This window comes from Camelus dromedarius, chromosome 25 (assembly GCF_036321535.1).
Source record: "Camelus dromedarius isolate mCamDro1 chromosome 25, mCamDro1.pat, whole genome shotgun sequence".
In the NCBI taxonomy this organism is placed as follows: Eukaryota; Metazoa; Chordata; class Mammalia; order Artiodactyla; family Camelidae; genus Camelus; species Camelus dromedarius.
In genome coordinates, this window is record NC_087460.1 from 30,524,156 (window position 1) to 30,663,392 (window position 139,237).

Here is a 139,237-nt window from a genome sequence, read left to right on the forward strand (position 1 = left end):
AATGCAGGTAGAGTCTAGTGCCACCCCCTGGACAGGGGAGGTAATTAGCGGAATTCCCCCAGCCAGGGAACACCTGTGACACCAGGCAGCTGCGTGGAAGGCGGCCCCAAACCTCCCCCACACTGTCAGCCGTGTTCCGGAATTCTGAGTGTGGGGAGGAACCGTCATCGGTCTGCAGCACACGGGATCTCCTCGGAGCCCTTCGCGTGTCTTCCCCGAGTCCATCCCAGTGCGGGCTGCCGGGGAAAGGCGGGGGTTGGGCTGGAAAAGCAGGTAGCATCTTGTGCCTCCCCCTGGACGGGGGAGGTAATAAGCGGACTACACCCTGCCAGGGAATACCTGTGACACCAGGCAGCTGCGTGGTGGGCGGCCCCAAACCTCCCCCACACTGTCAGCCTTGTTCCGGATTTCTGAGTGTGGGGAGGTTCTGTCATCTGTCTGCAGCACCCGGGATCTCCTAGGAGCCCTTCGCGTGTCTTCCCCGAGTCCCTACCAGTGCGGGCTGCCGGGGAAATGCGGGGGTTGGACTAGAAATGCTGGTAGCATCTAGTGCCTCCCCCTGGACAGGGGAGGTAATTAGCTGACTTCCCCCTGCCAGGGAACACCTGTGACAACAGGCAGCTGCGTGGAGGGCGGCCCCAATATTCCCCCACACTGTCAGCAGTGTTCCGGAATTCGGAGTGTGGGGAGGTTCCGTCATCTGTCTGCAGCACCCGGGATATCTTAGGAGCATTTCGCATGTCTTCCCCGAGTGCCTCCCAGTGCGGGCTGCCGGGCAAAGACGGCGGTTGGGCTGGAAATGCAGGTAGCATCTAGTGCCTACCCCTGGACGGGGGAGGTAATTAGCGGAATTCCACCCTGCCAGGGAACACCTGTGACACCAGGCAGTTGCGTGGAAGGCGGCCCCAAACCTCCCCCACACTGTCAGTCTTTTTTCGGAATTCTGAGTGTGGGGAGGTTCCGTCTTCTTTCTGCAGCACCCGGGATTCCTTGGAGCCCTTCGCGTGTCTTCCCCGAGTCACTCCCATTGCGGGCTGCCGGGGAAAGTCGGGGGTTGGGCTGGAAATGCAGGTAGCGCCTAGTGCCTCCCCCTGGACAGGGGAGGTAATTAGCGGAATTCCCCCAGCCAGGGAACACCTGTGACACCAGGCAGCTGCGTGGAAGGCGGCCCCAAACCTCCCCCACACTGTCAGCCGTGTTCCGGAATTCTGAGGGTGGGGAGGAACCGTCATCGGTCTGCAGCACACGGGATCTCCTCGGAGCCCTTCGCGTGTCTTCCCCGAGTCCATCCCAGTGCGGGCTGCCGGGGAAAGGCGGGGGTTTGGCAGGAAAAGCAGGTAGCATCTTGTGCCTCCCCCTGGACGGGGGAGGTAATAAGCGGACTACACCCTGCCAGGGAATACCTGTGACACCAGGCAGCTGCGTGGTGGGCGGCCCCAAATCTCCCCCACACTGTCAGCCTTGTTCCGGATTTCTGAGTGTGGGGAGGTTCTGTCATCTGTCTGCAGCACCCGGGATCTCCTAGGAGCCCTTCGCGTGTCTTCCCCGAGTCCCTACCAGTGCGGGCTGCCGGGGAAATGCGGGGGTTGGACTAGAAATGCTGGTAGCATCTAGTGCCTCCCCCTGGACAGGGGAGGTAATTAGCGGACTTCCCCCTGCCAGGGAACACCTGTGACAACAGGCAGCTGCGTGGAGGGCGGCCCCAATCTTCCCCCACACTGTCAGCAGTGTTCCGGTATTCGGAGTGTGGGGAGGTTCCGTCATCTGTCTGCAGCACCCGGGATATCCTAGGAGCATTTCGCATGTCTTCCCCGAATGCCTCCCAGTGCGGGCTTCCGGGCAAAGACGGCGGTTGGGCTGGAAATGCAGGTAGCATCTAGTGCCTCCCCCTGGACAGGGGAGGTAATTAGCGGACTTCCCCCTGCCAGGGATCACCTGTGACACCATGCAGCTGTGTAGAGGGCGGCCCCAAATCTCCCCCACACAGTCAGCCTTGTTCCGGAATACTGAGTGTGGGGAGGTTCCGTCTTCTGTCTGCAGCACCCGGGATCTCCTAGGAGTCATCTGCGTGTTTTCCTCGAGTGCCTCCCTGTGCGGGCTGCCGGGGAATCGTGGGGGTTGGGCTGGAAATGTAGGTAGCATCTAGTGTCTACCCCTGGATAAGGGAGGTAATGAGCGGAATTCCCCCTGCCAGGGAACACCTGTGACACCAGGCAGCTGCGTGGAGGGCGGCCCCAAACCTCCCCAACCCTGTCAGCCTTGTTCCAGAATTCTGAGTGTGGGGAGGTTCCATCATCTGTCTGCAGCACCCGGGATCTCCTAGGAGCCCTTCGCGTTTCTTCCCCTAGTCAATCCCAGTGCGGGCTGCTGGGGAAAGGCGGGGGTTGTGCTGGAAATGCAGGTAGCATCTAGTGCCTACCCCTGGACGGGGGAGGTATTTAGCGGAATTCCACCCTGCCAGGGAACACCTGTGACACCAGGCAGTTGCGTGGAAGGCGGCCCCAAACCTCCCCCACACTGTCAGTCTTTTTTCGGAATTCTGAGTGTGGGGAGGTTCCGTCTTCTTTCTGCAGCACCCGGGATTCCTTGGAGCCCTTCGCGTGTCTTCCCCGAGTCACTCCCATTGCGGGCTGCCGGGGAAAGGCGGGGGTTGGGCTGGAAATGCAGGTAGCATCTAGTGCCGCCCCCTGGACAGGGGAGGTAATTAGCGGAATTCCCCCAGCCAGGGAACACCTGTGACACCAGGCAGCTGCGTGGAAGGCGGCCCCAAACCTCCCCCACACTGTCAGCCGTGTTCCGGAATTCTGAGTGTGGGGAGGAACCGTCATCGGTCTGCAGCACCCGGGATCTCCTAGGAGTCATCTGCGTGTCTTCCTCGAGTGCCTCCCTGTGCGGGCTGCCGGTTAATCGTGGGGGTTGGGCTGGAAATGTAGGTAACATCTAGTGTCTACCCCTGGATAAGGGAGGTAATGAGCGGAATTCCCCCTGCCAGGGAACACCTGTGACACCAGGCAGCTGCGTGGAGGGCGGCCCCAAACCTCCCCAACCCTGTCAGCCTTGTTCCAGAATTCTGAGTGTGGGGAGGTTCCATCATCTGTCTGCAGCACCCGGGATCTCCTAGGAGCCCTTCGCGTTTCTTCCCCTAGTCAATCCCAGTGCGGGCTGCTGGGGAAAGGCGGGGGTTGTGCTGGAAATGCAGGTAGCATCTAGTGCCTACCCCCGGACGGGGGAGGTAATTAGCGGAATTCCACCCTGCCAGGGAACACCTGTGACACCAGGCAGTTGCGTGGAAGGCGGCCCCAAACCTCCCCCACACTGTCAGTCTTTTTTCGGAATTCTGAGTGTGGGGAGGTTCCGTCTTCTTTCTGCAGCAACCGGGATTCCTTGGAGCCCTTCGCGTGTCTTCCCCGAGTCACTCCCATTGCGGGCTGCCGGGGAAAGGCGGGGGTTGGGCTGGAAATGCAGGTAGCATCTAGTGCCGCCCCCTGGACAGGGGAGGTAATTAGCGGAATTCCCCCAGCCAGGGAACACCTGTGACACCAGGCAGCTGCGTGGAAGGCGGCCCCAAACCTCCCCCACACTGTCAGCCGTGTTCCGGAATTCTGAGTGTGGGGAGGAACCGTCATCGGTCTGCAGCACACGGGATCTCCTCGGAGCCCTTCGCGTGTCTTCCCCGAGTCCATCCCAGTGCGGGCTGCCGGGGAAAGGCGGGGGTTGGGCTGGAAAAGCAGGTAGCATCTTGTGCCTCCCCCTGGACGGGGGAGGTAATAAGCGGACTACACCCTGCCAGGGAATACCTGTGACACCAGGCAGCTGCGTGGTGGGCGGCCCCAAACCTCCCCCACACTATCAGCCTTGTTCCGGATTTCTGAGTGTGGGGAGGTTCTGTCATCTGTCTGCAGCACCCGGGATCTCCTAGGAGCCCTTCGCGTGTCTTCCCCGAGTCCCTACCAGTGCGGGCTGCCGGGGAAATGCGGGGGTTGGACTAGAAATGCTGGTAGCATCTAGTGCCTCCCCCTGGACAGGGGAGGTAATTAGCTGACTTCCCCCTGCCAGGGAACACCTGTGACAACAGGCAGCTGCGTGGAGGGCGGCCCCAATCTTCCCCCACACTGTCAGCAGTGTTCCGGAATTCGGAGTGTGGGGAGGTTCCGTCATCTGTCTGCAGCACCCGGGATCTCCTAGGAGCATTTCGCATGTCTTCCCCGAGTGCCTCCCAGTGCGGGCTGCCGGGCAAAGACGGCGGTTGGGCTGGAAATGCAGGTAGCATCTAGTGCCTACCCCTGGACGGGGGAGGTAATTAGCGGAATTCCACCCTGCCAGGGAACACCTGTGACACCAGGCAGTTGCTTGGAAGGCGGCCCCAAACCTCCCCCACACTGTCAGTCTTTTTTCGGAATTCTGAGTGTGCGGAGGTTCCGTCTTCTTTCTGCAGCAACCGGGATTCCTTGGAGCCCTTCGCGTGTCTTCCCCGAGTCACTCCCATTGCGGGCTGCCGGGGAAAGGCGGGGGTTGGGCTGGAAATGCAGGTAGTGTCTAGTGCCACCCCCTGGACAGGGGAGGTAATTAGCGGAATTCCCCCAGCCAGGGAACACCTGTGACACCAGGCAGCTGCGTGGAAGGCGGCCCCAATCCTCCCCCAAACTGTCAGCCGTGTTCCGGAATTCTGAGTGTGGGGAGGAACCGTCATCGGTCTGCAGCACACGGGATCTCCTCGGAGCCCTTCGCGTTTCTTCCCCGAGTCCCTACCAGTGCGGGCTGCCGGGGAAATGCGGGGGTTGGACTAGAAATGCTGGTAGCATCTAGTGCCTCCCCCTGGACAGCGGAGGTAATTAGCGGACTTCCCCCTGCCAGGGAACACCTGTGACAACAGGCAGCTGCGTGGAGGGCGGCCCCAATCTTCCCCCACACTGTCAGCAGTGTTCCGGAATTCGGAGTGTGGGGAGGTTCCGTCATCTGTCTGCAGCACCCGGGATATCCTAGGAGCATTTCGCATGTCTTCCCCGAGTGCCTCCCAGTGCGGGCTGCCGGGCAAAGACGGCGGTTGGGCTGGAAATGCAGGTAGCATCTAGTGCCTCCCCCTGGACAGGGGAGGTAATTAGCGGACTTCCCCCTGCCAGGGATCACCTGTGACACCATGCAGCTGTGTAGAGGGCGGCCCCAAATCTCCCCTACACAGTCAGCCGTGTTCTGGGATTCTGAGTGTGGGTAGGTTCCGTCTTCTGTCTGCAGCACCCGGGATCTCCAAGGAACCCTTCGCGGGTCTTCCCCGAGTGCCTCTCAGTGAGGGCTGTCGGGGAAAGGCGGATGTCGGGCTGGAAATTCAGATAGCATCTAGTGCCTCCCCCTGGAACGGGGAGGTATTTAGCGGACTTCCCCCTGCCAGGGAACACCTGTGACATCAGGCAGCTTCGTGGAGGGCGGCCCCAAATCTCCCCCACACAGTCAGACGTGTTCCGGAATTCTGAGTTTGGGGAGGTTCCGTCTTCTGTCTGCAGCACCCGGGATCTCCTGGAAGCCCTTCGCGTGTCTTCCCCGAGTGCCTCCCGTTGAGTGCTGCCGGTGAAGACGGGGATTGGGCTGGAAATGCAGGTAGCATCTAGTGCCTACCCCTGGACGGGGGAGGTAATTAGCGGAATTCCACCCTGCCAGGGAACACCTGTGACACCAGGCAGTTGCGTGGAAGGCGGCCCCAAACCTCCCCCACACTGTCAGTCTTTTTTCGGAATTCTGAGTGTGGGGAGGTTCCGTCTTCTTTCTGCAGCACCCGGGATTCCTTGGAGCCCTTCGCGTGTCTTCCCCGAGTCACTCCCATTGCGGGCTGCCGGGGAAAGGCGGGGGTTGGGCTGGAAATGCAGGTAGAGTCTAGTGCCACCCCCTGGACAGGGGAGGTAATTAGCGGAATTCCCCCAGCCAGGGAACACCTGTGACACCAGGCAGCTGCGTGGAAGGCGGCCCCAAACCTCCCCCACACTGTCAGCCGTGTTCCGGAATTCTGAGTGTGGGGAGGAACCGTCATCGGTCTGCAGCACACGGGATCTCCTCGGAGCCCTTCGCGTGTCTTCCCCGAGTCCATCCCAGTGCGGGCTGCCGGGGAAAGGCGGGGGTTGGGCTGGAAAAGCAGGTAGCATCTTGTGCCTCCCCCTGGACGGGGGAGGTAATAAGCGGACTACACCCTGCCAGGGAATACCTGTGACACCAGGCAGCTGCGTGGTGGGCGGCCCCAAACCTCCCCCACACTGTCAGCCTTGTTCCGGATTTCTGAGTGTGGGGAGGTTCTGTCATCTGTCTGCAGCACCCGGGATCTCCTAGGAGCCCTTCGCGTGTCTTCCCCGAGTCCCTACCAGTGCGGGCTGCCGGGGAAATGCGGGGGTTGGACTAGAAATGCTGGTAGCATCTAGTGCCTCCCCCTGGACAGGGGAGGTAATTAGCTGACTTCCCCCTGCCAGGGAACACCTGTGACAACAGGCAGCTGCGTGGAGGGCGGCCCCAATATTCCCCCACACTGTCAGCAGTGTTCCGGAATTCGGAGTGTGGGGAGGTTCCGTCATCTGTCTGCAGCACCCGGGATATCTTAGGAGCATTTCGCATGTCTTCCCCGAGTGCCTCCCAGTGCGGGCTGCCGGGCAAAGACGGCGGTTGGGCTGGAAATGCAGGTAGCATCTAGTGCCTACCCCTGGACGGGGGAGGTATTTAGCGGAATTCCACCCTGCCAGGGAACACCTGTGACACCAGGCAGTTGCGTGGAAGGCGGCCCCAAACCTCCCCCACACTGTCAGTCTTTTTTCGGAATTCTGAGTGTGGGGAGGTTCCGTCTTCTTTCTGCAGCACCCGGGATTCCTTGGAGCCCTTCGCGTGTCTTCCCCGAGTCACTCCCATTGCGGGCTGCCGGGGAAAGTCGGGGGTTGGGCTGGAAATGCAGGTAGCGCCTAGTGCCACCCCCTGGACAGGGGAGGTAATTAGCGGAATTCCCCCAGCCAGGGAACACCTGTGACACCAGGCAGCTGCGTGGAAGGCGGCCCCAAACCTCCCCCACACTGTCAGCCGTGTTCCGGAATTCTGAGGGTGGGGAGGAACCGTCATCGGTCTGCAGCACACGGGATCTCCTCGGAGCCCTTCGCGTGTCTTCCCCGAGTCCATCCCAGTGCGGGCTGCCGGGGAAAGGCGGGGGTTTGGCAGGAAAAGCAGGTAGCATCTTGTGCCTCCCCCTGGACGGGGGAGGTAATAAGCGGACTACACCCTGCCAGGGAATACCTGTGACACCAGGCAGCTGCGTGGTGGGCGGCCCCAAATCTCCCCCACACTGTCAGCCTTGTTCCGGATTTCTGAGTGTGGGGAGGTTCTGTCATCTGTCTGCAGCACCCGGGATCTCCTAGGAGCCCTTCGCGTGTCTTCCCCGAGTCCCTACCAGTGCGGGCTGCCGGGGAAATGCGGGGGTAGGACTAGAAATGCTGGTAGCATCTAGTGCCTCCCCCTGGACAGGGGAGGTAATTAGCGGACTTCCCCCTGCCAGGGAACACCTGTGACAACAGGCAGCTGCGTGGAGGGCGGCCCCAATCTTCCCCCACACTGTCAGCAGTGTTCCGGTATTCGGAGTGTGGGGAGGTTCCGTCATCTGTCTGCAGCACCCGGGATATCCTAGGAGCATTTCGCATGTCTTCCCCGAATGCCTCCCAGTGCGGGCTTCCGGGCAAAGACGGCGGTTGGGCTGGAAATGCAGGTAGCATCTAGTGCCTCCCCCTGGACAGGGGAGGTAATTAGCGGACTTCCCCCTGCCAGGGATCACCTGTGACACCATGCAGCTGTGTAGAGGGCGGCCCCAAATCTCCCCTACACAGTCAGCCGTGTTTGGGATTCTGAGTGTGGGTAGGTACCGTCTTCTGTCTGCAGCACCCGGGATCTCCAAGGAACCCTTCGCGGGTCTTCCCCGAGTGCCTCTCAGTGAGGGCTGTCGGGGAAAGGCGGATGTCGTGCTGGAAATTCAGATAGCATCTAGTGCCTCCCCCTGGACCGCGGAGGTATTTAGCGGACTTCCCCCTGCCAGGGAACACCTGTGACATCAGGCAGCTTCGTGGAGGGCGGCCCCAAATCTCCCCCACACAGTCAGACGTGTTCCGGAATTCTGAGTTTGGGGAGGTTCCGTCTTCTGTCTGCAGCACCCGGGATCTCCTGGAAGCCCTTCGCGTGTCTTCCCCGAGTGCCTCCCGTTGAGTGCTGCCGGGGAAGACGGGGATTGGGCTGGAAACGCAGGTAGCATCTAGTGCCTCCCCTGGACAGGGGAGGTAATTAGCTGACTTCCCCCTGCCAGGGAACACCTGTGACTCCAGGCAGCTGCGTGGAGGGCGGCCCGAAACCTCCCGCACACTGTCAGCCGTGTTCCGGAATTATGAGTGTGGGGACGTTCCGTCATCTGTCTGCAGCACCCGGGATCTCCTAGGAGCCCTTCGCGTTTCTTCCCCGAGTCCCTCCCAGTGCGGGCTGCCGGGGAAATGCGGGGGTTGGGCTGGAAATGCAGGTTGCATCTAGTGCCTCCCCCTGGACAGGGGAGGTAATTAGCGGAATTCACCCAGCCAGGGAACACCTGTGACACCAGGGAGCTGCGTGGATGGCGGCCCCAAACCTCCCCCACACAGTCAGCCTTGTTCCGGAATACTGAGTGTGGGGAGGTTCCGTCTTCTGTCTGCAGCACCCGGGATCTCCTAGGAGTCATCTGCGTGTCTTCCCCGAGTGCCTCCCTGTGCGGGCTGCCGGGGAATAGTGGGGGTTGGGCTGGAAATGTAGGTAGCATCTAGTGTCTACCCCTGGACAAGGGAGGTAATGAGCGGAATTCCCCCTGCCAGGGAACACCTGTGACACCAGGCAGCTGCGTGGAGGGCGGCCCCAAACCTCCCCAACCCTGTCAGCCTTGTTCCGGAATTCTGAGTGTGGGGAGGTTCAATCATCTGTCTGCAGCACCCGGGATCTCCTAGGAGCCCTTCGCGTTTCTTCCCCTAGTCAATCCCAGTGCGGGCTGCTGGGGAAAGGCGGGGGTTGTGCTGGAAATGCAGGTAGCATCTAGTGCCTACCCCTGGACGGGGGAGGTAATTAGCGGAATTCCACCCTGCCAGGGAACACCTGTGACACCAGGCAGTTGCGTGGAAGGCGGCCCCAAACCTCCCCCACACTGTCAGTCTTTTTTCGGAATTCTGAGTGTGGGGAGGTTCCGTCTTCTTTCTGCAGCACCCGGGATTCCTTGGAGCCCTTCGCGTGTCTTCCCCGAGTCCATCCCAGTGCGGGCTGCCGGGGAAAGGCGGGGGTTGGGCTGGAAAAGCAGGTAGCATCTTGTGCCTCCCCCTGGACGGGGGAGGTAATAAGCGGACTACACCCTGCCAGGGAATACCTGTGACACCAGGCAGCTGCGTGGTGGGCGGCCCCAAACCTCCCCCAAACTGTCAGCCTTGTTCCGGATTTCTGAGTGTGGGGAGGTTCTGTCATCTGTCTGCAGCACCCGGGATCTCCTAGGAGCCCTTCGCGTGTCTTCCCCGAGTCCCTACCAGTGCGGGCTGCCGGGGAAATGCGGGGGTTGGACTAGAAATGCTGGTAGCATCTAGTGCCTCCCCCTGGACAGGGGAGGTAATTAGCTGACATCCCCCTGCCAGGGAACACCTGTGACAACAGGCAGCTGCGTGGAGGGCGGCCCCAATCTTCCCCCACACTGTCAGCAGTGTTCCGGAATTCGGAGTGTGGGGAGGTTCCGTCATCTGTCTGCAGCACCCGGGATATCCTAGGAGCATTTCGCATGTCTTCCCCGAGTGCCTCCCAGTGCGGGATGCCGGGCAAAGACGGCGGTTGGGCTGGAAATGCAGGTAGCATCTAGTGCCTACCCCTGGACGGGGGAGGTAATTAGCGGAATTCCACCCTGCCAGGGAACACCTGTGACACCAGGCAGTTGCGTGGAAGGCGGCCCCAAACCTCCCCCACACTGTCAGTCTTTTTTCGGAATTCTGAGTGTGGGGAGGTTCCGTCGTCTTTCTGCAGCACCCGGGATTCCTTGGAGCCCTTCGCGTGTCTTCCCCGAGTCACTCCCATTGCGGGCTGCCGGGGAAAGGCTGGGGTTGGGCTGGAAATGCAGGTAGCGTCTAGTGCCACCCCCTGGACAGGGGAGGTAATTAGCGGAATTCCCCCAGCCAGGGAACACCTGTGACACCAGGCAGCTGCGTGGAAGGCGGCCCCAAACCTCCCCCACACTGTCAGCCGTGTTCCGGAATTCTGAGTGTGGGGAGGAACCGTCATCGGTCTGCAGCACACGGGATCTCCTCGGAGCCCTTCGCGTGTCTTCCCCGAGTCCATCCCAGTGCGGGCTGCCGGGGAAAGGCGGGGGTTGGGCTGGAAAAGCAGGTAGCATCTTGTGCCTCCCCCTGGACGGGGGAGGTAATAAGCGGACTACACCCTGCCAGGGAATACCTGTGACACCAGGCAGCTGCGTGGTGGGCGGCCCCAAACCTCCCCCACACTGTCAGCCTTGTTCCTGATTTCTGAGTGTGGGGAGGTTCTGTCATCTGTCTGCAGCACCCGGGATCTCCTAGGAGCCCTTCGCGTGTCTTCCCCGAGTCCCTACCAGTGCGGGCTGCCGGGGAAATGCGGGGGTTGGACTAGAAATGCTGGTAGCATCTAGTGCCTCCCCCTGGACAGGGGAGGTAATTAGCTGACTTCCCCCTGCCAGGGAACACCTGTGACAACAGGCAGCTGCGTGGAGGGCGGCCCCAATCTTCCCCCACACTGTCAGCAGTGTTCCGGAATTCGGAGTGTGGGGAGGTTCCGTCATCTGTCTGCAGCACCCGGGATATCCTAGGAGCATTTCGCATGTCTTCCCCGAGTGCCTCCCAGTGCGGGCTGCCGGGCAAAGACTGCGGTTGGGCTGGAAATGCAGGTAGCATCTAGTGCCTACCCCTGGACGGGGGAGGTAATTAGCGGAATTCCACCCTGCCAGGGAACACCTGTGACACCAGGCAGTTGCGTGGAAGGCGGCCCCAAACCTCCCCCACACTGTCAGTCTTTTTTCGGAATTCTGAGTGTGGGGAGGTTCCGTCTTCTTTCTGCAGCACCCGGGATTCCTTGGAGCCCTTCGCGTGTCTTCCCCGAGTCACTCCCATTGCGGGCTGCCGGGGAAAGGCGGGGGTTGGGCTGGAAATGCAGGTAGCGTCTAGTGCCACCCCCTGGACAGGGGAGGTAATTAGCGGAATTCCCCCAGCCAGGGAACACCTGTGACACCAGGCAGCTGCGTGGAAGGCGGCCCCAAACCTCCTCCACACTGTCAGCCGTGTTCCGGAATTCTGAGTGTGGGGAGGAACCGTCATCGGTCTGCAGCACACGGGATCTCCTCGGAGCCCTTCGCGTGTCTTCCCCGAGTCCATCCCAGTGCGGGCTGCCTGGGAAAGGCGGGGGTTGGGCTGGAAAAGCAGGTAGCATCTTGTGCCTCCCCCTGGACGGGGGAGGTAATAAGCGGACTTCCCCCTGCCAGGGATCACCTGTGACACCATGCAGCTGTGTAGAGGGCGGCCCAAAATCTCCCCTACACAGTCAGCCGTGTTCTGGGATTCTGAGTTTGTGGAGGTTCCATCTTCTGTCTGCAGCACCCTGGATCTCCAAGGAACCATTCGCGGGTCTTCCCCGATTGCCTCTCATTGCGGGCTGCCGGGAAAAGGCGGATGTGAGGCTGGAAAATCAGATAGCATCTAGTGCCTCCCCCTGGACAGGGGAGGTAATTAGCGGACTTCACCCAGCCAGGGAACACCTGTGACACCAGGCAGCTGCGTGGAGGGCGGCCCCAAACCTCCCCCACACTGTCAGCCGTGTTCCGGAATTCTGAGTGTGGGGAGGAACCGTCATCGGTCTGCAGCACACGGGATCTCCTCGGAGCCCTTCGCGTGTCTTCCCCGAGTCCATCCCAGTGCGGGCTGCCTGGGAAAGGCGGGGGTTGGGCTGGAAAAGCAGGTAGCATCTTGTGCCTCCCCCTGGACGGGGGAGGTAATAAGCGGACTACACCCTGCCAGGGAATACCTGTGACACCAGGCAGCTGCGTGGTGGGCGGCCCCAAATCTCCCCCACACTGTCAGCCTTGTTCCGGATTTCTGAGTGTGGGGAGGTTCTGTCAACTGTCTGCAGCACCCGGGATCTCCTAGGAGCCCTTCGCGTTTCTTCCCCGAGTCCCTACCAGTGCGGGCTGCCGGGGAAATGCGGGGGTTGGACTAGAAATGCTGGTAGCATCTAGTGCCTCCCCCTGGACAGGGGAGGTAATTAGCGGACTTCCCCCTGCCAGGGAACACCTGTGACAACAGGCAGCTGCGTGGAGGGCGGCCCCAATCTTCCCCCACACTGTCAGCAGTGTTCCGGAATTCGGAGTGTGGGGAGGTTCCGTCATCTGTCTGCAGCACCCGGGATATCCTAGGAGCATTTCGCATGTCTTCCCCGAGTGCCTCCCAGTGCGCGCTGCCGGGCAAAGACGGCGGTTGGGCTGGAAATGCAGGTAGCATCTAGTGCCTCCCCCTGGACGGGGGAGGTATTTAGCGGACTTCCCCCTGCCAGGGATCACCTGTGACACCATGCAGCTGTGTAGAGGGCGGCCCAAAATCTCCCCTACACAGTCAGCCGTGTTCTGGGATTCTGAGTTTGTGGAGGTTCCATCTTCTGTCAGCAGCACCCTGGATCTCCAAGGAAACATTCGCGGGTCTTCCCCGATTGCCTCTCATTGCGGGCTGCCGGGAAAAGGCGGATGTGAGGCTGGAAAATCAGATAGCATCTAGTGCCTCCCCCTGGACAGGGGAGGTAATTAGCGGACTTCACCCAGCCAGGGAACACCTGTGACACCAGGCAGCTGCGTGGAGGGCGGCCCCAAACCTCCCCCACACAGTCAGCCTTGTTCCGGAATACTGAGTGTGGGGAGTTTCCGTCTTCTGTCTGCAGCACCCGGGATCTCCAAGGAGCCATCTGCGTGTCTTCCCCGAGTGCCTCCCTTTGCGGGCTGCCGGGGAATCGTGGGGGTTGGGCTGGAAATGTAGGTAGAATCTAGTGTCTACCCCTGGACAAGGGAGGTAATGAGCGGAATTCCCCCTGCCAGGGAACACCTGTGACACCAGGCAGCTGCGTGGAGGACGGCCCCAAACCTCCCCAACCCTGTCAGCCTTGTTCCGGAATTCTGAGTGTGGGGAGGTTCCATCATCTGTCTGCAGCACCCGGGATCTCCTAGGAGCCCTTCGCGTTTCTTCCCCTAGTCAATCCCAGTGCGGGCTGCTGGGGAAAGGCGGGGGTTGTGCTGGAAATGCAGGTAGCATCTAGTGCGTACCCCTGGACGGGGGAGGTAATGAGCGGAATTCCCCCTGCCAGGGAACACCTGTGACACCAGGCAGCTGCGTGGAGGACGGCCCCAAACCTCCCCAACCCTGTCAGCCTTGTTCCGGAATTCTGAGTGTGGGGAGGTTCCATCATCTGTCTGCAGCACCCGGGATCTCCTAGGAGCCCTTCGCGTTTCTTCCCCTAGTCAATCCCAGTGCGGGCTGCTGGGGAAAGGCGGGGGTTGTGCTGGAAATGCAGGTAGCATCTAGTGCCTCCCCCTGGACAGGGGAGGTAATTAGCGGACTTCCCCCTGCCAGGGAACACCTGTGACAACAGGCAGCTGCGTGGAGGGCGGCCCCAATCTTCCCCCACACTGTCAGCAGTGTTCCGGAATTCGGAGTGTGGGGAGGTTCCGTCATCTGTCTGCAGCACCCGGGATATCCTAGGAGCATTTCGCATGTCTTCCCCGAGTGCCTCCAGTGCGGGCTGCCGGGCAAAGACGGCGGTTGGGCTGGAAATGCAGGTAGCATCTAGTGCCTCCCCCTGGACAGGGGAGGTAATTAGCGGACTTCCCCCTGCCAGGGATCACCTGTGACACCATGCAGCTGTGTAGAGGGCGGCCCCAAATCTCCCCTACACAGTCAGCCGTGTTCTGGGATTCTGAGTGTGGGTAGGATCCGTCTTCTGTCTGCAGCACCCGGGATCTCCAAGGAACCCTTCGCGGGTCTTCCCCGAGTGCCTCTCAGTGAGGGCTGTCGGGGAAAGGCGGATGTCGGGCTGGAAATTCAGATAGCATCTAGTGCCTCCCCCTGGACCGGGGAGGTATTTAGCGGACTTCCCCCTGCCAGGGAACACCTGTGACATCAGGCAGCTTCGTGGAGGGCGGCCCCAAATCTCCCCCACACAGTCAGACGTGTTCCGGTATTCTGAGTGTGGGGAGGTTTCGTCATCTCTCTGCAGCACCCGGGATCCCCTAGGAGCCCTTCGCGTGTCTTCCCCGAGTCATTCCCAGTGCGGGCTGCCAGGGAAATGCGGGTGATGGGATGGAAATGCAGGTAGCATCTAGTGCCTCCCCTTGGACTGGGGAGGTAATTAGCGGAATTCCCCTTGCCAGGGAACACCTGTGGAACCGGGCAGCTTCGTGGAGGTTGGCCCCAAATCTTCCCAACACAGTCAGACGTGTTCCGGAATTCTGAGTGTGGGGAGGATCCGTCATCTCTCTGCAGCACCCGGGATCTCCTAGGAGCCCTTCGCGTTTCTTCCCCTAGTCAATCCCAGTGCGGGCTGCCGGGGAAAGGCGGGGGTTGGGCTGGAAATGCAGGTAGCATCTAGTGCCTACCCTTGGACGGGGGAGGTAATTAGCGGAATTCAACCCTGCCAGGGAACACCTGTGACACCAGGCAGTTGCGTGGAAGGCGGCCCCAAACCTCCCCCACACTGTCAGTCTTTTTTCGGAATTCTGAGTGTGGGGAGGTTCCGTCATCTGTCTGCAGCACCCGGGATCTCCTAGGAGCCCTTCGCGTGTCTTCCCCGAGTGCCTCCCAGTGCGGGCTCCCGGGGAAAGGCGAGGGTTGGGCTGGAAATGCAGGTAGACTCTAGTGCCTCCCCCTGGACAGGGGAGGTAATTAGCGGACTTCCCCCTGCCAGGGAACACCTGTGAATACAGGCAGCTTCGTGGAGGGCGGCCCCAAACCTCCCCCACACAGTCAGCCGTGTTCCGGAATTCTGAGTGTGGGGAGGATCCGTCATCTCTCTGCAGCACCCGGGATTACCTAGGAGCCCTTCGCGTGTTTTCCCCGAGTCCATCCCAGTGCGGGCTCCCGGGGAAAGGCTGGGGTTGGGCTGGAAATGCAGGTAGCATCTAGTGCCTCCCCCTAGACAGGGGAGGTAATTAGCGGAATTCCCCCTGCCAGGGAACACCTGTGAAAACAGGTAGCTGCGTTGAGGTCGGCCCCAAAACTCACCCACACAGTCAGACGTGTTCCGGAATCCTGAGTGTGGGGAGTATCCGTCTTTTGTCTGCAGCACCCGGGATCTCCTAGGAGTACTTCCCGTGTCTTCCTCTAGTCACTCCCTGTGTGGGCTGCCGGGGAAAGGCGGGGGTTGGGCTGGAAATGCAGGTAGCATCTAGTGCCTCCCCCTGGACAGGGGAGGTAATTAGCGGAATTCCCCCTGCCCGGGAACACCTGTGACACCAGGCAGCTTTGTGGAGGGCGGCCCCAAAACTCCCCCACACAGTCAGACGTGTTCCGGAATTCTGAGTTTGGGGAGGTTCCGTCTTCTGTCTGCAGCACCCGGGATCTCCTGGAAGCCCTTCGCGTGTCTTCCCCGAGTGCCTCCCTTTGAGTGCTGCCGGGGAAGACGGGGATTGGGCTGGAAATGCAGGTAGCATCTAGTGCCTCCCCCTGGACAGGGGAGGTAATTAGCTGACTTCCCCCTGCCAGGGAACACCTGTGACTCCAGGCAGCTGCGTGGAGGGCGGCCCGAAACCTCCCGCACACTGTCAGCCGTGTTCCGGAATTATGAGTGTGGGGACGTTCCGTCATCTGTCTGCAGCACCCGGGATCCCCTAGGAGCCCTTCGCGATTCTTCCCCGAGTCCCTCTCAGTGCGGGTTGCCGGGGAAATGCGGGGGTTGGGCTGGAAATGCAGGTTGCATCTAGTGCCTCCCCCTGGACAGGGGAGGTAATTAGTGGACTACCCCCTGCCAGGGAACACCTGTGAAACCTGGCTGCTGCGTGGAGGCGGCCCCAAACCTCCCCCACCCAGTCAGCCGTGTTCCGGAATTCTGAGTTTGTGGAGGTTCCGTCTTCTGTCTGCAGCACCCTGGATCTCCAAGGAACCCTTCGCGGGTCTTCCCCGATTGCCTCTCATTGCGGGCTGCCGGGGAAAGGCGGATGTGAGGCTGGAAATTCAGAAAGCATCTAGTGCCTCAACCCTGGACAGGGGAGGAAATTAGCGGAATTCACCCAGCCAGGGAACACCTGTGACACCAGGCATCTGCGTGGAGGGCGGCCCCAAACCTCCCCCACACAGTCAGCCTTGTTCCGGAATTCTGAGTGTGGGGAGGTTCCGTCTTCTGTCTGCAGCACCCGGGATCTCCAAGGAGCCATCTGCGTGTTTTCCCCGAGTGCCTCCCTGTGCGGGCTGCCGGGGAATCGTGGGGGTTGGGCTGGAAATGTAGGTAGCATCTAGTGTCTACCCCTGGACAAGGGAGGTAATGAGCGGAATTCCCCCTGCCAGGGAACACCTGTGACACCAGGCAGCTGCGTGGAGGGCGGCCCCAAACCTCCCCAACCCTGTCAGCCTTGTTCCGGAATTCTGAGTGTGGGGAGGATCCGTCATCTCTCTGCAGCACCCGAGATCTCCTAGGAGCCCTTCGCGTTTCTTCCCCTAGTCAATCCATTTGCGGGCTGCCGGTTAAAGGCGGGGGTTGGGCTGGAAATGCAGGTAGCATCTAGTCCTACCCTTGGACGGGGGAGGTAATTAGCGGAATTCAACCCTGCCAGGGAACACCTGTGACACCAGGCAGTTGCGTGGAAGGCGGCCCCAAACCTCCCCCACATTGTCAGTCTTTTTTCGGAATTCTGAGTGTGGGGAGGTTCCGTCATCTGTCTGCAGCACCCGGGATCTCCTAGGAGCCCTTCGCGTGTCTTCCCCGAGTGCCTCCCAGTGCGGGCTCCCGGGGAAAGGCGAGGGTTGGGCTGGAAATGCAGGTAGCATCTAGTGTCTACCCCTGGACAAGGGAGGTAATTAGCGGAATTCCCCCTGCCAGGGAACACCTGTGACACAAGGCAGCTGCGTGAAGGGCGGCCCCAAACCTCCCCAACACTGTCAGACTTGTTCCGGAATTCTGAGTGTGGGGAGGTTCCGTCATCTCTCTGCAGCACCCGGGATCCCCTAGGAGCCCTTCACGTGTCTTCACCGAGTCATTCCCAGTGCGGGCTGCCAGGGAAATGCGGGGGTTGGGCTGGAAATGCAGGTAGCATCTAGTGCCTCCCCCTGGACAGGGGAGGTAATTAGCGGAATTCCCCTTGCCAGGGAACAGCTGTGGAACCAGGCAGCTTCGTGGAGCGTTGCCCCAAATCTCCCCAACGCAGTCAGACGAGTTAAGGAATTCTGAGTGTGGGGAGGTTCCGTCATATTTCTGCAGCACCCGGGATCTCCTAGGAGCCCTTCGCGTGTGTTCCCCGAGTGCCTCCCAGTGCGGGCTGCCTGGGAAAGGCGAGGGTTGGCCTGGAAATGCAGGTAGACTCTAGTGCCTCCCCCTGGACAGGGGAGGTAATTAGCGGACTTCCCCCTGCCAGGGAACACCTGTGAATACAGGCAGCTTCGTGGATGGCGGCCCCAAACCTCCCCCACACAGTCAGCCGTGTTCCGGAATTCTGAGTGTGGGGAGGTTCCGTCATCTCTCTGCAGAACCCGGGATTACCTAGAAGCCCTTCGCGTGTTTTCCCCGATTCCCTCCCAGTGCGGACGGCCGGGAAAAGTCAGGGGTTGGGCTGGAAATGCAGGTAGCATCTAGTGCCTCCTCCTGGACAAGGGAGGTAATTAGCGGAATTCCCCCTGCCAGGGAACACCTGTGAAAACAGGTAGCTGCGTGGAGGTCGGCCCCAAAGCTCACCCACACAGTCAGACGTGTTCCGGAATCCTGAGTGTGGGGAGTATCCGTCTTTTGTCTGCAGCACCCGGGATCTCCTAGGAGCCCTTCGCGTGTCTTCCCCGAGTGCCTCCCTTTGCGGGCTGCCGGGGTAAGGCGGGGGTTTGCCTGGAAATGCAGGTAGCATCTAGTGTCTACCCCTGGACAAGGGAGGTAATTAGCGGAATTCCCCCTGCCAGGGAACACCTGTGACACAAGGCAGCTGCGTGAAGGGCGGCCCCAAACCTCCCCAACACTGTCAGACTTGTTCCGGAATTCTGAGTGTGGGGAGGTTCCGTCATCTCTGTGCAGCACCCGGGATCCCCTAGGAGCCCTTCACGTGTCTTCACCGAGTCATTCCCAGTGCGGGCTGCCAGGGAAATGCGGGGGTTGGGCTGGAAATGCAGGTAACATCTAGTGCCTCCCCCTGGACAGGGGAGGTAATTAGCGGAATTCCCCTTGCCAGGGAACAGCTGTGGAACCAGGCAGCTTCGTGGAGCGTTGCCCCAAATCTCCCCAACGCAGTCAGACGAGTTAAGGAATTCTGAGTGTGGGGAGGTTCCGTCATATTTCTGCAGCACCCGGGATCTCCTAGGAGCCCTTCGCGTGTGTTCCCCGAGTGCCTCCCAGTGCGGGCTGCCTGGGAAAGGCGAGGGTTGTCCTGGAAATGCAGGTAGACTCTAGTGCCTCCCCCTGGACAGGGGAGGTAATTAGCGGAATTCCCCCTGCCAGTGAACAGCAGTGAATACAGGCAGCTTCGTGGAGGGCGGCCCCAAACCTCCCCCACACAGTCAGCCGTGTTCCGGAATTCTGAGTGTGGGGAGGTTCCGTCATCTCTCTGCAGAACCCGGGATTACCTAGAAGCCCTTCGCGTGTTTTCCCCGATTCCCTCCCAGTGCGGACGACCGGGAAAAGTCAGGGGTTGGGCTGGAAATGCAGGTAGCATCTAGTGCCTCCTCCTGGACAAGGGAGGTAATTAGCGGAATTCCCCCTGCCAGGGAACACCTGTGAAAACAGGTAGCTGCGTGGAGGTCGGCCCCAAAGCTCACCCACACAGTCAGACGTGTTCCGGAATCCTGAGTGTGGGGAGTATCCGTCTTTTGTCTGCAGCACCCGGGATCTCCTAGGAGCCCTTCGCGTGTCTTCCCCTAGTCAATCCCAGTGCGGTCTGCCGGGGAAATGCGGGGGTTGGACTAGAAATGCTGGTAGCATCTAGTGCCTCCCCCTGGACAGGGGAGGTAATTAGCGGACTTCCCCCTGCCAGGGAACACCTGTGACAACAGGCAGCTACGTGGAGGGCGGCCCCAATCTTCCCCCACACTGTCAGCAGTGTTCCGGAATTCGGAGTGTGGGGAGGTTCCGTCATCTGTCTGCAGCACCCGGGATATCCTAGGAGCATTTCGCATGTCTTCCCCGAGTGCCTCCCAGTGCGGGCTGCCGGGCAAAGACGGCGGTTGGGCTGGAAATGCAGGTAGCATCTAGTGCCTCCCCCTGGAAAGGGGAGGTAATTAGCGGACTTCCCCCTGCCAGGGATCACCTGTGACACCATGCAGCTGTGTAGAGGGCGGCCCCAAATCTCCCCTACACAGTCAGCCGTGTTCTGGGATTCTGAGTGTGGGTAGGTTCCGTCTTCTGTCTGCAGCACCCGGGATCTCCAAGGAACCCTTCGCGGGTCTTCCCCGAGTGCCTCTCAGTGCGGGCTGTCGGGGAAAGGCGGATGTCGGGCTGGAAATTCAGATAGCATCTAGTGCCTCCCCCTGGACCGGGGAGGTATTTAGCGGACTTCCCCCTGCCAGGGAACACCTGTGACATCAGGCAGCTTCGTGGAGGGCGGCCCCAAATCTCCCCCACACAATCAGACGTGTTCCGGAATTCTGAGTATGGGGAGGTTCCGTCTTCTGTCTGCAGCACCCGGGATCTCCTGGAAGCCCTTCGCGTGTCTTCCCCGAGTGCCTCCCGTTGAGTGCTGCCGGGGAAGACGGGGAATGGGCTGGAAATGCAGGTAGCATCTAGTGCCACCCCCAGGACAGGGGAGGTAATTAGCGGACTTCACCCAGCAAGGGAACACCTGTGACACCAGGCACCTGCGTGGAGGGCGGCCCCAAACCTCCCCCACACAGTCAGCCTTGTTCCGGAATACTGAGTGTGGGGAGGTTCCGTCTTCTGTCTGCAGCACCCGGGATCTCCAAGGAGCCATCTGCGTGTCTTCCCCGAGTGCCTCCCTTTGCGGGCTGCCGGGGAATCGTGGGGGTTGGGCTGGAAATGTAGGTAGCATCTAGTGTCTACCCCTGGACAAGGGAGGTAATGAGCGGAATTCCCCCTGCCAGGGAACACCTGTGACACCAGGCAGCTGCGTGGAGGGCGGCCCCAAACCTCCCCAACCCTGTCAGCCTTGTTCCGGAATTCTGAGTGTGGGGAGGTTCCATCATCTGTCTGCAGCACCCGGGATCTCCTAGGAGCCCTTCGCGTTTCTTCCCCTAGTCAATCCCAGTGCGGGCTGCTGGGGAAAGGCGGGGGTTGTGCTGGAAATGCAGGTAGCATCTAGTGCCTACCCCTGGACGGGGGAGGTAATTAGCGGAATTCCACCCTGCCAGGGAACACCTGTGACACCAGGCAGTTGCGTGGAAGGCGGCCCCAAACCTCCCCCACACTGTCAGTCTTTTTTCGGAATTCTGAGTGTGGGGAGGTTCCGTCTTCTTTCTGCAGCACCCGGGATTCCTTGGAGCCTTTCGCGTGTCTTCCCCGAGTCACTCCCATTGCGGGCTGCCGGGGAAAGGCGGGGGTTGGGCTGGAAATGCAGGTAGCGTCTAGTGCCACCCCCTGGACAGGGGAGGTAATTAGCGGAATTCCCCCAGCCAGGGAACACCTGTGACATCAGGCAGCTGCGTGGAAGGCGTCCCCAAACCTCCCCCACACTGTCAGCCGTGTTCCGGAATTCTGAGTGTGGGGATTAACCGTCATCGGTCTGCAGCACACGGGATCTCCTCGGAACCCTTCGCGTGTCTTCCCCGAGTCCATCCCAGTGCGGGGTGCCGGGGAAAGGCGGGGGTTGTGCTGGAAAAGCAGGTAGCATCTTGTGCCTCCCCCTGGACGGGGGAGGTAATAAGCGGACTACACCCTGCCAGGGAATACCTGTGACACCAGGCAGCTGCGTGGTGGGCGGCCCCAAACCTCCCCCACACTGTCAGCCTTGTTCCGGATTTCTGAGTGTGGGGAGGTTCTGTCATCTGTCTGCAGCACCCGGGATCTCCTAGGAGCCCTTCGCGTGTCTTCCCCGAGTCCCTACCAGTGCGGGCTGCCGGGGAAATGCGGGGGTTGGACTAGAAATGCTGGTAGCATCTAGTGCCTACCCCTGGACGGCGGAGGTAATTAGCGGAATTCCCCCTGCCAGGGAACACTTGTGACACCAGGCAGCTGCGTGGAGGGCGGCCCCAAACCTCCCAAACCCTGTCAGCCGTGTTCCGGAATTCTGAGTGTGGGGAGGTTCCATCATCTGTCTGCAGCACCCGGGATCTCCTAGGAGCCCTTCGCGTGTCTTCCCCGAGTCCCTACCAGTGCGGGCTGCCTGGGAAATGCGGGGGTTGGACTAGTAATGCTGGTAGCATCTAGTGCCTACCCCTGGACGGGGGAGGTAATTAACGGACTTCCCCCTGCCAGGGATCACCTGTGACACCATGCAGCTGTGTAGAGGGCGGCCCCAAATCTCCCCTACACAGTCAGCCGTGTTCTGGGTTTCTGAGTGTGGGTAGGTTCCGTCTTCTGTCTGCAGCACCCGGGATCGCCACGGAACCCTTCGCGGGTCTTCCCCGAGTGCCTCTCAGTGCGGGCTGTCGGGGAAAGGCGGATGTCGGGCTGGAAATTCAGATAGCATCTAGTGCCTCCCCCTGGACCGGGGAGGTATTTAGCGGACTTCCCCCTGCCAGGGAACACCTGTGACATCAGGCAGCTTCGTGGAGGGCGGCCCCAAATCTCCCCCACACAGTCAGACGTGTTCCGGAATACTGAGTGTGGGGAGGTTCCGTCTTCTGTCTGCAGCACCCGGGATCTCCAAGGAGCCATCTGCGTGTCTTCCCCGAGTGCCTCCCTTTGCGGGCTGCCGGGGAATCGTGGGGTTTGGGCTGGAAATGAAGGTAGCATCTAGTGTCTACCCCTGGACAAGGGAGGTAATGAGCGGAATTCCCCCTGCCAGGGAACACCTGTGACACCAGGCAGCTGCGTGGAGGGCGGCCCCAAACCTCCCCAACCCTGTCAGCCTTGTTCCGGAATTCTGAGTGTGGGGAGGTTCCATCATCTGTCTGCAGCACCCGGGATCTCCTAGGAGCCCTTCGCGTTTCTTCCCCTAGTCAATCCCAGTGCGGGCTGCTGGGGAAAGGTGGGGGTTGTGCTGGAAATGCAGGTAGCATCTAGTGCCTACCCCTGGACGGGGGAGGTAATTAGCGGAATTCCCCCAGCCAGGGAACACCTGTGACACCAGGCAGCTGCGTGGAAGGCGGCCCCAAACCTCCCCCACACTGTCAGCCGTGTTCCGGAATTCTGAGTGTGGGGAGGAACCGTCATCTGTCTGCAGCACCCGGGATCTCCTAGGAGCCCTTCGCGTGTCTTCCCCGAGTCCCTACCAGTGCGGGCTGCCGGGGAAATGCGGGGGTTGGACTAGAAATGCTGGTAGCATCTAGTGCCTACCCCTGGACGGGGGAGGTAATTAGCGGACTTCCCCCTGCCAGGGATCACCTGTGACACCATGCAGCTGTGTAGAGGGCGGCCCCAAATCTCCCCTACACAGTCAGCCGTGTTCTGGGATTCTGAGTGTGGGTAGGTTCCGTCTTCTGTCTGCAGCACCCGGGATCTCCAAGGAACCCTTCGCTGGTCTTCCCCGAGTGCCTCTCAGTGCGGGCTGTCGGGGAAAGGCGGATGTCGGGCTGGAAATTCAGATAGTATCTAGTGCCTCCCCCTGGACCGGGGAGGTATTTAGCGGACTTCCCCCTGCCAGGGAACACCTGTGACATCAGGCAGCTTCGTGGAGGGCGGCCCCAAATCTCCCCCACACAGTCAGACGTGTTCCAGAATACTGAGTGTGGGGAGGTTCCGTCTTCTGTCTGCAGCACCCGGGATCTCCAAGGAGCCATCTGCGTGTCTTCCCCGAGTGCCTCCCTTTGCGGGCTGCTGGGGAATCGTGGGGGTTGGGCTGGAAATGTAGGTAGCATCTAGTGTCTACCCCTGGACAAGGGAGGTAATGAGCGGAATTCCCCCTGCCAGGGAACACCTGTGACACCAGGCAGCTGCGTGGAGGGCGGCCCCAAACCTCCCCAACCCTGTCAGCCTTGTTCCGGAATTCTGAGTGTGGGGAGGTTCCATCATCTGTCTGCAGCACCCGGGATCTCCTAGGAGCCCTTCGCGTTTCTTCCCCTAGTCAATCCCAGTGCGGGCTGCTGGGGAAAGGCGGGGGTTGTGCTGGAAATGCAGGTAGCATCTAGTGCCTACCCCTGGACGGGGGAGGTAATTAGCGGAATTCCACCCTGCCAGGGAACACCTGTGACACCAGGCAGTTGCGTGGAAGGCGGCCCCAAACCTCCCCCACACTGTCAGTCTTTTTTCGGAATTCTGAGTGTGGGGAGGTTCCGTCTTCTTTCTGCAGCACCCGGGATTCCTTGGAGCCCTTCGCGTGTCTTCCCCGAGTCACTCCCATTGCGGGCTGCCGGGGAAAGGCGGGGGTTGGGCTGGAAATGCAGGTAGCGTCTAGTGCCACCCCCTGGACAGGGGAGGTAATTAGCGGAATTCCACCCTGCCAGGGAAAACCTGTGACACCAGGCAGCTGCGTGGAAGGCGGCCCCAAACCTCCCCCACACTGTCAGCCGTGTTCCGGAATTCTGAGTGTGGGGAGGAACCGTCATCGGTCTGCAGCACACGGGATCTCCTCGGAGCCCTTCGCGTGTCTTCCCCGAGTCCATCCCAGTGCGGGCTGCCGGGGAAAGGTGGGGGTTGGGCTGGAAAAGCAGGTAGCATCTTGTGCCTCCCCCAGGACGGGGGAGGTAATAAGCGGACTACACCCGGCCAGGGAATACCTGTGACACCAGGCAGCTGCGTGGTGGGCGGCCCGAAACCTCCCCCACACTGTCAGCCTTGTTCCGGATTTCTGAGTGTGGGGAGGTTCTGTCATCTGTCTGCAGCACCCGGGATCTCCTAGGAGCCCTTCGCGTGTCTTCCCCGAGTCCCTACCAGTGCGGGCTGCCGGGGAAATGCGGGGGTTTGACTAGAAATGCTGGTAGCATCTAGTGCCTACCCCTGGACGGGGGAGGTAATTAGCGGACTTCCCCCTGCCAGGGATCACCTGTGACACCATGCAGCTGTGTAGAGGGCGGCCCCAAATCTCCCCTACACAGTCAGCCGTGTTCTGGGATTCTGAGTGTGGGTAGGTTCCGTCTTCTGTCTGTAGCACCCGGGATCTCCAAGGAACCCTTCGCGGGTCTTCCCCGAGTGCCTCTCAGTGCGGGCTGTCGGGGAAAGGCGGATGTCGGGCTGGAAATTCAGATAGCATCTAGTGCCTCCCCCTGGACCGGGGAGGTATTTAGCGGACTTCCCCCTGCCAGGGAACACCTGTGAAAACTGGCTGCTGCGTGGAGGCGGCCCCAAACCTCCCCCACCCAGTCACCCGTGTTCCGGAATTTTGAGTTTGTGGAGGTTCCGTCTTCTGTCTGCAGCACCCTGGATCTCCAAGGAACCCTTCGCGGGTCTTCCCCGATTGCCTCTCATTGCGGGCTGCCGGGGAAAGGCGGATGTGAGGCTGGAAATTCAGATAGCATCTAGTGCCTCCCCCTGGACAGGGGAGGTAATTAGCGGACTTCACCCAGCCAGGGAACACCTGTGACACCAGGCAGCTGCGTGGAGGGCGGCCCCAAACCTCCCCCACACAGTCAGCCTTGTTCCGGAATACTGAGTGTGGGGAGGTTCCGTCTTCTGTCTGCAGCACCCGGGATCTCCAAGGAGCCATCTGCGTGTCTTCCCCGAGTGCCTCCCTTTGCGGGCTGCCGGGGAATCGTGGGGGTTGGGCTGGAAATGTAGGTAGCATCTAGTGTCTACCCCTGGACAAGGGAGGTAATGAGCGGAATTCCCCCTGCCAGGGAACACCTGTGACACCAGGCAGCTGCGTGGAGGGCGGCCCCAAACCTCCCCAACCCTGTCAGCCTTGTTCCGGAATTCTGAGTGTGGGGAGGTTCCATCATCTGTCTGCAGCACCCGGGATCTCCTAGGAGCCCTTCGCGTTTCTTCCCCTAGTCAATCCCAGTGCGGGCTGCTGGGGAAAGGCGGGGGTTGTGCTGGAAATGCAGGTAGCATCTAGTGCCTACCCCTGGACGGGGGAGGTAATTAGCGGAATTCCACCCTGCCAGGGAACACCTGTGACACCAGGCAGTTGCGTGGAAGGCGGCCCCAAACCTCCCCCACACTGTCACTCTTTTTTCGGAATTCTGAGTGTGGGGAGGTTCCGTCTTCTTTCTGCAGCACCCGGGATTCCTTGGAGCCCTTCGCGTGTCTTCCCCGAGTCACTCCCATTGCGGGCTGCCGGGGAAAGGCGGGGGTAGGGCTGGAAATGCAGGTAGCTTCTAGTGCCACCCCCTGGACAGGGGAGGTAATTAGCGGAATTCCCCCAGACAGGGAACACCTGTGACACCAGGCAGCTGCGTGGAAGGCGGCCCCAAACCTCCCCCACACTGTCAGCCGTGTTCCGGAATTCTGAGTGTGGGGAGGAACCGTCATCGGTCTGCAGCACACGGGATCTCCTCGGAGCCCTTCGCGTGTCTTCCCCGAGTCCATCCCAGTGCGGGCTGCCGGGGAAAGGCGGGGGTTGGGCTGGAAAAGCAGGTAGCATCTTGTGCCTCCCCCAGGACGGGGGAGGTAATAAGCGGACTACACCCGGCCAGGGAATACCTGTGACACCAGGCAGCTGCGTGGTGGGCGGCCCGAAACCTCCCCCACACTGTCAGCCTTGTTCCGGATTTCTGAGTGTGGGGAGGTTCTGTCATCTGTCTGCAGCACCCGGGATCTCCTAGGAGCCCTTCGCGTGTCTTCCCCGAGTCCCTACCTGTGCGGGCTGCCGGGGAAATGCGGGGGTTTGACTAGAAATGCTGGTAGCATCTAGTGCCTACCCCTGGACGGGGGAGGTAATTAGCGGACTTCCCCCTGCCAGGGATCACCTGTGACACCATGCAGCTGTGTAGAGGGCGGCCCCAAATCTCCCCTACACAGTCAGCCGTGTTCTGGGATTCTGAGTGTGGGTAGGTTCCGTCTTCTGTCTGTAGCACCCGGGATCTCCAAGGAACCCTTCGCGGGTCTTCCCCGAGTGCCTCTCAGTGCGGGCTGTCGGGGAAAGGCGGATGTCGGGCTGGAAATTCAGATAGCATCTAGTGCCTCCCCCTGGACCGGGGAGGTATTTAGCGGACTTCCCCCTGCCAGGGAACACCTGTGACATCAGGCAGCTTCGTGGAGGGCGGCCCCAAATTTCCCCCACACAGTCAGACGTGTTCCAGAATACTGAGTGTGGGGAGGTTCCGTCTTCTGTCTGCAGCACCCGGGATCTCCAAGTAGCCATCTGCGTGTCTTCCCCGAGTGCCTCCCTTTGCGGGCTGCCGGGGAATCGTGGGGGTTGGGCTGGAAATGTAGGTAGCATCTAGTGTCTACCCCTGGACAAGGGAGGTAATGAGCGGAATTCCCCCTGCCAGGGACACCTGTGACACCAGGCAGCTGCGTGGAGGGCGGCCCCAAACCTCCCCAACCCTGTCAGCCTTGTTCCGGAATTCTGAGTGTGGGGAGGTTCCATCATCTGTCTGCAGCACCCGGGATCTCCTAGTAGCCCTTCGCGTTTCTTTCCCTAGTCAATCCCAGTGCGGGCTGCTGGGGAAAGGCGGGGGTTGTGCTGGAAAAGCAGGTAGCATCTTGTGCCTCCCCCTGGACGGGGGAGGTAATAAGCGGACTACACCCTGCCAGGGAATACCTGTGACACCCGGCAGCTGCGTGGTGGGCGGCCCCAAACCTCCCCCACACTGTCAGCCTTGTTCCGGATTTCTGAGTGTGGGGAGGTTCTGTCATCTGTCTGCAGCACCCGGGATCTCCTAGGAGCCCTTCGCGTGTCTTCCCCGAGTCCCTACCAGTGCGGGCTGCCGGGGAAATGCGGGGGTTGGACTAGAAATGCTGGTAGCATCTAGTGCCTCCCCCTGGACAGGGGAGGTAATTAGCGGACTTCCCCCTGCCAGGGAACACCTGTGACAACAGGCAGCTGCGTGGAGGGCGGCCCCAATCTTCCCCCACACTGTCAGCAGTGTTCCTGAATTCGGAGTGTGGGGAGGATCCGTCATCTGTCTGCAGCACCCGGGATAACCTAGGAGCATTTCGCATGTCTTCCCCGAGTGCCTCCCAGTGCGGGCTGCCGGGCAAAGACGGCGGTTGGGCTGGAAATGCAGGTAGCATCTAGTGCCTCCCCCTGGACAGGGGAGGTAATTAGCTGACTTCCCCCTGCCAGGGAACACCTGTGACTCCAGGCAGCTGCGTGGAGGGCGGCCCCAAACCTCCCGCACACTGTCAGCCGTGTTCCGGAATTATGAGTGTGGGGACGTTCCGTCATCTGTCTGCAGCACCCGGGATCTCCTAGGAGCCCTTCGCGTTTATTCCCCTAGTCCCTCCCAGTGCGGGTTGCCGGGGAAATGCGGGTGTTGGACTGGAAATGCAGGTTGCATCTAGTGCCTCCCCCTGGACAGGGGAGGTAATTAGTGGACTACCCCCTGCCAGGGAACACCTGTGAAAACTGGCTGCTGCGTGGAGGCGGCCCCAAACCTCCCCCACCCAGTCACCCGTGTTCCGGAATTTTGAGTTTGTGGAGGTTCCGTCTTCTGTCTGCAGCACCCTGGATCTCCAAGGAACTCTTCGCGGGTCTTCCCCGATTGCCTCTCATTGCGGGCTGCCGGGGAAAGGCGGATGTGAGGCTGGAAATTCAGATAGCATCTAGTGCCTCCCCCTGGACAGGGGAGGTAATTAGCGGACTTCACCCAGCCAGGGAACACCTGTGACACCAGGCAGCTGCGTGGAGGGCGGCCCCAAACCTCCCCCACACAGTCAGCCTTGTTCCGGAATACTGAGTGTGGGGAGGTTCCGTCTTCTGTCTGCAGCACCCGGGATCTCCAAGGAGCCATCTGCGTGTCTTCCCCGAGTGCCTCCCTTTGCGGGCTGCCGGGGAATCGTGGGGGTTGGGCTGGAAATGTAGGTAGCATCTAGTGTCTACCCCTGGACAAGGGAGGTAATGAGCGGAATTCCCCCTGCCAGGGAACACCTGTGACACCAGGCAGCTGCGTGGAGGGCGGCCCCAAACCTCCCCAACCCTGTCAGCCTTGTTCCGGAATTCTGAGTGTGGGGAGGTTCCATCATCTGTCTGCAGCACCCGGGATCTCCTAGGAGCCCTTCGCGTTTCTTCCCCTAGTCAATCCCAGTGCGGGCTGCTGGGGAAAGGCGGGGGTTGTGCTGGAAATGCAGGTAGCATCTAGTGCCTACCCCTGGACGGGGGAGGTAATTAGCGGAATTCCACCCAGCCAGGGAACACCTGTGACACCATGCAGCTGTGTAGAGGGCGGCCCCAAATCTCCCCTACACAGTCAGCCGTGTTCTGGGATTCTGAGTGTGGGTAGGTTCCGTCTTCTGTCTGCAGCACCCGGGATCTCCAAGGAACCCTTCGCGGGTCTTCCCCGAGTGCCTCTCAGTGCGGGCTGTCGGGGAAAGGCGGATGTCGGGCTGGAAATTCAGATAGCATCTAGTGCCTCCCCCTGGACCGGGGAGGTATTTAGCGGACTTCCCCCTGCCAGGGAACACCTGTGACATCAGGCAGCTTCGTGGAGGGCGGCCCCAAACCTCCCCCACACAGTCAGCCTTGTTCCGGAATACTGAGTGTGGGGAGGTTCCGTCTTCTTTCTGCAGCACCCGGGATTCCTTGGAGCCCTTCGCGTGTCTTCCCCGAGTCACTCCCATTGCGGGCTGCCGGGGAAAGGCGGGGGTTGGGCTGGAAATGCAGGTAGCGTCTAGTGCCACCCCCTGGACAGGGGAGGTAATTAGCGGAATTCCCCCAGCCAGGGAACACCTGTGACACCAGGCAGCTGCGTGGAAGGCGGCCCCAAACCTCCCCCACACTGTCAGCCGTGTTCCGGAATTCTGAGTGTGGGGAGGAACCGTCATCGGTCTGCAGCACACGGGATCTCCTCGGAGCCCTTCGCGTGTCTTCCCCGAGTCCATCCCAGTGCGGGCTGCCGGGGAAAGGCGGGGGTTGTGCTGGAAAAGCAGGTAGCATCTTGTGCCTCCCCCTGGACGGGGGAGGTAATAAGCGGACTACACCCTGCCAGGGAATACCTGTGACACCAGGCAGCTGCGTGGAGGGCGGCCCCAAACCTCCCCCACACTGTCAGCCGTGTTCCGGAATTATGAGTGTGGGGACGTTCCGTCATCTGTCTGCAGCACCCGGGATCTCCTAGGAGCCCTTCGCGTTTATTCCCCTAGTCCCTCCCAGTGCGGGTTGCCGGGGAAATGCGGGGGTTGGACTGGAAATGCAGGTTGCATCTAGTGCCTCCCCCTGGACAGGGGAGGTAATTAGTGGACTACCCCCTGCCAGGGAACACCTGTGAAAACTGGCTGCTGCGTGGAGGCGGCCCCAAACCTCCCCCACCCAGTCAGCCGTGTTCCGGAATTTTGAGTTTGTGGAGGTTCCGTCTTCTGTCTGCAGCACCCTGGATCTCCAAGGAACCCTTCGCGGGTCTTCCCCGATTGCCTCCCATTGCGGGCTGCCGGGGAAAGGCGGATGTGAGGCTGGAAATTCAGATAGCATCTAGTGCCTCCCCCTGGACAGGGGAGGTAATTAGCGGACTTCACCCAGCCATGGAACACCTGTGACACCAGGCAGCTGCGTGGAGGGCGGCCCCAAATCTCCCCTACACAGTCAGCCGTGTTCTGGGATTCTGAGTGTGGGTAGGTTCCGTCTTCTGTCTGTAGCACCCGGGATCTCCAAGGAACCCTTCGCGGGTCTTCCCCGAGTGCCTCTCAGTGCGGGCTGTCGGGGAAAGGCGGATGTCGGGCTGGAAATTCAGATAGCATCTAGTGCCTCCCCCTGGACCGGGGAGGTATTTAGCGGACTTCCCCCTGCCAGGGAACACCTGTGACATCAGGCAGCTTCGTGGAGGGCGGCCCCAAATTTCCCCCACACAGTCAGACGTGTTCCAGAATACTGAGTGTGGGGAGGTTCCGTCTTCTGTCTGCAGCACCCGGGATCTCCAAGGAGCCATCTGCGTGTCTTCCCCGAGTGCCTCCCTTTGCGGGCTGCCGGGGAATCGTGGGGGTTGGGCTGGAAATGTAGGTAGCATCTAGTGTCTACCCCTGGACAAGGGAGGTAATGAGCGGAATTCCCCCTGCCAGGGACACCTGTGACACCAGGCAGCTGCGTGGAGGGCGGCCCCAAACCTCCCCAACCCTGTCAGCCTTGTTCCGGAATTCTGAGTGTGGGGAGGTTCCATCATCTGTCTGCAGCACCCGGGATCTCCTAGTAGCCCTTCGCGTTTCTTTCCCTAGTCAATCCCAGTGCGGGCTGCTGGGGAAAGGCGGGGGTTGTGCTGGAAATGCAGGTAGCATCTAGTGCCTACCCCTGGACGGGGGAGGTAATTAGCGGAATTCCACCCTGCCAGGGAAAACCTGTGACACCAGGCAGTTGCGTGGAAGGCGGCCCCAAACCTCCCCCACACTGTCAGTCTTTTTTCGGAATTCTGAGTGTGGGGAGGTTCCGTCTTCTTTCTGCAGCACCCGGGATTCCTTGGAGCCCTTCGCGTGTCTTCCCCGAGTCACTCCCATTGCGGGCTGCCGGGGAAAGGCGGGGGTTGGGCTGGAAATGCAGGTAGCGTCTAGTGCCACCCCCTGGACAGGGGAGGTAATTAGCGGAATTCCCCCAGCCAGGGAACACCTGTGACAACAGGCAGCTGCGTGGAAGGCGGCCCCAAACCTCCCCCACACTGTCAGCCGTGTTCCGGAATTCTGAGTGTGGGGAGGAACCGTCATCGGTCTGCAGCACACGGGATCTCCTCGGAGCCCTTCGCGTGTCTTCCCCGAGTCCATCCCAGTGCGGGGTGCCGGGGAAAGGCGGGGGTTGTGCTGGAAAAGCAGGTAGCATCTTGTGCCTCCCCCTGGACGGGGGAGGTAATAAGCGGACTACACCCTGCCAGGGAATACCTGTGACACCAGGCAGCTGCGTGGTGGGCGGCCCCAAACCTCCCCCACACTGTCAGCCTTGTTCCGGATTTCTGAGTGTGGGGAGGTTCTGTCATCTGTCTGCAGCACCCGGGATCTCCTAGGAGCCCTTCGCGTGTCTTCCCCGAGTCCCTACCAGTGCGGGCTGCCGGGGAAATGCGGGGGTTGGACTAGAAATGCTGGTAGCATCTAGTGCCTCCCCCTGGACAGGGGAGGTAATTAGCGGACTTCCCCCTGCCAGGGAACACCTGTGACAACAGGCAGCTGCGTGGAGGGCGGCCCCAATCTTCCCCCACACTGTCAGCAGTGTTCCTGAATTCGGAGTGTGGGGAGGATCCGTCATCTGTCTGCAGCACCCGGGATAACCTAGGAGCATTTCGCATGTCTTCCCCGAGTGCCTCCCAGTGCGGGCTGCCGGGCAAAGACGGCGGTTGGGCTGGAAATGCAGGTAGCATCTAGTGCCTCCCCCTGGACAGGGGAGGTAATTAGCTGACTTCCCCCTGCCAGGGAACACCTGTGACTCCAGGCAGCTGCGTGGAGGGCGGCCCCAAACCTCCCGCACACTGTCAGCCGTGTTCCGGAATTATGAGTGTGGGGACGTTCCGTCATCTGTCTGCAGCACCCGGGATCTCCTAGGAGCCCTTCGCGTTTATTCCCCTAGTCCCTCCCAGTGCGGGTTGCCGGGGAAATGCGGGTGTTGGACTGGAAATGCAGGTTGCATCTAGTGCCTCCCCCTGGACAGGGGAGGTAATTAGTGGACTACCCCCTGCCAGGGAACACCTGTGAAAACTGGCTGCTGCGTGGAGGCGGCCCCAAACCTCCCCCACCCAGTCAGCCGTGTTCCGGAATTTTGAGTTTGTGGAGGTTCCGTCTTCTGTCTGCAGCACCCTGGATCTCCAAGGAACCCTTCGCGGGTCTTCCCCGATTGCCTCTCATTGCGGGCTGCCGGGGAAAGGCGGATGTGAGGCTGGAAATTCAGATAGCATCTAGTGCCTCCCCCTGGACAGGGGAGGTAATTAGCGGACTTCACCCAGCCAGGGAACACCTGTGACACCAGGCAGCTGCGTGGAGGGCGGCCCCAAACCTCCCCCACACAGTCAGCCTTGTTCCGGAATACTGAGTGTGGGGAGGTTCCGTCTTCTGTCTGCAGCACCCGGGAACTCCAAGGAGCCATCTGCGTGTCTTCCCCGAGTGCCTCCCTTTGCGGGCTGCCGGGGAATCGTGGGGGTTGGGCTGGAAATGTAGGTAGCATCTAGTGTCTACCCCTGGACAAGGGAGGTAATGAGCGGAATTCCCCCTGCCAGGGAACACCTGTGACACCAGGCAGCTGCGTGGAGGGCGGCCCCAAACCTCCCCAACCCTGTCAGCCTTGTTCCGGAATTCTGAGTGTGGGGAGGTTCCATCATCTGTCTGCAGCACCCGGGATCTCCTAGGAGCCCTTCGCGTTTCTTCCCCTAGTCAATCCCAGTGCGGGCTGCTGGGGAAAGGCGGGGGTTGTGCTGGAAATGCAGGTAGCATCTAGTGCCTACCCCTGGACGGGGGAGGTAATTAGCGGAATTCCACCCTGCCAGGGAACACCTGTGACACCAGGCAGTTGCGTGGAATGCGGCCCCAAACCTCCCCCACACTGTCACTCTTTTTTCGGAATTCTGAGTGTGGGGAGGTTCCGTCTTCTTTCTGCAGCACCCGGGATTCCTTGGAGCCCTTCGCGTGTCTTCCCCGAGTCACTCCCATTGCGGGCTGCCGGGGAAAGGCGGGGGTAGGGCTGGAAATGCAGGTAGCTTCTAGTGCCACCCCCAGGACAGGGGAGGTAATTAGCGGAATTCCCCCAGACAGGGAACACCTGTGACACCAGGCAGCTGCGTGGAAGGCGGCCCCAAACCTCCCCCACACTGTCAGCCGTGTTCCGGAATTCTGAGTGTGGGGAGGAACCGTCATCGGTCTGCAGCACACGGGATCTCCTCGGAGCCCTTCGCGTGTCTTCCCCGAGTCCATCCCAGTGCGGGCTGCCGGGGAAAGGCGGGGGTTGGACTAGAAATGCTGGTAGCATCTAGTGCCTACCCCTGGACGGGGGAGGTAATTAGCGGACTTCCCCCTGCCAGGGATCACCTGTGACACCATGCAGCTGTGTAGAGGGCGGCCCCAAATCTCCCCTACACAGTCAGCCGTGTTCTGGGATTCTGAGTGTGGGTAGGTTCCGTCTTCTGTCTGCAGCACCCGGGATCTCCAAGGAACCCTTCGCGGGTCTTCCCCGAGTGCCTCTCAGTGCGGGCTGTCGGGGAAAGGCGGATGTCGGGCTGGAAATTCAGATAGCATCTAGTGCCTCCCCCTGGACCGGGGAGGTATTTAGCGGACTTCCCCCTGCCAGGGAACACCTGTGACATCAGGCAGCTTCGTGGAGGGCGGCCCCAAACCTCCCCCACACAGTCAGCCTTGTTCCGGAATACTGAGTGTGGGGAGGTTCCGTCTTCTTTCTGCAGCACCCGGGATTCCTTGGAGCCCTTCGCGTGTCTTCCCCGAGTCACTCCCATTGCGGGCTGCCGGGGAAAGGCGGGGGTTGGGCTGGAAATGCAGGTAGCGTCTAGTGCCACCCCCTGGACAGGGGAGGTAATTAGCGGAATTCCCCCAGCCAGGGAACACCTGTGACACCAGGCAGCTGCGTGGAAGGCGGCCCCAAACCTCCCCCACACTGTCAGCCGTGTTCCGGAATTCTGAGTGTGGGGAGGAACCGTCATCGGTCTGCAGCACACGGGATCTCCTCGGAGCCCTTCGCGTGTCTTCCCCGAGTCCATCCCAGTGCGGGCTGCCGGGGAAAGGCGGGGGTTGTGCTGGAAAAGCAGGTAGCATCTTGTGCCTCCCCCTGGACGGGGGAGGTAATAAGCGGACTACACCCTGCCAGGGAATACCTGTGACACCAGGCAGCTGCGTGGTGGGCGGCCCCAAACCTCCCCCACACTGTCAGCCTTGTTCCGGATTTCTGAGTGTGGGGAGGTTCTGTCATCTGTCTGCAGCACCCGGGATCTCCTAGGAGCCCTTCGCGTGTCTTCCCCGAGTCCCTACCAGTGCGGGCTGCCGGGGAAATGCGGGGGTTGGGCTGGAAATGCAGGTAGCATCTAGTGCCTCCCCCTGGACAGGGGAGGTAATTAGCTGACTTCCCCCTGCCAGGGAACACCTGTGACTCCAGGCAGCTGCGTGGAGGGCGGCCCCAAACCTCCCGCACACTGTCAGCCGTGTTCCGGAATTATGAGTGTGGGGACGTTCCGTCATCTGTCTGCAGCACCCGGGATCTCCTAGGAGCCCTTCGCGTTTTTTCCCCTAGTCCCTCCCAGTGCGGGTTGCCGGGGAAATGCGGGGGTTGGACTGGAAATGCAGGTTGCATCTAGTGCCTCCCCCTGGACAGGGGAGGTAATTAGTGGACTACCCCCTGCCAGGGAACACCTGTGAAAACTGGCTGCTGCGTGGAGGCGGCCCCAAACCTCCCCCACCCAGTCAGCCGTGTTCCGGAATTTTGAGTTTGTGGAGGTTCCGTCTTCTGTCTGCAGCACCCTGGATCTCCAAGGAACCCTTCGCGGGTCTTCCCCGATTGCCTCCCATTGCGGGCTGCCGGGGAAAGGCGGATGTGAGGCTGGAAATTCAGATAGCATCTAGTGCCTCCCCCTGGACAGGGGAGGTAATTAGCGGACTTCACCCAGCCAGGGAACACCTGTGACACCAGGCAGCTGCGTGGAGGGCGGCCCCAAACCTCCCCCACACAGTCAGCCTTGTTCCGGAATACTGAGTGTGGGGAGGTTCCGTCTTCTGTCTGCAGCACCCGGGATCTCCAAGGAGCCATCTGCGTGTCTTCCCCGAGTGCCTCCCTTTGCGGGCTGCCGGGGAATCGTGGGGGTTGGGCTGGAAATGTAGGTAGCATCTAGTGTCTACCCCTGGACAAGGGAGGTAATGAGCGGAATTCCCCCTGCCAGGGAACACCTGTGACACCAGGCAGCTGCGTGGAGGGCGGCCCCAAACCTCCCCAACCCTGTCAGCCTTGTTCCGGAATTCTGAGTGTGGGGAGGTTCCATCATCTGTCTGCAGCACCCGGGATCTCCTAGGAGCCCTTCGCGTTTCTTCCCCTAGTCAATCCCAGTGCGGGCTGCTGGGGAAAGGCGGGGGTTGTGCTGGAAATGCAGGTAGCATCTAGTGCCTACCCCTGGACGGGGGAGGTAATTAGCGGAATTCCACCCTGCCAGGGAACACCTGTGACACCAGGCAGTTGCGTGGAAGGCGGCCCCAAACCTCCCCCACACTGTCACTCTTTTTTCGGAATTCTGAGTGTGGGGAGGTTCCGTCTTCTTTCTGCAGCACCCGGGATTCCTTGGAGCCCTTCGCGTGTCTTCCCCGAGTCACTCCCATTGCGGGCTGCCGGGGAAAGGCGGGGGTAGGGCTGGAAATGCAGGTAGCTTCTAGTGCCACCCCCTGGACAGGGGAGGTAATTAGCGGAATTCCCCCAGACAGGGAACACCTGTGACACCAGGCAGCTGCGTGGAAGGCGGCCCCAAACCTCCCCCACACTGTCAGCCGTGTTCCGGAATTCTGAGTGTGGGGAGGAACCGTCATCGGTCTGCAGCACACGGGATCTCCTCGGAGCCCTTCGCGTGTCTTCCCCGAGTCCATCCCAGTGCGGGCTGCCGGGGAAAGGCGGGGGTTGGACTAGAAATGCTGGTAGCATCTAGTGCCTACCCCTGGACGGGGGAGGTAATTAGCGGACTTCCCCCTGCCAGGGATCACCTGTGACACCATGCAGCTGTGTAGAGGGCGTCCCCAAATCTCCCCTACACAGTCAGCCGTGTTCTGGGATTCTGAGTGTGGGTAGGTTCCGTCTTCTGTCTGCAGCACCCGGGATCTCCAAGGAACCCTTCGCGGGTCTTCCCCGAGTGCCTCTCAGTGCGGGCTGTCGGGGAAAGGCGGATGTCGGGCTGGAAATTCAGATAGCATCTAGTGCCTCCCCCTGGACCGGGGAGGTATTTAGCGGACTTCCCCCTGCCAGGGAACACCTGTGACATCAGGCAGCTTCGTGGAGGGCGGCCCCAAATCTCCCCCACACAGTCAGACGTGTTCCGGAATACTGAGTGTGGGGAGGTTCCGTCTTCTGTCTGCAGCACCCGGGATCTCCTAGGAGCCCTTCGCGTTTCTTCCCCTAGTCAATCCCAGTGCGGGCTGCTGGGGAAAGGCGGGGGTTGTGCTGGAAATGCAGGTAGCATCTAGTGCCTACCCCTGGACGGGGGAGGTAATTAGCGGAATTCCACCCTGCCAGGGAACACCTGTGACACCAGGCAGTTGCGTGGAAGGCGGCCCCAAACCTCCCCCACACTGTCACTCTTTTTTCGGAATTCTGAGTGTGGGGAGGTTCCGTCTTCTTTCTGCAGCACCCGGGATTCCTTGGAGCCCTTCGCGTGTCTTCCCCGAGTCACTCCCATTGCGGGCTGCCGGGGAAAGGCGGGGGTAGGGCTGGAAATGCAGGTAGCTTCTAGTGCCACCCCCTGGACAGGGGAGGTAATTAGCGGAATTCCCCCAGACAGGGAACACCTGTGACACCAGGCAGCTGCGTGGAAGGCGGCCCCAAACCTCCCCCACACTGTCAGCCGTGTTCCGGAATTCTGAGTGTGGGGAGGAACCGTCATCGGTCTGCAGCACACGGGATCTCCTCGGAGCCCTTCGCGTGTCTTCCCCGAGTCCATCCCAGTGCGGGCTGCCGGGGAAAGGCGGGGGTTGGACTAGAAATGCTGGTAGCATCTAGTGCCTACCCCTGGACGGGGGAGGTAATTAGCGGACTTCCCCCTGCCAGGGATCACCTGTGACACCATGCAGCTGTGTAGAGGGCGTCCCCAAATCTCCCCTACACAGTCAGCCGTGTTCTGGGATTCTGAGTGTGGGTAGGTTCCGTCTTCTGTCTGCAGCACCCGGGATCTCCAAGGAACCCTTCGCGGGTCTTCCCCGAGTGCCTCTCAGTGCGGGCTGTCGGGGAAAGGCGGATGTCGGGCTGGAAATTCAGATAGCATCTAGTGCCTCCCCCTGGACCGGGGAGGTATTTAGCGGACTTCCCCCTGCCAGGGAACACCTGTGACATCAGGCAGCTTCGTGGAGGGCGGCCCCAAATCTCCCCCACACAGTCAGACGTGTTCCGGAATACTGAGTGTGGGGAGGTTCCGTCTTCTGTCTGCAGCAACCGGGATCTCCAAGGAGCCATCTGCGTGTCTTCCCCGAGTGCCTCCCTTTGCGGGCTGCCGGGGAATCGTGGGGGTTGGGCTGGAAATGTAGGTAGCATCTAGTGTCTACCCCTGGACAAGGGAGGTAATGAGCGGAATTCCCCCTGCCAGGGAACACCTGTGACACCAGGCAGCTGCGTGGAGGGCGGCCCCAAACCTCCCCAACCCTGTCAGCCTTGTTCCGGAATTCTGAGTGTGGGGAGGTTCCATCATCTGTCTGCAGCACCCGGGATCTCCTAGGAGCCCTTCGCGTTTCTTCCCCTATTCAATCCCAGTGCGGGCTGCTGGGGAAAGGCGGGGGTTGTGCTGGAAATGCAGGTAGCATCTAGTGCCTACCCCTGGACGGGGGAGGTAATTAGCGGAATTCCACCCTGCCAGGGAACACCTGTGACACCAGGCAGCTGCGTGGAAGGCGGCCCCAAACCTCCCCCACACTGTCAGTCTTTTTTCGGAATTCTGAGTGTGGGGAGGTTCCGTCTTCTTTCTGCAGCACCCGGGATTCCTTGGAGCCCTTCGCGTGTCTTCCCCGAGTCACTCCCATTGCGGGCTGCCGGGGAAAGGCGGGGGTTGTGCTGGAAATGCAGGTAGCATCTAGTGCCTACCCCTGGACGGGGGAGGTAATTAGCGGAATTCCCCCAGCCAGGGAACACCTGTGACACCAGGCAGCTGCGTGGAAGGCGGCCCCAAACCTCCCCCACACTGTCAGCCGTGTTCCGGAATTCTGAGTGTGGGGAGGAACCGTCATCTGTCTGCAGCACCCGGGATCTCCTAGGAGCCCTTCGCGTGTCTTCCCCGAGTCCCTACCAGTGCGGGCTGCCGGGGAAATGCGGGGGTTGGACTAGAAATGCTGGTAGCATCTAGTGCCTACCCCTGGACGGGGGAGGTAATTAGCGGACTTCCCCCTGCCAGGGATCACCTGTGACACCATGCAGCTGTGTAGAGGGCGGCCCCAAATCTCCCCTACGCAGTCAGCCGTGTTCTGGGATTCTGAGTGTGGGTAGGTTCCGTCTTCTGTCTGCTGCACCCGGGATCTCCAAGGAACCCTTCGCGGGTCTTCCCCGAGTGCCTCTCAGTGCGGGCTGTCGGGGAAAGGCGGATGTCGGGCTGGAAATTCAGATAGCATCTAGTGCCTCCCCCTGGACCGGGGAGGTATTTAGCGGACTTCCCCCTGCCAGGGAACACCTGTGACATCAGGCAGCTTCGTGGAGGGCGGCCCCAAATCTCCCCCACACAGTCAGACGTGTTCCAGAATACTGAGTGTGGGGAGGTTCCGTCTTCTGTCTGCAGCACCCGGGATCTCCAAGGAGCCATCTGCGTGTCTTCCCCGAGTGCCTCCCTTTGCGGGCTGCCGGGGAATCGTGGGGGTTGGGCTGGAAATGTAGGTAGCATCTAGTGTCTACCCCTGGACAAGGGAGGTAATGAGCGGAATTCCCCCTGCCAGGGAACACCTGTGACACCAGGCAGCTGCGTGGAGGGCGGCCCCAAACCTCCCCAACCCTGTCAGCCTTGTTCCGGAATTCTGAGTGTGGGGAGGTTCCATCATCTGTCTGCAGCACCCGGGATCTCCTAGGAGCCCTTCGCGTTTCTTTCCCTAGTCAATCCCAGTGCGGGCTGCTGGGGAAAGGCGGGGGTTGTGCTGGAAATGCAGGTAGCATCTAGTGCCTACCCCTGGACGGGGGAGGTAATTAGCGGAATTCCACCCTGCCAGGGAACACCTGTGACACCAGGCAGTTGCGTGGAAGGCGGCCCCAAACCTCCCCCACACTGTCAGTCTTTTTTCGGAATTCTGAGTGTGGGGAGGTTCCGTCTTCTTTCTGCAGCACCCGGGATTCCTTGGAGCCCTTCGCGTGTCTTCCCCGAGTCACTCCCATTGCGGGCTGCCGGGGAAAGGCGGGGGTTGGGCTGGAAATGCAGGTAGCGTCTAGTGCCACCCCCTGGACAGGGGAGGTAATTAGCGGAATTCCCCCAGCCAGGGAACACCTGTGACACCAGGCAGCTGCGTGGAAGGCGGCCCCAAACCTCCCCCACACTGTCATTCGTGTTCCCGAATTCTGAGTGTGGGGAGGAACCGTCATCTGTCTGCAGCACCCGGGATCTCCTAGGAGCCCTTCGCGTGTCTTCCCCGAGTCCCTACCAGTGCGGGCTGCCGGGGAAATGCGGGGGTTGGATTGAAATGCTGGTAGCATCTAGTGCCTACCCCTGGACGGGGGAGGTAATTAGCGGACTTCCCCCTGCCAGGGATCACCTGTGATACCATGCAGCTGTGTAGAGGGCGGCCCCAAATCTCCCCTACACAGTCAGCCGTGTTCTGGGATTCTGAGTGTGGGTAGGTTACGTCTTCTGTCTGCAGCACCCGGGATCTCCAAGGAACCCTTCGCGGGTCTTCCCCGAGTGCCTCTCAGTGCGGGCTGTCGGGGAAAGGCGGATGTCGGGCTGGAAATTCAGATAGCATCTAGTGCCTCCCCCTGGACCGGGGAGGTATTTAGCGGACTTCCCCCTGCCAGGGAACACCTGTGACATCAGGCAGCTTCGTGGAGGGCGGCCCCAAATCTCCCCCACACAGTCAGACGTGTTCCGGAATACTGAGTGTGGGGAGGTTCCGTCTTCTGTCTGCAGCAACCGGGATCTCCTAGGAGCCATCTGCGTGTCTTCCCCGAGTGCCTCCCTTTGCGGGCTGCCGGGGAATCGTGGGGGTTGGGCTGGAAATGTAGGTAGCATCTAGTGTCTACCCCTGGACAAGGGAGGTAATGAGCGGAATTCCCCCTGCCAGGGAACACCTGTGACACCAGGCAGCTGCGTGGAGGGCGGCCCCAAACCTCCCCAACCCTGTCAGCCTTGTTCCGGAATTCTGAGTGTGGGGAGGTTCCATCATCTGTCTGCAGCACCCGGGATCTCCTAGGAGCCCTTCGCGTTTCTTCCCCTAGTCAATCCCAGTGCGGGCTGCTTGGGAAAGGCGGGGGTTGTGCTGGAAATGCAGGTAGCATCTAGTGCCTACCCCTGGACGGGGGAGGTAATTAGCGGAATTCCACCCTGCCAGGGAACACCTGTGACACCAGGCAGTTGCGTGGAAGGCGGCCCCAAACCTCCCCCACACTGTCAGTCTTTTTTCGGAATTCTGAGTGTGGGGAGGTTCCGTCTTCTTTCTGCAGCACCCGGGATTCCTTGGAGCCCTTCGCGTGTCTTCCCCGAGTCACTCCCATTGCGGGCTGCCGGGGAAAGGCGGGGGTTGTGCTGGAAAAGCAGGTAGCATCTTGTGCCTCCCCCTGGACGGGGGAGGTAATAAGCGGACTACACCCTGCCAGGGAATACCTGTGACACCAGGCAGCTGCGTGGTGGGCGGCCCCAAACCTCCCACACACTGTCAGACTTGTTCCGGATTTCTGAGTGTGGGGAGGTTCTGTCATCTGTCTGCAGCACCCGGGATCTCCTAGGAGCCCTTCGCGTGTCTTCCCCGAGTCCCTACCAGTGCGGGCTGCCGGGGAAATGCGGGGGTTGGACTAGAAATGCTGGTAGCATCTAGTGCCTATCCCTGGACGGGGGAGGTAATTAGCGGAATTCCCCCTGCCAGGGAACACCTGTGACACCAGGCAGCTGCGTGGAGGGCGGCCCCAAACCTCCCCAACCCTGTCAGCCTTGTTCCGGAATTCTGAGTGTGGGGAGGTTCCATCATCTGTCTGCAGCACCCGGGATCTCCTAGGAGCCTTTCGCGTTTCTTTCCCTAGTCAATCCCAGTGCGGGCTGCTGGGGAAAGGCGGGGGTTGGGCTGGAAATGCAGGTAGCGTCTAGTGCCACCCCCTGGACAGGGGAGGTAATTAGCGGAATTCCCCCAGCCAGGGAACACCTGTGACACCAGGCAGCTGCGTGGAAGGCGGCCCCAAACCTCCCCCACACTGTCATTCGTGTTCCGGAATTCTGAGTGTGGGGAGGAACCGTCATCTGTCTGCAGCACCCGGGATCTCCTAGGAGCCCTTCGCGTGTCTTCCCCGAGTCCCTACCAGTGCGGGCTGCCGGGGAAATGCGGGGGTTGGATTGAAATGCTGGTAGCATCTAGTGCCTACCCCTGGACGGGGGAGGTAATTAGCGGACTTCCCCCTGCCAGGGATCACCTGTGATACCATGCAGCTGTGTAGAGGGCGGCCCCAAATCTCCCCTACACAGTCAGCCGTGTTCTGGGATTCTGAGTGTGGGGAGGTTCTGTCATCTGTCTGCAGCACCCGGGATCTCCTAGGAGCCCTTCGCGTTTATTCCCCTAGTCCCTCCCAGTGCGGGTTGCCGGGGAAATGCGGGTGTTGGACTGGAAATGCAGGTTGCATCTAGTGCCTCCCCCTGGACAGGGGAGGTAATTAGTGGACTACCCCCTGCCAGGGAACACCTGTGAAAACTGGCTGCTGCGTGGAGGCGGCCCCAAACCTCCCCCACCCAGTCAGCCGTGTTCCGGAATTTTGAGTTTGTGGAGGTTCCGTCTTCTGTCTGCAGCACCCTGGATCTCCAAGGAACCCTTCGCGGGTCTTCCCCGATTGCCTCTCATTGCGGGCTGCCGGGGAAAGGCGGATGTGAGGCTGGAAATTCAGATAGCATCTAGTGCCTCCCCCTGGACAGGGGAGGTAATTAGCGGACTTCACCCAGCCAGGGAACACCTGTGACACCAGGCAGCTGCGTGGAGGGCGGCCCCAAACCTCCCCCACACAGTCAGCCTTGTTCCGGAATACTGAGTGTGGGGAGGTTCCGTCTTCTGTCTGCAGCACCCGGGATCTCCAAGGAGCCATCTGCGTGTCTTCCCCGAGTGCCTCCCTTTGCGGGCTGCCGGGGAATCGTGGGGGTTCGGCTGGAAATGTAGGTAGCATCTAGTGTCTACCCCTGGACAAGGGAGGTAATGAGCGGAATTCCCCCTGCCAGGGAACACCTGTGACACCAGGCAGCTGCGTGGAGGGCGGCCCCAAACCTCCCCAACCCTGTCAGCCTTGTTCCGGAATTCTGAGTGTGGGGAGGTTCCATCATCTGTCTGCAGCACCCGGGATCTCGTAGGAGCCCTTCGCGTTTCTTCCCCTAGTCAATCCCAGTGCGGGCTGCTGGGGAAAGGCGGGGGTTGTGCTGGAAATGCAGGTAGCATCTAGTGCCTACCCCTGGACGGGGGAGGTAATTAGCGGACTTCCCCCTGCCAGGGATCACCTGTGACACCATGCAGCTGTGTAGAGGGCGGCCCCAAATCTCCCCTACACAGTCAGCCGTGTTCTGGGATTCTGAGTGTGGGTAGGTTCCGTCTTCTGTCTGCAGCACCCGGGATCTCCAAGGAACCCTTCGCGGGTCTTCCCCGAGTGCCTCTCAGTGCGGGCTGTCGGGGAAAGGCGGATGTCGGGCTGGAAATTCAGATAGCATCTAGTGCCTCCCCCTGGACCGGGGAGGAATTTAGCGGACTTCCCCCTGCCAGGGAACACCTGTGACATCAGGCAGCTTCGTGGAGGGCGGCCCCAAACCTCCCCCACACAGTCAGCCTTGTTCCGGAATACTGAGTGTGGGGAGGTTCCGTCTTCTGTCTGCAGCACCCGGGATCTCCAAGGAGCCATCTGCGTGTCTTCCCCGAGTGCCTCCCTTTGCGGGCTGCCGGGGAATCGTGGGGGTTCGGCTGGAAATGTAGGTAGCATCTAGTGTCTACCCCTGGACAAGGGAGGTAATGAGCGGAATTCCCCCTGTCAGGGAACACCTGTGACACCAGGCAGCTGCGTGGAGGGCGGCCCCAAACCTCCCCAACCCTGTCAGCCTTGTTCCGGAATTCTGAGTGTGGGGAGGTTCCATCATCTGTCTGCAGCACCCGGGATCTCCTAGGAGCCCTTCGCGTTTCTTCCCCTATTCAATCCCAGTGCGGGCTGCTGGGGAAAGGCGGGGGTTGTGCTGGAAATGCAGGTAGCATCTAGTGCCTACCCCTGGACGGGGGAGGTAATTAGCGGAATTCCACCCTGCCAGGGAACACCTGTGACACCAGGCAGCTGCGTGGAAGGCGGCCCCAAACCTCCCCCACACTGTCAGTCTTTTTTCGGAATTCTGAGTGTGGGGAGGTTCCGTCTTCTTTCTGCAGCACCCGGGATTCCTTGGAGCCCTTCGCGTGTCTTCCCCGAGTCACTCCCATTGCGGGCTGCCGGGGAAATGCGGGGGTTGTGCTGGAAATGCAGGTAGCATCAAGTGCCTACCCCTGGACGGAGGAGGTAATTAGCGGAATTCCCCCAGCCAGGGAACACCTGTGACACCAGGCAGCTGCGTGGAAGGCGGCCCCAAACCTCCCCCACACTGTCAGCCGTGTTCCGGAATTCTGAGTGTGGGGAGGAACCGTCATCTGTCTGCAGCACCCGGGATCTCCTAGGAGCCCTTCGCGTGTCTTCCCCGAGTCCCTACCAGTGCGGGCTGCCGGGGAAATGCGGGGGTTGGACTAGAAATGCTGGTAGCATCTAGTGCCTACCCCTGGACGGGGGAGGTAATTAGCGGACTTCCCCCTGCCAGGGATCACCTGTGACACCATGCAGGTGTGTAGAGGGCGGCAACAAATCTCCCCTACGCAGTCAGCCGTGTTCTGGGATTCTGAGTGTGGGTAGGTTCCGTCTTCTGTCTGCAGCACCCGGGATCTCCAAGGAACCCTTCGCGGGTCTTCCCCGAGTGCCTCTCAGTGCGGGCTGTCGGGGAAAGGCGGATGTCGGGCTGGAAATTCAGATAGCATCTAGTGCCTCCCCCTGGACCGGGGAGGTATTTAGCGGACTTCCCCCTGCCAGGGAACACCTGTGACATCAGGCAGCTTCGTGGAGGGCGGCCCCAAATCTCCCCCACACAGTCAGACGTGTTCCAGAATACTGAGTGTGGGGAGGTTCCGTCTTCTGTCTGCAGCACCCGGGATCTCCAAGGAGCCATCTGCGTGTCTTCCCCGAGTGCCTCCCTTTGCGGGCTGCCGGGGAATCGTGGGGGTTGGGCTGGAAATGTAGGTAGCATCTAGTGTCTACCCCTGGACAAGGGAGGTAATGAGCGGAATTCCCCCTGCCAGGGAACACCTGTGACACCAGGCAGCTGCGTGGAGGGCGGCCCCAAACCTCCCCAACCCTGTCAGCCTTGTTCCGGAATTCTGAGTGTGGGGAGGTTCCATCATCTGTCTGCAGCACCCGGGATCTCCTAGGAGCCCTTCGCGTTTCTTTCCCTAGTCAATCCCAGTGCGGGCTGCTGGGGAAAGGCGGGGGTTGTGCTGGAAATGCAGGTAGCATCTAGTGCCTACCCCTGGACGGGGGAGGTAATTAGCGGAATTCCACCCTGCCAGGGAACACCTGTGACACCAGGCAGTTGCGTGGAAGGCGGCCCCAAACCTCCCCCACACTGTCAGTCTTTTTTCGGAATTCTGAGTGTGGGGAGGTTCCGTCTTCTTTCTGCAGCACCCGGGATTCCTTGGAGCCCTTCGCGTGTCTTCCCCGAGTCACTCCCATTGCGGGCTGCCGGGGAAAGGCGGGGGTTGGGCTGGAAATGCAGGTAGCGTCTAGTGCCACCCCCTGGACAGGGGAGGTAATTAGCGGAATTCCCCCAGCCAGGGAACACCTGTGACACCAGGCAGCTGCGTGGAAGGCGGCCCCAAACCTCCCCCACACTGTCATTCGTGTTCCGGAATTCTGAGTGTGGGGAGGAACCGTCATCTGTCTGCAGCACCCGGGATCTCCTAGGAGCCCTTCGCGTGTCTTCCCCGAGTCCCTACCAGTGCGGGCTGCCGGGGAAATGCGGGGGTTGGATTGAAATGCTGGTAGCATCTAGTGCCTACCCCTGGATGGGGGAGGTAATTAGCGGACTTCCCCCTGCCAGGGATCACCTGTGATACCATGCAGCTGTGTAGAGGGCGGCCCCAAATCTCCCCTACACAGTCAGCCGTGTTCTGGGATTCTGAGTGTTGGTAGGTTCCGTCTTCTGTCTGCAGCACCCGGGATCTCCAAGGAACCCTTCGCGGGTCTTCCCCGAGTGCCTCTCAGTGCGGGCTGTCGGGGAAAGGCGGATGTCGGGCTGGAAATTCAGATAGCATCTAGTGCCTCCCCCTGGACCGGGGAGGAATTTAGCGGACTTCCCCCTGCCAGGGAACACCTGTGACATCAGGCAGCTTCGTGGAGGGCGGCCCCAAACCTCCCCCACACAGTCAGCCTTGTTCCGGAATACTGAGTGTGGGGAGGTTCCGTCTTCTGTCTGCAGCACCCGGGATCTCCAAGGAGCCATCTGCGTGTCTTCCCCGAGTGCCTCCCTGTGCGGGCTGCCGGGGAATCGTGGGGGTTGGGCTGGAAATGTAGGTAGCATCTAGTGTCTACCCCTGGACAAGGGAGGTAATGAGCGGAATTCCCCCTGCCAGGGAACACCTGTGACACCAGGCAGCTGCGTGGAGGGCGGCCCCAAACCTCCCCAACCCTGTCAGCCTTGTTCCGGAATTCTGAGTGTGGGGAGGTTCCATCATCTGTCTGCAGCACCCGGGATCTCCTAGGAGCCCTTCGCGTTTCTTCCCCTAGTCAATCCCAGTGCGGGCTGCTGGGGAAAGGCGGGGGTTGTGCTGGAAATGCAGGTAGCATCTAGTGCCTACCCCTGGACGGGGGAGGTAATTAGCGGAATTCCACCCTGCCAGGGAACACCTGTGACACCAGGCAGCTGCGTGGAAGGCGGCCCCAAACCTCCCCCACACTGTCAGTCTTTTTTCGGAATTCTGAGTGTGGGGAGGTTCCGTCTTCTTTCTGCAGCACCCGGGATTCCTTGGAGCCCTTCGCGTGTCTTCCCCGAGTCACTCCCATTGCGGGCTGCCGGGGAAAGGCGGGGGTTGTGCTGGAAATGCAGGTAGCATCTAGTGCCTACCCCTGGACGGGGGAGGTAATTAGCGGAATTCCACCCTGCCAGGGAACACCTGTGACACCAGGCAGCTGCGTGGAAGGCGGCCCCAAACCTCCCCCACACTGTCAGCCGTGTTCCGGAATTCTGAGTGTGGGGAGGAACCGTCATCTGTCTGCAGCACCCGGGATCTCCTAGGAGCCCTTCGCGTGTCTTCCCCGAGTCCCTACCAGTGCGGGCTGCCGGGGAAATGCGGGGGTTGGACTAGAAATGCTGGTAGCATCTAGTGCCTACCCCTGGACGGGGGAGGTAATTAGCGGACTTCCCCCTGCCAGGGATCACCTGTGACACCATGCAGCTGTGTAGAGGGCGGCAACAAATCTCCCCTACGCAGTCAGCCGTGTTCTGGGATTCTGAGTGTGGGTAGGTTCCGTCTTCTGTCTGCAGCACCCGGGATCTCCAAGGAACCCTTCGCGGGTCTTCCCCGAGTGCCTCTCAGTGCGGGCTGTCGGGGAAAGGCGGATGTCGGGCTGGAAATTCAGATAGCATCTAGTGCCTCCCCCTGGACCGGGGAGGTATTTAGCGGACTTCCCCCTGCCAGGGAACACCTGTGACATCAGGCAGCTTCGTGGAGGGCGGGCCCAAATCTCCCCCACACAGTCAGACGTGTTCCAGAATACTGAGTGTGGGGAGGTTCCGTCTTCTGTCTGCAGCACCCGGGATCTCCAAGGAGCCATCTGCGTGTCTTCCCCGAGTGCCTCCCTTTGCGGGCTGCCGGGGAATCGTGGGGGTTGGGCTGGAAATGTAGGTAGCATCTAGTGTCTACCCCTGGACAAGGGAGGTAATGAGCGGAATTCCCCCTGCCAGGGAACACCTGTGACACCAGGCAGCTGCGTGGAGGGCGGCCCCAAACCTCCCCAACCCTGTCAGCCTTGTTCCGGAATTCTGAGTGTGGGGAGGTTCCATCATCTGTCTGCAGCACCCGGGATCTCCTAGGAGCCCTTCGCGTTTCTTTCCCTAGTCAATCCCAGTGCGGGCTGCTGGGGAAAGGCGGGGGTTGTGCTGGAAATGCAGGTAGCATCTAGTGCCTACCCCTGGACGGGGGAGGTAATTAGCGGAATTCCACCCTGCCAGGGAACACCTGTGACACCAGGCAGTTGCGTGGAAGGCGGCCCCAAACCTCCCCCACACTGTCAGTCTTTTTTCGGAATTCTGAGTGTGGGGAGGTTCCGTCGTCTTTCTGCAGCACCCGGGATTCCTTGGAGCCCTTCGCGTGTCTTCCCCGAGTCACTCCCATTGCGGGCTGCCGGGGAAAGGCGGGGGTTGGGCTGGAAATGCAGGTAGCGTCTAGTGCCACCCCCTGGACAGGGGAGGTAATTAGCGGAATTCCCCCAGCCAGGGAACACCTGTGACACCAGGCAGCTGCGTGGAAGGCGGCCCCAAACCTCCCCCACACTGTCATTCGTGTTCCGGAATTCTGAGTGTGGGGAGGAACCGTCATCTGTCTGCAGCACCCGGGATCTCCTAGGAGCCCTTCGCGTGTCTTCCCCGAGTCCCTACCAGTGCGGGCTGCCGGGGAAATGCGGGGGTTGGATTGAAATGCTGGTAGCATCTAGTGCCTACCCCTGGACGGGGGAGGTAATTAGCGGACTTCCCCCTGCCAGGGATCACCTGTGATACCATGCAGCTGTGTAGAGGGCGGCCCCAAATCTCCCCTACACAGTCAGCCGTGTTCTGGGATTCTGAGTGTGGGTAGGTTCCGTCTTCTGTCTGCAGCACCCGGGATCTCCAAGGAACCCTTCGCGGGTCTTCACCGAGTGCCTCTCAGTGCGGGCTGTCGGGGAAAGGCGGATGTCGGGCTGGAAATTCAGATAGCATCTAGTGCCTCCCCCTGGACCGGGGAGGTATTTAGCGGACTTCCCCCTGCCAGGGAACACCTGTGACATCAGGCAGCTTCGTGGAGGGCGGCCCCAAATCTCCCCCACACAGTCAGACGTGTTCCGGAATACTGAGTGTGGGGAGGTTCCGTCTTCTGTCTGCAGCAACCGGGATCTCCAAGGAGCCATCTGCGTGTCTTCCCCGAGTGCCTCCCTTTGCGGGCTGCCGGGGAATCGTGGGGGTTGGGCTGGAAATGTAGGTAGCATCTAGTGTCTACCCCTGGACAAGGGAGGTAATGAGCGGAATTCCCCCTGCCAGGGAACACCTGTGACACCAGGCAGCTGCGTGGAGGGCGGCCCCAAACCTCCCCAACCCTGTCAGCCTTGTTCCGGAATTCTGAGTGTGGGGAGGTTCCATCATCTGTCTGCAGCACCCGGGATCTCCTAGGAGCCCTTCGCGTTTCTTCCCCTAGTCAATCCCAGTGCGGGCTGCTGGGGAAAGGCGGGGGTTGTGCTGGAAATGCAGGTAGCATCTAGTGCCTACCCCTGGACGGGGGAGGTAATTAGCGGAATTCCACCCTGCCAGGGAACACCTGTGACACCAGGCAGTTGCGTGGAAGGCGGCCCCAAACCTCCCCCACACTGTCAGTCTTTTTTCGGAATTCTGAGTGTGGGGAGGTTCCGTCTTCTTTCTGCAGCACCCGGGATTCCTTGGAGCCCTTCGCGTGTCTTCCCCGAGTCACTCCCATTGCGGGCTGCCGGGGAAAGGCGGGGGTTGTGCTGGAAAAGCAGGTAGCATCTTGTGCCTCCCCCTGGACGGGGGAGGTAATAAGCGGACTACACCCTGCCAGGGAATACCTGTGACACCAGGCAGCTGCGTGGTGGGCGGCCCCAAACCTCCCCCACACTGTCAGCCTTGTTCCGGATTTCTGAGTGTGGGGAGGTTCTGTCATCTGTCTGCAGCACCCGGGATCTCCTAGGAGCCCTTCGCGTGTCTTTCCCGAGTCCCTACCAGTGCGGGCTGCCGGGGAAATGCGGGGGTTGGACTAGAAATGCTGGTAGCATCTAGTGCCTATCCCTGGACGGGGGAGGTAATTAGCGGAATTCCCCCTGCCAGGGAACACCTGTGACACCAGGCAGCTGCGTGGAGGGCGGCCCCAAACCTCCCCAACCCTGTCAGCCTTGTTCCGGAATTCTGAGTGTGGGGAGGTTCCATCATCTGTCTGCAGCACCCGGGATCTCCTAGGAGCCCTTCGCGTTTCTTTCCCTAGTCAATCCCAGTGCGGGCTGCTGGGGAAAGGCGGGGGTTGGGCTGGAAATGCAGGTAGCGTCTAGTGCCACCCCCTGGACAGGGGAGGTAATTAGCGGAATTCCCCCAGCCAGGGAACACCTGTGACACCAGGCAGCTGCGTGGAAGGCGGCCCCAAACCTCCCCCACACTGTCATTCGTGTTCCGGAATTCTGAGTGTGGGGAGGAACCGTCATCTGTCTGCAGCACCCGGGATCTCCTAGGAGCCCTTCGCGTGTCTTCCCCGAGTCCCTACCAGTGCGGGCTGCCGGGGAAATGCGGGGGTTGGATTGAAATGCTGGTAGCATCTAGTGCCTACCCCTGGACGGGGGAGGTAATTTGCGGACTTCCCCCTGCCAGGGATCACCTGTGTTACCATGCAGCTGTGTAGAAGGCGGCCCCAAATCTCCCCTACACAGTCAGCCGTGTTCTGGGATTCTGAGTGTGGGTAGGTTCCGTCTTCTGTCTGCAGCACCCGGGATCTCCAAGGAACCCTTCGCGGGTCTTCCCCGAGTGCCTCTCAGTGCGGGCTGTCGGGGAAATGCGGATGTCGGGCTGGAAATTCAGATAGCATCTAGTGCCTCCCCCTGGACCGGGGAGGTATTTAGCGGACTTCCCCCTGCCAGGGAACACCTGTGACATCAGGCAGCTTCGTGGAGGGCGGCCCCAAATCTCCCCCACACAGTCAGACGTGTTCCGGAATACTGAGTGTGGGGAGGTTCCGTCTTCTGTCTGCAGCAACCGGGATCTCCAAGGAGCCATCTGCGTGTCTTCCCCGAGTGCCTCCCTTTGCGGGCTGCCGGGGAATCGTGGGGGTTGGGCTGGAAATGTAGGTAGCATCTAGTGTCTACCCCTGGACAAGGGAGGTAATGAGCGGAATTCCCCCTGCCAGGGAACACCTGTGACACCAGGCAGCTGCGTGGAGGGCGGCCCCAAACCTCCCCAACCCTGTCAGCCTTGTTCCGGAATTCTGAGTGTGGGGAGGTTCCATCATCTGTCTGCAGCACCCGGGATCTCCTAGGAGCCCTTCGCGTTTCTTCCCCTAGTCAATCCCAGTGCGGGCTGCTGGGGAAAGGCGGGGGTTGTGCTGGAAATGCAGGTAGCATCTAGTGCCTACCCCTGGACGGGGGAGGTAATTAGCGGAATTCCACCCTGCCAGGGAACACCTGTGACACCAGGCAGTTGCGTGGAAGGCGGCCCCAAACCTCCCCCACACTGTCAGTCTTTTTTCGGAATTCTGAGTGTGGGGAGGTTCCGTCTTCTTTCTGCAGCACCCGGGATTCCTTGGAGCCCTTCGCGTGTCTTCCCCGAGTCACTCCCATTGCGGGCTGCCGGGGAAAGGCGGGGGTTGGGCTGGAAATGCAGGTAGCGTCTAGTGCCACCCCCTGGACAGGGGAGGTAATTAGCGGAATTCCCCCAGCCAGGGAACACCTGTGACACCAGGCAGCTGCGTGGAAGGCGGCCCCAAACCTCCCCCACACTGTCATTCGTGTTCCGGAATTCTGAGTGTGGGGAGGAACCGTCATCGGTCTGCAGCACACGGGATCTCCTCGGAGCCCTTCGCGTGTCTTCCCCGAGTCCATCCCAGTGCGGGCTGCCGGGGAAATGCGGGGGTTGGACTAGAAATGCTGGTAGAATCTAGTGCCTACCCCTGGACGGGGGAGGTAATTAGCGGACTTCCCCCTGCCAGGGATCACCTGTGACACCATGCAGCTGTGTAGAGGGCGGCCCCAAATCTCCCCTACACAGTCAGCCGTGTTCTGGGATTCTGAGTGTGGGTAGGTTCCGTCTTCTGTCTGCAGCACCCGGGATCTCCAAGGAACCCTTCGCGGGTCTTCCCCGAGTGCCTCTCAGTGCGGGCTGTCGGGGAAAGGCGGATGTCGGGCTGGAAATTCAGATAGCATCTAGTGCCTCCCCCTGGACCGGTGAGGTATTTAGCGGACTTCCCCCTGCCAGGGAACACCTGTGACATCAGGCAGCTTCGTGGAGGGCGGCCCCAAACCACCCCCACACTGTCATTCGTGTTCCGGAATTCTGAGTGTGGGGAGGAACCGTCATCTGTCTGCAGCACCCGGGATCTCCTAGGAGCCCTTCGCGTGTCTTCCCCGAGTCCCTACCAGTGCGGGCTGCCGGGGAAATGCGGGGGTTGGATTGAAATGCTGGTAGCATCTAGTGCCTACCCCTGGACGGGGGAGGTAATTAGCGGACTTCCCCCTGCCAGGGATCACCTGTGACACCATGCAGCTGTGTAGAGGGCAGCCCCAAATCTCCCCTACACAGTCAGCCGTGTTCTGGGATTCTGAGTGTGGGTAGGTTCCGTCTTCTGTCTGCAGCACCCGGGATCTCCAAGGAACCCTTCGCAGGTCTTCCCCGAGTGCCTCTCAGTGCGGGCTGTCGGGGAAAGGCGGATGTCGGGCTGGAAATTCAGATAGCATCTAGTGCCTCCCCCTGGACCGGGGAGGTATTTAGCGGACTTCCCCCTGCCAGGGAACACCTGTGACATCAGGCAGCTTCGTGGAGGGCGGCCCCAAATCTCCCCCACACAGTCAGACGTGTTCCGGAATACTGAGTGTGGGGAGGTTCCGTCTTCTGTCTGCAGCAACCGGGATCTCCAAGGAGCCATCTGCGTGTCTTCCCCGAGTGCCTCCCTTTGCGGGCTGCCGGGGAATCGTGGGGGTTGGGCTGGAAATGTAGGTAGCATCTAGTGTCTACCCCTGGACAAGGGAGGTAATGAGCGGAATTCCCCCTGCCAGGGAACACCTGTGACACCAGGCAGCTGCGTGGAGGGCGGCCCCAAACCTCCCCAACCCTGTCAGCCTTGTTCCGGAATTCTGAGTGTGGGGAGGTTCCATCATCTGTCTGCAGCACCCGGGATCTCCTAGGAGCCCTTCGCGTTTCTTCCCCTAGTCAATCCCAGTGCGGGCTGCTGGGGAAAGGCGGGGGTTGTGCTGGAAATGCAGGTAGCATCTAGTGCCTACCCCTGGACGGGGGAGGTAATTAGCGGACTTCCCCCTGCCAGGGATCACCTGTGATACCATGCAGTTTCGTGGAAGGCGGCACCAAACCTCCCCCACACTGTCAGTCTTTTTTCGGAATTCTGAGTGTGGGGAGGTTCCGTCTTCTTTCTGCAGCACCCGGGATTCCTTGGAGCCCTCCGCGTGTCTTCCCCGAGTCACTCCCATTGCGGGCTGCCGGGGAAAGGCGGGGGTTGTGCTGGAAAAGCAGGTAGCATCTTGTGCCTCCCCCTGGACGGGGGAGGTAATAAGCGGACTACACCCTGCCAGGGAATACCTGTGACACCAGGCAGCTGCGTGGTGGGCGGCCCCAAACCTCCCCCACACTGTCAGCCTTGTTCCGGATTTCTGAGTGTGGGGAGGTTCTGTCATCTGTCTGCAGCACCCGGGATCTCCTAGGAGCCCTTCGCGTGTCTTCCCCGAGTCCCTACCAGTGCGGGCTGCCGGGGAAATGCGGGGGTTGGACTAGAAATGCTGGTAGCATCTAGTGCCTACCCCTGGACGGGGGAGGTAATTAGCGGAATTCCCCCTGCCAGGGAACACCTGTGACACCAGGCAGCTGCGTGGAGGGCGGCCCCAAACCTCCCCAACCCTGTCAGCCTTGTTCCGGAATTCTGAGTGTGGGGAGGTTCCATCATCTGTCTGCAGCACCCGGGATCTCCTAGGAGCCCTTCGCGTTTCTTTCCCTAGTCAATCCCAGTGCGGGCTGCTGGGGAAAGGCGGGGGTTGTGCTGGAAATGCAGGTAGCATCTAGTGCCTACCCCTGGACGGGGGAGGTAATTAGCGGAATTCCACCCTGCCAGGGAACACCTGTGACACCAGGCAGTTGCGTGGAAGGCGGCCCCAAACCTCCCCCACACTGTCAGTCTTTTTTCGGAATTCTGAGTGTGGGGAGGTTCCGTCTTCTTTCTGCAGCACCCGGGATTCCTTGGAGCCCTTCGCGTGTCTTCCCCGAGTCACTCCCATTGCGGGCTGCCGGGGAAAGGCGGGGGTTGGGCTGGAAATGCAGGTAGCGTCTAGTGCCACCCCCTGGACAGGGGAGGTAATTAGCGGAATTCCCCCAGCCAGGGAACACCTGTGACACCAGGCAGCTGCGTGGAAGGCGGCCCCAAACCTCCCCCACACTGTCATTCGTGTTCCGGAATTCTGAGTGTGGGGAGGAACCGTCATCGGTCTGCAGCACACGGGATCTCCTCGGAGCCCTTCGCGTGTCTTCCCCGAGTCCATCCCAGTGCGGGCTGCCGGGGAAAGGCGGTTGTTGTGCTGGAAAAGCAGGTAGCATCTTGTGCCTCCCCCTGGACGGGGGAGGTAATAAGCGGACTACACCCTACCAGGGAATACCTGTGACACCAGGCAGCTGCGTGGTGGGCGGCCCCTAACCTCCCCCACACTGTCAGCCTTGTTCCGGATTTCTGAGTGTGGGGAGGTTCTGTCATCTGTCTGCAGCACCCGGGATCTCCTAGGAGCCCTTCGCGTGTCTTCCCCAAGTCCCTACCAGTGCGGGCTGCCGGGGAAATGCGGGGGTTGGACTAGAAATGCTGGTAGAATCTAGTGCCTACCCCTGGACGGGGGAGGTAATTAGCGGACTTCCCCCTGCCAGGGATCACCTGTGACACCATGCAGCTGTGTAGAGGGCGGCCCCAAATCTCCCCTACACAGTCAGCCGTGTTCTGGGATTCTGAGTGTGGGTAGGTTCCGTCTTCTGTCTGCAGCACCCGGGATCTCCAAGGAACCCTTCGCGGGTCTTCCCCGAGTGCCTCTCAGTGCGGGCTGTCGGGGAAAGGCGGATGTCGGGCTGGAAATTCAGATAGCATCTAGTGCCTCCCCCTGGACCGGGGAGGTATTTAGCGGACTTCCCCCTGCCAGGGAACACCTGTGACATCAGGCAGCTTCGTGGAGGGCGGCCCCAAATCTCCCCCACACAGTCAGACGTGTTCCGGAATACTGAGTGTGGGGAGGTTCCGTCTTCTGTCTGCAGCACCCGGGATCTCCAAGGAGCCATCTGCGTGTCTTCCCCGAGTGCCTCCCTTTGCGGGCTGCCGGGGAATCGTGGGGGTTGGGCTGGAAATGTAGGTAGCATCTAGTGTCTACCCCTGGACAAGGGAGGTAATGAGCGGAATTCCCCCTGCCAGGGAACACCTGTGACACCAGGCAGCTGCGTGGAGGGCGGCCCCAAACCTCCCCAACCCTGTCAGCCTTGTTCCGGAATTCTGAGTGTGGGGAGGTTCCATCATCTGTCTGCAGCACCCGGGATCTCCTAGGAGCCCTTCGCGTTTCTTCCCCTAGTCAATCCCAGTGCGGGCTGCTGGGGAAAGGCGGGGGTTGTGCTGGAAATGCAGGTAGCATCTAGTGCCTACCCCTGGACGGGGGAGGTAATTAGCGGAATTCCACCCTGCCAGGGAACACCTGTGACACCAGGCAGTTGCGTGGAAGGCGGCCCCAAACCTCCCCCACACTGTCAGTCTTTTTTCGGAATTCTGAGTGTGGGGAGGTTCCGTCTTCTTTCTGCAGCACCCGGGATTCCTTGGAGCCCTTCGCGTGTCTTCCCCGAGTCACTCCCATTGCGGGCTGCCGGGGAAAGGCGGGGGTTGGGCTGGAAATGCAGGTAGCGTCTAGTGCCACCCCCTGGACAGGGGAGGTAATTAGCGGAATTCCACCCTGCAAGGGAAAACCTGTGACACCAGGCAGCTGCGTGGAAGGCGGCCCCAAACCTCCCCCACACTGTCAGCCGTGTTCCGGAATTCTGAGTGTGGTGAGGAACCGTCATCGGTCTGCAGCACACGGGATCTCCTCGGAGCCCTTCGCGTGTCTTCCCCGAGTCCATCCCAGTGCGGGCTGCCGGGGAAAGGCGGGGGTTGGGCTGGAAAAGCAGGTAGCATCTTGTGCCTCCCCCAGGACGGGGGAGGTAATAAGCGGACTACACCCGGCCAGGGAATACCTGTGACACCAGGCAGCTGCGTGGTGGGCGGCCCGAAACCTCCCCCACACTGTCAGCCTTGTTCCGGATTTCTGAGTGTGGGGAGGTTCTGTCATCTGTCTGCAGCACCCGGGATCTCCTAGGAGCCCTTCGCGTGTCTTCCCCGAGTCCCTACCAGTGCGGGCTGCCGGGGAAATGCGGGGGTTTGACTAGAAATGCTGGTAGCATCTAGTGCCTACCCCTGGACGGGGGAGGTAATTAGCGGACTTCCCCCTGCCAGGGATCACCTGTGACACCATGCAGCTGTGTAGAGGGCGGCCCCAAATCTCCCCTACACAGTCAGCCGTGTTCTGGGATTCTGAGTGTGGGTAGGTTCCGTCTTCTGTCTGCAGCACCCGGGATCTCCAAGGAACCCTTCGCGGGTCTTCCCCGAGTGCCTCTCAGTGCGGGCTGTCGGGGAAAGGCGGATGTCGGGCTGGAAATTCAGATAGCTTCTAGTGCCTCCCCCTGGACCGGGGAGGTATTTAGCGGACTTCCCCCTGCCAGGGAACACCTGTGACATCAGGCAGCTTCGTGGAGGGCGGCCCCAAATCTCCCCCACACAGTCAGACGTGTTCCGGAATATTGAGTGTGGGGAGGTTCCGTCTTCTGTCTGCAGCACCCGGGATCTCCAAGGAGCCATCTGCGTGTCTTCCCCGAGTGCCTCCCTTTGCGGGCTGCCGGGGAATCGTGGGGGTTGGGCTGGAAATGTAGGTAGCATCTAGTGTCTACCCCTGGACAAGGGAGGTAATGAGCGGAATTCCCCCTGCCAGGGAACACCTGTGACACCAGGCAGCTGCGTGGAGGGCGGCCCCAAACCTCCCCAACCCTGTCAGCCTTGTTCCGGAATTCTGAGTGTGGGGAGGTTCCATCATCTGTCTGCAGCACCCGGGATCTCCTAGGAGCCCTTCGCGTTTCTTCCCCTATTCAATCCCAGTGCGGGCTGCTGGGGAAAGGCGGGGGTTGTGCTGGAAATGCAGGTAGCATCTAGTGCCTACCCCTGGACGGGGGAGGTAATTAGGGGAATTCCACCCTGCCAGGGAACACCTGTGACACCAGGCAGCTGCGTGGAGGGCGGCCCCAAACCTCCCCAACCCTGTCAGCCTTGTTCCGGAATTCTGAGTGTGGGGAGGTTCCATCATCTGTCTGCAGCACCCGGGATCTCCTAGGAGCCCTTCGCGTTTCTTCCCCTAGTCAATCCCAGTGCGGGCTGCTGGGGAAAGGCGGGGGTTGTGCTGGAAATGCAGGTAGCATCTAGTGCCTACCCCTGGACGGGGGAGGTAATTAGCGGAATTCCACCCTGCCAGGGAACACCTGTGACACCAGGCAGTTGCGTGGAAGGCGGCCCCAAACCTCCCCCACACTGTCAGTCTTTTTTCGGAATTCTGAGTGTGGGGAGGTTCCGTCTTCTTTCTGCAGCACCCGGGATTCCTTGGAGCCCTTCGCGTGTCTTCCCCGAGTCACTCCCATTGCGGGCTGCCGGGGAAAGGCGGGGGTAGGGCTGGAAATGCAGGTAGCTTCTAGTGCCACCCCCTGGACAGGGGAGGTAATTAGCGGAATTCCCCCAGACAGGGAACACCTGTGACACCAGGCAGCTGCGTGGAAGGCGGCCCCAAACCTCCCCCACACTGTCAGCCGTGTTCCGGAATTCTGAGTGTGGGGAGGAACCGTCATCGGTCTGCAGCACACGGGATCTCCTCGGAGCCCTTCGCGTGTCTTCCCCGAGTCCATCCCAGTGCGGGCTGCCGGGGAAAGGCGGGGGTTGGACTAGAAATGCTGGTAGCATCTAGTGCCTACCCCTGGACGGGGGAGGTAATTAGCGGACTTCCCCCTGCCAGGGATCACCTGTGACACCATGCAGCTGTGTAGAGGGCGGCCCCAAATCTCCCCTACACAGTCAGCCGTGTTCTGGGATTCTGAGTGTGGGTAGGTTCCGTCTTCTGTCTGCAGCACCCGGGATCTCCAAGGAACCCTTCGCGGGTCTTCCCCGAGTGCCTCTCAGTGCGGGCTGTCGGTGAAAGGCGGATGTCGGGCTGGAAATTCAGATAGCATCTAGTGCCTCCCCCTGGACCGGGGAGGTATTTAGCGGACTTCCCCCTGCCAGGGAACACCTGTGACATCAGGCAGCTTCGTGGAGGGCGGCCCCAAACCTCCCCCACACAGTCAGCCTTGTTCCGGAATACTGAGTGTGGGGAGGTTCCGTCTTCTGTCTGCAGCACCCGGGATCTCCAAGGAGCCATCTGCGTGTCTTCCCCGAGTGCCTCCCTTTGCGGGCTGCCGGGGAATCGTGGGGGTTCGGCAGGAAATGTAGGTAGCATCTAGTGTCTACCCCTGGACAAGGGAGGTAATGAGCGGAATTCCCCCTGCCAGGGAACACCTGTGACACCAGGCAGCTGCGTGGAGGGCGGCCCCAAACCTCCCCAACCCTGTCAGCCTTGTTCCGGAATTCTGAGTGTGGGGAGGTTCCATCATCTGTCTGCAGCACCCGGGATCTCCTAGGAGCCCTTCGCGTTTCTTCCCCTATTCAATCCCAGTGCGGGCTGCTGGGGAAAGGCGGGGGTTGTGCTGGAAATGCAGGTAGCATCTAGTGCCTACCCCTGGACGGGGGAGGTAATTAGCGGAATTCCACCCTGCCAGGGAACACCTGTGACACCAGGCAGTTGCGTGGAAGGCGGCCCCAAACCTCCCCCACACTGTCAGTCTTTTTTCGGAATTCTGAGTGTGGGGAGGTTCCGTCTTCTTTCTGCAGCACCCGGGATTCCTTGGAGCCCTTCGCGTGTCTTCCCCGAGTCACTCCCATTGCGGGCTGCCGGGGAAAGGCGGGGGTAGGGCTGGAAATGCAGGTAGCGTCTAGTGCCACCCCCTGGACAGGGGTGGTAATTAGCGGAATTCCCCCAGACAGGGAACACCTGTGACACCAGGCAGCTGCGTGGAAGGCGGCCCCAAACTTCCCCCACACTGTCAGCCGTGTTCCGGAATTCTGAGTGTGGGGAGGAACCGTCATCGGTCTGCAGCACACGGGATCTCCTCGGAGCCCTTCGCGTGTCTTCCCCGAGTCCATCCCAGTGCGGGCTGCCGGGGAAAGGCGGGGGTTGGACTAGAAATGCTGGTAGCATCTAGTGCCTACCCCTGGACGGGGGAGGTAATTAGCGGAATTCCCCCTGCCAGGGATCACCTGTTACACCATGCAGCTGTGTAGAGGGCGGCCCCAAATCTCCCCTACACAGTCAGCCGTGTTCTGGGATTCTGAGTGTGGGGAGGTTCCATCATCTGTCTGCAGCACCCGGGATCTCCAAGGAACCCTTCGCGGGTCTTCCCCGAGTGCCTCTCAGTGCGGGCTGTCGGGGAAAGGCGGATGTCGGGCTGGAAATTCAGATAGCATCTAGTGCCTCCCCCTGGACCGGGGAGGTATTTAGCGGACTTCCCCCTGCCAGGGAACACCTGTGACATCAGGCAGCTTCGTGGAGGGCGGCCCCAAACCTCCCCCACACAGTCAGCCTTGTTCCGGAATACTGAGTGTGGGGAGGTTCCGTCTTCTGTCTGCAGCACCCGGGATCTCCAAGTAGCCATCTGCGTGTCTTCCCCGAGTGCCTCCCTTTGCGGGCTGCCGGGGAATCGTGGGGGTTGGGCTGGAAATGTAGGTAGCATCTAGTGTCTACCCCTGGACAAGGGAGGTAATGAGCGGAATTCCCCCTGCCAGGGAACACCTGTGACACCAGGCAGCTGCGTGGAGGGCGGCCCCAAACCTCCCCAACCCTGTCAGCCTTGTTCCGGAATTCTGAGTGTGGGGAGGTTCCATCATCTGTCTGCAGCACCCGGGATCTCCTAGGAGCCCTTCGCGTTTCTTCCCCTATTCAATCCCAGTGCGGGCTGCTGGGGAAAGGCGGGGGTTGTGCTGGAAATGCAGGTAGCATCTAGTGCCTACCCCTGGACGGGGGAGGTAATTAGCGGAATTCCACCCTGCCAGGGAACACCTGTGACACCAGGCAGCTGCGTGGAAGGCGGCCCCAAACCTCCCCCACACTGTCAGCCCTGTTCCGGAATTCTGAGTGTGGGGAGGAACCGTCATCGGTCTGCAGCACACGGGATCGCCTCGGAGCCCTTCGCGTGTCTTCCCCGAGTCCATCCCAGTGCGGGCTGCCGGGGAAAGGCGGGGGTTTTGCTGGAAAAGCAGGTAGCATCTTGTGCCTCCCCCTGGACGGGGGAGGTAATAAGCGGACTACACCCTGCCAGGGAATACCTGTGACACCAGGCAGCTGCGTGGTGGGCGGCCCCAAACCTCCCCCACACTGTCAGCCTTGTTCCGGATTTCTGAGTGTGGGGAGGTTCTGTCATCTGTCTGCAGCACCCGGGATCTCCTAGGAGCCCTTCGCGTGTCTTCCCCGAGTCCCTACCAGTGCGGGCTGCCGGGGAAATGCGGGGGTTGGACTAGAAATGCTGGTAGCATCTAGTGCCTACCCCTGGACGGGGGAGGTAATTAGCGGACTTCCCCCTGCCAGGGATCACCTGTGACACCATGCAGCTGTGTAGAGGGCGGCCCCAAATCTCCCCTACACAGTCAGCCGTGTTCTGGGATTCTGAGTGTGGGTAGGTTCCGTCTTCTGTCTGCAGCACCCGGGATCTCCAAGGAACCCTTCGTGGGTCTTCCCCGAGTGCCTCTCAGTGCGGGCTGTCGGGGAAAGTCGGATGTCGGGCTGGAAATTCAGATAGCATCTAGTGCCTCCCCCTGGACCGGGGAGGTATTTAGCGGACTTCCCCATGCCAGGGAACACCTGTGACATCAGGCAGTTCGTGGAGGGCGGCCCCAAATCTCCCCCACACAGTCAGACGTGTTCCGGAATACTGAGTGTGGGGAGGTTCCGTCTTCTGTCTGCAGCACCCGGGATCTCCAAGGAGCCATCTGTGTGTCTTCCCCGAGTGCCTCCCTTTGCGGGCTGCCGGGGAATCGTGGGGGTTGGGCTGGAAATGTAGGTAGCATCTAGTGTCTACCCCTGGACAAGGGAGGTAATGAGCGGAATTCCCCCTGCCAGGGAACACCTGTGACACCAGGCAGCTGCGTGGTGGGCGGCCCCAAAACTCCCCAACCCTGTCAGCCTTGTTCCGGAATTCTGAGTGTGGGGAGGTTCCATCATCTGTCTGCAGCACCCGGGATCTCCTAGGAGCCCTTCGCGTTTCTTTCCGTAGTCAATCCCAGTGCGGGCTGCTGGGGAAAGGCGGGGCTTGTGCTGGAAATGCAGGTAGCATCTAGTGCCTACCCCTGGACGGGGGAGGTAATTAGCGGAATTCCACCCTGCCAGGGAACACCTGTGACACCAGGCAGTTGCGTGGAAGGCGGCCCCAAACCTCCCCCACACTGTTAGTCTTTTTTCGGAATTCTGAGTGTGGGGAGGTTCCGTCTTCTTTCTGCAGCACCCGGGATTCCTTGGAGCCCTTCGCGTGTCTTACCCGAGTCACTCCCATTGCGGGCTGCCGGGGAAAGGCGGGGGTTGGGCTGGAAATGCAGGTAGCGTCTAGTGCCACCCCCTGGACAGGGGAGGTAATTAGCGGAATTCCCCCAGCCAGGGAACACCTGTGACACCAGGCAGCTGCGTGGAAGGCGGCCCCAAACCTCCCCCACACTGTCAGCCGTGTTCCGGAATTCTGAGTGTGGGGAGGAACCGTCATCGGTCTGCAGCACACGGGATCTCCTCGGAGCCCTTCGCGTGTCTTCCCCGAGTCCATCCCAGTGCGGGCTGCCGGGGAAAGGCGGGGGTTGTGCTGGAAAAGCAGGTAGCATCTTGTGCCTCCCCCTGGACGGGGGAGGTAATAAGCGGACTACACCCTGCCAGGGAATACCTGTGACACCAGGCAGCTGCGTGGTGGGCGGCCCCAAACCTCCCCCACACTGTCAGCCTTGTTCCGGATTTCTGAGTGTGGGGAGGTTCTGTCATCTGTCTGCAGCACCCGGGATCTCCTAGGAGCCCTTCGCGTGTCTTCCCCGAGTCCCTACCAGTGCGGGCTGCCGGGGAAATGCGGGGGTTGGACTAGAAATGCTGGTAGCATCTAGTGCCTCCCCCTGGACAGGGGAGGTAATTAGCGGACTTCCCCCTGCCAGGGAACACCTGTGACAACAGGCAGCTGCGTGGAGGGCGGCCCCAATCTTCCCCCACACTGTCAGCAGTGTTCCTGAATTCGGAGTGTGGGGAGGTTCCGTCATCTGTCTGCAGCACCCGGGATAACCTAGGAGCATTTCGCATGTCTTCCCCGAGTGCCTCCCAGAGCGGGCAGCCGGGCAAAGACGGCGGTTGGGCTGGAAATGCAGGTAGCATCTAGTGCCTCCCCCTGGACAGGGGAGGTAATTAGCTGACTTCCCCCTGCCAGGGAACACCTGTGACTCCAGGCAGGTGCGTGGAGGGCGGCCCGAAACCTCCCGCACACTGTCAGCCGTGTTCCGGAATTATGAGTGTGGGGACGTTCCGTCATCTGTCTGCAGCACCCGGGATCTCCTAGGAGCCCTTCGCGTTTCTTCCCCGAGTCCCTCCCAGTGCGGGTTGCCGGGGAAATGCGGGGGTTGGGCTGGAAATGCAGGTTGCATCTAGTGCCTCCCCCTGGACAGGGGAGGTAATTAGTGGACTACCCCCTGCCAGGGAACACCTGTGAAAACTGGCTGCTGCGTGGAGGCGGCCCCAAACCTCCCCCACCCAGTCAGCCGTGTTCCGGAATTTTGAGTTTGTGGAGGTTCCGTCTTCTGTCTGCAGCACCCTGGATCTCCAAGGAACCCTTCGCGGGTCTTCCCCGATTGCCTCTCATTGCGGGCTGCCGGGGAAAGGCGGATGTGAGGCTGGAAATTCAGATAGCATCTAGTGCCTCCCCCTGGACAGGGGAGGTAATTAGCGGACTTCACCCAGCCAGGGAACACCTGTGACACCAGGCAGCTGCGTGGAGGGCGGCCCCAAACCTCCCCCACACAGTCAGCCTTGTTCCGGAATACTGAGTGTGGGGAGGTTCCGTCTTCTGTCTGCAGCACCCGGGATCTCCAAGGAGCCATCTGCGTGTCTTCCCCGAGTGCCTCCCTTTGCGGGCTGCCGGGGAATCGTGGGGGTTGGGCTGGAAATGTAGGTAGCATCTAGTGTCTACCCCTGGACAAGGGAGGTAATGAGCGGAATTCCCCCTGCCAGGGAACACCTGTGACACCAGGCAGCTGCGTGGAGGGCGGCCCCAAACCTCCCCAACCCTGTCAGCCTTGTTCCGGAATTCTGAGTGTGGGGAGGTTCCATCATCTGTCTGCAGCACCCGGGATCTCCTAGGAGCCCTTCGCGTTTCTTCCCCTATTCAATCCCAGTGCGGGCTGCTGGGGAAAGGCGGGGGTTGTGCTGGAAATGCAGGTAGCATCTAGTGCCTACCCCTGGACGGGGGAGGTAATTAGCGGAATTCCACCCTGCCAGGGAACACCTGTGACACCAGGCAGTTGCGTGGAAGGCGGCCCCAAACCTCCCCCACACTGTCAGTCTTTTTTCGGAATTCTGAGTGTGGGGAGGTTCCGTCTTCTTTCTGCAGCACCCGGGATTCCTTGGAGCCCTTCGCGTGTCTTCCCCGAGTCACTCCCATTGCGGGCTGCCGGGGAAAGGCGGGGGTAGGGCTGGAAATGCAGGTAGCTTCTAGTGCCACCCCCTGGACAGGGGAGGTAATTAGCGGAATTCCCCCAGACAGGGAACACCTGTGACACCAGGCAGCTGCGTGGAAGGCGGCCCCAAACCTCCCCCACACTGTCAGCCTTGTTCCGGAATTCTGAGTGTGGGGAGGAACCGTCATCGGTCTGCAGCACACGGGATCTCCTCGGAGCCCTTCGCGTGTCTTCCCCGAGTCCATCCCAGTGCGGGCTGCCGGGGAAAGGCGGGGGTTGGACTAGAAATGCTGGTAGCATCTAGTGCCTACCCCTGGACGGGGGAGGTAATTAGCGGAATTCCCCCTGCCAGGGATCACCTGTGACACCATGCAGCTGTGTAGAGGGCGGCCCCAAATCTCCCCTACACAGTCAGCCGTGTTCTGGGATTCTGAGTGTGGGTAGGTTCCGTCTTCTGTCTGCAGCACCCGGGATCTCCAAGGAACCCTTCGCGGGTCTTCCCCGAGTGCCTCTCAGTGCGGGCTGTCGGGGAAAGGCGGATGTCTGGCTGGAAATTCAGATAGCATCTAGTGCCTCCCCCTGGACCGGGGAGGTATTTAGCGGACTTCCCCCTGCCAGGGAACACCTGTGACATCAGGCAGCTTCGTGGAGGGCGGCCCCAAACCTCCCCCACACAGTCAGCCTTGTTCCGGAATACTGAGTGTGGGGAGGTTCCGTCTTCTGTCTGCAGCACCCGGGATCTCCAAGGAGCCATCTGCGTGTCTTCCCCGAGTGCCTCCCTTTGCGGGCTGCCGGGGAATCGTGGGGGTTCGGCTGGAAATGTAGGTAGCATCTAGTGTCTACCCCTGGACAAGGGAGGTAATGAGCGGAATTCCCCCTGCCAGGGAACACCTGTGACACCAGGCAGCTGCGTGGAGGGCGGCTCCAAACCTCCCCAAACCTGTCAGCCTTGTTCCGGAATTCTGAGTGTGGGGAGGTTCCATCATCTGTCTGCAGCACCCGGGATCTCCTAGGAGCCCTTCGCGTTTCTTCCCCTATTCAATCCCAGTGCGGGCTGCTGGGGAAAGGCGGGGGTTGTGCTGGAAATGCAGGTAGCATCTAGTGCCTACCCCTGGACGGGGGAGGTAATTAGCGGAATTCCACCCTGCCAGGGAACACCTGTGACACCAGGCAGTTGCGTGGAAGGCGGCCCCAAACCTCCCCCACACTGTCAGTCTTTTTTCGGAATTCTGAGTGTGGGGAGGTTCCGTCTTCTTTCTGCAGCACCCGGGAATCCTTGGAGCCCTTCGCGTGTCTTCCCCTAGTCACTCCCATTGCGGGCTGCCGGGGAAAGGCGGGGGTAGGGCTGGAAATGCAGGTAGCGTCTAGTGCCACCCCCTGGACAGGGGAGGTAATTAGCGGAATTCCCCCAGACAGGGAACACCTGTGACACCAGGCAGCTGCGTGGAAGGCGGCCCCAAACTTCCCCCACACTGTCAGCCGTGTTCCGGAATTCTGAGTGTGGGGAGGAACCGTCATCGGTCTGCAGCACACGGGATCTCCTCGGAGCCCTTCGCGTGTCTTCCCCGAGTCCATCCCAGTGCGGGCTGCCGGGGAAAGGCGGGGGTTGGACTAGAAATGCTGGTAGCATCTAGTGCCTACCCCTGGACGGGGGAGGTAATTAGCGGACTTCCCCCTGCCAGGGATCACCTGTGACACCATGCAGCTGTGTAGAGGGCGGCCCCAAATCTCCCCTACACAGTCAGCCGTGTTCTGGGATTCTGAGTGTGGGTAGGTTCCGTCTTCTGTCTGCAGCACCCGGGATCTCCAAGGAACCCTTCGCGGGTCTTCCCCGAGTGCCTCTCAGTGCGGGCTGTCGGGGAAAGGCGGATGTCGGGCTGGAAATTCAGATAGCATCTAGTGCCTCCCCCTGGACCGGGGAGGTATTTAGCGGACTTCCCCCTGCCAGGGAACACCTGTGACATCAGGCAGCTTCGTGGAGGGCGGCCCCAAACCTCCCCCACACAGTCAGCCTTGTTCCGGAATACTGAGTGTGGGGAGGTTCCGTCTTCTGTCTGCAGCACCCGGGATCTCCAAGGAGCCATCTGCGTGTCTTCCCCGAGTGCCTCCCTTTGCGGGCTGCCGGGGAATCGTGGGGGTTCGGCTGGAAATGTAGGTAGCATCTAGTGTCTACCCCTGGACAAGGGAGGTAATGAGCGGAATTCCCCCTGCCAGGGAACACCTGTGACACCAGGCAGCTGCGTGGAGGGCGGCCCCAAACCTCCCCAACCCTGTCAGCCTTGTTCCGGAATTCTGAGTGTGGGGAGGTTCCATCATCTGTCTGCAGCACCCGGGATCTCCTAGGAGCCCTTCGCGTTTCTTCCCCTATTCAATCCCAGTGCGGGCTGCTGGGGAAAGGCGGGGGTTGTGCTGGAAATGCAGGTAGCATCTAGTGCCTACCCCTGGACGGGGGAGGTAATTAGCGGAATTCCACCCTGCCAGGGAACACCTGTGACACCAGGCAGCTGCGTGGAAGGCGGCCCCAAACCTCCCCCACACTGTCAGCCGTGTTCCGGAATTCTGAGTTTGGGGAGGAACCGTCATCGGTCTGCAGCACACGGGATCGCCTCGGAGCCCTTCGCGTGTCTTCCCCGAGTCCATCCCAGTGCGGGCTGCCGGGGAAAGGCGGGGGTTGTGCTGGAAAAGCAGGTAGCATCTTGTGCCTCCCCCTGGACGGGGGAGGTAATAAGCGGACTACACCCTGCCAGGGAATACCTGTGACACCAGGCAGCTGCGTGGTGGGCGGCCCCAAACCTCCCCCACACTGTCAGCCTTGTTCCGGATTTCTGAGTGTGGGGAGGTTCTGTCATCTGTCTGCAGCACCCGGGATCTCCTAGGAGCCCTTCGCGTGTCTTCCCCGAGTCCCTACCAGTGCGGGCTGCCGGGGAAATGCGGGGGTTGGACTAGAAATGCTGGTAGCATCTAGTGCCTACCCCTGGACGGGGGAGGTAATTAGCGGACTTCCCCCTGCCAGGGATCACCTGTGACACCATGCAGCTGTGTAGAGGGCGGCCCCAAATCTCCCCTACACAGTCAGCCGTGTTCTGGGATTCTGAGTGTGGGTAGGTTCCGTCTTCTGTCTGCAGCACCCGGGATCTCCAAGGAACCCTTCGCGGGTCTTCCCCGAGTGCCTCTCAGTGCGGGCTGTCGGGGAAAGACGGATGTCGGGCTGGAAATTCAGATAGCATCTAGTGCCTCCCCCTGGACCGGGGAGGTATTTAGCGGACTTCCCCATGCCAGGGAACACCTGTGACATCAGGCAGTTCGTGGAGGGCGGCCCCAAATCTCCCCCACACAGTCAGACGTGTTCCGGAATACTGAGTGTGGGGAGGTTCCGTCTTCTGTCTGCAGCACCCGGGATCTCCAAGGAGCCATCTGTGTGTCTTCCCCGAGTGCCTCCCTTTGCGGGCTGCCGGGGAATCGTGGGGGTTGGGCTGGAAATGTAGGTAGCATCTAGTGTCTACCCCTGGACAAGGGAGGTAATGAGCGGAATTCCCCCTGCCAGGGAACACCTGTGACACCAGGCAGCTGCGTGGAGGGCGGCCCCAAACCTCCCCAACCCTGTCAGCCTTGTTCCGGAATTCTGAGTGTGGGGAGGTTCCATCATCTGTCTGCAGCACCCGGGATCTCCTAGGAGCCCTTCGCGTTTCTTTCCGTAGTCAATCCCAGTGCGGGCTGCTGGGGAAAGGCGGGGGTTGTGCTGGAAATGCAGGTAGCATCTAGTGCCTACCCCTGGACGGGGGAGGTAATTAGCGGAATTCCACCCTGCCAGGGAACACCTGTGACACCAGGCAGTTGCGTGGAAGGCGGCCCCAAACCTCCCCCACACTGTTAGTCTTTTTTCGGAATTCTGAGTGTGGGGAGGTTCCGTCTTCTTTCTGCAGCACCCGGGATTCCTTGGAGCCCTTCGCGTGTCTTCCCCGAGTCACTCCCATTGCGGGCTGCCGGGGAAAGGCGGGGGTTGGGCTGGAAATGCAGGTAGCGTCTAGTGCCACCCCCTGGACAGGGGAGGTAATTAGCGGAATTCCCCCAGCCAGGGAACACCTGTGACACCAGGCAGCTGCGTGGAAGGCGGCCCCAAACCTCCCCCACACTGTCAGCCGTGTTCCGGAATTCTGAGTGTGGGGAGGAACCGTCATCGGTCTGCAGCACACGGGATCTCCTCGGAGCCCTTCGCGTGTCTTCCCCGAGTCCATCCCAGTGCGGGCTGCCGGGGAAAGGCGGGGGTTGTGCTGGAAAAGCAGGTAGCATCTTGTGCCTCCCCCTGGACGGGGGAGGTAATAAGCGGACTACACCCTGCCAGGGAATACCTGTGACACCAGGCAGCTGCGTGGTGGGCGGCCCCAAACCTCCCCCACACTGTCAGCCTTGTTCCGGATTTCTGAGTGTGGGGAGGTTCTGTCATCTGTCTGCAGCACCCGGGATCTCCTAGGAGCCCTTCGCGTGTCTTCCCCGAGTCCCTACCAGTGCGGGCTGCCGGGGAAATGCGGGGGTTGGACTAGAAATGCTGGTAGCATCTAGTGCCTCCCCCTGGACAGGGGAGGTATTAGCGGACTTCCCCCTGCCAGGGAACACCTGTGACAACAGGCAGCTGCGTGGAGGGCGGCCCCAATCTTCCCCCACACTGTCAGCAGTGTTCCTGAATTCGGAGTGTGGGGAGGTTCCGTCATCTGTCTGCAGCACCCGGGATAACCTAGGAGCATTTCGCATGTCTTCCCCGAGTGCCTCCCAGAGCGGGCAGCCGGGCAAAGACGGCGGTTGGGCTGGAAATGCAGGTAGCATCTAGTGCCTCCCCCTGGACAGGGGAGGTAATTAGCTGACTTCCCCCTGCCAGGGAACACCTGTGACTCCAGGCAGGTGCGTGGAGGGCGGCCCGAAACCTCCCGCACACTGTCAGCCGTGTTCCGGAATTATGAGTGTGGGGACGTTCCGTCATCTGTCTGCAGCACCCGGGATCTCCTAGGAGCCCTTCGCGTTTCTTCCCCGAGTCCCTCCCAGTGCGGGTTGCCGGGGAAATGCGGGGGTTGGGCTGGAAATGCAGGTTGCATCTAGTGCCTCCCCCTGGACAGGGGAGGTAATTAGTGGACTACCCCCTGCCAGGGAACACCTGTGAAAACTGGCTGCTGCGTGGAGGCGGCCCCAAACCTCCCCCACCCAGTCAGCCGTGTTCCGGAATTTTGAGTTTGTGGAGGTTCCGTCTTCTGTCTGCAGCACCCTGGATCTCCAAGGAACTCTTCGCGGGTCTTCCCCGATTGCCTCTCATTGCGGGCTGCCGGGGAAAGGCGGATGTGAGGCTGGAAATTCAGATAGCATCTAGTGCCTCCCCCTGGACAGGGGAGGTAATTAGCGGACTTCACCCAGCCAGGGAACACCTGTGACACCAGGCAGCTGCGTGGAGGGCGGCCCCAAACCTCCCCCACACAGTCAGCCTTGTTCCGGAATACTGAGTGTGGGGAGGTTCCGTCTTCTGTCTGCAGCACCCGGGATCTCCAAGGAGCCATCTGCGTGTCTTCCCCGAGTGCCTCCCTTTGCGGGCTGCCGGGGAATCGTGGGGGTTGGGCTGGAAATGTAGGTAGCATCTAGTGTCTACCCCTGGACAAGGGAGGTAATGAGCGGAATTCCCCCTGCCAGGGAACACCTGTGACACCAGGCAGCTGCGTGGAGGGCGGCCCCAAACATCCCCAACCCTGTCAGCCTTGTTCCGGAATTCTGAGTGTGGGGAGGTTCCATCATCTGTCTGCAGCACCCGGGATCTCCTAGGAGCCTTTCGCGTTTCTTCCCCTATTCAATCCCAGTGCGGGCTGCTGGGGAAAGGCGGGGGTTGTGCTGGAAATGCAGGTAGCATCTAGTGCCTACCCCTGGACGGGGGAGGTAATTAGGGGAATTCCACCCTGCCAGGGAACACCTGTGACACCAGGCAGTTGCGTGGAAGGCGGCCCCAAACCTCCCCCACACTGTCAGTCTTTTTTCGGAATTCTGAGTGTGGGGAGGTTCCGTCTTCTTTCTGCAGCACCCGGGATTCCTTGGAGCCCTTCGCGTGTCTTCCCCGAGTCACTCCCATTGCGGGCTGCCGGGGAAAGGCGGGGGTAGGGCTGGAAATGCAGGTAGCTTCTAGTGCCAACCCCTGGACAGGGGAGGTAATTAGCGGAATTCCCCCAGACAGGGAACACCTGTGACACCAGGCAGCTGCGTGGAAGGCGGCCCCAAACCTCCCCCACACTGTCAGCCGTGTTCCGGAATTCTGAGTGTGGGGAGGAACCGTCATCGGTCTGCAGCACACGGGATCTCCTCGGAGCCCTTCGCGTGTCTTCCCCGAGTCCATCCCAGTGCGTCCTGCCGGGGAAAGGTGGGGGTTGGACTAGAAATGCTGGTAGCATCTAGTGCCTACCCCTGGACGGGGGAGGTAATTAGCGGACTTCCCCCTGCCAGGGATCACCTGTGACACCATGCAGCTGTGTAGAGGGCGGCCCCAAATCTCCCCTACACAGTCAGCCGTGTTCTGGGATTCTGAGTGTGGGTAGGTTCCGTCTTCTGTCTGCAGCACCCGGGATCTCCAAGGAACCCTTCGCGGGTCTTCCCCGAGTGCCTCTCAGTGCGGGCTGTCGGGGAAAGGCGGATGTCGGGCTGGAAATTCAGATAGCATCTAGTGCCTCCCCCTGGACCGGGGAGGTATTTAGCGGACTTCCCCCTGCCAGGGAACACCTGTGACATCAGGCAGCTTCGTGGAGGGCGGCCCCAAACCTCCCCCACACAGTCAGCCTTGTTCCGGAATACTGAGTGTGGGGAGGTTCCGTCTTCTGTCTGCAGCACCCGGGATCTCCAAGGAGCCATCTGCGTGTCTTCCCCGAGTGCCTCCCTTTGCGGGCTGCCGGGGAATCGTGGGGGTTCGGCTGGAAATGTAGGTAGCATCTAGTGTCTACCCCTGGACAAGGGAGGTAATGAGCGGAATTCCCCCTGCCAGGGAACACCTGTGACACCAGGCAGCTGCGTGGAGGGCGGCCCCAAACCTCCCCAACCCTGTCAGCCTTGTTCCGGAATTCTGAGTGTGGGGAGGTTCCATCATCTGTCTGCAGCACCCGGGATCTCCTAGGAGCCCTTCGCGTTTCTTCCCCTATTCAATCCCAGTGCGGGCTGCTGGGGAAAGGCGGGGGTTGTGCTGGAAATGCAGGTAGCATCTAGTGCCTACCCCTGGACGGGGGAGGTAATTAGCGGAATTCCACCCTGCCAGGGAACACCTGTGACACCAGGCAGCTGCGTGGAAGGCGGCCCCAAACCTCCCCCACACTGTCAGTCTTTTTTCGGAATTCTGAGTGTGGGGAGGTTCCGTCTTCTTTCTGCAGCACCCGGGATTCCTTGGAGCCCTTCGCGTGTCTTCCCCGAGTCACTCCCATTGCGGGCTGCCGGGGAAAGGCGGGGGTTGGGCTGGAAATGCAGGTAGCGTCTAGTGCCACCCCCTGGACAGGGGAGGTAATTAGCGGAATTCCCCCAGCGAGGGAACACCTGTGACACCAGGCAGCTGCGTGGAAGGCGGCCCCAAACCTCCCCCACACTGTCAGCCGTGTTCCGGAATTCTGAGTGTGGGGAGGAACCGTCATCGGTCTGCAGCACACGGGATCGCCTCGGAGCCCTTCGCGTGTCTTCCCCGAGTCCATCCCAGTGCGGGCTGCCGGGGAAAGGCGGGGGTTGTGCTGGAAAAGCAGGTAGCATCTTGTGCCTCCCCCTGGACGGGGGAGGTAATAAGCGGACTACACCCTGCCAGGGAATACCTGTGACACCAGGCAGCTGCGTGGTGGGCGGCCCCAAACCTCCCCCACACTGTCAGCCTTGTTCCGGATTTCTGAGTGTGGGGAGGTTCTGTCATCTGTCTGCAGCACCCGGGATCTACTAGGAGCCCTTCGCGTGTCTTCCCCGAGTCCCTACCAGTGCGGGCTGCCGGGGAAATGCGGGGGTTGGACTAGAAAAGCTGGTAGCATCTAGTGCCTACCCCTGGACGGGGGAGGTAATTAGCGGACTTCCCCCTGCCAGGGATCACCTGTGACACCATGCAGCTGTGTAGAGGGCGGCCCCAAATCTCCCCTACACAGTCAGCCGTGTTCTGGGATTCTGAGTGTGGGTAGGTTCCGTCTTCTGTCTGCAGCACCCGGGATCTCCAAGGAACCCTTCGCGGGTCTTCCCCGAGTGCCTCTCAGTGCGGGCTGTCGGGGAAAGACGGATGTCGGGCTGGAAATTCAGATAGCATCTAGTGCCTCCCCCTGGACCGGGGAGGTTTTTAGCGGACTTCCCCATGCCAGGGAACACCTGTGACATCAGGCAGTTCGTGGAGGGCGGCCCCAAATCTCCCCCACACAGTCAGACGTGTTCCGGAATACTGAGTGTGGGGAGGTTCCGTCTTCTGTCTGCAGCACCCGGGATCTCCAAGGAGCCATCTGCGTGTCTTCCCCGAGTGCCTCCCTTTGCGGGCTGCCGGGGAATCGTGGGGGTTGGGCTGGAAATGTAGGTAGCATCTAGTGTCTACCCCTGGACAAGGGAGGTAATGAGCGGAATTCCCCCTGCCAGGGAACACCTGTGACATCAGGCAGCTGCGTGGAGGGCGGCCCCAAACCTCCCCAACCCTGTCAGCCTTGTTCCGGAATTCTGAGTGTGGGGAGGTTCCATCATCTGTCTGCAGCACCCGGGATCTCCTAGGAGCCCTTCGCGTTTCTTTCCCTAGTCAATCCCAGTGCGGGTTGCTGGGGAAAGGCGGGGGTTGTGCTGGAAATGCAGGTAGCATCTAGTGCCTACCCCTGGACGGGGGAGGTAATTAGCGGAATTCCACCCTGCCAGGGAACACCTGTGACACCAGGCAGCTGCGTGGAAGGCGGCCCCAAACCTCCCCCACACTGTCAGTCTTTTTTCGGAATTCTGAGTGTGGGGAGGTTCCGTCTTCTTTCTGCAGCACCCGGGATTCCTTGGAGCCCTTCGCGTGTCTTCCCCGAGTCACTCCCATTGCGGGCTGCCGGGGAAAGGCGGGGGTTGGGCTGGAAATGCAGGTAGCGTCTAGTGCCACCACCTGGACAGGGGAGGTAATTAGCGGAATTCCCCCAGCCAGGGAACACCTGTGACACCAGGCAGCTGCGTGGAAGGCGGCCCCAAACCTCCCCCACACTGTCAGCCGTGTTCCGGAATTCTGAGTGTGGGGAGGAACCGTCATCGGTCTGCAGCACACGGGATCGCCTCGGAGCCCTTCGCGTGTCTTCCCCGAGTCCATCCCAGTGCGGGCTGCCGGGGAAAGGCGGGGGTTGTGCTGGAAAAGCAGGTAGCATCTTGTGCCTCCCCCTGGACGGGGGAGGTAATAAGCGGACTACACCCGGCCAGGGAATACCTGTGACACCAGGCAGCTGCGTCGTGGGCGGCCCCAAACCTCCCCCACACTGTCAGCCTTGTTCCGGATTTCTGAGTGTGGGGAGGTTCTGTCATCTGTCTGCAGCACCCGGGATCTACTAGGAGCCCTTCGCGTGTCTTCCCCGATTCCCTACCAGTGCGGGCTGCCGGGGAAATGCGGGGGTTGGACTAGAAATGCTGGTAGCATCTAGTGCCTACCCCTGGACGGGGGAGGTAATTAGCGGACTTCCCCCTGCCAGGGATCACCTGTGACACCATGCAGCTGTGTAGAGGGCGGCCCCAAATCTCCCCTACACAGTCAGCCGTGTTCTGGGATTCTGAGTGTGGGTAGGTTCCGTCTTCTGTCTGCAGCACCCGGGATCTCCAAGGAACCCTTCGCGGGTCTTCCCCGAGTGCCTCTCAGTGCGGGCTGTCGGGGAAAGACGGATGTCGGGCTGGAAATTCAGATAGCATCTAGTGCCTCCCCCTGGACCGGGGAGGTATTTAGCGGACTTCCCCATGCCAGGGAACACCTGTGACATCAGGCAGTTCGTGGAGGGCGGCCCCAAATCTCCCCCACACAGTCAGACGTGTTCCGGAATACTGAGTGTGGGGAGGTTCCGTCTTCTGTCTGCAGCACCCGGGATCTCCAAGGAGCCATCTGCGTGTCTTCCCCGAGTGCCTCCCTTTGCGGGCTGCCGGGGAATCGTGGGGGTTGGGCTGGAAATGTAGGTAGCATCTAGTGTCTACCCCTGGACAAGGGAGGTAATGAGCGGAATTCCCCCTGCCAGGGAACACCTGTGACACCAGGCAGCTGCGTGGAGGGCGGCCCCAAACCTCCCCAACCCTGTCAGCCTTGTTCCGGAATTCTGAGTGTGGGGAGGTTCCATCATCTGTCTGCAGCACCCGGGATCTCCTAGGAGCCCTTCGCGTTTCTTTCCCTAGTCAATCCCAGTGCGGGCTGCTGGGGAAAGGCGGGGCTTGTGCTGGAAATGCAGGTAGCATCTAGTGCCTACCCCTGGACGGGGGAGGTAATTAGCGGAATTCCACCCTGCCAGGGAACACCTGTGACACCAGGCAGTTGCGTGGAAGGCGGCCCCAAGCCTCCCCCACACTGTTAGTCTTTTTTCGGAATTCTGAGTGTGGGGAGGTTCCGTCTTCTTTCTGCAGCACCCGGGATTCCTTGGAGCCCTTCGCGTGTCTTCCCCGAGTCACTCACATTGCGGGCTGCCGGGGAAAGGCGGGGGTTGGGCTGTAAATGCAGGTAGCGTCTAGTGCCACCCCCTGGACAGGGGAGGTAATTAGCGGAATTCCCCCAGCCAGGGAACACCTGTGACACCAGGCAGCTGCGTGGAAGGCGGCCCCAAACCTCCCCCACTCTGTCAGCCGTGTTCCGGAATTCTGAGTGTGGGGAGGAACCGTCATCGGTCTGCAGCACACGGGATCTCCTCGGAGCCCTTCGCGTGTCTTCCCCGAGTCCATCCCAGTGCGGGCTGCCGGGGAAAGGCGGGGGTTGTGCTGGAAAAGCAGGTAGCATCTTGTGCCTCCCCCTGGACGGGGGAGGTAATAAGCGGACTACACCCTGCCAGGGAATACCTGTGACACCAGGCAGCTGCGTGGTGGGCGGCCCCAAACCTCCCCCACACTGTCAGCCTTGTTCCGGATTTCTGAGTGTGGGGAGGTTCTGTCATCTGTCTGCAGCACCCGGGATCTCCTAGGAGCCCTTCGCGTGTCTTCCCCGAGTCCCTACCAGTGCGGGCTGCCGGGGAAATGCGGGGGTTGGACTAGAAATGCTGGTAGCATCTAGTGCCTCCCCCTGGACAGGGGAGGTAATTAGCGGACTTCCCCCTGCCAGGGAACACCTGTGACAACAGGCAGCTGCGTGGAGGGCGGCCCCAATCTTCCCCCACACTGTCAGCAGTGTTCCTGAATTCGGAGTGTGGGGAGGTTCCGTCATCTGTCTGCAGCACCCGGGATAACCTAGGAGCATTTCGCATGTCTTCCCCGAGTGCCTCCCAGAGCGGGCTGCCGGGCAAAGACGGCGGTTGGGCTGGAAATGCAGGTAGCATCTAGTGCCTCCCCCTGGACAGGGGAGGTAATTAGCTGACTTCCCCCTGCCAGGGAACACCTGTGACTCCAGGCAGGTGCGTGGAGGGCGGCCCGAAACCTCCCGCACACTGTCAGCCGTGTTCCGGAATTATGAGTGTGGGGACGTTCCGTCATCTGTCTGCAGCACCCGGGATCTCCTAGGAGCCCTTCGCGTTTCTTCCCCGAGTCCCTCCCAGTGCGGGTTGCCGGGGAAATGCGGGGGTTGGGCTGGAAATGCAGGTTGCATCTAGTGCCTCCCCCTGGACAGGGGAGGTAATTAGTGGACTACCCCCTGCCAGGGAACACCTGTGAAAACTGGCTGCTGCGTGGAGGCGGCCCCAAACCTCCCCCACCCAGTCAGCCGTGTTCCGGAATTTTGAGTTTGTGGAGGTTCCGTCTTCTGTCTGCAGCACCCTGGATCTCCAAGGAACCCTTCGCGGGTCTTCCCCGATTGCCTCTCATTGCGGGCTGCCGGGGAAAGGCGGATGTGAGGCTGGAAATTCAGATAGCATCTAGTGCCTCCCCCTGGACAGGGGAGGTAATTAGCGGACTTCACCCAGCCAGGGAACCCCTGTGACACCAGGCAGCTGCGTGGAGGGCGGCCCCAAACCTCCCCCACACAGTCAGCCTTGTTCCGGAATACTGAGTGTGGGGAGGTTCCGTCTTCTGTCTGCAGCACCCGGGATCTCCAAGGAGCCATCTGCGTGTCTTCCCCGAGTGCCTCCCTTTGCGGGCTGCCGGGGAATCGTGGGGGTTGGGCTGGAAATGTAGGTAGCATCTAGTGTCTACCCCTGGACAAGGGAGGTAATGAGCGGAATTCCCCCTGCCAGGGAACACCTGTGACACCAGGCAGCTGCGTGGAGGGCGGCCCCAAACCTCCCCAACCCTGTCAGCCTTGTTCCGGAATTCTGAGTGTGGGGAGGTTCCATCATCTGTCTGCAGCACCCGGGATCTCCTAGGAGCCCTTCGCGTTTCTTCCCCTATTCAATCCCAGTGCGGGCTGCTGGGGAAAGGCGGGGGTTGTGCTGGAAATGTAGGTAGCATCTAGTGCCTACCCCTGGACGGGGGAGGTAATTAGCGGAATTCCACCCTGCCAGGGAACACCTGTGACACCAGGCAGTTGCGTGGAAGGCGGCCCCAAACCTCCCCCACACTGTCAGTCTTTTTTCGGAATTCTGAGTGTGGGGAGGTTCCGTCTTCTTTCTGCAGCACCCGGGATTCCTTGGAGCCCTTCGCGTGTCTTCCCCGAGTCACTCCCATTGCGGGCTGCCGGGGAAAGGCGGGGGTTGGGCTGGAAATGCAGGTAGCGTCTAGTGCCACCCCCTGGACAGGGGAGGTAATTAGCGGAATTCCCCCAGCCAGGGAACACCTGTGACACCAGGCAGCTGCGTGGAAGGCGGCCCCAAACCTCCCCCACACTGTCAGCCGTGTTCCGGAATTCTGAGTGTGGGGAGGAACCGTCATCGGTCTGCAGCACACGGGATCTCCTCGGAGCCCTTCGCGTGTCTTCCCCGATTCCATCCCAGTGCGGGCTGCCGGGGAAAGGCGGGGGTTGGACTAGAAATGCTGGTAGCATCTAGTGCCTACCCCTGGACGGGGGAGGTAATTAGCGGACTTCCCCCTGCCAGGGATCACCTGTGACACCATGCAGCTGTGTAGAGGGCGGCCCCAAATCTCCCCTACACAGTCAGCCGTGTTCTGGGATTCTGAGTGTGGGTAGGTTCCGTCTTCTGTCTGCAGCACCCGGGATCTCCAAGGAACCCTTCGCGGGTCTTCCCCGAGTGCCTCTCAGTGCGGGCTGTCGGGGAAAGGCGGATGTCGGGCTGGAAATTCAGATAGCATCTAGTGCCTCCCCCTGGACCGGGGAGGTATTTAGCGGACTTCCCCCTGCCAGGGAACACCTGTGACATCAGGCAGCTTCGTGGAGGGCGGCCCCAAATCTCCCCCACACAGTCAGACGTGTTCCGGAATACTGAGTGTGGGGAGGTTCCGTCTTCTGTCTGCAGCACCCGGGATCTCCAAGTAGCCATCTGCGTGTCTTCCCCGAGTGCCTCCCTTTGCGGGCTGCCGGGGAATCGTGGGGGTTGGGCTGGAAATGTAGGTAGCATCTAGTGTCTACCCCTGGACAAGGGAGGTAATGAGCGGAATTCCCCCTGCCAGGGAACACCTGTGACACCAGGCAGCTGCGTGGAGGGCGGCCCCAAACCTCCCCAACCCTGTCAGCCTTGTTCCGGAATTCTGAGTGTGGGGAGGTTCCATCATCTGTCTGCAGCACCCGGGATCTCCTAGGAGCCCTTCGGGTTTCTTTCCGTAGTCAATCCCAGTGCGGGCTGCTGGGGAAAGGCGGGGGTTGGGCTGGAAATGCAGGTAGCATCTAGTGCCACCCCCTGGACAGGGGAGGTAATTAGCGGAATTCCCCCAGCCAGGGAACACCTGTGACACCAGGCAGCTGCGTGGAAGGCGGCCCCAAACCTCCCCCACACTGTCAGCCGTGTTCCGGAATTCTGAGTGTGGGGAGGAACCGTCATCGGTCTGCAGCACACGGGATCTCCTCGGAGCCCTTCGCGTGTCTTCCCCGAGTCCATCCCAGTGCGGGCTGCCGGGGAACGGCGGGGGTTGTGCTGGAAAAGCAGGTAGCATCTTGTGCCTCCCCCTGGACGGGGGAGGTAATAAGCGGACTACACCCTGCCAGGGAATACCTGTGACACCAGGCAGCTGCGTGGTGGGCGGCCCCAAACCTCCCCCACACTGTCAGCCTTGTTCCGGATTTCTGAGTGTGGGGAGGTTCTGTCATCTGTCTGCAGCACCCGGGATCTCCTAGGAGCCCTTCGCGTGTCTTCCCCGAGTCCCTACCAGTGCGGGCTGCCGGGGAAATGCGGGGGTTGGACTAGAAATGCTGGTAGAATCTAGTGCCTCCCCCTGGACAGGGGAGGTAATTAGCGGACTTCCCCCTGCCAGGGAACACCTGTGACAACAGGCAGCTGCGTGGAGGGCGGCCCCAATCTTCCCCCACACTGTCAGCAGTGTTCCTGAATTCGGAGTGTGGGGAGGTTCCGTCATCTGTCTGCAGCACCCGGGATAACCTAGGAGCATTTCGCATGTCTTCCCCGAGTGCCTCCCAGTGCGGGCTGCCGGGCAAAGACGGCGGTTGGGCTGGAAATGCAGGTAGCATCTAGTGCCTCCCCCTGGACAGGGGAGGTAATTAGCTGACTTCCCCCTGCCAGGGAACACCTGTGACTCCAGGCAGCTGCGTGGAGGGCGGCCCCAAACCTCCCGCACACTGTCAGCCGTGTTCCGGAATTATGAGTGTGGGGACGTTCCGTCATCTATCTGCAGCACCCGGGATCTCCTAGGAGCCCTTCGCGTTTCTTCCCCGAGTCCCTCCCAGTGCGGGTTGCCGGGGAAATGCGGGGGTTGGGCTGGAAATGCAGGTTGCATCTAGTGCCTCCCCCTGGACAGGGGAGGTAATTAGTGGACTACCCCCTGCCAGGGAACACCTGTGAAAACTGGCTGCTGCGTGGAGGCGGCCCCAAACCTCCCCCACCCAGTCAGCCGTGTTCCGGAATTTTGAGTTTGTGGACGTTCCGTCATCTATCTGCAGCACCCGGGATCTCCTAGGAGCCCTTCGCGTTTCTTCCCCGATTGCCTCTCATTGCGGGCTGCCGGGGAAAGGCGGATGTGAGGCTGGAAATTCAGATAGCATCTAGTGCCTCCCCCTGGACCGGGGAGGTAATTAGCGGAATTCACCCAGCCAGGGAACACCTGTGACACCAGGCAGCTGCGTGGAGGGCGGCCCCAAACCTCCCCCACACTGTCAGCCTTGTTCCGGATTTCTGAGTGTGGGGAGGTTCCGTCATCTGTCTGCAGCAACCGGGATAACCTAGGAGCATTTCGCATGTCTTCCCCGAGTGCCTCCCACTGCGGGCTGCCGGGCAAAGACGGCGGTTGGGCTGGAAATGCAGGTAGCATCTAGTGCCTCCCCCTGGACAGGGGAGGTAATTAGCGGACTTCCCCCTGCCAGGGATCACCTGTGACACCATGCAGCTGTGTAGAGGGCGGCCCCAAATCTCCCCTACACAGTCAGCCGTGTTCTGGGATTCTGAGTGTGGGTAGGTTCCGTCTTCTGTCTGCAGCACCCGGGATCTCCAAGGAACACTTCGCGGGTCTTCTCCGAGTGCCTCTCAGTGCGGGCTGTCGGGGAAAGGCGGATGTCGGGCTGGAAATTCAGATAGCATCTAGTGACTCCCCCTGGACCGGGGAGGTATTTAGCGGATTTCTCCCTGCCAGGGAACACCTGTGACATCAGGCAGCTTCGTGGAGGGCGGCCCCAAATCTCCCCCACACAGTCAGACGTGTTCCAGAATTCTGAGTTTGGGGAGGTTCCGTCTTCTGTCTGCAGCACCCGGGATCTCCTGGAAGCCCTTCGCGTGTCTTCCCCGAGTGCTTCCCGTTGAGTGCTGCCGGGGACGACGGGGATTGGGCTGGAAATGCAGGTAGCATCTAGTGCCTCCCCCTGGACAGGGGAGGTAATTAGCGGAATTCCCCCTGCCAGGGAACACCTGTGACACCAGGCAGCTGCGTGGAAGGCGGCCCCAAACCTCCCCCACACTGTCAGCCGTGTTCCGGAATTCTGAGTGTGGGGAGGAACCGTCATCGGTCTGCAGCACACGGGATCTCCTCGGAGCCCTTCGCGTTTCTTCCCCGAGTCCATCCCAGTGCGGGCTGCCGGGGAAAGGCGGGGGTTGGGCTGGAAAAGCAGGTAGCATCTTGTGCCTCCCCCTGGACGGGGGAGGTAATAAGCGGACTACACCCTGCCAGGGAATACCTGTGACACCAGGCAGCTGCGTGGTGGGCGGCCCCAAACCTCCCCCACACTGTCAGCCTTGTTCCGGATTTCTGAGAGTGGGGAGGTTCTGTCATCTGTCTGCAGCACCCGGGATCTCCTAGGAGCCCTTCGCGTGTCTTCCCCGAGTCCCTACCAGTGCGGGCTGCCGGGGAAATGCGGGGGTTGGACTAGAAATGCTGGTAGCATCTAGTGCCTCCCCCTGGACAGGGGAGGTAATTAGCGGACTTCCCCCTGCCAGGGATCACCTGTGACACCATGCAGCTGTGTAGAGGGCGGCCCCAAATCTCCCCTACACAGTCAGCCGTGTTCTGGGATTCTGAGTGTGGGTAGGTTCCGTCTTCTGTCTGCAGCACCCGGGATTTCCAAGGAACCCTTCGCGGGTCTTCCCCGAGTGCCTCTCAGTGCGGGATTTCGGGGAAAGGCGGATGTCGGGCTGGAAATTCAGATAGCATCTATTTTCTCCCCCTGGACCGGGGAGGTATTTAGCGGACTTCCCCCTGCCAGGGAACACCTGTGACATCAGGCAGCTTCGTGGAGGGCGGCCCCAAATCTCCCCCACACAGTCAGACGTGTTCCGGAATTCTGAGTTTATGGAGGTTCCGTCTTCTGTCTGCAGCACCCTGGATCTCCAAGGAACCCTTCGCGGGTCTTCCCCGATTGCCTCTCATTGCGGGCTGCCGGGGAAAGGCGGATGTGAGGCTGGAAATTCAGATAGCATCTAGTGCCTACCCTTGGACGGGGGAGGTAATTAGCGGAATTCAACCCTGCCAAGGAACACCTGTGACACCAGGCAGTTGCGTGGAAGGCGGCCCCAAATCTCCCCCACACTGTCAGTCTTTTTTCGGAATTCTGAGTGTGGGGAGGTTCCGTCATCTGTCTGCAGCACCCGGGATCTCCTAGGAGCCCTTCGCGTGTCTTCCCCGAGTGCCTCCCAGTGCGGGCTCCCGGGGAAAGGCGAGGGTTGGGCTGGAAATGCAGGTAGAATCTAGTGCCTCCCCCTGGACAGGGGAGGTAATTAGCGGACTTCCCCCTGCCAGGGAACACCTGTGAATACAGGCAGCTTCGTGGAGGGCGGCCCCAAACCTCCCCCACACAGTCAGCCGTGTTCCGGAATTCTGAGTGTGGGGAGGATCCGTCAACTCTCTGCAGCACCCGGGATTACCTAGGAACCCTTCGCGTGTTTTCCCCGAGTCCATCCCAGTGCGGGCTCCCGGGGAAAGGCTGGGGTTGGGCTGGAAATGCAGGTAGCATCTAGTGCCTCCCCCTAGACAGGGGAGGTAATTAGCGGAATTCCCCCTGCCAGGGAACACCTGTGAAAATAGGTAGCTGCGTGGATGTCGGCCCCAAAACTCACCCACACAGTCAGACGTGTTCCGGAATCCTGAGTGTGGGGAGTATCCGTCTTTTGTCTGCAGCACCCGGGATCTCCAAGGAGTACTTCCCGTGTCTTCCTCTAGTCACTCCCTGTGTGGGCTGCCGGGGAAAGGCGAGGGTTGGGCTGGAAATGCAGGTAGCATCTAGTGCCTCCCCCTGGACAGGGGAGGTAATTAGCGGACTTCCCCCTGCCAGGGAACAGCTGTGACACCAGGCAGCTTTGTGGAGGGCGGCCCCAAAACTCCCCCACACAGTCAAACGTGTTCCGGAATTCTGAGTTTGGGGAGGTTCCGTCTTCTGTCTGCAGCACCCGGGATCACCTGGAAGCCCTTCGCGTGTCTTCCCCGAGTGCCTCCCTTTGAGTGCTGCCGGGGAAGATGGGGATTGGTCTGGAAATGCAGGTAGCATCCAGTGCCTCCCCCTGGACAGGGGAGGTAATTAGCTGACTTCCCCCTGCCAGGGAACACCTGTGACTCCAGGCAGCTGCGTGGAGGGCGGCCCGAAACCTCCCGCACACTGTCAGCCGTGTTCTGGAATTATGAGTGTGGGGACGTTCCGTCATCTGTCTGCAGCACCCGGGATCTCCTAGGAGCCATTCGCGATACTTCCCCGAGTCCCTCCCAGTGCGGGTTGCCGGGGAAATGCGGGGGTTGGGCTGGAAATGCAGGTTGCATCTAGTGCCTCCCCCTGGACAGGGGAGGTAATTAGTGGACTACCCCCTGCCAGGGAACACCTGTGAAAACTGGCTGCTGCGTGGTGGCGGCCCCAAACCTCCCCCACCCAGTCAGCCGTGTTCCGGAATTCTGAGTTTGTGGAGGTTCCGTCTTCGGTCTGCAGCACCCTGGATCTCCAAGGAACCCTTCGCGGGTCTTCCCCGATTGCCTCTCATTGCGGGCTGCCGGGGAAAGGCGGATGTGAGGCTGGAAATTCAGATAGCATCTAGTGCCTACCCTTGGACGGGGGAGGTAATTAGCGGAATTCAACCCTGCCAAGGAACACCTGTGACACCAGGCAGTTGCGTGGAAGGCGGCCCCAAATCTCCCCCACACTGTCAGTCTTTTTTCGGAATTCTGAGTGTGGGGAGGTTCCGTCATCTGTCTGCAGCACCCGGGATCTCCTAGGAGCCCTTCGCGTGTCTTCCCCGAGTGCCTCCCAGTGCGGGCTCCCGGGGAAAGGCGAGGGTTGGGCTGGAAATGCAGGTAGAATCTAGTGCCTCCCCCTGGACAGGGGAGGTAATTAGCGGACTTCCCCCTGCCAGGGAACACCTGTGAATACAGGCAGCTTCGTGGAGGGCGGCCCCAAACCTCCCCCACACAGTCAGCCGTGTTCCGGAATTCTGAGTGTGGGGAGGATCCGTCAACTCTCTGCAGCACCCGGGATTACCTAGGAACCCTTCGCGTGTTTTCCCCGAGTCCATCCCAGTGCGGGCTCCCGGGGAAAGGCTGGGGTTGGGCTGGAAATGCAGGTAGCATCTAGTGCCTCCCCCTAGACAGGGGAGGTAATTAGCGGAATTCCCCCTGCCAGGGAACACCTGTGAAAATAGGTAGCTGCGTGGATGTCGGCCCCAAAACTCACCCACACAGTCAGACGTGTTCCGGAATCCTGAGTGTGGGGAGTATCCGTCTTTTGTCTGCAGCACCCGGGATCTCCAAGGAGTACTTCCCGTGTCTTCCTCTAGTCACTCCCTGTGTGGGCTGCCGGGGAAAGGCGAGGGTTGGGCTGGAAATGCAGGTAGCATCTAGTGCCTCCCCCTGGACAGGGGAGGTAATTAGCGGACTTCCCCCTGCCAGGGAACAGCTGTGACACCAGGCAGCTTTGTGGAGGGCGGCCCCAAAACTCCCCCACACAGTCAAACGTGTTCCGGAATTCTGAGTTTGGGGAGGTTCCGTCTTCTGTCTGCAGCACCCGGGATCACCTGGAAGCCCTTCGCGTGTCTTCCCCGAGTGCCTCCCTTTGAGTGCTGCCGGGGAAGATGGGGATTGGTCTGGAAATGCAGGTAGCATCCAGTGCCTCCCCCTGGACAGCGGAGGTAATTAGCTGACTTCCCCCTGCCAGGGAACACCTGTGACTCCAGGCAGCTGCGTGGAGGGCGGCCCGAAACCTCCCGCACACTGTCAGCCGTGTTCTGGAATTATGAGTGTGGGGACGTTCCGTCATCTGTCTGCAGCACCCGGGATCTCCTAGGAGCCCTTCGCGATACTTCCCCGAGTCCCTCCCAGTGCGGGTTGCCGGGGAAATGCGGGGGTTGGGCTGGAAATGCAGGTTGCATCTAGTGCCTCCCCCTGGACAGGGGAGGTAATTAGTGGACTACCCCCTGCCAGGGAACACCTGTGAAAACTGGCTGCTGCGTGGTGGCGGCCCCAAACCTCCCCCACCCAGTCAGCCGTGTTCCGGAATTCTGAGTTTGTGGAGGTTCCGTCTTCGGTCTGCAGCACCCTGGATCTCCAAGGAACCCTTCGCGGGTCTTCCCCGATTGCCTCTCATTGCGGGCTGCCGGGGAAAGGCGGATGTGAGGCTGGAAATTCAGAAAGCATCTAGTGCCTCAACCCTGGACAGGGGAGGAAATTAGCGGAATTCACCCAGCCAGGGAACACCTGTGACACCAGGCAGCTGCGTGGAGGGCGGCCCCAAACCTCCCCCACACAGTCAGCCTTGTTCCGGAATACTGAGTGTGGGGAGGTTCCGTCTTCTGTCTGCAGCACCCGGGATCTCCAAGGAGCCATCTGCGTGTCTTCCCCGAGTGCCTCCCTGTGCGGGCTGCCGGGGAATCGTGGGGGTTGGGCGGGAAATGTAGGTAGCATCTAGTGTCTACCCCTGGACAAGGGAGGTAATGAGCGGAATTCCCCCTGCCAGGGAACACCTGTGACACCAGGCAGCTTCGTGGAGGTTGGCCCCAAATCTCCCCAACACAGTCAGACGTGTTCCGGAATTCTGAGTGTGTGGAGGATCCGTCATCTCTCTGCAGCAACCGAGATCTCCTAGGAGCCCTTCGCGTTTCTTCCCCTAGTCAATCCAAGTGCGGGCTGCCGGGGAAAGGCGGGGGTTGAGCTGGAAATGCAGGTAGCATCTAGTCCTACCCTTGGACGGGGGAGGTAATTAGCGGAATTCAACCCTGCCAGGGAACACCTGTGACACCAGGCAGTTGCGTGGAAGGCGGCCCCAAACCTCCCCCACACTGTCAGTCTTTTTTCGGAATTCTGAGTGTGGGGAGGTTCCGTCATCTGTCTGCAGCACCCGGGATCTCCTAGGAGCCCTTCGCGTGTCTTCCCCGAGTGCCTCCCAGTGCGGGCTCCCGGGGAAAGGCGAGGGTTGGGCTGGAAATGCAGGTAGCGTCTAGTGCCACCCCCTGGACAGGGGAGGTAATTAGCGGAATTCCCCCAGCCAGGGAACACCTGTGACACCAGGCAGCTGCGTGGAAGGCGGCCCCAAACCTCCCCCACACTGTCAGCCGTGTTCCGGAATTCTGAGTGTGGGGAGGAACCGTCATCGGTCTGCAGCACACGGGATCTCATCGGAGCCGTTCGCGTGTCTTCCCCGAGTCCATCCCAGTGCGGGCTGCCGGGGAAAGGCGGGGGTTGGACTAGAAATGCTGGTAGCATCTAGTGCCTACCCCTGGACGGGGGAGGTAATTAGCGGACTTCCCCCTGCCAGGGATCACCTGTGACACCATGCAGCTGTGTAGAGGGCGGCCCCAAATCTCCCCTACACAGTCAGCCGTGTTCTGGGATTCTGAGTGTGGGGAGGTTCCGTCTTCTGTCTGCAGCACCCGGGATCTCCAAGGAACCCTTCGCGGGTCTTCCCCGAGTGCCTCCCTGTGCGGGCTGCCGGGGAAAAGCGGGGGTTGGGCTGGAAATGCAGGTACCATCTAGTGCCTCCTCCTGGACAGGGGAGGTAATTAGCGGACTTCTCCGTGCCAGGGAACACCTGTGACACCAGGCAGCTCTGTGGAGGGCGGCCCCAAAACTCCCCCACACAGTCAGACTAGTTCCGGAATTCTGAGTGTGGGGAGGTTCCGTCTTCTGTGTGCAGCACCCGGGATCTCCAAGGAGCCATCTGCGTGTCTTCCCCGATTGCCTCCCTTTGCGGGCTGCCGGGGAATCGTGGGGGTTGGGCTGGAAATGTAGGTAGCATCTAGTGTCTACCCCTGGACAAGGGAGGTAATGAGCGGAATTCCCCCTGCCAGGGAACACCTGTGACACCAGGCAGCTGCGTGGAGGGCGGCCCCAAACCTCCCCAACCCTGTCAGCCTTGTTCCGGAATTCTGAGTGTGGGGAGGTTCCATCATCTGTCTGCAGCACCCGGGATCTCCTAGGAGCCCTTCGCGTTTCTTCCCCTAGTCAATCCCAGTGCGGGCTGCTGGGGAAAGGCGGGGGTTGTGCTGGAAATGCAGGTAGCATCTAGTGCCTACCCCTGGACGGGGGAGGTAATTAGCGGAATTCCACCCTGCCAGGGAACACCTGTGACACCAGGCAGCTGCGTGGAAGGCGGCCCCAAACCTCCCCCACACTGTCAGCCGTGTTCCGGAATTCTGAGTGTGGGGAGGAACCGTCATCGGTCTGCAGCACACGGGATCTCCTCGGAGCCCTTCGCGTGTCTTCCCCGAGTCCATCCCAGTGCGGGCTGCCGGGGAAAGGCGGGGGTTGTGCTGGAAAAGCAGGTAGCATCTTGTGCCTCCCCCTGGACGGGGGAGGTAATAAGCGGACTACACCCTGCCAGGGAATACCTGTGACACCAGGGAGCTGCGTGTTGGGCGGCCCCAAACCTCCCCCAAACTGTCAGCCTTGTTCCGGATTTCTGAGTGTGGGGAGGTTCTGTCATCTGTCTGCAGCACCCGGGATCTCCTAGGAGCCCTTCGCGTGTCTTCCCCGAGTCCCTACCAGTGCGGGATGCCGGGGAAATGCGGGGGTTGGACTAGAAATGCTGGTAGCATCTAGTGCCTCCCCCTGGACAGGGGAGGTAATTAGCGGACTTCCCCCTGCCAGGGAACACCTGTGACACCAGGCAGCTTCGTGGAGGGCGGCCCCAAACCTCCCCCACACAGTCAGCCGTGTTCCGGAATTCTGAGTGTTGGGAGGATCCGTCATCTCTCTGCAGCAACCGGGATTACCTAGGAGACCTTCGCGTGTTTTCCCCGAGTCCATCCCAGTGCGGGCTCCCGGGGAAAGGCTGGGGTTGGGCTGGAAATGCAGGTAGCATCTAGTGCCTCCCCCTAGACAGGGGAGGTAATTAGCGGAATTCCCCCTGCCAGGGAACACCTGTGACACCTGGCAGTTGCGTGGAAGGCGGCCCCAAACCTCCCCCACACTGTCAGTCTTTTTTCGGAATTCTGAGTGTGGGGAGGTTCCGTCTTCTTTCTGCAGCACCCGGGATCCCTTGGAGCCCTTCGCGTGTCTTCCCCGAGTCACTCCCATTGCGGGCTGCCGGGGAAAGGCGGGGGTTGGGCTGGAAATGCAGGTAGCGTCTAGTGTCTACCCCAGGACAAGGGAGGTAATGAGCGGAATTCCCCCTGCCAGGGAACACCTGTGACACCAGGCAGCTGCGTGGAAGGCGGCCCCAAACCTCCCCCACACTGTCAGCCTTGTTCCGGATTTCTGAGTGTGGGGAGGTTCTGTCATCTGTCTGCAGCACCCGGGACCTCCTAGGAGCCCTTCGCGTGTCTTCCCCGAGTCCCTACCAGTGCGGGCTGCCGGGGAAATGCGGGGGTTGGACTAGAAATGCTGGTAGCATCTAGTGCCTCCCCCTGGACAGGGGAGGTAATTAGCGGACTTCCCCCTGCCAGGGAACACCTGTGACAACAGGCAGCTGCGTGGAGGGCGGCCCCAATCTTCCCCCACACTGTCAGCAGTGTTCCTGAATTCGGAGTGTGGGGAGGTTCCGTCATCTGTCTGCAGCACCCGGGATAACCTAGGAGCATTTCGCATGTCTTCCCCGAGTGCCTCCCAGTGCGGGCTGCCGGGCAAAGACGGCAGTTGGTCTGGAAATGCAGGTAGCATCTAGTGCCTCCCCTTGGACAGGGGAGGTAATTAGCTGACTTCCCCCTGCCAGGGAACACCTGTGACTCCAGGCAGCTGCGTGGAGGGCGGCCCCAATCCTCCCGCACACTGTCAGCCGTGTTCCGGAATTATGAGTGTGGGGACGTTCCGTCATCTATCTGCAGCACCCGGGATCTCCTAGGAGCCCTTCGCGTTTCTTCCCCGAGTCCCTCCCAGTGCGGGTTGCCGGGGAAATGCGGGGGTTTGGCTGGAAATGCAGGTTGCATCTAGTGCGTCCCCCTGGACAGGGGAGGTAATTAGTGGACTACCCCCTGCAAGGGAACACCTGTGAAAACTGGCTGCTGCGTGGGGGCGGCCCCAAACCTCCCCCACCCAGTCAGCCGTGTTCCGGAATTTTGAGTTTGTGGAGGTTCCGTCTTCTGTCTGCAGCACCCTGGATCTCCAAGGAACCCTTCGCGGGTCTTCCCCGATTGCCTCTCATTGCGGGCTGCCGGGGAAAGGCGGATGTGAGGCTGGAAATTCAGATAGCATCTAGTGCCTCCCCCTGGACCGGGGAGGTAATTAGCGGACTTCACCCAGCCAGGGAACACCTGTGACACCAGGCAGCTGCGTGGAGGGCGGCCCCAAACCTCCCCCACACAGTCAGCCTTGTTCCGGAATACTGAGTGTGGGGAGGTTCCGTCTTCTGTCTGCAGCACCCGGGATCTCCAAGGAGCCATCTGCGTGTCTTCCCCGAGTGCCTCCCTTTGCGGGCTGCCGGGGAATCGTGGGGGTTGGGCTGGAAATGTAGGTAGCATCTAGTGTCTACCCCTGGACAAGGGAGGTAATGAGCGGAATTCCCCCTGCCAGGGAACACCTGTGACACCAGGCAGCTGCGTGGAGGGCGGCCCCAAACCTCCCCAACCCTGTCAGCCTTGTTCCGGAATTCTGAGTGTGGGGAGGTTCCATCATCTGTCTGCAGCACCCGGGATCTCCTAGGAGCCCTTCGCGTGTCTTCCCCGAGTCACTCCCATTGCGGGCTGCCGGGGAAAGGCGGGGGTTGGGCTGGAAATGCAGGTAGCGTCTAGTGCCACCCCCTGGACAGGGGAGGTATTTAGCGGAATTCCCCCAGCCAGGGAACACCTGTGACACCAGGCAGCTGCGTGGAGGGCGGCCCCAAACCTCCCCCACACTGTCAGCCGTGTTCCGGAATTCTGAGTGTGGGGAGGAACCGTCATCGGTCTGCAGGACACGGGATCTCCTCGGAGCCCTTCGCGTGTCTTCCCCGAGTCCATCCCAGTGCGGGCTGCCGGGGAAATGCGGGGGTTGGACTAGAAATGCTGGTAGCATCTAGTGCCTCCCCCTGGACAGGGGAGGTAATTAGCGGACTTCCCCCTGCCAGGGAACACCTGTGACAACAGGCAGCTGCGTGGAGGGCGGCCCCAATCTTCCCCCACACTGTCAGCAGTGTTCCGGAATTCGGAGTGTGGGGAGGTTCCATCATCTGTCTGCAGCAGCCGGGATATCCTAGGAGCATTTCGCATGTCTTCCCCGAGTGCCTCCCAGTGCGGGCTGCCGGGCAAAGACGGCGGTTGGGCTGGAAATGCAGGTAGCATCTAGTGCCTCCCCCTGGACAGGGGAGGTAATTAGCGGACTTCCCCCTGCCAGGGATCACCTGTGACACCATGCAGCTGTGTAGAGGGCGGCCCCAAATCTCCCCTACACAGTCAGCCGTGTTCTGGGATTCTGAGTGTGGGTAGGTTCCGTCTTCTGTCTGCAGCACCCGGGATCCCCAAGGAACCCTTCGCGGGTCTTCCCCGAGTGCCTCTCAGTGCGGGCTGTCGGGGAAAGGCGGATGTCGGGCTGGAAATTCAGATAGCATCTAGTGCCTCCCCCTGGACCGGGGAGGTATTTAGCGGACTTCCCCCTGCCAGGGAACACCTGTGACTCCAGGCAGCTGCGTGGAGGGCGGCCCGATACCTCCCGCACACTGTCAGCCGTGTTCCGGAATTATGAGTGTGGGGACGTTCCGTCATCTGTCTGCAGCACCCGGGATCTCCTAGGAGCCCTTCGCGTTTCTTCCCCGAGTCCCTCCCAGTGCGGGTTGCCGGGGAAATGCGGGGGTTGGGCTGGAAATGCAGGTTGCATCTAGTGCCTCCCCCTGGACAGGGGAGGTAATTAGTGGACTACCCCCTGCCAGGGAACACCTGTGAAAACTGGCTGCTGCGTGGAGGCGGCCCCAAACCTCCCCCACCCAGTCAGCCGTGTTCCGGAATTCTGAGTTTGTGGAGGTTCCGTCTTCTGTCTGCAGCACCCTGGATCTCCAAGGAACCCTTCGCGGGTCTTCCCCGATTGCCTCTCATTGCGGGCTGCCGGGGAAAGGTGGATGTGAGGCTGGAAATTCAGATAGCATCTAGTGCCTCCCCCTGGACAGGGGAGGTAATTAGCGGACTTCACCCAGCCAGGGAACACCTGTGACACCAGGCAGCTGCGTGGAGGGCGGCCCCAAACCTCCCCCACACAGTCAGCCTTGTTCCGGAATACTGAGTGTGGGGAGGTTCCGTCTTCTGTCTGCAGCACCCGGGATCTCCAAGGAGTCATCTGCGTGTCTTCCCCGAGTGCCTCCCTGTGCGGGCTGCCGGGGAATCGTGGGGGTTGGGCTGGAAATGTAGGTAGCATCTAGTGTCTACCCCTGGACAAGGGAGGTAATGAGCGGAATTCCCCCTGCCAGGGAACACCTGTGACACCAGGCAGCTGCGTGGAGGGCGGCCCCAAACCTCCCCAACCCTGTCAGCCTTGTTCCGGAATTCTGAGTGTGGGGAGGTTCCATAATCTGTCTGCAGCACCCGGGATCTCCTAGGAGCCCTTCGCGTTTCTTCCCCTAGTCAATCCCAGTGCGGGCTGCTGGGGAAAGGCGGGGGTTGTGCTGGAAATGCAGGTAGCATCTAGTGCCTACCCCTGGACGGGGGAGGTAATTAGCGGAATTCCACCCTGCCAGGGAACACCTGTGACACCAGGCAGTTGCGTGGAAGGCGGCCCCAAACCTCCCCCACACTGCCAGCCTTTTTTCGGAATTCTGAGTGTGGGGAGGTTCCGTCTTCTTTCTGCAGCAACCGGGATTCCTTGGAGCCCTTCGCGTGTCTTCCCCGAGTCCATCCCAGTGCGGGCTGCCGGGGAAATGCGGGGGTTGGACTAGAAATGCTGGTAGCATCTAGTGCCTCCCCCTGGACAGGGGAGGTAATTAGCGGACTTCCCCCTGCCAGGGAACACCTGTGACAACAGGCAGCTGCGTGGAGGGCGGCCCCAAACTTCCCCCACACTGTCAGCAGTGTTCCGGAATTCGGAGTGTGGGGAGGTTCCGTCATCTGTCTGCAGCACCCGGGATATCCTAGGAGCATTTCGCATGTCTTCCCCGAGTGCCTCCCAGTGCGGGCTGCCGGGCAAAGACGGCGGTTGGGCTGGAAATGCAGGTAGCATCTAGTGCCTCCCCCTGGACAGGGGAGGTAATTAGCGGACTTCCCCCTGCCAGGGATCACCTGTGACACCATGCAGCTGTGTAGAGGGCGGCCCCAAATCTCCCCTACACAGTCAGCCGTGTTCTGGGATTCTGAGTGTGGGTAGGTTCCGTCTTCTGTCTGCAGCACCCGGGATCTCCAAGGAACCCTTCGCGGGTCTTCCCCGAGTGCCTCTCAGTGCGGGCTGTCGGTGAAAGGCGGATGTCGGGCTGGAAATTCAGATAGCAGCTAGTGCCTCCCCCTGGACCGGGGAGGTATTTAGCGGACTTCCCCCTCCCAGGGAACACCTGTGACATCAGGCAGCTTCGTGGAGGGCGGCCCCAAATCTCCCCCACACAGTCAGACGGGTTCCGGAATTCTGAGTTTATGGAGGTTCCGTCTTCTGTCTGCAGCACCCTGGATCTCCAAGGAACCCTTCGCGGGTCTTCCCCGATTGCCTCTCATTGCGGGCTGCCGGGGAAAGGTGGATGTGAGGCTGGAAATTCAGTTAGCATCTAGTGCCTCCCCCTGGACAGGGGAGGTAATTAGCGGACTTCACCCAGCCAGGGAACACCTGTGACACCAGGCAGCTGCGTGGAGGGCGGCCCCAAACCTCCCCCACACAGTCAGCCTTGTTCCGGAATACTGAGTGTGGGGAGGTTCCGTCTTCTGTCTGCAGCACCCGGGATCTCAAGGGAGTCATCTGCGTGTCTTCCCCGAGTGCCTCCCTGTGCGGGCTGCCGGGGAATCGTGGGGGTTGGGCTGGAAATGTAGGTAGCATCTAGTGTCTACCCCTGGACAAGGGAGGTAATGAGCGGAATTCCCCCTGCCAGGGAACACCTGTGACACCAGGCAGCTGCGTGGAGGGCGGCCCCAAACCTCCCCAACCCTGTCAGCCTTGTTCCGGAATTCTGAGTGTGGGGAGGTTCCATAATCTGTCTGCAGCACCCGGGATCTCCTAGGAGCCCTTCGCGTTTCTTCCCCTAGTCAATCCCAGTGCGGGCTGCTGGGGAAAGGCGGGGGTTGTGCTGGAAATGCAGGTAGCATCTAGTGCCTACCCCTGGACGGGGGAGGTAATTAGCGGAATTCCACCCTGCCAGGGAACACCTGTGACACCAGGCAGTTGCGTGGAAGGCGGCCCCAAACCTCCCCCACACTGCCAGCCTTTTTTCGGAATTCTGAGTGTGGGGAGGTTCCGTCTTCTTTCTGCAGCAACCGGGATTCCTTGGAGCCCTTCGCGTGTCTTCCCCGAGTCCATCCCAGTGCGGGCTGCCGGGGAAATGCGGGGGTTGGACTAGAAATGCTGGTAGCATCTAGTGCCTCCCCCTGGACAGGGGAGGTAATTAGCGGACTTCCCCCTGCCAGGGAACACCTGTGACAACAGGCAGCTGCGTGGAGGGCGGACCCAAACTTCCCCCACACTGTCAGCAGTGTTCCGAAATTCGGAGTGTGGGGAAGTTCCGTCATCTGTCTGCAGCACCCGGGATATCCTAGGAGCATTTCGCATGTCTTCCCCGAGTGCCTCCCAGTGCGGGCTGCCGGGTAAAGACGGCGGTTGGGCTGGAAATGCAGGTAGCATCTAGTGCCTCCCCCTGGACAGGGGAGGTAATTAGCGGACTTCCCCCTGCCAGGGATCACCTGTGACACCATGCAGCTGTGTAGAGGGCGGCCCCAAATCTCCCCTACACAGTCAGCCGTGTTCTGGGATTCTGAGTGTGGGTAGGTTCCGTCTTCTGTCTGCAGCACCCGGGATCTCCAAGGAACCCTTCGCGGGTCTTCCCCGAGTGCCTCTCAGTGCGGGCTGTCGGGGAAAGGCGGATGTCGGGCTGGAAATTCAGATAGCAGCTAGTGCCTCCCCCTGGACCGGGGAGGTATTTAGCGGACTTCCCCCTCCCAGGGAACACCTGTGACATCAGGCAGCTTCGTGGAGGGCGGCTCCAAATCTCCCCCACACAGTCAGACGGGTTCCGGAATTCTGAGTTTATGGAGGTTCCGTCTTCTGTTTGCAGCACCCTGGATCTCCAAGGAACCCTTCGCGGGTCTTCCCCGATTGCCTCACATTGCGGGCTGCCGGGGAAAGGCGGATGTGAGGCTGGAAATTCAGATAGCATCTAGTGCCTCCCCCTGGACAGGGGAGGTAATTAGCGGACTTCACCCAGCCAGGGAACACCTGTGACACCAGGCAGCTGCGTGGAGGGCGGCCCCAAACCTCCCCCACACAGTCAGCCTTGTTCCGGAATACTGAGTGTGGGGAGGTTCCGTCTTCTGTCTGCAGCACCCGGGATCTCCAAGGAGCCATCTGCGTGTCTTCCCCGAGTGCCTCCCTGTGCGGGCTGCCGGGGAATCGTGGGGGTTGGGCTGGAAATGTAGGTAGCATCTAGTGTCTACCCCTGGACAAGGGAGGTAATGAGCGGAATTCCCCCTGCCAGGGAACACCTGTGACACCAGGCAGCTGCGTGGAGGGCGGCCCCAAACCTCCCCAACCCTGTCAGCCTTGTTCCGGAATTCTGAGTGTGGGGAGGTTCCATCATCTGTCTGCAGCACCCGGGATCTCCTAGGAGCCCTTCGCGTTTCTTCCCCTAGTCAATCCCAGTGCGGGCTGCTGGGGAAAGGCGGGGGTTGTGCTGGAAATGCAGGTAGCATCTAGTGCCTACCCCTGGACGGGGGAGGTAATTAGCGGAATTCCACCCTGCCAGGGAACACCTGTGACACCAGGCAGTTGCGTGGAAGGCGGCCCCAAACCTCCCCCACACTGTCAGTCTTTTTTCGGAATTCTGAGTGTGGGGAGGTTCCGTCATCTGTCTGCAGCACCTGGGATCTCCTCGGAGCCCTTCGCGTGTATTCCCCGAGTGCCTCCCAGTGCGGGCTGACGGGGAAAGGCGAGGGTTGGGCTGGAAATGCAGGTAGAATCTAGTGCCTCCCCCTGGACAGGGGAGGTATTTAGCGGAATTCCCCCTGCCAGGGAACACCTGTGAATACAGGCAGCTTCGTGGAGGGCGGCCCAAAACCTCCCCCACACTGTCAGCCGTGTTCAGGAATTCTGAGTGTGGGGAGGTTCCGTCATCTCTCTGCAGCACCCGGGATAACCTAGGAGCCCTTCGTGTGTTTTCCCCGAGTCCCTCCCAGTGCGGGCTCCCGGGGAAAGGCTGGGGTTGGGCTGGAAATGCAGGTAGCATCTAGTGACTCCCCCTGGACAAGGGAGGTAATTAGCGGAATTCCCCCAGCCAGGGAACACCTGTGAGACGAGGCAGCTGCGTGGAGGTCGGCCCCACAATTCCCCCACTCTGTCAGGCGTGTTCCGGAATTCTGAGTGTGGGGAGGTTCCGTCATCTGTCTGCAGCACCCGGGATCTCCTAGGAGCCCTTCGCATATCTTCCCCGAGTGCCTCCCTGTGCGGGTTGCCGGGGAAATGCGGGGGTTGGGCTGGAAATGCAGGTAGCATCTAGTGCCTCCCCCTAGACAGGGGAGGTAAATAGCGGAAGTCCCCCTGCCAGGGAACACCTGTGAAAACAGGTAGCTGCGTGGAGGTCGGCCCAAAACTCACCCACACAGTCAGACGTGTTCCGGAATTCTGAGTGTGGGGAGGTTCCGTCTTCTGTCTGCAGCACCCGGGATCTCCAAGGAGCAATTTGCGATTCTTCCCCGAGTGCCTCCCTGTGCGGGCTGCCGGGGGATTGTCGGGGCTGGGCTGGAAATGCAGGTAGCATCTAGTGTCTACCCCTGGACAAGGGAGGTAATTAGCAGAATTCCCCCTGCCAGGGAACACCTGTGACACCAGGCAGCTGCGTGGAGGGCGGCCCCAAACCTCCCCAACACTGTCAGCCTTGTTCCGGAATTGTGAGTTTGGGGAGGTTCCGTCATCTCTCTGCAGCACCCGGGATCCCCTAGGAGCCCTTCGCGTGTCTTCCCCGAGTCATTCCCAGTACAGGCTGCCAGGGAAATGCGGGTGTTGGGATGGAAATGCAGGTAGCATCTAGTGCCTCCCCCTGGACTGGGGAGGTAATTAGCGGACTTCCCCCTGCCAGGGAACACCTGTGAATACAGGCAGCTTCGTGGAGGGCGGCCCCAAACCTCCCCCACACAGTCAGCCGTGTTCCGGAATTCTGAGTGTGGGGAGGATCCGTCATCTCTCTGCAGCACCCGGGATATCCTAGGAGCATTTCGCATGTCTTCCCCGAGTGCCTCCCAGTGCGGGCTGCCGGGCAAAGACGGCGGTTGGGCTGGAAATGCAGGTAGCATCTAGTGCCTCCCCCTGGACAGGGGAGGTAATTAGCGGACTTCCCCCTGCCAGGGATCACCTGTGACACCATGCAGCTGTGTAGAGGGCGGCCCCAAATCTCCCCTACACAGTCAGCCGTGTTCTGGGATTCTGAGTGTGGGTAGGTTCCGTCTTCTGTCTGCAGCACCCGGGATCTCCAAGGAACCCTTCGCGGATCTTCCCCGAGTGCCTCTCAGTGCGGGCTGTCGGGGAAAGGCGGATGTCGGGCTGGAAATTCAGATAGCATCTAGTGCCTCCCCCTGGACCGGGGAGGTATTTAGCGGACTTCTCCCTGCCAGGGAACACCTGTGACTCCAGGCAGCTGCGTGGAGGGCGGCCCGATACCTCCCGCACACTGTCAGCCGTGTTCCGGAATTATGAGTGTGGGGACGTTCCGTCATCTGTCTGCAGCACCCGGGATCTCCTAGGAGCCCTTCCCGTTTCTTCCCCGAGTCCCTCCCAGTGCGGGTTGCCGGGGAAATGCGGGGGTTGGGCTGGAAATGCAGGTTGCATCTAGTGCCTCCCCCTGGACAGGGGAGGTAATTAGTGGACTACCCCCTGCCAGGGAACACCTGTGAAAACTGGCTGCTGCGTGGAGGCGGCCCCAAACCTCCCCCACCCAGTCAGCCGTGTTCCGGAATTCTGAGTTTGTGGAGGTTCCGTCTTCTGTCTGCAGCACCCTGGATCTCCAAGGAACCCTTCGCGGGTCTTCCCCGATTGCCTCTCATTGCGGGCTGCCGGGGAAAGGTGGATGTGAGGCTGGAAATTCAGATAGCATCTAGTGCCTCCCCCTGGACAGGGGAGGTAATTAGCGGACTTCACCCAGCCAGGGAACACCTGTGACACCAGGCAGCTGCGTGGAGGGCGGCCCCAAACCTCCCCCACACAGTCAGCCTTGTTCCGGAATACTGAGTGTGGGGAGGTTCCGTCTTCTGTCTGCAGCACCCGGGATCTCCAAGGAGTCATCTGCGTGTCTTCCCCGAGTGCCTCCCTGTGCGGGCTGCCGGGGAATCGTGGGGGTTGGGCTGGAAATGTAGGTAGCATCTAGTGTCTACCCCTGGACAAGGGAGGTAATGAGCGGAATTCCCCCTGCCAGGGAACACCTGTGACACCAGGCAGATGCGTGGAGGGCGGCCCCAAACCTCCCCAACCCTGTCAGCCTTGTTCCGGAATTCTGAGTGTGGGGAGGTTCCATAATCTGTCTGCAGCACCCGGGATCTCCTAGGAGCCCTTCGCGTTTCTTCCCCTAGTCAATCCCAGTGCGGGCTGCTGGGGAAAGGCGGGGGTTGTGCTGGAAATGCAGGTAGCATCTAGTGCCTACCCCTGGACGGGGGAGGTAATTAGCGGAATTCCACCCTGCCAGGGAACACCTGTGACACCAGGCAGTTGCGTGGAAGGCGGCCCCAAACCTCCCCCACACTGCCAGCCTTTTTTCGGAATTCTGAGTGTGGGGAGGTTCCGTCTTCTTTCTGCAGCAACCGGGATTCCTTGGAGCCCTTCGCGTGTCTTCCCCGAGTCACTCCCATTGCGGGCTGCCGGGGAAAGGCGGGGGTTGGGCTGGAAATGCAGGTAGCATCTAGTGCCACCCCCTGGACAGGGGAGGTAATTAGCGGAATTCCCCCAGCCAGGGAACACCTGTGACACCAGGCAGCTGCGTGGAAGGCGGCCCCAAACCTCCCCCACACTGTCAGTCGTGTTCCGGAATTCTGAGTGTGGGGAGGAACCGTCATCGGTCTGCAGCACACGGGATCTCCTCGGAGCCCTTCGCGTGTCTTCCCCGAGTCCATCCCAGTGCGGGCTGCCGGGGAAAGGCGGGGGTTGGGCTGGAAAAGCAGGTAGCATCTTGTGCCTCCCCCTGGACGGGGGAGGTAATAAGCGGACTACACCCTGCCAGGGAATACCTGTGACACCAGGCAGCTACGTGGTGGACGGCCCCAAACCTCCCCCACACTGTCAGCCTTGTTCCGGATTTCTGAGTGTGGGGAGGTTCTGTCATCTGTCTGCAGCACCCGGGATCTCCTAGGAGCCCTTCGCGTGTCTTCCCCGAGTCCCTACCAGTGCGGGCTGCCGGGGAAATGCGGGGGTTGGACTAGAAATGCTGGTAGCATCTAGTGCCTCCCCCTGGACGGGGGAGGTAATTAGCGGACTTCCCCCTGCCAGGGAACACCTGTGACAACAGGCAGCTGCGTGGAGGGCGGCCCCAATCTTCCCCCACACTGTCAGCAGTGTTCCGGAATTCGGAGTGTGGGGAGGTTCCGTCATCTGTCTGCAGCACCCGGGATCTCCTAGGAGCATTTCGCATGTCTTCCCCGAGTGCCTCCCAGTGCGGGCTGCCGGGCAAAGACGGCGGTTGGGCTGGAAATGCAGGTAGCATCTAGTGCCTCCCCCTGGACAGGGGAGGTAATTAGCGGACTTCCCCCTGCCAGGGATCACCTGTGACACCATGCAGCTGTGTAGAGGGCGGCCCCAAATCTCCCCTACACAGTCAGCCTTGTTCTGGGATTCTGAGTGTGGGTAGGTTCCGTCTTCTGTCTGCAGCACCCGGGATCTCCAAGGAACCCTTCGCGGGTCTTCCCCGAGTGCCTCTCAGTGCGGGCTGTCGGGGAAAGGCGGATGTCGGGCTGGAAATTCAGATAGCAGCTAGTGCCTCCCCCTGGACCGGGGAGGTATTTAGCGGACTTCCCCCTGCCAGGGAACACCTGTGACATCAGGCAGCTTCGTGGAGGGCGGCCCCAAATCTCCCCCACACAGTCAGACGGGTTCCGGAATTCTGAGTTTATGGAGGTTCCGTCTTCTGTCTGCAGCACCCTGGATCTCCAAGGAACCCTTCGCGGGTCTTCCCCGATTGCCTCTCATTGCGGGCTGCCGGGGAAAGGCGGATGTGAGGCTGGAAATTCAGATAGCATCTAGTGCCTCCCCCTGGACAGGGGAGGTAATTAGCGGACTTCACACAGCCAGGGAACACCTGTGACACCAGGCAGCTGCGTGGAGGGCGGCCCCAAACCTCCCCCACACAGTCAGCCTTGTTCCAGAATACTGAGTGTGGGGAGGTTCCGTCTTCTGTCTGCAGCACCCGGGATCTCCAAGGAGCCATCTGCGTGTCTTCCCCGAGTGCCTCCCTGTGCGGGCTGCCGGGGAATCGTGGGGGTTGGGCTGGAAATGTAGGTAGCATCTAGTGTCTACCCCTGGACAAGGGAGGTAATGAGCGGAATTCCCCCTGCCAGGGATCACCTGTGACACCAGGCAGCTGCGTGGAGGGCGGCCCCAAACCTCCCCAACCCTGTCAGCCTTGTTCCGGAATTCTGAGTGTGGGGAGGTTCCATCATCTGTCTGCAGCACCCGGGATCTCCTAGGAGCCCTTCGCGTTTCTTCCCCTAGTCAATCCCAGTGCGGGCTGCTGGGGAAAGGCGGGGGTTGTGCTGGAAATGCAGGTAGCATCTAGTGCCTACCCCTGGACGGGGGAGGTAATTAGCGGAATTCCACCCTGCCAGGGAACACCTGTGACACCAGGCAGTTGCGTGGAAGGCGGCCCCAAACCTCCCCCACACTGTCAGTCTTTTTTCGGAATTCTGAGTGTGGGGAGGTTCCGTCATCTGTCTGCAGCACCTGGGATCTCCTCGGAGCCCTTCGCGTGTATTCCCCGAGTGCATCCCAGTGCGGGCTGACGGGGAAAGGCGAGGGTTGGGCTGGAAATGCAGGTAGAATCTAGTGCCTCCCCCTGGACAGGGGAGGTAATTAGCGGAATTCCCCCTGCCAGGGAACACCTGTGAATACAGGCAGCTTCGTGGAGGGCGGCCCAAAACCTCCCCCACACTGTCAGCCGTGTTCAGGAATTCTGAGTGTGGGGAGGTTCCGTCATCTCTCTGCAGCACCCGGGATAACCTAGGAGCCCTTCGTGTGTTTTCCCCGAGTCCCTCCCAGTGCGGGCTCCCGGGGAAAGGCTGGGTTTGGGCTGGAAATGCAGGTAGCATCTAGTGACTCCCCCTGGACAAGGGAGGTAATTAGCGGAATTCTCCCAGCCAGGGAACACCTGTGAGAGGAGGCAGCTGCGTGGAGGTCGGCCCCACAATTCCCCCACTCTGTCAGGCGTGTTCCGGAATTCTGAGTGTGGGGAGGTTCCGTCATCTGTCTGCAGCACCCGGGATCTCTTAGGAGCCCTTCGCATATCTTCCCCGAGTGCCTCCCTGTGCGGGTTGCCGGGGAAATGCGGGGGTTGGGCTGGAAATGCAGGTAGCATCTAGTGCCTCCCCCTAGACAGGGGAGGTAAATAGCGGAAGTCCCCCTGCCAGGGAACACCTGTGAAAACAGGTAGCTGCGTGGAGGTCGGCCCCAAAACTCACCCACACAGTCAGACGTGTTCCGGAATTCTGAGTGTGGGGAGGTTCCGTCTTCTGTCTGCAGCACCCGGGATCCCCTAGGAGCCCTTCGAGTGTCTTCCCCGAGTCATTCCCAGTGCGGGCTGCCAGGGAAATGCGGGTGTTGGGATGGAAATGCAGGTAGCATCTAGTGCCTCCCCCTGGACTGGGGAGGTAATTATCGGAATTCCCCTTGCCAGGGAACACCTGTGGAACCAGGCAGCTTCGTGGAGGTTGGCCCCAAATCTCCCCAACACAGTCAGACGTGTTCCGGAATTCTGAGTGTGGGGAGGATCCGTCATCTCTCTGCAGCACCCGGGATCTCCTAGGAGCCCTTCGCGTTTATTCCCCTAGTCAATCCCAGTGCGGGCTGCCGGGGAAAGGCGGGGGTTGGGCTGGAAATGCAGGTAGCATCTAGTGCCTACCCTTGGACGGGGGAGGTAATTAGCGGAATTCCACCCTGCCAGGGAACACCTGTGACACCAGGCAGTTGCGTGGAAGGCGGCCCCAAACCTCCCCCACACTGTCAGTCTTTTTTCGGAATTCTGAGTTTGGGGAGGTTCCGTCATCTGTCTGCAGCACCCGGGATCTCCTAGGAGCCCTTCGCGTGTCTTCCCCGAGTGCCTCCCAGTGCGGGCTCCCGGGGAAAGGCGAGGGTTGGGCTGGAAATGCAGGTAGACTCTAGTGCCTCCCCCTAGACAGGGGAGGTAATTAGCGGACTTCCCCCTGCCAGGGAACACCTGTGAATACAGGCAGCTGCGTGGAGGTCGGCCCCAAAACTCACCCACACAGTAAGACGTGTTCCGGAATCCTGAGTGTGGGGAGTATCCGTCTTTTGTCTGCAGCACCCGGGATCTCCTAGGAGTACTTCCCGTGTCTTCCTCTAGTCACTCCCTGTGTGGGCTGCCGGGGAAAGGCGGGGGTTGGGCTGGAAATGCAGGTAGCATCTAGTGCCTCCCCCTGGACAGGGGAGGTAATTAGCGGACTTCCCCCTGCCAGGGAACACCTTTGACACCAGGCAGCTGGGTGGAGGGCGGCCCCAAAACTCCCCCACACAGTCAGACGTGTTCCGGAATTCTGAGTTTGGGGAGGTTCCGTCTTCTGTCTGCAGCACCCGGGATCTCCTGGAAGCCCTTCGCGTGTCTTCCCCGAGTTCCTCCCGTTGAGTGCTGCCGGGGAAGACAGGGATTCGGCTGGAAATGCAGGTAGCATCTAGTGCCTCCCCCTGGACAGGGGAGGTAATTAGCTGACTTCCCCCTGCCAGGGAACACCTGTGACTCCAGGCAGCTGCGTGGAGGGCGGCCCGATACCTCCCGCACACTGTCAGCCGTGTTCCGGAATTATGAGTGTGGGGACGTTCCGTCATCTGTCTGCAGCACCCGGGATCTCCTAGGAGCCCTTCGCGTTTATTCCCCTAGTCAATCCCAGTGCGGGCTGCCGGGGAAATGCGGGGGTTGGGCTGGAAATGCAGGTTGCATCTAGTGTCTACCCCTGGACAAGGGAGGTAATGAGCGGAATTCCCCCTGCCAGGGAACACCTGTGACACCAGGCAGCTGCGTGGAGGGCGGCCCCAAACCTCCCCAACCCTGTCAGCCTTGTTCCGGAATTCTGAGTGTGGGGAGGTTCCATCATCTGTCTGCAGCACCCGGGATCTCCTAGGAGCCCTTCGCGTTTCTTCCCCTAGTCAATCCCAGTGGGGGCTGCTGGGGAAAGGCGGGGGTTGTGCTGGAAATGCAGGTAGCATCTAGTGCCTACCCCTGGACGGGGGAGGTAATTAGCGGAATTCCACCCTGCCAGGGAACACCTGTGACACCAGGCAGTTGCGTGGAAGGCGGCCCCAAACCTCCCCCACACTGTCAGTCTTTTTTCGGAATTCTGAGTGTGGGGAGGTTCCGTCTTCTTTCTGCAGCAACCGGGATTCCTTGGAGCCCTTCGCGTGTCTTCCCCGAGTCACTCCCATTGTGGGCTGCCGGGGAAAGGCGGGGGTTGGGCTGGAAATGCAGGTAGCATCTAGTGCCACCCCCTGGACAGGGGAGGTAATTAGCGGAATTCCCCCAGCCAGGGAACACCTGTGACACCAGGCAGCTGCGTGGAAGGCGGCCCCAAACCTCCCCCACACTGTCAGCCGTGTTCCGGAATTCTGAGTGTGGGGAGGAACCGTCATCGGTCTGCAGCACACGGGATCGCCTCGGAGCCCTTCGCGTGTCTTCCCCGAGTCCATCCCAGTGCGGGCTGCCGGGGAAAGGCGGGGGTTGGGCTGGAAAAGCAGGTAGCATCTTGTGCCTCCCCCTGGACGGGGGAGGTAATAAGCGGACTACAACCTGCCAGGGAATACCTGTGACACCAGGCAGCTACGTGGTGGGCGGCCCCAAACCTCCCCCACACTGTCAGCCTTGTTCCGGATTTCTGAGTGTGGGGAGGTTCTGTCATCTGTCTGCAGCACCCGGGATCTCCTAGGAGCCCTTCGCGTGTCTTCCCCGAGTCCCTACCAGTGCGGGCTGCCGGGGAAATGCGGTGGTTGGACTAGAAATGCTGGTAGCATCTAGTGCCTCCCCCTGGACAGGGGAGGTAATTAGCGGACTTCCCCCTGCCAGGGAACACCTATGACTCCAGGCAGTTGCGTGGAGGGCGGCCCGATAACTCCCGCACACTGTCAGCCGTGTTCCGGAATTCTGAGTTTGGGGAGGTTCCGTCTTCTGTCTGCAGCACCCGGGATCTCCTGGAAGCCCTTCGCGTGTCTTCCCCGAGTTCCTCCCGTTGAGTGCTGCCGGGGAAGACAGGGATTCGGCTGGAAATGCAGGTAGCATCTAGTGCCTCCCCCTGGACAGGGGAGGTAATTAGCTGACTTCCCCCTGCCAGGGAACACCTGTGACTCCAGGCAGCTGCGTGGAGGGCGGCCCGATACCTCCCGCACACTGTCAGCCGTGTTCCGGAATTATGAGTGTGGGGACGTTCCGTCATCTGTCTGCAGCACCCGGGATCTCCTAGGAGCCCTTCGCGTTTCTTCCCCGAGTCCCTCCCAGTGCGGGTTGCCGGGGAAATGCGGGGGTTGGGCTGGAAATGCAGGTTGCATCTAGTTCCTCCCCCTGGACAGGGGAGGTAATTAGTGGACTACCCCCTGCCAGGGAACACCTGTGAAAACTGGCTGCTGCGTGGAGGCGGCCCCAAACCTCCCCAACCCAGTAAGCCGTGTTCCGGAATTCTGAGTTTGTGGAGGTTCCGTCTTCTGTCTGCAGCACCCTGGATCTCCAAGGAACCCTTCGCGGGTCTTCCCCGATTGCCTCTCATTGCGGGCTACCGGGGAAAGGCGGATGTGAAGCTGGAAATTCAGAAAGCATCTAGTGCCTCCCCCTGGACAGGGGAGGTAATTAGCGGACTTCACCCAGCCAGGGAACACCTGTGACACCAGGCAGCTGCGTGGAGGGCGGCCCCAAACCTCCCCCACACAGTCAGCCTTGTTCCGGAATACTGAGTGTGGGGAGGTTCCGTCTTCTGTCTGCAGCACCCGGGATCTCCAAGGAGCCATCTGCGTGTCTTCCCCGAGTGCCTCCCTGTGCGGGCTGCCGGGGAATCGTGGGGGTTAGGCTGGAAATGTAGGTAGCATCTAGTGTCTACCCCTGGACAAGGGAGGTAATGAGCGGAATTCCCCCTGCCAGGGAACACCTGTGACACCAGGCAGCTGCGTGGAGGGCGGCCCCAAACCTCCCAAACACAGTCAGACGAGTTAAGGTATTCTGACTGTGGGGAGGTTCCGTCATATTTCTGCAGCACCCGGGATCTCCTAGGAGCCCTTCGCGTGTGTTCCCCGAGTGCCTCCCAGTGCGGGCTGCCTGGGAAAGGCGAGGGTTGGCCTGGAAATGCAGGTAGACTCTAGTGCCTCCCCCTGGATAGGGGAGGTAATTAGCGGAATTCCCCCTGCCAGTGAACAGCTGTGAATACAGGCAGCTTCGTGGAGGGCGGCCCCAAACCTCCCCCACACAGTCAGCCGTGTTCCGGAATTCTGAGTGTGGGGAGGTTCCGTCATCTCTCTGCAGCACCCGGGATTACCTAGAAGCCATTCGCGTGTTTTCCCCGATTCCCTCCCATTGCGGGCTCCCGGGGAAAGGCTGGGGTTGGGCTGGAAATGCAGGTAGCATCTAGTGCCTCCCCCTGGACAAGGGAGGTAATTAGCGGAATTCCCCCTGCCAGGGAACACCTGTGAAAACAGGTAGCTGCGTGGAGGTCGGCCCCAAAGCTCACCCACACAGTCAGACGTGTTCCGGAATCCTGAGTGTGGGGAGTATCCGTCTTTTGTCTGCAGCACCCGGGATCTCCTAGGAGCCCTTCGCGTGTCTTCCCCGAGTGCCTCCTTTGCGGGCTGCCGGGGTAAGTCTGGGGTTTGGCTGGAAATTCAGGTAGAATCTAGTGCCTCCAACTGGACAGGGAGGTAATTAGCGGACTTCTCCCTACCAGGGAACAAATGTGAAAACATGCAGCTGAATGGAGGGTGGCCAAAACCTCCCCCACACAGTCAGACTTGTCCCGGAATTCTGAGTGTGGGGAGGTTCCGTCTTCTGTCTGCAGGACCCGGGATCTCCTAGGAGCCCTTCGCGTGTCTTCCCCGAGTGCCTCCCAGTGCGGGCTGCCGGGGAAAGGCGGGGTTTGGGCTGGAAATGCAGGTAGCATCTAGTGCCTCCCCCTGGACAGGGGAGGTAATTAGCGGACTTCCCCCTGCCAGGGAACACCTATGACAACAGGCAGCTGCGTGGAGAGCGGCCACAAACCTCCCCCACACTGTCAGCCGTGTTCCGGAATTCTGAGTGTTGGGAGGTTCCTTCATCAGTCTGCACCACCCGGGATCTCCTAGGAGACCTTCGCGTGTATTCCCCGATTCCATCCCAGTGCGGGCTGCCGGGGAAATGCGGGGGTTGGGCTGGAAATGCAGGTAGCATCTAGTGCCTCCACCTAGACAGGGGAGGTAACTAGCGGAATTCCCCCTGAAAGGGAACACGTGTGACACCAGGCAGCTGTGTGGAGTGTGGCCCCAAATCTCCCCAACACAGTCAGACGTGTTCCGGAATTCTGAGTGTGGGGAGGTTCCGTCATCTGTCTGCAGCACCCGGGATCTCCTAGGAGCCCTTCGCGTGTCTTCCCCGAGTGCCTCACAGTGCGGGCTGTCGAGGAAATGCGGAGGTTGGGCTGGAAATGCAGGTAGCATCTAGTGCCTAACCCTGGACAGGGGATTTAATTAGCGGACTTCCGCCTGCCAGGGAACACCTGTGAATACAGGCAGCTGCGTGGAGTGCGGCCCCAAACCTCCCCCACACAGTCAGCCGTGTTCCGGATTTCTGAGTGTGGGGAGGATCCGTCTTCTGTCTGCAGAACCCGGTATCTCCTAGGAGTCTTTCGCGTGTCTTCCCCGAGTGCCTCACTGTGCGGGCTGCCGGGGTAAGGCGGGGGTTTGGCTGGAATAGCGGGTACAATCTAGTGCCTCCCCCTGGACAGGGGAGGTAATTAGCGGAATTCCCCCTGCCAGGAAAAACCTGTGAAAACAGGCACCTGCTTGGAGGTCGGCCCCAAACCTCCCCTACACTGTCAGACGTGTTCCGGGATTCTGAGTGTGTGGAGGGTCCGTCTTCTGTCTGCAGCACCAGGGATCTCCTAGGATCATTCGCGTGTCTTCCCCGAGTGCCTCCCATTGCGGGCTGCCGGGAAAGTCGGGGGTTGGGCTGGAAATGCAGGAAGCATCTAGTGCCTCCCTCTGGACTGGGGAGGTAATTAGCGTACTTCCCCCTGCCAAGGAACATCTGTGACACCAGGCAGCTGTGTGGAGGGCGGCCCCAAAATTCACCCACACAGTCAGACGTGTTCCGAAATTCTGATTGTGTGGAGTATCCGTCTTTTGTCTGCAGCACCCGGGATCACTTAGGAGCCCTTCGCGTGTCTTCCCCGAGTGCCTCCCAGTGCGGGCTGCCGGGGAATGGCGGGGGTTGGGCTGGAAATGCAGGTAGAATCTACTGCCTCCCCTGGAAAGGGGAGGTAATTAGCGGAATTCCCCCTGCAAGGGAACATCTGTGACAGCAGGCAGCTGTGTGGTGGGAGGCACAAAAACTCCCCCACACAGTCAGACGTGTTCCGAAATTCTGATTGTGTGGAGTATCCGTCTTTTGTCTGCAGCACCCGGGATCACTTAGGAGCCCTTCGCGTGTCTTCCCCGAGTGCCTCCCAGTGCGGGCTGCCGGGGAATGGCGGGGGTTGGGCTGGAAATGCAGGTAGAATCTACTGCCTCCCCTGGAAAGGGGAGGTAATTAGCGGAATTCCCCCTGCCAGGGAACATCTGTGACACCAGGCAGCTGTGTGGTGGGAGGCACAAAAACTCCCCCACACAGTCAGACGTGTTCCGGAATTATTGTGGGGAGGATCCGTCTTCTGTCTGCAGCACCCGTGATCTCCTAGGAGCCATTCGCGTGTCTTCCCCGAGTGCCTCCCTGTGCGGGCTGCCGGGGAATGGCTGGGGTTGAGCTGGAAAAGCAGGTAGCATCTAGTGCCTCCCCCTGGACAGAGGAGGTAATTAGCGGAATTCCCCCTGCCAGGGAACACCTGTGAAAACAGGCAGCTACGTGGAGGGCGGCCCAAAACCTCCCCCACACTGTCAGCCGTGTTCCGGAGTTCTGAATGTGGGGAGGTTCCGTCCTCTCTCTGCAGCACCCGGGATCTCCTAGTAGCCATTCGCGTGTCTTCACGGAATCAGTCCCAGTGCGGGCGGCCGGGGAAAGGCGGGGGTTGGGCTGGAAATGCAGGTAGCATCTAGTGCCTCCACCTGGACAGGGGAGGTAATTAGCGGAATTCCCAATGCAAGGGAACAGCTGTGACACCAGGCAGATTTGTGGTGTGCGGCCCCAAAACCTCCCCCACAGAGTCAGCCGTGTTCCAGAATTCTGAGTGTGGGGAGGTTCCGTCTTCTGTCTGCAGCACCCGGGATCTCCTAGGAGCCTTTCGCGTGCCTTCCCCGAGTGCCTCCCACTGCGGGCTGCCGGGGAAAGGCGGGGGTTGGCCTGGAAATGCAGGTAGAATCTAGTGCCTCCCCCTGGACAGGGGAGGTAATTAGCGGAATTCCCCCTGCCAGGGAACACCTGTGAAACCAGGTAGCTGTGTGGTGGGCGGCCCAAAAACTCCCCCACACAGTCAGACGTGTTCCGGAATTAGTGTGGGGAGGATACGTCTTCTGTCTGCAGCACCCGAGATCTCCTAGAAGCCATTTGCCTGTCTTCCCCGAGTGCCTCCCTTTGCGGGCTGCCGGGGAAAGGCGGGGGTTGGCCTGGAAATGCAGGTAGATTCTAGTGCCTCCCCATGGACAGGGGACGTAATTAGCGGACTTCCCCCTGCCAGGGAACACCTGTGACACCAGGCAGCTGCGTGGAAAATGGCCCCAAATCTCCCCCACACTGTCAGCCGTGTTCCGGAATTCTGAGTGTGGGGAAGTTTCGTCTTCGGTCTGCAGCACCCGTGATCTCCTAGGAGCCCTTCGCGTATCTTCCCCGAATGTCTCTGTGCAGGCTGCCGGGGTAAGGCGGGAGTTGGGCTGGAAATGCAGGTAGTATCTAGTGCCTCCCCCTTGATAAGGGAGGTAATTAGCGGAATTCCCAATGCAAGGGAACACCTGTGACACCAGGCAGCTGCGTGGAGGGTGGACCCAAACCTCCCCAACACTGTCAGCCGTGTTCCGGGATTCTGAGTGTGGGGAGGTTCCTTCTTCTGTCTGCAGCACCCGGGATCTCCTAGGATCATTCGCGTGTCTTCCCCGAGTGCCTCCCTGTGCGGGCTGCCGGGGAAATGCGGGGGTTGGGCTGGAAATGCAGGTAGCATCTAGTGCCTCCCCCTGGACAGGGGAGGTAATTAGCGGACTTCCCCCTGATAGGGAACACCTGTGAAAACAGGCAGCTGCGTGGAGGGCGGCCCCAAACCTCCCCCACACAGTCACCCGTGTTCCGGAATTCTGAGTGTGGGGAGGTTCCGTCTTCTGTCTGCAGCACCCGGGATCTCCTAGGAGGCTTTCTCGAGCCTTCCCCGAGTGCCTCCCACTGCGGGCTCCCGGGGAAAGGCGGGGGTTGGCCTGGAAATGCAGGTAGAATCTAGTGCCTCCCCCTGGACAGGGGAGGTAATAAGCGGAATTCCCCCTGCCAGGGAACACCTGTGAAACCAGGCAGCTGTGTGGTGGGCGGCCCAAAAACTCCCCCACACAGTCAGACGTGTTCCGGAATTAGTGTGGGGAGGATCCGTCTTCTGTCTGCAGCACCCGGGATCTCCTAGGAGCCATTCGCGTGTCTTCCCCGAGTGCCTCCCTGTGCGGGCTGCCGGGGAAATGCGGGGGTTGGGCTGGAAATGCAGGTAGCATCTAGTGCCTCCCCCTGGACAGGGGAGGTAATTAGCGGACTTCCCCCTGATAGGGAACACCTGTGAAAACAGGCAGCTGCGTGGAGGGCGGCCCCAAACCTCCCCCACACAGTCACCCGTGTTCCGGAATTCTGAGTGTGGGGAGGTTCCGTCTTCTGTCTGCAGCACCCGGGATCTCCTAGGAGGCTTTCTCGAGCCTTCCCCGAGTGCCTCCCACTGCGGGCTCCCGGGGAAAGGCGGGGGTTGGCCTGGAATTGCAGGTAGAATCTAGTGCCTCCCCCTGGAAAGGGGAGGTAATTAGCGGAATTCCCCCTGCCAGGGAACACCTGTGAAACCAGGCAACTGTGTGGTGGGCGGCCCAAAAACTCCCCCACACAGTCAGACGTGTTCCGGAATTAGTGTGGGGAGGATCCGTCTTCTGTCTGCAGCACCCGGGATCTCCTAGGAGCCATTCGCGTGTCTTCCCCGAGTGCCTCCCTGTGCGGGCTCCCGGGGAAAGGCTGGGGTTGGGCTGGAAATGCAGGTAGAATCTAGTGCCTCCCCCTAGACAGGGGAGGTAATTAGCGGACATCCCCCTGCCAGGGAACACCTGTGAAAACAGACAGCTGCGTGTAGATCGGCCCCAAAATCCCCCACACTGTCAGACGTGTTCCGGAATTCTGACTGTGTGGAGGATCCGTCTTGGGTCTGCAGAACCCGGGATCTCCTAGGAGCCATTCGCGTTTCTTCCCCGAGTCCCTCCCTGTGCGTGCTGCCGGGGAAAGTCGGGGGTTGGGCTGGAAATGCAGGTAGCATCTAGTGCCTCCCCCTGGACAGGGGAGGAAATTAGCGGACATCCCCCTGCCAGGGAACACGTGTGAAAACTGGCAGCTGCGTGGTGGGCGGCCCCAAACCTCCCCCACACAGTCAGCCGTGTTCCGGAATTCTGATTGTGGGGAGGTTCCGTCTTCTGTCTGCAGCACCCGGGATCTCCTAGGATCATTCGCGTGTCTTCCCCGAGTGCCTCCCAGTGCGGGCTGCCGGGGAAATGCGGGGGTTGGGCTGGAAATGCAGGTAGAATCTAGTGCCTCCCCCTGGAAAGGGGAGGTAATTAGCGGACTTCCCCCTGCCAGGGAACACCTTTGACACCAGGCAGCTGTGTGGAGGGCGGCCCCAAAACTCACACACACAGTTAGACGTGTTCCGGAATTCTTAGTGTGGGGAGGTTCCGTCATCTGTCTGCAGCAACCGGGATCTCCTAGGAGCCCTTCGCGTGTCTTCCCCGAGTCCCTCCCAGTGCGGGCTGCCGGGGAAATGCGGGGGTTGTGCTGGAAATGCAGGTAGCATCTAGTGTCTCCCCCTGGACAGGGGAGGTAGTTAGCTGAATTCCCCCTGCCAGGGAACACCTGTGACACCAGGCAGCTGCGTGGAGGGCGGCCCCAAACCTCCCCCACACAGTCAGCCGTGTTCGGGAATTCTGAGTGTGGGGAGGTTCCGTCTTCGGTCTGCAGCACCCGGGATCACCTAGGAGCCGTTCAGTGTCTTCCCCGAGTGCCTCCCAGTGCCGGCTCCAGGGAAAAGTCGGGGGTTGGGCTGGAAATGCATTTAGCATCTAGTGCCTCCCCCTGGACAAGGGAGGTAATTAGCGGAATTCGCAATGCAAGGAAACACCTGTGACACCAGGCAGCTGCGTGGAGGGGGGCCCCAAACCTCCCCCACACTGTCAGCCGTGTTCCGGGATTCTTAGTGTGGGTAGGTTCCGTCTTCTGTCTGCAGCACCCGGGAACTCCTGAGAGCACTTCACGTGTCTTCCCCGAGTGCTTCCATGTGCGGGCTGCCGGGAAAAGGCTGCGGTTGGGCTGGAATTCAGGTAGCATGTAGTGCTTCCCATGGACAGGGGATGTAATTAGCGGACTTCCCCCTGCCAGGGAACACCTGTGACACCAGGCAGCTGCGTGGAAGATGGCCCCAAATCTCCCCCACACTGTCAGCCGTGTTCCGGAATTCTGAGTGTGGGGAAGTTTCGTCTTCTGTCTGCAGCACCCGGGATCTCCTAGGAGCCCTTCGCGTATCTTCCCCGAATGTCTCTGTGCAGGCTGCCGGGGTAAGGCGGGAGTTCGGCTGGAAATGCAGGTAGTATCTAGTGCCTCCCCCTTGATAAGGGAGGTAATTAGCGGAATTCCCAATGCAAGGGAACACCTGTGACACCAGGCAGCTGCGTGGAGGGTGGACCCAAACCTCCCCAACACTGTCAGCCGTGTTCCGGGATTCTGAGTGTGGGGAGGTTCCTTCTTCTGTCTGCAGCACCCGGTATCTCCTGGGAGCCCTTCACGTGTCTTCCCCGAGTGCTTCCCTCTGCGGGCTGCCGGGGAAAGGCTCAGGTTGGGCTGGAATTCTGGTAGCATGTAGTGCCTCCCCATGGACAGGGGAGGTAATTAGCGGAATTTCCCCTGCCAGGGAACACCTGTGAAAACAGGCAGCTGCGTGGAGGGCGGCCCCAAATCTCCCCCACACAGTGAGCCGTGTTCCAGAATTCTGAGTGTGTGGAGGTTCCGTCTTCTGTCTGCAGTACCCGGGATCTCCTAGGAGCCCTTCGCGTGTCTTCCCTGTTTGCCTCCCAGTGCGGGCTGCCGGGAAAAGTCGGGGGTTGGGCTGGAAATGCATTTAGCATCTACTGCCTCCCCCTGGACTAGGGAGGTAATTAGCGGACTTCCCCCTGCCAGGGAACACCTGTGACACCAGGCAGCAGCGTGGAGTGCGGCCCCAAAACTTCCCCACACTGTTAGGCGTGTTCCGGAATTCTGAGTGTGGGGAGGTTCCGTCTTCAGTCTGCAGCACCCGGGATATCCTAGGAGCCCTCGCGTGTCTTCCCCGAGTGCCTAACTGTGCGGCTGCCGGAAAAAGGCGGGGGTTGTGTTGGAAATGCAGGTAGAATCTAGTGCCTCCCCCTGGACAGGGGAGGTATTTAGCGGACTTCCCCCTGCCAGGGAAAACCTCTGACACCAGGCAGCTGTGTGTTGGGCGGCCCCAAAATTCCCCCACACAGTCAGCCATGTTCCGGAATTCTCAGTGTGGGGAGGTTCCGTCTTCTGTCTGCAGCACCCGGGATCTCCTAGGAGGCTTTCGCGTGCCTTCCCCGAGTGCCTCCCACTGCGGTCTGCCGGGGAAAGGCGGGGGTTGGCCTGGAAATGCAGGTAGAATCTAGTGCCTCCCCCTGGACAGGGGAGGTAATTAGCGGAATTCCCCCTGCCAGGGAACACCTGTGAAACCAGGCAGCTGTGTGGTGGGCGGCCCAAAAACTCCCCCACACATTCAGACGTGTTCCGGAATTAGTGTGGGGAGGATACGTCTTCTGTCTGCAGCACCCTAGATCTCCTAGGAGCCATTTGCGTGTCTTCCCCGAGTGCCTCCCTTTGCGGGCTGCCGGGGAAAGGCTGGGGTTGGGCTGGAAATGCAGGTAGAATCTAGTGCCTCCCCCTGGACAGGGGAGGTAATTAGCGGACATCCCCCTGCCAGGGAACACCTGTGAAAACAGGCAGCTGCGTGTAGATCGGCCCCAAAATCCCCCACACTGTCAGACGTGTTCCGGAATTCTGAGTGTGTGGAGGATCCGTCTTGGGTCTGCAGCACCCGGGATCTCCTAGGAGCCATTCGCGTTTCTTCCCCGAGTCCCTCCCTGTGCGGGCTGCCGGGGAAAGTCGGGGGTTGGGCTGGAAATGCAGGTAGCATCTAGTGCCTCCCCCTGGACAGGGGAGGAAATTAGCGGACATCCCCCTGCCAGGGAACACGTGTGAAAACTGGCAGCTGCGTGGAGGGCGGCCCCAAACCTCCCCCACACAGTCAGCCGTGTTCCGGAATTCTTAGTGTGGGGAGGTTCCGTCATCTGTCTACAGCAACCGGGATCTCCTAGGAGCCCTTCGCGTGTCTTCCCCGAGTCCCTCCCAGTGCGGGCTGCCGGGGAAATGCGGGGGTTGGGCTGGAAATGCAGGTAGCATCTAGTGTCTCCCCCTGGACAGGGGAGGTAATTAGCGGAATTCCCCCTGCCAGGGAACACCTGTGACACCAGGCAGCTGCGTGGAGGGCGGCCCCAAAACTTCCCCACACTGTTAGGCGTGTTCCGGAATTCTGAGTGTGGGGAGGTTCCGTCTTCAGTCTGCAGCACCCGGGATATCCTAGGAGCCCTCGCGTGTCTTCCCCGAGTGCCTAACTGTGCGGCTGCCGGAAAAAGGCGGGGGTTGTGCTGGAAATGCAGGTAGAATCTAGTGCCTCCCCCTGGACAGGGGAGGAAATTAGTGGACTTCCCCCTGCCAGGGAAAACCTCTGACACCAGGCAGCTGTGTGTTGGGCGGCCCCAAACCTCCCCCACACAGTCAGCCTTGTTCCGGAATTCTTAGTGTGGGGAGGTTCCGTCATCTGTCTGCAGCAACCGGGATCTCCTAGGAGCCCTTCGCGTGTCTTCCCCGAGTCCCTCCCAGTGCGGGCTGCCGGGGAAATGCGGGGGTTGGGCTGGGAATGCAGGTAGCATCTAGTGTCTCCCCCTGGACAGGGGAGGTAATTAGCGGAATTCCCCCTGCCAGGGAACACCGGTGACACCAGGCAGCTGCGTGGAGTGCGGCCCCAAACCTCCCCCACACAGTCAGCCGTGTTCGGGAATTCTGAGTGTGGGGAGGTTCCGTCTTCGGTCTGCAGCACCCGGGATCCCCTAGGAGCCGTTCAGTGTCTTCCCCGAGTGCCTCCCAGTGCCGGCTCCAGGGAAAAGTCCGGGGTTGGCCTGGAAATGCATTTAGCATCTAGTGCCTCCCCCTGGACAAGGGAGGTAATTAGCGGAATTCGCAATGCAAGGGCACACCTGTGACACCAGGCAGCTGCGTGGAGGGGGGCCCCAATCCTCCCCCACACTGTCAGCCGTGTTCCGGGATTCTTAGTGTGGGGAGGTTCCGTCTTCTGTCTGCAGCACCCGGGAACTCCTGAGAGCACTTCACGTGTCTTCCCCGAGTGCTTCCATGTGCGGCCTGCCGGGAAAAGGCTGTGGTTGGGCTGGAATTCAGGTAGCATGTAGTGCCTCCCCATGGACAGGGGATGTAATTAGCGGACTTCCCCCTGCCAGGGAACACCTGTGACACCAGGCAGCTGCGTGGAAGATGGCCCCAAATCTCCCCCACACTGTCAGCCTTGTTCCGGAATTCTGAGTGTGGGGAAGTTTCGTCTTCGGTCTGCAGCACCCGTGATCTCCTAGGAGCCCTTCGCGTATCTTCCCCGAATGTCTCTGTGCAGGCTGCCGGGGTAAGGCGGGAGTTGGGCTGGAAATGCAGGTAGTATCTAGTGCCTCCCCCTTGATAAGGGAGGTAATTAACGGAATTCCCAATGCAAGGGAACACCTGTGACACCAGGCAGCTGCGTGGAGGGTGGACCCAAACCTCCCCAACACTGTCAGCCGTGTTCCGGGATTCTGAGTGTGGGGAGGTTCCTTCTTCTGTCTGCAGCACCCGGGATCTCCTGGGAGCCCTTCACGTGTCTTCCCCGAGTGCTTCCCTCTGCGGGCTGCCGGGGAAAGGCTCAGGTTGGGCTGGAATTCAGGTAGCATGTAGTGCCTCCCCATGGACAGGGGAGGTAATTAGCAGAATTTCCCCTGCCAGGGAACACCTGTGAAAACAGGCAGCTGCGTGGAGGGCGGCCCCAAATCTCCCCCACACAGTGAGCCGTGTTCCAGAATTCTGAGTGTGTGGAGGTTCCGTCTTCTGTCTGCAGTACCCGGGATCTCCTAGGAGCCCTTCGCGTGTCTTCCCTGTTTGCCTCCCAGTGCGGGCTGCCGGGAAAAGTCGGGGGTTGGGCTGGAAATGCATTTAGCATCTACTGCCTCCCCCTGGACTAGGGAGGTAATTAGCGGACTTCCCCCTGCCAGGGAACACCTGTGACACCAGGCAGCTGCGTGGAGTGCGGCCCCAAAACTTCCCCACACTGTCAGGCGTGTTCCGGAATTCTGAGTGTGGGGAGGTTCCGTCTTCAGTCTGCAGCACCCGGGATAACCTAGGAGCCCTCGCGTGTCTTCCCCGAGTGCCTAACTCTGCGGCTGCCGGAAAAAGGCGAGGGTAGTGCTGGAAATGCAGGTAGAATCTAGTGCCTCCCCCTGGACAGGGGAGGTATTTAGCGGACTTCCCCCTGCCAGGGAAAACCTCTGACACCAGGCAGCTGTGTGTTTGGCTGCCCCAAAATTCCCCCACACAGTCAGCCATGTTCCGGAATTCTGAGTGTGTGGAGGATCCGTCTTGGGTCTGCAGAACCCGGGATCTCCTAGGAGCCATTCGCGTTTCTTCCCCGAGTCCCTCCCTGTGCGGGCTGCCGGGGAAAGTCGGGGGTTGGGCTGGAAATGCAGGTAGCATCTAGTGCCTCCCCCTGGACAGGGGAGGAAATTAGCGGACATCCCCCTGCCAGGGAACACGTGTGAAAACTGGCAGCTGCGTGGAGGGCGGCCCCAAACCTCCCCCACACAGTCAGCCGTGTTCCGGAATTCAGATTGTGGGGAGGTTCCGTCTTCTGTCTGCAGCACCCGGGATCTCCTAGGATCATTCGCGTGTCTTCCCCTAGTGCCTCCCAGTGCGGGCTGCCGGGGAAATGCGGGGGTTGGGCTGGAAATGCAGGTAGCATCTAGTGCCTCCCCCTGGAAGGGGGAGGTAATTAGCGGACTTCCCCCTGCCAGGGAACACCTTTGACACCAGGCAGCTGTGTGGAGGGCGGCCCCAAAACTCACCCACACAGTTAGACCTGTTCCGGAATTCTTAGTGTGGGGAGGTTCCGTCATCTGTCTGCAGCAACCGGGATCTCCTAGGAGCCCTTCGCGTGTCTTCCCCGAGTCCCTCCCAGTGCGGGCTGCCGGGGAAATGCGGGGGTTGGGCTGGAAATGCAGGTAGCATCTAGTGTCTCCCCCTGGACAGGGGAGTTAATTAGCTGAATTCCCCCTGCCAGGGAACACCTGTGACACCAGGCAGCTGCGTGGGGGGCGGCCCCAAACCTACCCCACACAGTCAGCCGTGTTCGGGAATTCTGAGTGTGGGGAGGTTCCGTCTTCGGTCTGCAGCACCCAGGATCCCCTAGGAGCCGTTCAGTGTCTTCCCCGAGTGCCTCCCAGTGCCGGCTCCAGGGAAAAGTCGGGGGTTGGGCTGGAAATGCATTTAGCATCTAGTGCCTCCCCCTCGACAAGGGAGGTAATTAGCGGAATTCGCAATGCAAGGGAACACCTGTGACACCAGGCAGCTGCGTGGAGGGGGGCCCCAATCCTCCCCCACACTGTCAGCCGTGTTCCGGGATTCTTAGTGTGGGGAGGTTCCGTCTTCTGTCTGCAGCACCCGGGAACTCCTGAGAGCACTTCACGTGTCTTCCCCGAGTGCTTCCATGTGCGGGCTGCCGGGAAAAGGCTGTGGTTGGGCTGGAATTCAGGTAGCATGTAGTGCCTCCCCATGGACAGGGGATGTAATTAGCGGAATTCCCCCTGCCAGGGAACACCTGTGACACCAGGCAGCTGCGTGGAAGATGGCCCCAAATCTCCCCCACACTGTCAGCCGTGTTCCGGAATTCTGAGTGTGGGGAAGTTTCGTCTTCGGTCTGCAGCACCCGTGATCTCCTAGGAGCCCTTCGCGTATCTTCCCCGAATGTCTCTGTGCAGGCTGCCGGGGTAAGGCGGGAGTTGGGCTGGAAATGCAGGTAGTATCTAGTGCCTCCCCCTTGATAAAGGAGGTAATTAGCGGAATTCCCAATGCAAGGGAACACCTGTGACACCAGGCAGCTGCGTGGAGGGTGGACACAAACCTCCCCAACACTGTCAGCCGTGTTCCGGGATTCTGAGTGTGGGGAGGTTCCTTCTTCTGTCTGCAGCACCCGGGATCTCCTGGGAGCCCTTCACGTTTCTTCCCCGAGTGCTTCCCTCTGCGGGCTGCCGGGGAAAGGCTCAGGTTGGGCTGGAATTCAGGTAGCATGTAGTGCCTCCCCATGGACAGGGGAGGTAATTAGCGGAATTTCCCCTGCCAGGGAACACCTGTGAAAACAGGCAGCTGCGTGGAGGGCGGCCCCAAATCTCCCCCACACAGTGAGCCGTGTTCCAGAATTCTGAGTGTGTGGAGGTTCCGTCTTCTGTCTGCAGTACCCGGGATCTCCTAGGAGCCCTTCGCGTGTCTTCCCTGTTTGCCTCCCAGTGCGGGCTGCCGGGAAAAGTCGGGGGTTGGGCTGGAAATGCATTTAGCATCTACTGCCTCCCCCTGGACTAGGGAGGTAATTAGCGGACTTCCCCCTGCCAGGGAACACCTGTGACACCAGGCAGCTGCGTGGAGTGCGGCCCCAAAACTTCCCCACACTGTTAGGCGTGTTCCGGAATTCTGAGTGTGGGGAGGTTCCGTCTTCAGTCTGCAGCACCCGGGATATCCTAGGATCCCTCGCGTGTCTTCCCCGAGTGCCTAACTGTGCGGCTGCCGGAAAAAGGCGGGGGTTGTGCTGGAAATGCAGGTAGAATCTAGTGCCCTCCCCCTGGACAGGGGTGGAAATTAGCGGACATCCCCCTGCCAGGGAACACGTGTGAAAACTGGCAGCTGCGTGGAGGGCGGCCCCAAACCTCCCCCACACAGTCAGCCGTGTTCCGGAATTCTGATTGTGGGGAGGTTCCGTCTTCTGTCTGCAGCACCCGGGATCTCCTAGGATCATTCGCGTGTCTTCCCCGAGTCCCTCCCAGTGCGGGCTGCCGGGGAAATGCGGGGGTTGGGCTGGAAATGCAGGTAGCATCTAGTGTCTCCCCCTGGACAGGGGAGGTAATTAGCGGAATTCCCCCTGCCAGGGAACACCTGTGACACCAGGCAGCTGCGTGGAGGGCGGCCCCAAACCTCCCCCACACAGTCAGCCGTGTTCGGGAATTCTGAGTGTGGGGAGGTTCCGTCTTCGGTCTGCAGCACCCGGGATCCCCTAGGAGCCGTTCAGTGTCTTCCCCGAGTGCCTCCCAGTGCCGGCTCCAGGGAAAAGTCGGGGGTTGGGCTGGAAATGCATTTAGCATCTAGTGCCTCCCCCTGGACAAGGGAGGTAATTAGCGGAATTCGCAATGCAAGGAAACACCTGTGACACCAGGCAGCTGCGTGGAGGGGGGCCCCAAACCTCCCCCACACTGTCAGCAGTGTTCCGGGATTCTTAGTGTGGGTAGGTTCCGTCTTCTGTCTGCAGCACCCGGGAACTCCTGAGAGCACTTCACGTGTCTTCCCCGAGTGCTTCCATGTGCGGGCTGCCGGGAAAAGGCTGCGGTTGGGCTGGATTCAGGTAGCATGTAGTGCCTCCCCATGGACAGGGGATGTAATTAGCGGACTTCCCCCTGCCAGGGAACACCTGTGACACCAGGCAGCTGCGTGGAAGATGGCCCCAAATCTCCCCAACACTGTCAGCCGTGTTCCGGAATTCTGAGTGTGTGGAAGTTTCGTCTTCGGTCTGCAGCACCCGGGATATCCTAGGATCATTCGCGTGTCTTCTCCGAGTGCCTCCCTGTGCGGGCTGCCGGGGAAATGCGGGGGTTGGGCTGGAAATGCAGGTAGCATCTAGTGCCTCCCCCTGGACAGGGGAGGTAATTAGCGGAATTCCCCCTGCCAGGGAACACCTGTGAAACCAGGCAGCTGTGTGGTGGGCGGCCCAAACACTCCCCCACACAGTCAGACGTGTTCCGGAATTAGTGTGGGGAGGATCCGTCTTCTGTCTGCAGCACCCGGGATATCCTAGGAGCCATTCGCGTGTCTTCCCCGAGTGCCTCCCTGTGCGGGCTCCCGGGGAAAGGCTGGGGTTGGGCTGGAAATGCAGGTAGAATCTAGTGCCTCCCCCTAGACAGGGGAGGTAATTAGCGGACATCACCCTGCCAGGGAACACCTGTGAAAACAGACAGCTGCGTGTAGATCGGCCCCAAAATCCCCCAAACTGTCAGACGTGTTCCGGAATTCTGATTGTGTGGAGGATCCGTCTTGGGTCTGCAGCACCCGGGATCTCCTAGGAGCCATTCGCGTTGCTTCCCAGAGTCCCTCCCTGTGCGGGCTGCCGGGGAAAGTCGGGGGTTGGGCTGGAAATGCAGGTAGCATCTAGTGCCTCCCCCTGGACAGGGGAGGAAATTAGCGGACATCCCCCTGCCAGGGAACACGTGTGAAAAATGGCAGCTGCGTGGAGGGCGGCCCCAAACCTCCCCCACACAGTCAGCCGTGTTCCGGAATTCTGATTGTGGGGAGGTTCCGTCTTCTGTCTGCAGCACCCGGGATCTCCTAGGATCATTCGCGTGTCTTCCCCGAGTGCCTCCCAGTGCGGGCTGCCGGGGAAATGCGGGGGTTGGGCTGGAAATGCAGGTAGCATCTAGTGCCTCCCCCTGAAAAGGGGAGGTAATTAGCGGACTTCCCCCGGCCAGGGAACACCTTTGACACCAGGCAGCTGTGTGGAGGGCGGCCCCAAATCTCACCCACACAGTTAGACGTGTTCCGGAATTCTTAGTTTGGGGAGGTTCCGTCATCTGTTTGCAGCAACCGGGATCTCCTAGGAGCCCTTCGCGTGTCTTCCCCGAGTCCCTCCCAGTGCGGGCTGCCGGGGAAATGCGGGGGTTGGGCTGGAAATGCAGGTAGCATCTAGTGCCTCCCCCTGGACAGGGGAGGTAATTAGCGGAATTCCCCCTGCGAGGGAACACCTGTGACACCAGGCAGCTGCGTGGAGGGCGGCCCCAAACCTCCCCCACACAGTCAGCCGTGTTCCTTAATTCTGATTGTGGGGAGGCTCCGTCTTCGGTCAGCAGCACCCGGGATCTCCTAGGAGCCGATCGCGTGTCTTCCCCGAGTGCCTCCCGGTGAGGGCTGCCGGGGAATAGCGGGGGTTGGGCTGGAAATGCAGGTAGCATCTATTGCCTCCCCCTGAACTGGGGAGGTAATTAGCGGAATTCCCCCTGCCAGGGAACACCTGTGACACCAGGCAGTTGCGTGGAGGGCAGCCCCAAACCTCCCCCACAATGTCAGACGTGTTCCGGAATTCTGAGTGTGTGGAGGTTCCGTCATCTGTCTGCAGAAAACGGGATCTCCTAGGAGCCCTTCGCGAGTCTTTCCCGAGTCCCTCCCAGTGCAGGCTGCCGGGGAAAGGTGGGGTTTACCCTGGAAATGCAGGTAGCATCTAGTGTCTCCCCCTGGACAGGGGAGGTAATTAGCGGAATTCCCCCTGCCAGGGAACACCTGTGACACCAGGCAGCTGCGTGGAGGGCGGCCCCAAACCTCCCCCACACAGTCAGCCGTGTTCGGGAATTCTGAGTGTGGGGAGGTTCCGTCTTCGGTCTGCAGCACCCGGGATCCCCTAGGAGCCGTTCAGTGTCTTCCCCGAGTGCCTCCCAGTGCCGGCTCCAGGGAAAAGTCGGGGGTTGGGCTGGAAATGCATTTAGCATCTAGTGCCTCCCCCTGGACAAGGGAGGTAATTAGCGGAATTCGCAATGCAAGGGAACACCTGTGACACCAGGCAGCTGCGTGGAGGGGGGCCCCAATCCTCCCCCACACTGTCAGCCGTGTTCCGGGATTCTTAGTGTGGGGAGGTTCCGTCTTCTGTCTGCAGCACCCGGGAACTCCTGAGAGCACTTCACGTGTCTTCCCCGAGTGCTTCCATGTGCGGGCTGCCGGGAAAAGGCTGCGGTTGTGCTTGAATTCAGGTAGCATGTAGTGCCTTCCCATGGACAGGGGATGTAATTAGCGGACTTCCCCCTGCCAGGGAACACCTGTGACACCAGGCAGCTGCGTGGAAAATGGCCCCAAATCTCCCCCACACTGTCAGCCGTGTTCCGGAATTCTGAGTGTGGGGAAGTTTCGTCTTCGGTCTGCAGCACCCGTGATCTCCTAGGAGCCCTTCGCGTATCTTCCCCGAATGTCTCTGTGCAGGCTGCCGGGGTAAGGCGGGAGTTGGGCTGGAAATGCAGGTAGTATCTAGTGCCTCCCCCTTGATAAGGGAGGTAATTAGCGGAATTCCCAATGCAAGGGAACACCTGTGACACCAGGCAGCTGCGTGGAGGGTGGACCCAAACCTCCCCAACACTGTCAGCCGTGTTCCGGGATTCTGAGTGTGGGGAGGTTCCTTCTTCTGTCTGCAGCACCCGGGATCTCCTGGGAGCCCTTCACGTGTCTTCCCCGAGTGCTTCCCTCTGCGGGCTGCCGGGGAAAGGCTCAGGTTGGGCTGGAATTCAGGTAGCATGTAGTGCCTCCCCATGGACAGGGGAGGTAATTAGCGGAATTTCCCCTGCCAGGGAACACCTGTGAAAACAGGCAGCTGTGTGGTGGGCGGCCCAAACACTCCCCCACACAGTCAGACGTGTTCCGGAATTAGTGTGGGGAGGATCCGTCTTCTGTCTGCAGCACCCGGGATATCCTAGGAGCCATTCGCGTGTCTTCCCCGAGTGCCTCCCTGTGCGGGCTCCCGGGGAAAGGCTGGGGTTGGGCTGGAAATGCAGGTAGAATCTAGTGCCTCCCCCTAGACAGGGGAGGTAATTAGCGGACATCACCCTGCCAGGGAACACCTGTGAAAACAGACAGCTGCGTGTAGATCGGCCCCAAAATCCCCCAAACTGTCAGACGTGTTCCGGAATTCTGATTGTGTGGAGGATCCGTCTTGGGTCTGCAGCACCCGGGATCTCCTAGGAGCCATTCGCGTTGCTTCCCAGAGTCCCTCCCTGTGCGGGCTGCCGGGGAAAGTCGGGGGTTGGGCTGGAAATGCAGGTAGCATCTAGTGCCTCCCCCTGGACAGGGGAGGAAATTAGCGGACATCCCCCTGCCAGGGAACACGTGTGAAAAATGGCAGCTGCGTGGAGGGCGGCCCCAAACCTCCCCCACACAGTCAGCCGTGTTCCGGAATTCTGATTGTGGGGAGGTTCCGTCTTCTGTCTGCAGCACCCGGGATCTCCTAGGATCATTCGCGTGTCTTCCCCGAGTGCCTCCCAGTGCGGGCTGCCGGGGAAATGCGGGGGTTGGGCTGGAAATGCAGGTAGCATCTAGTGCCTCCCCCTGAAAAGGGGAGGTAATTAGCGGACTTCCCCCGGCCAGGGAACACCTTTGACACCAGGCAGCTGTGTGGAGGGCGGCCCCAAATCTCACCCACACAGTTAGACGTGTTCCGGAATTCTTAGTTTGGGGAGGTTCCGTCATCTGTTTGCAGCAACCGGGATCTCCTAGGAGCCCTTCGCGTGTCTTCCCCGAGTCCCTCCCAGTGCGGGCTGCCGGGGAAATGCGGGGGTTGGGCTGGAAATGCAGGTAGCATCTAGTGCCTCCCCCTGGACAGGGGAGGTAATTAGCGGAATTCCCCCTGCGAGGGAACACCTGTGACACCAGGCAGCTGCGTGGAGGGCGGCCCCAAACCTCCCCCACACAGTCAGCCGTGTTCCTTAATTCTGATTGTGGGGAGGCTCCGTCTTCGGTCAGCAGCACCCGGGATCTCCTAGGAGCCGATCGCGTGTCTTCCCCGAGTGCCTCCCGGTGAGGGCTGCCGGGGAATAGCGGGGGTTGGGCTGGAAATGCAGGTAGCATCTATTGCCTCCCCCTGAACTGGGGAGGTAATTAGCGGAATTCCCCCTGCCAGGGAACACCTGTGACACCAGGCAGTTGCGTGGAGGGCAGCCCCAAACCTCCCCCACAATGTCAGACGTGTTCCGGAATTCTGAGTGTGTGGAGGTTCCGTCATCTGTCTGCAGAAAACGGGATCTCCTAGGAGCCCTTCGCGAGTCTTTCCCGAGTCCCTCCCAGTGCAGGCTGCCGGGGAAAGGTGGGGTTTACCCTGGAAATGCAGGTAGCATCTAGTGTCTCCCCCTGGACAGGGGAGGTAATTAGCGGAATTCCCCCTGCCAGGGAACACCTGTGACACCAGGCAGCTGCGTGGAGGGCGGCCCCAAACCTCCCCCACACAGTCAGCCGTGTTCGGGAATTCTGAGTGTGGGGAGGTTCCGTCTTCGGTCTGCAGCACCCGGGATCCCCTAGGAGCCGTTCAGTGTCTTCCCCGAGTGCCTCCCAGTGCCGGCTCCAGGGAAAAGTCGGGGGTTGGGCTGGAAATGCATTTAGCATCTAGTGCCTCCCCCTGGACAAGGGAGGTAATTAGCGGAATTCGCAATGCAAGGGAACACCTGTGACACCAGGCAGCTGCGTGGAGGGGGGCCCCAATCCTCCCCCACACTGTCAGCCGTGTTCCGGGATTCTTAGTGTGGGGAGGTTCCGTCTTCTGTCTGCAGCACCCGGGAACTCCTGAGAGCACTTCACGTGTCTTCCCCGAGTGCTTCCATGTGCGGGCTGCCGGGAAAAGGCTGCGGTTGTGCTTGAATTCAGGTAGCATGTAGTGCCTTCCCATGGACAGGGGATGTAATTAGCGGACTTCCCCCTGCCAGGGAACACCTGTGACACCAGGCAGCTGCGTGGAAAATGGCCCCAAATCTCCCCCACACTGTCAGCCGTGTTCCGGAATTCTGAGTGTGGGGAAGTTTCGTCTTCGGTCTGCAGCACCCGTGATCTCCTAGGAGCCCTTCGCGTATCTTCCCCGAATGTCTCTGTGCAGGCTGCCGGGGTAAGGCGGGAGTTGGGCTGGAAATGCAGGTAGTATCTAGTGCCTCCCCCTTGATAAGGGAGGTAATTAGCGGAATTCCCAATGCAAGGGAACACCTGTGACACCAGGCAGCTGCGTGGAGGGTGGACCCAAACCTCCCCAACACTGTCAGCCGTGTTCCGGGATTCTGAGTGTGGGGAGGTTCCTTCTTCTGTCTGCAGCACCCGGGATCTCCTGGGAGCCCTTCACGTGTCTTCCCCGAGTGCTTCCCTCTGCGGGCTGCCGGGGAAAGGCTCAGGTTGGGCTGGAATTCAGGTAGCATGTAGTGCCTCCCCATGGACAGGGGAGGTAATTAGCGGAATTTCCCCTGCCAGGGAACACCTGTGAAAACAGGCAGCTGCGTGTAGATCGGCCCCAAAATCCCCCACACTGTCAGACGTGCTCCGGAATTCTGAGTGTGTGGAGGATCCGTCTTGGGTCTGCAGCACCCGGGATTTCCTAGGAGCCATTCGCGTTTCTTCCCCGAGTCCCTCCCTGTGCGGGCTGCCGGGGAAAGTCGGGGGTTGGGCTGGAAATGCAGGTAGCATCTAGTGCCTCCCCCTGGACAGGGGAGGAAATTAGCGGACATCCCCCTGCCAGGGAACACGTGTGAAAACTGGCAGCTGCGTGGAGGGCGGCCCCAAACCTCCCCCACACAGTCAGCCGTGTTCCGGAATTCTGATTGTGGGGAGGTTCCGTCTTCTGTCTGCAGCACCCGGGATCTCCTAGGATCATTCGCGTGTCTTCCCCGAGTGCCTCCCTGCGCGGGCTGCCGGGGAAATGCGGGGGTTGGGCTGGAAATGCAGGTAGCATCTAGTGCCTCCCCCTGGACAGGGGAGGTAATTAGCGGACTTCCCCCTGATAGGGAACACCTGTGAAAACAGGCAGCTGCGTGGAGGGCGGCCCCAAACCTCCCCCACACAGTCACCCGTGTTCCGGAATTCTGAGTGTGGGGAGGTTCCGTCTTCTGTCTGCAGCACCCGGGATCTCCTAGAAGGCTTTCTCGAGCCTTCCCCGAGTGCCTCCCACTGCGGGCTCCCGGGGAAAGGCGGGGGTTGGCCTGGAAATGCAGGTAGAATCTAGTGCCTCCCCCTGGACAGGGGAGGTAATTAGCGGAATTCCCCCTGCCAGGGAACACCTGTGACACCAGGCAGCTGTGTGGTGGGCGGCCCAAAAACTCCCCCACACAGTCAGACGTGTTCCGGAATTAGTGTGGGGAGGATCCGTCTTCTGTCTGCAGCACCCGGGATCTCCTAGGAGCCATTCGCGTGTCTTCCCCGAGTGCCTCCCTGTGCGGGCTCCCGGGGAAAGGCTGGGGTTGGGCTGGAAATGCAGGTAGAATCTAGTGCCTCGCCCTAGACAGGGGAGGTAATTAGCGGACATCCCCCTGCCAGGGAACACCTGTGAAAACAGACAGCTGCGTGTAGATCGGCCCCAAAATCCCCCACACTGTCAGACGTGTTCCGGAATTCTGAGTGTGTGGAGGATCTGTCTTGGGTCTGCAGAACCCGGGATCTCCTAGGAGCCATTCGCGTTTCTTCCCCGAGTCCCTCCCTGTGCGTGCTGCCGGGGAAAGTCGGGGGTTGGGCTGGAAATGCAGGTAGAATCTAGTGCCTCCCCCTGGAAAGGGGAGGTAATTAGCGGACTTCCCCCTGCCAGGGAACACCTTTGACACCAGGCAGCTGTGTGGAGGGCGGCCCCAAAACTCACACACACAGTTAGACGTGTTCCGGAATTCTTAGTGTGGGGAGGTTCCGTCATCTGTCTGCAGCAACCGGGATCTCCTAGGAGCCCTTCGCGTGTCTTCACCGAGTCCCTCCCAGTGCGGGCTGCCGGGGAAATGCGGGGGTTGTGCTGGAAATGCAGGTAGCATCTAGTGTCTCCCCCTGGACAGGGGAGGTAGTTAGCTGAATTCCCCCTGCCAGGGAACACCTGTGACACCTGGCAGATGCGTGGAGGGCGGCCCCAAACCTCCCCCAACCAGTCAGCCGTGTTCGGGAATTCTGAGTGTGGGGAGGTTCCGTCTTCGGTCTGCAGCACCCGGGATCCCCTAGGAGCCGTTCAGTGTCTTCCCCGAGTGCCTCCCAGTGCCGGCTCCAGGGAAAAGTCGGGGGTTGGGCTGGAAATGCATTTAGCATCTAGTGCCTCCCCCTGGACAAGGGAGGTAATTAGCGGAATTCGCAATGCAAGGAAACACCTGTGACACCAGGCAGCTGCGTGGAGGGGGGCCCCAAACCTCCCCCACACTGTCAGCCGTGTTCCGGGATTCTTAGTGTGGGTAGGTTCCGTCTTCTGTCTGCAGCACCCGGGAACTCCTGAGAGCACTTCACGTGTCTTCCCCGAGTGCTTCCATGTGCGGGCTGCCGGGAAAAGGCTGCGGTTGGGCTGGAATTCAGGTAGCATGTAGTGCTTCCCATGGACAGGGGATGTAATTAGCGGACTTCCCCCTGCCAGGGAACACCTGTGACACCAGGCAGCTGCGTGGAAGATGGCCCCAAATCTCCCCCACACTGTCAGCCGTGTTCCGGAATTCTGAGTGTGGGGAAGTTTCGTCTTCTGTCTGCAGCACCCGGGATCTCCTAGGAGCCCTTCGCGTATCTTCCCCGAATGTCTCTGTGCAGGCTGCCGGGGTAAGGCGGGAGTTCGGCTGGAAATGCAGGTAGTATCTAGTGCCTCCCCCTTGATAAGGGAGGTAATTAGCGGAATTCCCAATGCAAGGGAACACCTGTGACACCAGGCAGCTGCGTGGAGGGTGGACCCAAACCTCCCCAACACTGTCAGCCGTGTTCCGGGATTGTGAGTGTGGGGAGGTTCCTTCTTCTGTCTGCAGCACCCGGTATCTCCTGGGAGCCCTTCACGTGTCTTCCCCGAGTGCTTCCCTCTGCGGGCTGCCGGGGAAAGGCTCAGGTTGGGCTGGAATTCAGGTAGCATGTAGTGCCTCCCCATGGACAGGGGAGGTAATTAGCGGAATTTCCCCTGCCAGGGAACACCTGTGAAAACAGGCAGCTGCGTGGAGGGCGGCCCCAAATCTCCCCCACACAGTGAGCCGTGTTCCAGAATTCTGAGTGTGTGGAGGTTCCGTCTTCTGTCTGCAGTACCCGGGATCTCCTAGGAGCCCTTCGCGTGTCTTCCCTGTTTGCCTCCCAGTGCGGGCTGCCGGGAAAAGTCGGGGGTTGGGCTGGAAATGCATTTAGCATCTACGGCCTCCCCCTGGACTAGGGAGGTAATTAGCGGACTTCCCCCTGCCAGGGAACACCTGTGACACCAGGCAGCAGCGTGGAGTGCGGCCCCAAAACTTCCCCACACTGTTAGGCGTGTTCCGGAATTCTGAGTGTGGGGAGGTTCCGTCTTCAGTCTGCAGCACCCGGGATATCCTAGGAGCCCTCGCGTGTCTTCCCCGAGTGCCTAACTGTGCGGCTGCCGGAAAAAGGCGGGGGTTGTGTTGGAAATGCAGGTAGAATCTAGTGCCTCCCCCTGGACAGGGGAGGTATTTAGCGGACTTCCCCCTGCCAGGGAAAACCTCTGACACCAGGCAGCTGTGTGTTGGGCGGCCCCAAAATTCCCCCACACAGTCAGCCATGTTCCAGAATTCTCAGTGTGGGGAGGTTCCGTCTTCTGTCTGCAGCACCCGGGATCTCCTAGGAGGCTTTCGCGTGCCTTCCCCGAGTGCCTCCCACTGCGGTCTGCCGGGGAAAGGCGGGGGTTGGCCTGGAAATGCAGGTAGAATCTAGTGCCTCCCCCTGGACAGGGGAGGTAATTAGCGGAATTCCCCCTGCCAGGGAACACCTGTGAAACCAGGCAGCTGTGTGGTGGGCGGCCCAAAAACTCCCCCACACATTCAGACGTGTTCCGGAATTAGTGTGGGGAGGATACGTCTTCTGTCTGCAGCACCCGAGATCTCCTAGGAGCCATTTGCGTGTCTTCCCCGAGTGCCTCCCTTTGCGGGCTGCCGGGGAAAGGCTGGGGTTGGGCTGGAAATGCAGGTAGAATCTAGTGCCTCCCCCTGGACAGGGGAGGTAATTAGCGGACATCCCCCTGCCAGGGAACACCTGTGAAAACAGGCAGCTGCGTGTAGATCGGCCCCAAAATCCCCCACACTGTCAGACGTGTTCCGGAATTCTGAGTGTGTGGAGGATCCGTCTTGGGTCTGCAGCACCCGGGATCTCCTAGGAGCCATTCGCGTTTCTTCCCCGAGTCCCTCCCTGTGCGGGCTGCCGGGGAAAGTCGGGGGTTGGGCTGGAAATGCAGGTAGCATCTAGTGCCTCCCCCTGGACAGGGGAGGAAATTAGCGGACATCCCCCTGCCAGGGAACACGTGTGAAAACTGGCAGCTGCGTGGAGGGCGGCCCCAAACCTCCCCCACACAGTCAGCCGTGTTCCGGAATTCTTAGTGTGGGGAGGTTCCGTCATCTGTCTACAGCAACCGGGATCTCCTAGGAGCCCTTCGCGTGTCTTCCCCGAGTCCCTCCCAGTGCGGGCTGCCGGGGAAATGCGGGGGTTGGGCTGGAAATGCAGGTAGCATCTAGTGTCTCCCCCTGGACAGGGGAGGTAATTAGCGGAATTCCCCCTGCCAGGGAACACCTGTGACACCAGGCAGCTGCGTGGAGGGCGGCCCCAAAACTTCCCCACACTGTTAGGCGTGTTCCGGAATTCTGAGTGTGGGGAGGTTCCGTCTTCAGTCTGCAGCACCCGGGATATCCTAGGAGCCCTCGCGTGTCTTCCCCGAGTGCCTAACTGTGCGGCTGCCGGAAAAAGGCGGGGGTTGTGCTGGAAATGCAGGTAGAATCTAGTGCCTCCCCCTGGACAGGGGAGGAAATTAGTGGACTTCCCCCTGCCAGGGAAAACCTCTGACACCAGGCAGCTGTGTGTTGGGCGGCCCCAAACCTCCCCCACACAGTCAGCCGTGTTCCGGAATTCTTAGTGTGGGGAGGTTCCGTCATCTGTCTGCAGCAACCGGGATCTCTTGGAGCCCTTCGCGTGTCTTCCCCGAGTCCCTCCCAGTGCGGGCTGCCGGGGAAATGCGGGGGTTGGGCTGGAAATGCAGGTAGCATCTAGTGTCTCCCCCTGGACAGGGGAGGTAATTAGCGGAATTCCCCCTGCCAGGGAACACCTGTGAAAACAGACAGCTGCGTGTAGATCGGCCCCAAAATCCCCCAAACTGTCAGACGTGTTCCGGAATTCTGATTGTGTGGAGGATCCGTCTTGGGTCTGCAGCACCCGGGATCTCCTAGGAGCCATTCGCGTTTCTTCCCAGAGTCCCTCCCTGTGCGGGCTGCCGGGGAAAGTCGGGGGTTGGGCTGGAAATGCAGGTAGCATCTAGTGCCTCCCCCTGGACAGGGAAGGAAATTAGCGGACATCCCCCTGCCAGGGAACACGTGTGAAAAATGGCAGCTGCGTGGAGGGCGGCCCCAAACCTCCCCCACACAGTCAGCCGTGTTCCGGAATTCTGATTGTGGGGAGGTTCCGTCTTCTGTCTGCAGCACCCGGGATCTCCTAGGATCATTCGCGTGTCTTCCCCGAGTGCCTCCCAGTGCGGGCTGCCGGGGAAATGCGGGGGTTGGGCTGGAAATGCAGGTAGCATCTAGTGCCTCCCCCTGGAAAGGGGAGGTAATTAGCGGACTTCCCCCTGCCAGGGAACACCTTTGACACCAGGCAGCTGTGTGGAGGGCGGCCCCAAATCTCACCCACACAGTCAGCCGTGTTCGGGAATTCTGAGTGTGGGGAGGTTCCGTCTTCTGTCTGCAGCACCCGGGATCCCCTAGGAGCCATTCGCTTGTCTTCCCCGAGTGCCTCCCTGTGCGGGCTCCCTGGGAAAGGCTGGGGTTGGGCTGGAAATGCAGGTAGAATCTAGTGCCTCCCCCTAGACAGGGGAGGTAATTAGCGGACATCCCCCTGCCAGGGAACACCTGTGAAAACAGACAGCTGCGTGTAGATCGGCCCCAAAATCCCCCACACTGTCAGACGTGTTCCGGAATTCTGAGTGTGTGGAGGATCCGTCTTCTGTCTGCAGCACCCGGGATCTCCTAGGATCATTCGCGTGTCTTCCCCGAGTGCCTCCCAGTGCGGGCTGCCGGGGAAATGCGGGGGTTGGGCTGGAAATGCAGGTAGCATCTAGTGCCTCCCCCTGGAAAGGGGAGGTAATTAGCGGACTTCCCCCTGCCAGGGAACACCTTTGACACCAGGCAGCTGTGTGGAGGGCGGTCCCAAAACTCACCCACACAGTTAGACGTGTTCCGGAATTCTTAGTGTGGGGAGGTTCCGTCATCTGTCTGCAGCAACCGGGATCCCCTAGGAGCCCTTCGCTTGTCTTCCCCGAGTCCCTCCCAGTGCGGGCTGCCGGGGAAATGCGGGGGTTGGGCTGGAAATGCAGGTAGCATCTAGTGTCTCCCCCTGGACAGGGGAGGTAATTAGCGGAATTCCCCCTGCCAGGGAACACCTGTGACACCAGGCAGCTGCGTGGAGGGCGGCCCCAAACCTCCCCCACACAGTCAGCCGTGTTCGGGAATTCTGAGTGTTGGGAGGTTCCGTCTTCGGTCTGCAGCACCCGGGATCCCCTAGGAGCCGTTCAGTGTCTTCCCCGAGTGCCTCCCAGTGCCGGCTCCAGGGAAAAGTCGGGGGTTGTGCTGGAAATGCTCTTAGCATCTAGTGCCTCCCCCTGGACAAGGGAGGTAATTAGCGGAATTCGCAATGCAAGGGAACACCTGTGACACCAGGCAGCTGCGTGGAGGGGGGCCCCAATCCTCCCCCACTATGTCAGCCGTGTTCCGGGATTCTTAGTGTGGGGAGGTTCCGTCTTCTGTCTGCAGCACCCGGGAACTCCTGAGAGCACTTCACGTGTCTTCCCCGAGTGCTTCCATGTGCGGGCTGCCGGGAAAAGGCTGCGGTTGGGCTGGAATTCAGGTAGCATGTAGTGCCTCTCCATGGACAGGGGATGTAATTAGCGGAATTCCCCCTGCCAGGGAACACCTGTGACACCAGGCAGCTGCGTGGAAGATGGCCCCAAATCTCCCCCACACTGTCAGCCGTGTTCCGGAATTCTGAGTGTGGGGAAGTTTCGTCTTCGGTCTGCAGCACCCGGGATCCCCTAGGAGCCCTCGCGTGTCTTCCCCGAGTGCCTAACTGTGCGGCTGCCGGAAAAAGGCGGGGGTTGTGCTGGAAATGCAGGTAGAATCTAGTGCCTCCCCCTGGACAGGGTAGGTATTTAGCGGACTTCCCCCTGCCAGGGAAAACCTCTGAAACCAGGCAGCTGTGTGTTGGGCGGCCCCAAAATTCCCCCACACAGTCAGCCATGTTCCGGAATTCTGAGTGTGGGGAGGTTCCGTCTTCTGTCTGCAGCACCCGGGAACTCCTGAGAGCACTTCACGTGTCTTCCCCGAGTGCTTCCATGTGCGGGCTGCCGGGAAAAGGCTGCGGTTGGGCTGGAATTCAGGTAGCATGTAGTGCCTCTCCATGGACAGGGGATGTAATTAGCGGAATTCCCCCTGCCAGGGAACACCTGTGACACCAGGCAGCTGCGTGGAAGATGGCCCCAAATCTCCCCCACACTGTCAGCCGTGTTCCGGAATTCTGAGTGTGGGGAAGTTTCGTCTTCGGTCTGCAGCACCCGGGATCTCCTAGGAGCCTTTCGCGTGCCTTCCCCGAGTGCCTCCCACTGCGGGCTGCCGGGGAAAGGCGGGGGTTGGCCTGGAAATGCAGGTAGAATCTAGTGCCTCCCCCTGGACAGGGGAGGTAATTAGCGGAATTCCCCCTGCCAGGGAACACCTGTGAAACCAGGCAGCTGTGTGGTGGGCGGCCCAAAAACTCCCCCACACAGTCAGACGTGTTCCGGAATTAGTGTGGGGAGGATACGTCTTCTGTCTGCAGCACCCGAGATCTCCTAGGAGCCATTTGCGTGTCTTCCCCGAGTGCCTCCCTTTGCGGGCTGCCGGGGAAAGGCTGGGGTTGGGCTGGAAATGCAGGTAGAATCTAGTGCCTCCCCCTGGACAGGGGAGGTAATTAGCGGACATCCCCCTGCCAGGGAACACCTGTGAAAACAGGCAGCTGCGTGTAGATCGGCCCCAAAATCCCCCACACTGTCAGACGTGTTCCGGAATTCTGAGTGTGTGGAGGATCCGTCTTGGGTCTGCAGCACCCGAGATCTCCTAGGAGCCATTCGCGTTTCTTCCCCGAGTCCCTCCCTGTGCGGGCTGCCGGGGAAAGTCGGGGGTTGGGCTGGAAATGCACGTAGCATCTAGTGCCTCCCCCTGGACAGCGGAGGAAATTAGCGGACATCCCCCTGCCAGGGAACACGTGTGAAAACTGGCAGCTGCGTGGAGGGCGGCCCCAAACCTCCCCCACACAGTCAGCCGTGTTCCGGAATTCTGATTGTGGGGAGGTTCCGTCTTCTGTCTGCAGCACCCGGGATCTCCTAGGATCATTCGCGTGTCTTCCCCGAGTGCCTCCCTGTGCGGGCTGCCGGGGAAATGAGGGGGTTGGGCTGGAAATGCAGGTAGCATCTAGTGCCTCCCCCTGGACAGGGGAGGTAATTAGCGGACTTCCCCCTGATAGGGAACACCTGTGAAAACAGGCAGCTGCGTGGAGGGCGGCCCCAAACCTCCCCCACACAGTCACCCGTGTTCCGGAATTCTGAGTGTGGGGAGGTTCCGTCTTCTGTCTGCAGCACCCGGGATCTCCTAGGAGGCTTTCTCGAGCCTTCCCCGAGTGCCTCCCACTACGGGCTCCCGGGGAAAGGCGGGGGTTGGCCTGGAAATGCAGGTAGAATCTAGTGCCTCCCCCTGGATAGGGGAGGTAATTAGCGGAATTCCCCCTGCCAGGGAAAACCTGTGAAACCAGGCAGCTGTGTGGTGGGCGGCCCAAAATCTCACCCACACAGTCAGACGTGTTCCGGAATTAGTGTGGGGAGGATCCGTCTTCTGTCTACAGCACCCGGGATCCCCAAGGAGCCATTCGCGTGTCTTCCCCGAGTGCCTCCCTGTGCGGGCTCCCGGGGAAAGGCTGGTGTTGGGCTGGAAATGCAGGTAGAATCTAGTGCCTCCCCCTAGACAGGGGAGGTAATTAGCGGACATCCCCCTGCCAGGGAACACCTGTGAAAACAGACAGCTGCGTGTAGATCGGCCCCAAATTCCCCCACACTGTCAGACGTGTTCCGGAATTCTGAGTGTGTGGAGGATCCGTCTTGGGTCTGCAGAAACCGGGATCTCCTAGGAGCCATTCGCGTTTCTTCCCCGAGTCCCTCCCTGTGCGGGCTGCCGGGGAAAGTCGGGGGTTGGGCAGGAAATGCAGGTAGCATCTAGTGCCTCCCCCTGGACAGGGGAGGAAATTAGCGGACATCCCCCTGCCAGGGAACACGTGTGAAAACTGGCAGCTGCGTGGAGGGCGGCCCCAAACCTCCCCCACACAGTCAGACGTGTTCCGGAATTCTGATTGTGGGGAGGTTCCGTCTTCTGTCTGCAGCACCCGGGATCTCCTAGGATCATTCGCGTGTCTTCCCCGAGTGCCTCCCAGTGCGGGCTGCCGGGGAAATGCGGGGGTTGGGCTGGAAATGCAGGTAGCATCTAGTACCTCCCCCTGGAAAGGGGAGGTAATTAGCGGACTTCCCCCTGCCAGGGAACACCTTTGACACCAGGCAGCTGTGTGGAGGGCGGCCCCAAAACTCACCCACACAGTTAGACGTGTTCCGGAATTCTTAGTGTGGGGAGGTTCCGTCATCTGTCTGCAGCAACCGGGATCTCCTAGGAGCCCTTCGCGTGTCTTCCCCGAGTCCCTCCCAGTGCGGGCTGCCGGGGAAATGCGGGGGTTGGGCTGGAAATGCAGGTAGCATCTAGTGTCTCCCCCTGGACAGGGGAGGTAATTAGCGGAATTCCCCCTGCCAGGGAACACCTGTGACACCAGGCAGCTGCGTGGAGGGCGGCCCCAAACCTCCCCCACACAGTCAGCCGTGTTCGGGAATTCTGAGTGTTGGGAGGTTCCGTCTTCGGTCTGCAGCACCCGGGATCCCCTAGGAGCCGTTCAGTGTCTTCCCCGAGTGCCTCCCAGTGCCGGCTCCAGGGAAAAGTCGGGGGTTGGGCTGGAAATGCATTTAGCATCTAGTGCCTCCCCCTGGACAAGGGAGGTAATTAGCGGAATTCGCAATGCAAGGGAACACCTGTGACACCAGGCAGCTGCGTGGAGGGGGGCCCCAATCCTCCCCACACTGTCAGCCGTATTCCGGGATTCTTAGTGTGGGGAGGTTCCGTCTTCTGTCTGCAGCACCCGGGAACTCCTGAGAGCACTTCACGTGTCTTCCCCGAGTGCTTCCATGTGCGGGCTGCCGGGAAAAGGCTGCGGTTGGGCTGGAATTCAGGTAGCATGTAGTGCCTCCCCATGGACAGGGGAGGTAATTAGCGGAATTTCCCCTGCCAGGGAACACCTGTGAAAACAGGCAGCTGCGTGGAGGGCGGCCCCAAATCTCCCCCACACAGTCACCCGTGTTCCAGAATTCTGAGTGTGTGGAGGTTCCGTCTTCTGTCTGCAGTACCCGGGATCACCTAGAAGCCCTTCGCGTGTCTTCCCTGTTTGCCTCCCAGTGCGGGCTGCCGGGAAAAGTCGGGGGTTGGGCTGGAAATGCATTTAGTATCTACTGCCTCCCCCTAGACTAGGGAGGTAATTAGCGGACTTCCCCCTGCCAGGGAACACCTGTGACACCAGGCAGCTGCGTGGAGTGCGGCCCCAAAACTTCCCCACACTGTTAGGCGTGTTCTGGATTTCTGAGTGTGGGGAGGTTCCGTCTTCAGTCTGCAGCACCCGGGATATCCTAGGAGCCCTCGCGTGTCTTCCCCGAGTGCCTAACTGTGCGGCTGCCGGAAAAAGGCGAGGGGTTGTGCTGGAAATGCAGGTAGAATCTAGTGCCTCCCCCTGGACAGGGGAGGTATTTAGCGGACTTCCCCCTGCCAGGGAAAACCTCTGACACCAGGCAGCTGCGTGTAGATCGGCCCCAAAATCCCCCACACTGTCAGACGTGTTCCGGAATTCTGAGTGTGTGGAGGATCCGTCTTGGGTCTGCAGCACCCGGGATCTCCTAGAGCCATTCGCGTTTCTTCCCCGAGTCCCTCCCTGTGCGGGCTGCCGGGGAAAGTCTGGGGTTGGGCTGGAAATGCAGGTAGCATCTAGTGCCTCCCCCTGGACAGGGGAGGAAATTAGCGGACATCCCCCTGCCAGGGAACACGTGTGAAAACTGGCAGCTGCGTGGAGGGCGGCCCCAAACCTCCCCCACACAGTCAGCCGTGTTCCGGAATTCTGATTGTGGGGAGGTTCCGTCTTCTGTCTGCAGCACCCGGGATCTCCTAGGATCATTCGCGTGTCTTCCCCGAGTGCCTCCCTGTGCGGGCTGCCTGGGAAATGCGGGGGTTGGGCTGGAAATGCAGGTAGCATCTAGTGCCTCCCCCTGGACAGGGGAGGTAATTACCGGACTTCCCCCTGATAAGGAACACCTGTGAAAACAGGCAGCTGCGTGGAGGGCGGCCCCAAAACTCCCCCACACAGTCACCCGTGTTCCGGAATTCTGAGTGTGGGGAGGTTCCGTCTTCTGTCTGCAGCACCCGGGATCTCCTAGGATCATTCGGGTGTCTTCCCCGAGTGCCTCCCAGTGCGGGCTGCCGGGGAAATGCGGGGGTTGGGCTGGAAATGCAGGTAGCATCTAGTGCCTCCCCCTGGAAAGGGGAGGTAAGTAGCGGACTTCCCCCTGCCAGGGAACACCTTTGACACCAGGCAGCTGTGTGGAGGGCGGCCCCAAAACTCACCCACACAGTTAGACGTGTTCCGGAATTCTTAGTGTGGGGAGGTTCCGTCATCTGTCTGCAGCAACCGGGATCTCCTAGGAGCCCTTCGCGTGTCTTCCCCGAGTCCCTCCCAGTGCGGGCTCCAGCGAAAATTCGGGGGTTGGGCTGGAAATGCATTTAGCATCTAGTGCCTCCCCCTGGACAAGGGAGGTAATTAGCGGAATTCGCAATGCAAGGGAACACCTGTGACACCAGGCAGCTGCGTGGAGGGGGGCCCCAATCCTCCCCCACACTGTCAGCCGTGTTCCGGGATTCTTAGTGTGGGGAGGTTCCGTTTTCTGTTGCAGCACCCGGGAACTCCTGAGAGCACTTCACGTGTCTTCCCCGAGGGCTTCCATGTGCGGGCTGCCGGGAAAAGGCTGCGGTTGGGCTGGAATTCAGGTAGCATGTAGTGCCTCCCCATGGACAGGGGATGTAATTAGCGGACTTCCCCCTGCCAGGGAACACCTGTGACACCAGGCAGCTGCGTGGAAGATGGCCCCAAATCTCCCCCACACTGTCAGCCGTGTTCCGGAATTCTGAGTGTGGGGAAGTTTCGTCTTCGGTCTGCAGCACCCGTGATCTCCTAGGAGCCCTTCGCGTATCTTCACCGAATGTCTCTGTGCAGGCTGCTGGGGTAAGGCGGGAGTTGGGCTGGAAATGCAGGTAGTATCTAGTGCCTCCCCCTTGATAAGGGAGGTAATTAGCGGAATTCCCAATGCAAGGGAACACCTGTGACACCAGGCAGCTGCGTGGAGGGTGGACCCAAACCTCCCCAACACTGTCAGCCGTGTTCCGGGATTCTGAGTGTGGGGAGGTTCCTTCTTCTGTCTGCAGCACCCGGGATCTCCTGGGAGCCCTTCACGTGTCTTCCCCGAGTGCTTCCCTCTGCGGGCTGCCGGGGAAAGGCTCAGGTTGGGCTGGAATTCAGGTAGCATGTAGTGCCTCCCCATGGACAGGGGAGGTAATTAGCGGAATTTCCCCTGCCAGGGAACACCTGTGAAAACAGGCAGCTGCGTGGAGGGCGGCCCCAAATCTCCCCCACACAGTGAGCCGTGTTCCAGAATTCTGAGTGTGTGGAGGTTCCGTCTTCTGTCTGCAGTACCCGGGATCTCCTAGGAGCCCTTCGCGTGTCTTCCCTGTTTGCCTCCCAGTGCGGGCTGCCGGGAAAAGTCGGGGGTTGGGCTGGAAATGCATTTAGCATCTACTGCCTCCCCCTGGACTAGGGAGGTAATTAGTGGACTTCCCCCTGCCAGGGAACACCTGTGACACCAGGCAGCTGCGTGGAGTGCGGCCCCAAAACTTCCCCACACTGTTAGGCGTGTTCCGGAATTCTGAGTGTGGGGAGGTTCCGTCTTCAGTCTGCAGCACCCGGGATATCCTAGGAGCCCTCGCGTGTCTTCCCCGAGTGCCTAACTGTGCGGCTGCCGGAAAAAGGCGAGGGGTTGTGCTGGAAATGCAGGTAGAATCTAGTGCCTCCCCCTGGACAGGGGAGGTATTTAGCGGACTTCCCCCTGCCAGGGAAAACCTCTGACACCAGGCAGCTGCGTGTAGATCGGCCCCAAAATCCCCCACACTGTCAGACGTGTTCCGGAATTCTGAGTGTGTGGAGGATCCGTCTTGGGTCTGCAGCAACCGGGATCTCCTAGGAGCCATTCGCGTTTCTTCCCCGAGTCCCTCCCTGTGCGGGCTGCCGGGGAAAGTCGGGGGTTGGGCTGGAAATGCAGGTAGCATCTAGTGCCTCCCCCTGGACAGGGGAGGAAATTAGCGGACATCCCCCTGCCAGGGAACACGTGTGAAAACTGGCAGCTGCGTGGAGGGGGGCCCCAAACCTCCCCCACACAGTCAGCCGTGTTCCGGAATTCTGATTGTGGGGAGGTTCCGTCTTCTGTCTGCAGCACCCGGGATCTCCTAGGATCATTCGCGTGTCTTCCCCGAGTGCCTCCCTGTGCGGGCTGCCGGGGAAATGCGGGGGTTGGGCTGGAAATGCAGGTAGCATCTAGTGCCTACCCCTGGACAGGGGAGGTAATTAGCGGACTTCCCCCTGATAAGGAACACCTGTGAAAACAGGAAGCTGCGTGGAGGGCGGCCCCAAACCTCCCCCACACAGTCACCCGTGCTCCGGAATTCTGAGTGTGGGGAGGTTCCGTCTTCTGTCTGCAGCACCCGGGATCTCCTAGGAGGCTTTCTCGAGCCTTCCCCGAGTGCCTCCCACTGCGGGCTCCCGGGGAAAGGCGGGGGTTGGCCTGGAAATGCAGGTAGAATCTAGTGCCTCCCCCTGGACAGGGGAGGTATTTAGCGGAATTCCCCCTGCCAGGAACACCTGTGAAACCAGGCAGCTGTGTGGTGGGCGGCCCAAAAACTCCCCCACACAGTCAGACGTGTTCCGGAATTAGTGTGGGGAGGATCCGTCTTCTGTCTGCAGCACCCGGGATCCCCTAGGAGCCATTCGCGTGTCTTCCCCGAGTGCCTCCCTGTGCGGGCTCCCGGGGAAAGGCTGGTGTTGGGCTGGAAATGCAGGTAGAATCTAGTGCCTCCCCCTAGACAGGGGAGGTAATTAGCGGACATCCCCCTGCCAGAGAACACCTGTGAAAACAGACAGCTGCGTGTAGATCGGCCCCAAAATCCCCCACACTGTCAGACGTGTTCCGGAATTCTGAGTGTGTGGAGGATCCGTCTTGGGTCTGCAGAACCCGGGATCTCCTAGGAGCCATTCGCGTTTCTTCCCCGAGTCCCTCCCTGTGCGGGCTGCCTGGGAAATGCTGGGGTTGGGCTGGAAATTCACGTAGCATCTAGTGCCTCCCCCTGGACAGGGGAGGAAATTAGCGGACATCCCCCTGCCAGGGAACACGTGTGAAAACTGGCAGCTGCGTGGAGGGCGGCCCCAAACCTCCCCCACACAGTCAGCCGTGTTCCGGAATTCTGATTGTGGGGAGGTTCCGTCTTCTGTCTGCAGCACCCGGGATCTCCTAGGATCATTCGCGTGTCTTCCCCGAGTGCCTCCCAGTGCTGGCTGCCGGGGAAATGCGGGGGTTGTGCTGGAAATGCAGGTAGCATCTAGTGCCTCCCCCTGGAAAGGGGAGGTAATTAGCGGACTTCCCCCTGCCAGGGATCACCTTTGACACCAGGCAGCTGTGTGGAGGGCGGCCCCAAACCTCCCCCACACAGTCAGCCGTGTTCGGGAATTCTGAGTGTGGGGAGGTTCCGTCTTCTGTCTGCAGCACCCGGGATCCCCTAGGAGACGTTCAGTGTCTTCCCCGAATGCCTCCCAGTGCCAGCTCCAGGGAAAAGTCGGGGGTTGGGCTGGAAATGCATTTAGCATCTAGTGCCTCCCCCTGGACAAGGGAGGTAATTAGCGGAATTCGCAATGCAAGGGAACACCTGTGACACCAGGCAGCTGCGTGGAAGATGGCCCCAAATCTCCCCCACACTGTCAGCCGTGTTCCGGAATTCTGAGTGTGGGGAAGTTTCGTCTTCGGTCTGCAGCACCCGTGATCTCCTAGGAGCCCTTCGCGTATCTTCCCCGAATGTCTCTGTGCAGGCTGCCGGGGTAAGGCGGGAGTTGGGCTGGAAATGCAGGTAGTATCTAGTGCCTCCCCCTTGATAAGGGAGGTAATTAGCGGAATTCCCAATGCAAGGGAACACCTGTGACACCAGGCAGCTGCGTGGAGGGTGGACCCAAACCTCCCCAACACTGTCAGCCGTGTTCCGGGATTCTGAGTGTGGGGAGGTTCCTTCTTCTGTCTGCAGCACCCGGGATCTCCTGGGAGCCCTTCACGTGTCTTCCCCGAGTGCTTCCCTCTGCGGGCTGCCGGGGAAAGGCTCAGGTTGGGCTGGAATTCAGGTAGCATGTAGTGCCTCCCCATGGACAGGGGAGGTAATTAGCGGAATTTCCCCTGCCAGGGAACACCTGTGAAAACAGGCAGCTGCGTGGAGGGCGGCCCCAAATCTCCCCCACACAGTGAGCCGTGTTCCAGAATTCTGAGTGTGTGGAGGTTCCGTCTTCTGTCTGCAGTACCCGGGATCTCCTAGGAGCCTTTCGCGTGCCTTCCCCGAGTGCCTACCACTGCGGGCTGCCGGGGAAAGGCGGGGGTTGGCCTGGAAATGCAGGTAGAATCTAGTGCCTCCCCCTGGACAGGGGAGGTAATTAGCGGAATTCCCCCTGCCAGGGAACACCTGTGACACCAGGCAGCTGTGTGGTGGGCGGCCCAAAAACTCCCCCACACAGTCAGACGTGTTCCGGAATTAGTGTGGGGAGGATACGTCTTCTGTCTGCAGCACCCGAGATCTCCTAGGAGCCATTTGCGTGTCTTCCCCGAGTGCCTCCCTTTGCGGGCTGCCGGGGAAAGGCTGGGGTTGGGCTGGAAATGCAGGTAGAATCTAGTGCCTCCCCCTGGACAGGGGAGGTAATTAGCGGACATACCCCTGCCAGGGAACACCTGTGAAAACAGGCAGCTGCGTGTAGATCGGCCCCAAAATCCCCCACACTGTCAGACGTGTTCCGGAATTCTGAGTGTGTGGAGGATCCGTCTTGGGTCTGCAGCACCCGGGATCTCCTAGGAGCCATTCGCGTTTCTTCCCCGAGTCCCTCCCTGTGCGGGCTGCCGGGGAAAGTCGGGGGTTGGGCTGGAAATGCAGGTAGCATCTAGTGCCTCCCCCTGGACAGGGGAGGAAATTAGCGGACATCCCCCTGCCAGGGAACACGTGTGAAAACTGGCAGCTGCGTGGAGGGCGGCCCCAAACCTCCCCCACACAGTCAGACGTGTTCCGGAATTCTGATTGTGGGGAGGTTCCGTCTTCTGTCTGCAGCACCCGGGATCTCCTAGGATCATTCGCGTGTCTTCCCCGAGTGCCTCCCAGTGCCGGCTCCAGGGAAAAGTCGGGGGTTGGGCTGGAAATGCATTTATCATCTAGTGCCTCCCCCTGGACAAGGGAGGTAATTAGCGGAATTCGCAATGCAAGGGAACACCTGTGACACCAGGCAGCTGCGTGGAGGGGGGCCCCAATCCTCCCCCACACTGTCAGCCGTGTTCCGGGATTCTTAGTGTTGGGAGGTTCCGTCTTCTGTCTGCAGCACCCGGGAACTCCTGAGAGCACTTCACGTGTCTTCCCCGAGTGCTTCCATGTGCGGGCTGCCGGGAAAAGCCTGCGGTTGGGCTGGAATTCAGGTAGCATGTAGTGCCTCCCCATGGACAGGGGATGTAATTAGCGGACTTCCCCCTGCCAGGGAACACCTGTGACACCAGGCAGCTGCGTGGAAGTTGGCCCCAAATCTCCCCCACACTGTCAGCCGTGTTCCGGAATTCTGAGTGTGGGGAAGTTTCGTCTTCGGTCTGCAGCACCCGTGATCTCCTAGGAGCCCTTCGCGTATCTTCCCCGAATGTCTCTGTGCAGGCTGCCGGGGTAAGGCGGGAGTTGGGCTGGAAATGCAGGTAGTATCTAGTGCCTCCCCCTTGATAAGGGAGGTAATTAGCGGAATTCCCAATGCAAGGGAACACCTGTGACACCAGGCAGCTGCGTGGAGGGTGGACCCAAACCTCCCCAACACTGTCAGCCGTGTTCCGGGATTCTGAGTGTGGGGAGGTTCCTTCTTCTGTCTGCAGAACCCGGGATCTCCTGGGAGCCCTTCACGTGTCTTCCCCGAGTGCTTCCCTCTGCGGGCTGCCGGGGAAAGGCTCAGGTTGGGCTGGAATTCAGGTAGCATGTAGTGCCTCCCCATGGACAG